This window comes from Lepisma saccharinum, chromosome 11, assembly GCF_977018435.1.
Source record: "Lepisma saccharinum chromosome 11, izLepSacc3.1, whole genome shotgun sequence".
Taxonomy (NCBI): domain Eukaryota; kingdom Metazoa; phylum Arthropoda; class Insecta; order Zygentoma; family Lepismatidae; genus Lepisma; species Lepisma saccharinum.
In genome coordinates this window covers 62,632,638-62,776,816 of record NC_139239.1, presented here as the reverse complement: position 1 = coordinate 62,776,816, position 144,179 = coordinate 62,632,638, and the positions used below count along the sequence as shown (strand labels likewise).

The 144,179-nt window shown below is 38.0% G+C and overlaps 4 protein-coding genes across 5 annotated transcripts; 2 read left to right on the top strand and 2 right to left on the bottom strand.

Moving 5' to 3' along the window:
• Window positions 1–40,419: 40,419 nt before the first annotated feature.
• On the top strand, window positions 40,420–113,626 carry LOC145994853 (high-affinity choline transporter 1-like). Of its 2 annotated transcripts, none has more exons than XM_083131247.1 (12): window positions 40,420–40,755; window positions 66,922–67,092; window positions 69,871–69,978; window positions 71,845–72,000; window positions 76,395–76,543; window positions 78,321–78,470; window positions 87,794–87,923; window positions 99,680–99,771; window positions 104,932–105,054; window positions 108,012–108,115; window positions 111,107–111,237; window positions 112,455–113,626. In XM_083131247.1, the coding sequence occupies exons 2-12, from the start codon at window positions 66,930–66,932 to the stop codon at window positions 112,817–112,819; spliced, it is 1,671 nt and encodes a 556-aa protein (XP_082987373.1). In that variant the 5' UTR covers window positions 40,420–40,755; window positions 66,922–66,929; the 3' UTR covers window positions 112,820–113,626. The 2 variants fall into 2 exon arrangements, with proteins under 2 accessions (XP_082987373.1, XP_082987374.1); XM_083131248.1 differs by lacking the exon at window positions 40,420–40,755 and adding an exon at window positions 56,436–56,551.
• On the bottom strand, window positions 44,061–44,444 carry LOC145995059 (histone-lysine N-methyltransferase SETMAR-like). Its single transcript, XM_083131590.1, has one exon. It carries the CDS (start codon window positions 44,442–44,444, stop codon window positions 44,061–44,063), a length of 384 nt encoding a protein of 127 aa, XP_082987716.1.
• Window positions 44,633–45,004, bottom strand: LOC145995058 (protein GVQW3-like). The gene has a single exon (XM_083131589.1). The coding sequence runs from the start codon at window positions 45,002–45,004 to the stop codon at window positions 44,633–44,635; it is 372 nt and encodes a 123-aa protein (XP_082987715.1).
• An 18,901-nt stretch (window positions 113,627–132,527) lies between the features above and the next one.
• On the top strand, window positions 132,528–135,912 carry LOC145995281 (uncharacterized). Its single transcript, XM_083131870.1, has 2 exons — window positions 132,528–132,648; window positions 134,231–135,912. The coding sequence occupies exon 2, from the start codon at window positions 134,259–134,261 to the stop codon at window positions 135,831–135,833; it is 1,575 nt and encodes a 524-aa protein (XP_082987996.1). The 5' UTR covers window positions 132,528–132,648; window positions 134,231–134,258; the 3' UTR covers window positions 135,834–135,912.
• Window positions 135,913–144,179: the final 8,267 nt, after the last annotated feature.

Sequence of the window (144,179 nt, the reverse complement as noted above, 5' to 3'; positions counted from 1 at the left end):
CACCAAGATATTTAACGCTGTTGGTAGGAATTATGCGTGTGCCACGGATCTTAAGATCTAACATACTTGGATTTCTTTGTATCCGTGAGCGACATCCGGTAGGAAGAAATATTATGGCTTGAGTTTTTGCGCTATTGATGGTGAGTCTCCATGTGTCGCACCATCGTTGAAATACACTAATAGCTGGTTGCATAATGCGATTTATTGCTTGAATTGTAGAACCACAAGCCAGTAGAGCTGTATCATCAGCGTATTGGTATGTTGACACCTGAGAGAATGTTGGCATATCTGCGACATAAAGTAAGTAGAGCAATGGAGATAATACCGATCCTTGCGGTGCTCCGGCGTTCAAGAAGATAGGGTGAAACAGATTGTTATTTATTGTTACATATGCCATTCGGTTGGTAAGAAAGTTGAAAATTAATCGAATGTAACAGAAAGGAAGGCGAAACTTATGCAGTTTATATATGAGGCCGGTGTGCCACACTTTATCGAATGCCTTTTCAAGATCGAATAGTATTAAACAAGAGGGTTTAGATGTGTTGTACTGGTTGTAGATTCGATTTGAGAGTCTTAGTAGGTTATCCAAGACGCTAAGTGTGGCCTAAATCCGGCTTGGTGTATCGGGAGAAAATTATTTGACAATAAGTGAGAGTGTAATCGGCGGACTAAAATTTTTTCAAGGATTTTGCTGAGTGTTGATGTTAGTTGTATAGGTCTATAGCATTTTGGATCTGTACGATCTTTATCAGGTTTCGGAAACATGAGTACCTTCGACACTTTCCATTCGACAGGGTAATATCCAGTGCGAAGGATTAAGTTGTATATCAAGGCGAGAAATGACAACATTGCTAGTGGAGCTTTCTTTATCAGAACATATGTGATGGAATCAAACCCTGGGGCAGTGTTTCTTTTGTTGCGGACTGCGTTTGTTGTATCATCTGTGGTAATTAAAGTAGTAAGAGGGTGATTTGCGTTGATAGCATGATGAGAACTGGGTTGCAGTTGTCTATTTCCAGGATGTACCTTCCTTGTTATTTGAGATTCTAATCTGCTATTAAGAGCAAGCGGAAGCGGAGGAGTAAATGTGTCTTGGAGAATCTGTGCAAATTCATTTGCCTTTTCGTAATCATTTGTAAGAGCTTGTTGTTGTGAGAGAAGAGGATACGTAGTACTTGTATGTTTTCCTGTAAGCATAAGAAATCGTTTCCAGAATTTGCTAGGATGGCTTTCAGCATCAAGGTTATTGCAAGTGTCGATCCACTGACGTTGTTTGTGTGCCTTTATGTAGTTATGGACAGTTCTTATCCATTGACGGTGAACTCGCAGACATTCAGGATTCCTTGTTTGTACGTATTCCCAATAGGCACGACGTGATGCAGTTACTAGATGAAGGTATTTAGGTGGTAGTTTAGGTTTAAAACTGTTCACAGTTATCTGTGGAATATATGTGTACTTGCTGCTTGTTTGACTTCTGACGTGATGTTTTCTACAGCCTTATCTAATTCGTTAGAATTCGTTGGAGGGGTGAGATTTTGAAAGACAGTAGTAGTTGTATTGATGATATAACCAGCGCGATAAAAGAAGAGCCCCCCTCAAGCAGATTTGCTTATACTTAAAACAAGCTCAACATGCCCATATGAGCTTTTTGCTCAAGTGTGGAACCCTGCCTAATCCAAGATTTTTGTAAAAATGCCCTCGGGAATTTTCTGTGAAAGGAAGAGCCCCCTCAGATTGATTTGCCTACACTTATAAAAGGCACTTCTGTGAGATTGTTGTCCATAAACTTGTCAAAAATATGCCCCTCTTGATATTTTTTTTGGCCACACTTAAAAGTAGACCAAGATACACCCATATACACACCCACACCCACCCACACACCTACACACCCACACACACCCACACATATTTACTTCCGGTCCACTTCCGGTCCACTTCCGGTCCACTTCCGGTTTGACTACTTCCGGTCCACTTGTGGCCAAGTTGTGGCCTATTTCTGGTTTATTTATATTGCATCATGCTGTGCAACAAATTATTAACCAATATAGAGTTTTGATTTGAACCCCAAGAAATTTTATATAAATACCAAACCCAAAAATATTAACACACATACACACATACACACATACACACACATATATACACACACACACAAATCACACTGCTGAACCCAACTGATATTTTTTATTAAGTATAGAGTTTTGATTTGACAAAATTGATTGGAAATATTTGTGTGATTGCCCTGTATAATTTAGATTGCAAGGCCAAATTTTGTAATTTCCTAGATCAGGAACTTGACCCTGTGCTCCAAAAACAGGCTCTCCACAAATTATGTGAACATCATGGAGCACACAATACATTTTACAATCTCAATTTAAATTCAGGAACAAGAGATTTGGATTTGATGTATCTGGAAATATTTTTGCATCTTGAATCAACCTGCAAACAACATTACATGTTAGGCTGGGCTATTTCAACAGCAGTAAATATTTACCAAATGTTAAAAAACAATCAGAATAATATCTTCCAGGAAATATAGATACCTGATCATGCAAACATATTTTGAAAGAAGAAACATTGCAAGATATATAAAATCAGACCACCTGTTGGATTGTTTTAGGGAAAAATTTGAAAATCTATCAGAGTATGATTTTTTAAAGTGCAAAATAAAACAGAGGCAAGATGGGTACTTGACAGTGATGTTGGGTTTGGGTATGTGAGCATAGAATTGGGTTCTGAATATGATGATTTTGAATCCAATACATACTGGCATAGAATTGATGCATACCTGTTGCATTGTTGTTGGGGAAAATATGTTGCTTTTTTTTACAAAAAGTACTTCAAGTTTAGAAAAATTTAGGTTTTACAAATTTTTTCATGATCATAGAATTTATACAAACAGCAGGTGGCCTGTTGATGACACAACAATTTCCATACTTGATGAGGCAGGAAAATTGGATGTAAATTCTGGTTTATATTTTAATGAGTTGATTATGTACCTGCTTAAAAACAATATCAATTCTGGCTCCTTCAATACAAGATGGACTTAAATAATTAGAGTTTTTACACAAAATATTTTTTTTTGCTAACAATTTCAAGTTCCTTGAGTAGGAATATGTTGTTTCTAAGATCAGCATTGATTCTGTAGTACAGCATTGCTGTGGAACATGTTAAGTCCTTGGATTCTGTCACACCTATTCTAATACAATTAATATTACAAGGCACGCACCGCATAAAATCATAATTCCAAGCGATGGCATGGAGTAATCATTTTTCCACAATTCCATATCATACATACTGCAATTGGAGCTTCAACAATTCGGGACTGTGCAATATATTGTCTACAAATGTAGGAATTGTACGGGTTGCAAACAAAACTCCCAATTCAGGTTCCTGAAATTTGAAACAGAATCCAAACTGTCTGGAAGTTCATAAAAGTGAAGCCATTCTACAAGCGGGTCTATCTCAACTTTTGCATGATATATTTGAACAAGAAGTGATGTATTTATAATATTTATTGATATAGAAATTTGTTCTGAATCTTATCAATTATGAACAGCTCTGCTGCATGTTGTGATCATGAATATCTAGTCCCTAAACCTAACAGAGCTGTGCAGTGATGTTGTTATTGGGAACAGGATTCAAATCCTACACAGATTTATGGATAGGAGTGATTGCCATGAAATTATATCTAGATCCCTGTGCAATAATGCTGTTATTGGCAACAGGATTCAAATCCTACACAGATTTGCTGAGCTTAATAGGTGATTGTCTGCTGTTATTAGGTACAAAATTCAATTACACAGACACAGATATAATATCTAGATGCATACAGAATTGTGGTTTCTATACTCAATATCCCTATACCTGACAGCTGTGCGGTGATGCTGTTATTGGGAACAAGATTCAAATCCCACACAGAAACAGATTTTTGCTGGGCTTATGGATAGGTGATTGCCATGAAATAATATCCCTATACCTGACAGAGCTGTGCAGTGATGCTGTTATTGGGAACAATTTTAACAGAGCTGTGGTTTCCATAAATCTATACTCTGACAGAGCTGTGCAGTGATGGTGTTATTGGAACAGGATTCAAATATACAGATTCTTGCTAAACTTAGAACTATGCCATGAACAAGGTGATATAATTATTGGGAACAAGCTTCAAATCCTCGCACAAATACAGATTCTTGCTGAGCTTAGAGTAAAGATACCAGTGATATAATTATTGGGAACAGTATTCAAATTATGGATAGGTGATTACCATGAAGATACTCAATATTTTTTTTATTAGGTACAAGATTCAATTATACAGTTACAAAAATATTCATTAACAGAGCTGTGCGGTGATGTTGTTATTGGGAACAGGATTCAAATCCTATACAGATACAGAGCCTTGGAATTATTATGGATAGGTGATTGCCATGAAGATGGATACTCAATATCCCTATACATGACAGAGCTGTGCAATTATTGGGAATTGGAACTTAGGTACAAGATTCAATTACACAGATACAAACACGGAAATAATATCTAGATAACAGAGCTGTAGTTTCCATAAATTTATACTCAATATCCTATACCGTGCAGTGATGCTGTTATTGGGAACAAGCTTCAAATCTCACACAGATATAGAGCTTTGGAATTATTATAGGCCATGAAGATAGATATTCAATATCCTATTAGACACAAACACAGTATCAATAAATTTATAATTTAATAGAACTGTGCTGTGATGCTGTTATTGAGAACAGGATTCAAATCATAGATAGGTGATTGCCATGAGGATAGATATTAGACACAGACACAGAAATAATATTTATTAATAAATTTATAATATCCCTATACATGACAGAGCTGTACGGTGATGTTGTTATTGGGAACAAGCTTCAAATCATGGATAGGTGATTGTTATGAGGATAGATATTAGACACAGACAGAGAAATAATATTTTCCATAAATCTATACTCAATATTCTTATACCTGACAGAGCTGTGCGGTGATGTTGTTATTGGGAACAGGATTCAAATCATGGATAGGTGATTGTCATGAAGATAGATATTAGATACAGATACGGAAATAATATTTATCCATAAATCTATACTCGATATCCCTATACCTGACAGAGCTGTGCGGTTAATATTATTAGGAACAAGTTTTAAATCTTACACAGATATAGAGTGGAATTATTATGGACAGGTGATTGCCATGAGGATAGATACTCAATATCTCTGCTGTTATTGGACACAAACACAGAGAATGAAATAATATTTAATAACATAAATCTATACCCAATATCCCTATACCTAACAGAGCTGTGTAGTGATGCTGTTATTGGGAACAGGATTCAAATCATGGATAGGTGATTGCCATGAGGATAGATATTAGACACAGACACAGAAATAATATTTATCCATAAATCTATACTCGATTTAATAGAGCTGTGTAGTGATGCTGTTATTGGGAACAGGATTCAAATCATGGATAGGTGATTGCCCTATACCTAACAAAGCTGTGCGGTGATATAATTATTGGGAACAGGATTCAAATCTTACACAGATACAGAGCGGAATTATTATGGATAGGTGATTGTCATGAAGATAGATATTAGACACAAACACAAACAGATACAGAGCCTTGCTGAGCTTGGAATTATTATAGATAAGTAATTGTCATAAAGAACACAGAGAATGAAATAATATCTAGTAAATAAATTTTTGTAAATCTATACTCAATATTTTTTTGACAGAGCTGTGCGGTCATAATGTTATTGGGAACAGGATTCAAATCATGGATAAGTGATTGCCGTGAAGAGGTAAATAATATTTATCCATAAATCTATACTCAATATCCCTATACCTGACAGAGCTGTGCGGTGAAGCTGTTATTGAGAGGATTCAAATCCTACACAGATACAAATTCTTGCTGAGCTTAGAATTATTATAGATAGGTGTGTTATTGAGAACAGCATTCAAATCCTACACAGATACAAATCCTTGCTGAGCTTAGAATTATTATAGATAGGTGATTGCCATGAAGATAGATATTAGACTCAAATTTTATAAATTTATACTCAATATCTCTTTACCTGACAGAGCTGTGTGGTGATGCTGTTATTGGGAAGAAGCTTTAATACTGAGCTCAGAATTATTATAGATAGGTGATTGCCATGAAGATAGATATTAGACACAAACACAGAAAATGAAATCATAAATCTATACTCAATATCCCTATACCTGACAGAGCTGTGTGGTGATACTGTTATTGGGAAGAAGCTTTAATACTGAGCTTGGAATTATTATAAATAGGCATGAAGATAGATATTAGATACAGACACAGAAAATAAAATAATATTTAGTATTAATTCTATACTTAATATCCCTATCTCTAACAATTACAAATCCCACACAGATACAGAGCCTTGCTGAGCTTGGAATTATTATGGACAGGTGATTACTATGGAAATAACATCTAATAGAGCCTTTCTGATATTTCTACAGCATGGAATTGTTATGAATCCCTAACAGAGCTGTGTTGTGTAGGTACAAATCTCACACATAGATATAGAGCCTTGTTGATATTGTTATTGTCATAATCCATATCTCTAACAGAGCTGTGTTGTGTAGGCTGCCTTGAAAATATTATTTACCCTTGCTGATATGTTATGGATAAGATGTGAATAATACATACCCTGATAATCTGATTCTGATATTTTCCACTATTGTTTTTTTTTTTATAAACGTTTCAACATATGTTCCAGCTTTGTTATATAAACGTTTAGTTTATGACAATAACAATGTCAACAAGGCTCTATATCTATGTGTGAGATTTGTACCTACACAACACAGCTCTGTTAGGGATTCATAACAATTCCATGCTGTAGAAATATCAGAAAGGCTCTATTAGATGTTATTTCCATAGTAATCACCTGTCCATAATAATTCCAAGCTCAGCAAGGCTCTGTATCTGTGTGGGATTTGTAATTGTTAGAGATAGGGATATTAAGTATAGAATTAATACTAAATATTATTTTATTTTCTGTGTCTGTATCTAATATCTATCTTCATGCCTATTTATAATAATTCCAAGCTCAGTATTAAAGCTTCTTCCCAATAACAGTATCACCACACAGCTCTGTCAGGTATAGGGATATTGAGTATAGATTTATGATTTCATTTTCTGTGTTTGTGTCTAATATCTATCTTCATGGCAATCACCTATCTATAATAATTCTAAGCTCAGTATTAAAGCTTCTTCCCAATAACAGCATCACCACACAGCTCTGTCAGGTAAAGAGATATTGAGTATAAATTTATAAAATTTGAGTCTAATATCTATCTTCATGGCAATCACCTATCTATAATAATTCTAAGCTCAGCAAGGATTTGTATCTGTGTAGGATTTGAATGCTGTTCTCAATAACACACCTATCTATAATAATTCTAAGCTCAGCAAGAATTTGTATCTGTGTAGGATTTGAATCCTCTCAATAACAGCTTCACCGCACAGCTCTGTCAGGTATAGGGATATTGAGTATAGATTTATGGATAAATATTATTTACCTCTTCACGGCAATCACTTATCCATGATTTGAATCCTGTTCCCAATAACATTATGACCGCACAGCTCTGTCAAAAAAATATTGAGTATAGATTTACAAAAATTTATTTACTAGATATTATTTCATTCTCTGTGTTCTTTATGACAATTACTTATCTATAATAATTCCAAGCTCAGCAAGGCTCTGTATCTGTTTGTGTTTGTGTCTAATATCTATCTTCATGACAATCACCTATCCATAATAATTCCGCTCTGTATCTGTGTAAGATTTGAATCCTGTTCCCAATAATTATATCACCGCACAGCTTTGTTAGGTATAGGGCAATCACCTATCCATGATTTGAATCCTGTTCCCAATAACAGCATCACTACACAGCTCTATTAAATCGAGTATAGATTTATGGATAAATATTATTTCTGTGTCTGTGTCTAATATCTATCCTCATGGCAATCACCTATCCATGATTTGAATCCTGTTCCCAATAACAGCATCACTACACAGCTCTGTTAGGTATAGGGATATTGAGTATAGATTTATGTTATTAAATATTATTTCATTCTCTGTGTTTGTGTCCAATAACAGCAGAGATATTGAGTATCTATCCTCATGGCAATCACCTGTCCATAATAATTCCACTCTATATCTGTGTAAGATTTAAAACTTGTTCCTAATAATATTAACCGCACAGCTCTGTCAGGTATAGGGATATCGAGTATAGATTTATGGATAAATATTATTTCCGTATCTGTATCTAATATCTATCTTCATGACAATCACCTATCCATGATTTGAATCCTGTTCCCAATAACAACATCACCGCACAGCTCTGTCAGGTATAAGAATATTGAGTATAGATTTATGGAAAATATTATTTCTCTGTCTGTGTCTAATATCTATCCTCATAACAATCACCTATCCATGATTTGAAGCTTGTTCCCAATAACAACATCACCGTACAGCTCTGTCATGTATAGGGATATTATAAATTTATTAATAAATATTATTTCTGTGTCTGTGTCTAATATCTATCCTCATGGCAATCACCTATCTATGATTTGAATCCTGTTCTCAATAACAGCATCACAGCACAGTTCTATTAAATTATAAATTTATTGATACTGTGTTTGTGTCTAATAGGATATTGAATATCTATCTTCATGGCCTATAATAATTCCAAAGCTCTATATCTGTGTGAGATTTGAAGTTTGTTCCCAATAACAGCATCACTGCACGGTATAGGATATTGAGTATAAATTTATGGAAACTACAGCTCTGTTATCTAGATATTATTTCCGTGTTTGTATCTGTGTAATTGAATCTTGTACCTAAGTTCCAATTCCCAATAATTACACAGCTCTGTCATGTATAGGGATATTGAGTATCCATCTTCATGACAATCACCTATCCATAATAATTCCAAGGCTCTGTATCTGTATAGGATTTGAATCCTGTTCCCAATAACAACATCACCGCACAGCTCTGTTAATGAATATTTTTGTAACTGTATAATTGAATCTTGTACCTAATAAAAAAAATATTGAGTATCTTCATGGTAATCACCTATCCATAATTTGAATACTGTTCCCAATAATTATATCACTGGTATCTTTACTCTAAGCTCAGCAAGAATCTGTATTTGTGCGAGGATTTGAAGCTTGTTCCCAATAATTATATCACCTTGTTCATGGCATAGTTCTAAGTTTAGCAAGAATCTGTATATTTGAATCCTGTTCCAATAACACCATCACTGCACAGCTCTGTCAGAGTATAGATTTATGGAAACCACAGCTCTGTTAACATTGTTCCCAATAACAGCATCACTGCACAGCTCTGTCAGGTATAGGGATATTATTTCATGGCAATCACCTATCCATAAGCCCAGCAAAAATCTGTTTCTGTGTGGGATTTGAATCTTGTTCCCAATAACAGCATCACCGCACAGCTGTCAGGTATAGGGATATTGAGTATAGAAACCACAATTCTGTATGCATCTAGATATTATATCTGTGTCTGTGTAATTGAATTTTGTACCTAATAACAGCAGACAATCACCTATTAAGCTCAGCAAATCTGTGTAGGATTTGAATCCTGTTGCCAATAACAGCATTATTGCACAGGGATCTAGATATAATTTCATGGCAATCACTCCTATCCATAAATCTGTGTAGGATTTGAATCCTGTTCCCAATAACAACATCACTGCACAGCTCTGTTAGGTTTAGGGACTAGATATTCATGATCACAACATGCAGCAGAGCTGTTCATAATTGATAAGATTCAGAACAAATTTCTATATCAATAAATATTATAAATACATCACTTCTTGTTCAAATATATCATGCAAAAGTTGAGATAGACCCGCTTGTAGAATGGCTTCACTTTTATGAACTTCCAGACAGTTTGGATTCTGTTTCAAATTTCAGGAACCTGAATTGGGAGTTTTGTTTGCAACCCGTACAATTCCTACATTTGTAGACAATATATTGCACAGTCCCGAATTGTTGAAGCTCCAATTGCAGTATGTATGATATGGAATTGTGGAAAAATGATTACTCCATGCCATCGCTTGGAATTATGATTTTATGCGGTGCGTGCCTTGTAATATTAATTGTATTAGAATAGGTGTGACAGAATCCAAGGACTTAACATGTTCCACAGCAATGCTGTACTACAGAATCAATGCTGATCTTAGAAACAACATATTCCTACTCAAGGAACTTGAAATTGTTAGCAAAAAAAAATATTTTGTGTAAAAACTCTAATTATTTAAGTCCATCTTGTATTGAAGGAGCCAGAATTGATATTGTTTTTAAGCAGGTACATAATCAACTCATTAAAATATAAACCAGAATTTACATCCAATTTTCCTGCCTCATCAAGTATGGAAATTGTTGTGTCATCAACAGGCCACCTGCTGTTTGTATAAATTCTATGATCATGAAAAAATTTGTAAAACCTAAATTTTTCTAAACTTGAAGTACTTTTTGTAAAAAAAAGCAACATATTTTCCCCAACAACAATGCAACAGGTATGCATCAATTCTATGCCAGTATGTATTGGATTCAAAATCATCATATTCAGAACCCAATTCTATGCTCACATACCCAAACCCAACATCACTGTCAAGTACCCATCTTGCCTCTGTTTTATTTTGCACTTTAAAAAAATCATACTCTGATAGATTTTCAAATTTTTCCCTAAAACAATCCAACAGGTGGTCTGATTTTATATATCTTGCAATGTTTCTTCTTTCAAAATATGTTTGCATGATCAGGTATCTATATTTCCTGGAAGATATTATTCTGATTGTTTTTTAACATTTGGTAAATATTTACTGCTGTTGAAATAGCCCAGCCTAACATGTAATGTTGTTTGCAGGTTGATTCAAGATGCAAAAATATTTCCAGATACATCAAATCCAAATCTCTTGTTCCTGAATTTAAATTGAGATTGTAAAATGTATTGTGTGCTCCATGATGTTCACATAATTTGTGGAGAGCCTGTTTTTGGAGCACAGGGTCAAGTTCCTGATCTAGGAAATTACAAAATTTGGCCTTGCAATCTAAATTATACAGGGCAATCACACAAATATTTCCAATCAATTTTGTCAAATCAAAACTCTATACTTAATAAAAAATATCAGTTGGGTTCAGCAGTGTGATTTGTGTGTGTGTGTATATATGTGTGTGTATGTGTGTATGTGTGTATGTGTGTTAATATTTTTGGGTTTGGTATTTATATAAAATTTCTTGGGGTTCAAATCAAAACTCTATATTGGTTAATAATTTGTTGCACAGCATGATGCAATATAAATAAACCAGAAATAGGCCACAACTTGGCCACAAGTGGACCGGAAGTAGTCAAACCGGAAGTGGACCGGAAGTGGACCGGAAGTGGACCGGAAGTAAATATGTGTGGGTGTGTGTGGGTGTGTAGGTGTGTGGGTGGGTGTGGGTGTGTATATGGGTGTATCTTGGTCTACTTTTAAGTGTGGCCAAAAAAATATCAAGAGGGGCATATTTTTGACAAGTTTATGGACAACAATCTCACAGAAGTGTCTTTTATAAGTGTAGGCAAATCAATCTGAGGGGGCTCTTCCTTTCACAGAAAATTCCCGAGGGCATTTTTACAAAAATCTTGGATTAGGCAGGGTTCCACACTTGAGCAAAAAGCTCATATGGGCATGTTGAGCTTGTTTTAAGTATAAGCAAATCTGCTTGAGGGGGGCTCTTCTTTTATCGCGCTGGTTATATCATCAATACAACTACTGACAGTGGAGAGATCTTGTCGATAACCTTCCCAATTTGCTCTGTTATAATCGTAGATCCGCTTTGGAGGAACCCGTTTGTGTTGAGTATAGTGGTGCACTGGTAGAGTTATTTTAATTGGTGCATGATCACTTCCTATCGGTGCAAGGACTTCTATGTTAATTTTGTCAGCTAAGGAAGGTGATACAAAAACTACATCGGGGGTTGTGTTACTCTCTGGACGAGTTGCAGATGGTAAATCTTGAAATATACCTGTAGTATTATTATCGATGGTAGTGTGGAAAGCTGTTCGTTCTGCATTTGTTCGACTATGTATATTAATATCAGCTAGTATGAAGTAGAGACGGTATGTAGAAGCGATGTAAAGAAAGAAGTCCGTAGGTAGAGGGCTAGTGGGTCGTATATATACAGTAGCCAATGTCATATTTATACTTTTGAGATAAAGTGTGGCAATAGAATATTCTTGGTATGGAAATTGAGGTGGTAATATATTTGTGCTATAGGGAAATTTTGATTTGATCCCTAGGGCTACTCCACCACATAATCGTTGCGCCGTTGTAGGACCAGGTGTGTGTAGCAAGGAATACCTGGGTATGTAAAGGGGTGTGGCTTTGGGGATACGGGTTTCATTCAGTGCAAAGAAATGAATGTCTTCTTCCAGGAGAAGTTCCTGGAATACAGCTTTATGTTTCGGCAGAGAACGGATGTTCATAAATAGGAAATTATATTGTATATAGCCCGCCATAATTATATAAATAACAGTTAGGTTTCTAAACTTCAGTTTCCAGTGGTACAATTTGAAAATGTACATGTGGACCAGAATATGTAGCGAACAGGTGGACACGAAAAAGAGTCTTAGCTGTCTGTACTATCTGTTGTAATATATGTTGGCGTAGAAATGGGTGGATATTTTGTAGGGTTAATGTTTGAAATCTAAGTAGATCTTCAACAGTCACTGGTTGTTTCAGAGAGTTCTGTGGTGGAGTTGTAGAGTCCATAGTTCTTAATGGTACAGTTAGGTCAGGGCGTGAGGCTTCGGGGTTTGGGCGTGCAGCACAACGGTAACTATATGAGGGATGAGCCTGTTTGCACGTGTTACATTTGGGTGGTGCATTCAGATTTGTGCACTCTTTAGTCGTGTGTTGGCCAGAACAATAGCCACAGATAGGTGTTTCGGGGCAATTTGCCGTAGTGTGTACGTTGTATTTCTGGCAGCGTTCACATCGTAACGGAAGAGGTGCCCTTGAATGCGATGGTTCAACCCTATGTCGTTGGCGATATATATAAGCCCCTTCATGAAGTAAGCGATCGATTGTGCTGGAACAATCTGTTATTACTCGCATCAGGTAAGTTGGTCCGTTGTTGTTTTGGATTCGAACGCATTTTATAACTTCATGCCCTTCCAAACGTAGTTCTTCTAATACTTCTTGGTCAGCGAGTTCTGGATCTACGCCTTTAATAACGACTGACATATGAGGTGGTTTGTTTGGGGGTGGTGATTGTTTGGCAGTTTTGGGTGTCAGTTGGGATAGAGCAGCCTGTGGTCCAAAAATTTCGAACGAAACTTTGTTTCTCAAAGTGGATAGAAATTGCGGATCTCTGGATTTTATAATTATGCCATTTCTGGTGAATATAATTTGTTCTACTTGTGCTCGGGGGAGGTATTTTTGTAACTGTTGAAGGAGCAGCTTAGGAGTTCTGTACTTGGGGTCGTAATTTTGTAGTAGGAAGTTGTAGACAGTGGAATTTTCTTCAGTTCGGCCATCAATTTGTGTGGTATCTCTGGGATTTAACTTTGGATTGCGTGTTTGTTCTTGATATTTTTGTTTCTTTTGTAGTTGAAGAGGAGATCGAGAGCGATCTCTGGATGTTTTTGAATCGGCTGAAGTGCTTCTTGAGTTGCCTCGGTCTTGTTTTTGGATTATCCTGTCTCGAGAGTTTGGTGAGTGATGCATGGTGAGCGAAGGGAGGCAACCTAGTAATCCTTTTCGAAGACGAAACAATTAGGAGACAGAGTTATTTCAGGTGTTGCAAAATAAGCAAAGTACAAGGTGCTGCAAACGTGGATTGTAGCACAGTTCGCTTCTAGTTAAGCAGAGTACAAAGTGCTGCAAACGTGGATTGTAGCACAGTTCGCTTCTAGTTAAGCAGAGTACAAAGTGCTGCAAACTTTGCACGCGATGGAGAGAGTCAGAGTCAAAGTCTCGGAACAGACACTTACCAAACAAGATTTTAGAACCAAACAGCCAACGAAAGAAAGAAAGGATTGGTATCTCTAGCTACTGTGACCAGAGCTCCACCGGTGAATGTTTGGGGCTACAACCTAGTTGCGGCCACCTGAAAAGTGTCGTTCGAGCTAGATATCCCTTCGCAGCAAGGCGTTCAACAAAGTACCTCGGGAACACCAAACCACTGTGTAGACTGCAATTACCTCCAGTCGTCCGTTCCAAACGTACTGAAATTACAGTCACAGCGAATGTTCCAAGGGGGTTTTCTCTCGACGCACTGACGTGTTATGCAGTTTTTTTTTAGTTTTTTTTTTTTTTTAGTGTTAACCCGTTGAGAGGGTTATGCCCTCACTTCGGTAAGTGATTTCATTGTAAGTTATGTGTCTTTCATCATTTTGGAAGGTCTAAGTGCTTTTTTTATATTGCAGAATCTTTTTCTTATCAAGATTGGTGTTTCGTATGTGTTAACTTACTTTTGGGCGTGGTTGAGAAGATTGTAAATATGGATTTCGATATTTGGAGTCGGAGTATTGTTGGTACTGTTTAGGCTGTAGTGGTGGGATAAATATGGCGTGATAACTGCGATGGATGATATATATCGTATTTTTGTTTCTGTGGGTCTAGATCATCTAGATAACATGAATACATGGTGAGCAGGTGTTGTAATGGCGTATAAATATGTGTAGGTTCTGCATCATGTCGGATATCAAGATGAATGGTATTCCAGAATACTGGGTTTTCGGATATCATGGCTTTGTTTATGTATCGTTGGCGAAGGCTCTCGACGTGATACAAAATGGTCGGGAAGGAAATTCTGTCATACAGTAGTGCTGTGGGATAAGGTAATTTAATCCGGAAAGCCAATCTAAATGCGTGCCGTTCAAAGATTTCCAGTTGGTCGTAGAAGGAGGCAGAAGCGTCAAGCCAAGCAATATGCCCGTGAGTGATGGCTGGGCGCAAGAACATTTTGTAGGTGGTTAGGACTGTTGTCGGGTGTAATCCCCAAGATGTACCCACAAGTTTCCATAATAGGTTTAGGCGGTTCTTTACCTTCTTCTTTATCCTTTCTAAGTGTGGACGCCAGGTCAGTTTTTCATCTATGGTAACCCCAAGGTATGTTACGTGATTTGAAGGTAAGATGCGTCTCCCCTCTATTTTAATCTCCAAGAGTTTGGGGTTTCGGTGTACTTTGGAGCGACAGTGGGGAGGTAGGAAAACTACTGCCTGAGTTTTTGAAGAGTTTATTGATAGTTTCCATTGGTTGCACCAGCGAATAAAGGAGTCTACGGCCTTTTGGAGTGTTTTATTAATGGATTGAACTGTTTTCCCAAGAGTTAGGAAAGCAGTGTCATCTGCAAATTGGAATACGTGTGTGCTGGTATCCATGGTCGGCATATCTGTTACATACATTAAATATAACAGCGGTGACAAAACAGACCCCTGCGGGACTCCTGTGTGCAAGAAGATGGGATAGGATGTTGCCGAGTTCAGAGAGATGTATGCCATGCGGCCTGCCAGGAACGAATGGATAAGGCGAATGTAGCATTGAGGAAGTTGGAATTTGTGGAGTTTATATATTAATCCCGAATGCCATACTTTGTCAAACGCCTTTTCGAGATCGAATAAAAGAAGACACGATGGCAAGGACTTGTTATAGTGGTTTGTTATAGTTGTTATCAATCTCAGAAGTTGGTCGTTGAGGCTGATGGATGGTCGGAAGCCTGCTTGATGTGCAGGTAGGAGCTTCTTGGATGAAAGGTGTTGGTGTAATCTGCGTACAAGTACTTTTTCAAAGATTTTGCTGAGGGTCGATGTGAGCTGTATTGGTCTGTAAGAGGATACTTCAGTAGTTGTATTGATACTATTATAAACCCAGGAAAGGAAGAGCCCCCCTCAAGCAGGTTTGGCTATACTTAAAACAAGCTCAACATGCCCATATGAGCTTTTTGCTCTAGTGTGGAACCCTGCCTAATCCAAGATTTTTGTAAAAATGCCCTCAGGAATTTTTCGGAAAGGAAGAGCTTCTTCAGATTTATTTGCCCGTACTTACAAAAGTTGCATCAGCCAGATTTTTGTTCATAAACTTGTCAAAAATTGATATTTTTTTGGCTACACCTGAAATTATGCTAAACCCATACCTACCCATACATATTTACTTCTGGTTTAAGTTCAATTGGGCACCAGGCTCAATTTGTATATCTAATATTAAAACAATGCAATTCTAGAAGAATTGCTCCGTGACTCTCTTATTTTTTATATTATATGTTTGCATGTTTCTCCTCTGTGTCAGTGTGTACAATTCCCGAGACGGTAGTATTGATTTTTTGCTTTGCATGTTTCTCCTCAGCACCAGTATTTACAGAAATTCCCGAGTATTGCATCAGCCAGTATTGTGAGAGTGGCAGAGGAGAACAGATGTGTTGATACAGTGCTTCTCATACTTACAGGCCTGTTTGGTTTAATGAACAATATTTGTTGTAATCCGCTCATATTTAGAGTCAAGCTTATATTTGTCCCAGCCTGTTATACAAAAATCAATACATAACAAGGTTATTGCCATTCAAGATATGCATGTTCGTGCAGGTATTTGCGGAAGGTCAGTGTGAATGAATATTTATTCTCTTTTTCCACTTGTGGGCTATTGGCTTTACAACCTGTCATAAGATAAGCATAGAGATTAGATTTAAAACCCAGGAAATTTTATATAAATACCAAAGCCAAAAATATTAACACACATACACACATACACACATATATATACATACAAATCACACAGTTGAACCCAACTGATATTTTTTATTCAGTATAAAGTTTTGAATTGAAACCCAGGAAATTGTATATAATAAACAACAGCAAAAATGCCAAATCAAAAATATTGCAATCAGAGCAATAAAAATATATTTAGCTCTAATTGGGCCAGACACCAAAAAATTTGTAATCCAAACAAATACAGAACTCCCACAAAAATTTGCCCCAAATGCAATAGAAAATACAGCATGCAATACTTCACATATACACATAAAGATTCTTGTTGTGCACAGTCATCAATATTGCCACCACAAGCATCCACATCTGGTCTGAAAAGGAAGCATGAAGCACCTGTTAATGCTGGACCTGCAAAGCAGCTATGCTATGCACCCATCCATAGCAGTTTTAATGGCCAATTAAGGGATTATCGGTTTGTATCAGAGCCAAGATGCGGTATTAACAATTTTTTGAACACTATAAAACCTGATGTGCAGGCAATTCTAAATGCACAAAATGGCTCTTATAAGCTGTTTCTCAAATTGTTTACACAATATAAGAAACCAAATGGCACAAAATTTATACAGCCCCACATAACAGAAACTGTACCGGTATATTCAAAATGCAAATTCAGACACAATAATAAGCAGATTGATGGATCAATTGAACATTAAACACTCTGAATTTGCAGCAAAAGAGTCTGGATGGAGCCTATGCGACTCTCCACACAAGTTATATGTTCATATTTCTGAATTCAGCCCATTGCAAGGATCTACATATTTGCCATTACCTGCCAATATTAAAAACAGAAGAGCCGTGGTTAATATAGAAAATACCGACCAGAAATGCTTTTTGTGGTGTATATTAGCTGCTTTGTTTCCAGTTTCAAGGCATCCTGAGAGAATAACTTATTACAAACAACATGAACATGATTTTGATGAGGCAATGGAGGGTTTAGAATATCCAATATCTGTTCAGAATATTGATAAATTTGAAAAAAAGGCCAGGCATATCAATGGCAAACAATTATCTATTAATGTATTTATTTGTTCCACTGGCCGTGGCAATTGTTTGATAGAACCTCTCAGAATCAGTACATTTGATGATGATTCTGCTATTCCGATTGATTTGCTCTTAATTGAAGGGGATGGCACATATCATTACACTCTGATACATAATCTTGAAGCTTTAGTGAGAACACAACTAGACAAATCCAATATAATATTCAAGTTGTGCAGAAGATGCTTAGCTGTATTTGATGGTCAAATAATGGTGAATGGGGTTCGGGAAAAAAATGCAGAAATTGCAAAAAATAAGTTAATTGAGCATCTGAAATACTGTGGGTACCATAAACCTGTTCATATGGTAATGCCCAATCCAAGTGAAAATTGCAAATTCAAAAAGTTTGAAGCGTTGTTGGAACACCCAGCATATATTGTCTGTGATTTTGAATCAAACCTCAAATCTCTTGCATTTTGTAGCCCAGATCCTGAAGAATCTTCAATTACACCATACCAGCTACATGAACCTTCCAGCTTTTATTATGTGGTTGTACAGGATGGTGTTGTTAGTAAAAAAAGATTCATACATGGGGCCAGATGCCATCAAAATATTTGCACATAGAATAGAAAATGAGTGCCATGACATAGCATCTAACATCTTATTAAAATCAAAACCCATGTTGCCTTTAACAGAGAAACAGATTGAAGATTTCAACAATGCAGAAAAATGCCCGGTATGTGATTCTGAATTTTCAGATACAAATATCAAGGTGAAACACCATTCTCATACAGATGGTAAATTCTTAATGGCCCTGTGTAATAGCTGTAATATTAAGATCAAGAGACCAAAATTTGTCCCCATATTTTGCCATGGAGCATCCAATTATGATTTCCATCATCTGATCAGATATGAGGGGTTTGACAAGCAGAATTTAAATATTTTAGCTGAAAATGATGAGAAATATATTGCTATTAGCAAAATAATTAAAGTTAATGGTGTTCCTATTCACATAAGATTTCTTGATTCTTACAGAATTTTATCTGCTAGCCTGGCCACACTGGCCACTCAATTATCTGATGATCAATTCAAAATTACATGTGCCTTGTTTCCAAATCAGGACCTGAAATTAATTAGGCGGAATCCATATGATTATGTTACAGATTTTTCTAAATTTGATGAATGTTCTTTGCCACCACAACATGAGTTTTACAGCAAAATCAGAGGATCTGGAATCACTGATGAAGATTATCACCATGCCCAGTTGATGTGGAACAATTTAAAATGCCAGACATTTGGTGATTATCACATGGCATATTTGAAACTTGATGTGACCCTCTTAGCTGATATATTGCAGGCATTCAGAAAATCTTCTATGCAAAATTATAAACTGGACCCAGTGTATTTTTACAGTGCCCCGGGCCTAGCATGGTCTTCAATGTTTTTCAACACTAAAATGCCATTGGATTTGATCCCAGATCAGAACATGTATCTGTTTATGGAGAAAGGTATAAGAGGAGGCATGGTGCAATGTTCCCAGAGATATGCCAGAGCAAATAACAAATATATGCATGATCATGATCCAGCACGGCCATCAAATTATATACTGTATGTAGATGCAAATAGCCTCTATGGTCATGCCATGATGCAAAAACTGCCATATGCAGGGCTTGAATGGGTTGAAGATTTTAATATTGAGGATCTTCAGGACTTTGATGACAGTGATTATGGCCTCTTCTTAGAGGTTGATCTGACAATTCCTGATGATTTGCACAATAAATGTTCTGATCTGCCCCCAATTCCCGAGGTTCAGTGCTCACCTGGCTCTAAACAGAAGAAGCTCATATATATATGCTGTCCCCTGCACAATTTTATTACCAATTTTTTGTTGGGGGCACATTGAGACCAATCAAGATCAAATATTGGCTACAGCCACAGGCACACCACTTCCCCACCTTATCAATAACAAATGCTGATAACAAAGTGAAAATCACCAGTGTAGAATTGGAGGATTTTACAGATCCCAATACATTAGAAACATCTTATGTTGAAGATGATGGCTCTTTGGAATTTCATATACAAATAGGGGACAAATTATATTTAGAAAATCCTGCAGTCTCAGCTGCTGAACACCCCATAGTTGCAATATTCTTGTTTACATATTATGTCTAGAAAAATTATTGTTGATGAATTACACAGACAAGCCCGACATAATTTTAAGAGACTCCCAGTAGTCACAAAGGGCATAGATGATTCATGGCAGAGCGACTTGATTGAAATGGCAAGTGGACAGTTGAAAAACTTAGACAAAATCAACAAGGGCTACAAGTATCTACTCACTGTCATAGACACATTTTCAAAATTTGCCTGGGCTGTGCCGCTCGAATCCAAGACTGGAAAATGTGTTACAGAAGCCATCAGAACAATCATCAATCAGAGTGGAAGATCCCCGCGCTATTTGCAAACAGATAATGGCAAGGAATTTTATAATTCAGTGTTTCAACAATTTATTAAAAGCCAGGCAATAAAACATTATTCGAGTTACAGTGACCTCAAGGCCTCAATTGTAGAGAGATTCAACAGAACCTTAAAAAATCTTATGTATAACCAATTCACCCTGCAAGGTAATTATAAATGGATTAATATTCTTCCAGAACTTCTACATAAATATAACAACTCGGTCCATTCCACAATCAACATGAAACCCTCTGAAGTAACTTCATCTGATGAGCAAAAATTGATCAGGACTGTTTATTGTCCTAAATATCAGCCAACAACAAGAAAGGCCAAATACAAGATTGGGGATCAAGTAAGAATCAGCAAATATAAGCACTTATTCAAGAGAGGCTTTACAAGAAACTGGAGCTCTGAATTATTTACAGTGGTTCAAGTTAAACCCGGGACCCTTAACACATATATAATAAAGGATCACCGAGGAGAAATTCTCAAAGGCAGGTTCTATGAACAAGAGCTCAGCAAAACTAAACAGCCTGACACATATCTCATAGAAAAAATTATCCGCAGAAAAGGCAAAAAGTTACTTGTCAAATGGCTAGGACTTCCAGAACACAGCTGGATCGATGCAAACAAAATAATAATATGAGCACCTGGGATGTTATAAAGAGGCTGCCAGAACCTGAACAACAGAATAAGAGAAATGGCAAGTTGCTCCCTGATAATATTAGGTGTCTTATTGTTGGGCCATCTGCTTGTGGTAAAACTACACTAATGGTTGATAATTTTTTATTGGCACCCAACTGGTTAGACTGGAAAAACAGGCACTTGTATATATTCTCTAAGAGCTTGGAACAATTAAAATATCAGCAGCTGATGAAGCTATATGATGGATTGGATATTGCCACTTTTGAACCAGATGTTAAGCCACTTCATGAATGTCTCGATAATTCTGTTGTTGTGTTTGATGACATTATATTGGATAATCAAAACAAGGTTAGAAATTTCTTTACACAGGGCCGGCACAAAAACATTGATTGTTTCTACCTGGCACAGACTTTTTCAAAAATACCCAAGCAGCTGACCCGGGACAACAGCAATTTTATATGTGTGTTTCATCAAGATCATACCAACCTCAAACATATACATGATGAATATGTAGGTGGGGACTTGAGCTACAATGATTTTTCTAGATTTTGCAGCAAGTGCTGGAACCAGGACAGTTATGGGTTTGTCACAATTGATATGACAAGAACACCTAATACTGGCAAATACAGAAATAAAATCAACAATTTTCTAGACATTGAAACATAAATAAATAACCATGAAAAGGCCAATCATTGATGATCTTAAATTAAGAGATTATCTTGTAAAAAGATTTAAGGGATGGAAATCAGAGAACCGGGGAATTTATGAAAAACACAAACAAACAGAACAGCCTATAATTGATGCTATTGGTGAATTAGGTAAAAATATCAAAACTGTTACAGAGCAAAATCAAAATTTGATCACAGAGCTTGTACCTGTAGCTGCCAGGAACATATTGGATTATCCATTCACCCCACTTTCCAGCATTCATACACCTAGTCCTATTGCTCCTAGAAGAATTGAAGCTACTCAGGATCCTATTGAATTGGGTCTTCTTGCTCAAAAATATTTAACCACACCTAAAGACAATAAAGATGAGGCGTTTGGCTTATATGCTGACACAGAGCGTGATGGTAGCATCATACATAGAATTGGCAATTTCAGAGTAACATTTATGGGAGATGATATAATTGTATATTCAGAATCTCGACTTGGAGAAAAAGGTGCTTTTGTTAAGTACCCCGGAACACCTGGATTGTGGGAACTCATGACCAGGAAGAGACCTGGCAGCTATACAGATCAAGATTATGAGGATTACAAAGAAATATTAATAAAATCAGATGCCCTATACCAGAACAATGATCCCACACAAAAAAGGGTCAAGTCGAGCAGTGGGGCAAAATACAACAATTTAATCAAGCCCATATGGTCACAAATCAAGACTGGCAGTGGAATCAAACAATACAACACCCTGCCCAAAGAATTTGTGTGGGTTGATGATGTCAGGAAACTTGTAGATAGGTTATTGGTGATAGCTGGGGAGGAAAATGCTGGGAACAACAATTTTTACAATGAAAAGGTTGGAATTATGGACATGATAAGCACAAAATTGTCTAATTTTATAGTGAATGACACTAAGGGGATTGGATATCTTATAAAAATTATTAATACTCTACCACCTAAATTTTGGAATATTTCTGAGGGTCGGGGCCTTGTTAATGACATTATAAACAAGCTGCCATTTGAATTACATATTCCAGGCTATCAGTATTGTGGTCCAGGCACAAAACTGGATCATAGATTAAACAGAGGGGATCCTGGTGTTAATCCCTTAGATGCTGCTTGTAGAGACCATGATATTGCATACAACACACATTCTGATCTTGACAAGAGACATGTTGCAGACAAGAAATTAGAAGAGGCTGCATTTGGTAGATTTGTAAGCAAAGATGCTTCTTTGAGTGAAAAAATAGCAGCATTGGGGACCACCATAGCTATGAACACCAAACAAAAACTGGGGTGGGGGCTGTGAATATGTATATAATGTATATAATAAACCTACAATGAAGGGTGTTATGTATCAAATACCTTAAGCAAGTCTTAAATCTCTTAAAACTATTGACAGCCTTTTGACCAAAAAGCAGCGCAAGAAAAAAAATTCTTGTATTGCAAAGGGGCATGGTATGAAAGTGTTGCTTAGTACCCCCCAATTAAAAAAACTACAGCAATCAAGAAAAAAATCACATGTGGGGGGATTTATATTTACCATCCCTGCCATCTTAGCTGCTCTCGGGGCTGTTGGGAGCTTGGCTGGGGGTTCAGCTGCCATAGCAAAAACAGTAATAGATGCCAAGAAAAATAGGGCAGAATTAGATGAGCAGAGGCGCCATAACCTGGCCATTGAGAAACAAGGCAAAGGTGTTAAAAGAGCCATGAATAAGTTTAAAAAAAACAAGAGCCGCTTACAAACCAAGATATTGAAGCTTTAATCAAGCCATTGGGCATCAAACATTTTAGAGGTGTGTACATGTCTGATTCTTTGCCAGAGCAACCACTCAACAAAGAGTGTGGCATTGTTAATTTGGATAAGTACAAAAATCAAGGCACTCACTGGATTTGTTATCTTGAATATTTAAAAAATGAGGCATTTGTATTTGATTCATTTGGAGGTGTTCCGCCTGAAAATTTAATAAAATATTTAAATTCAGCTAATCTTTATTACAATAATGCCCGTGTTCAAAATTTCAAAGATGTTAATTGTGGACATTTGTGTTTATCAGTTCTTAGATATATGTCTCAAATAAATAAACCATCAATTGAAGATTTTCAAAAAGCCTTGTGGTATTTAAAACATCATGGGGGTATTCCATCTCACCAGCCAAAATTCAATATTGAAACTCAAATTACATGATGACATTGTATATCCCAAAACAATAGCTCTCAGGGCATTTTATGGCATGTACCTAATCCCCAATATTACATACCACAACAACACAATTGCAGTTGGGGATGAAAAAATTGTCATCACTCCAGGGCAATATAATCTCTCCACTCTAAATGCTCAATTACCCAGAGGTATAGTGTTAAGTCAAAATTCTGTCACTCACAGAGTAGAAAATGTATCTGCCACAGAAACAATAGATCTGGGTACTATAGGAGAGCTGTTAGGCTTTGAGAACAACACAAAACTTGAACCAGGCATCAAACACACTGCTATGAATATACCTAAATTCTTAGCCATAGAGACTCTGAATATTCACTGTAATGTGGCTGAGGGTATGATCACCAAATCAAATGGCATAGGCACTCACAAACAAACAGGCATTATTGCAACATTCAAGCCTAATTCTGAATTTATGGAGTCCATCATCTACAATCCATCACCAACATTATATTTTCCTGTGTGTCATAATAGAATAGATTATATTGAATTGATGGTCACTAATGAAAAAGAAGAATTAGTTGATTTTGCTGGAGCCACAACAACTGCAATCATAGAGATTAATATTTAAATAAAAATACATACAAGAAGAAAAATGGAAAATATTGAGAGTTATGAGCTACAATCATTCCCCCCAAACAGGAGGACATTTGCAAATTTAAATCAACCCAACACAGAAATTGAGGTTGATCTTGATGTGGGGGATGGATTTATACACCCTCACAGAGCAGATCTATACATCAAATTTGATGTTGTAAAGCTCGATGGTACCGATTATCCGGCAAATTCAAATATAAGATTGGTGGATAATTTTGTGCCACATCTATTCTCTGAAATTGAGATCAGAAAGCATGGCGTTGTTATAAACAGAGTGGATTATCCCGGCATTACCTCCACAGCTTTGGCCACACTGAAATTATCCAAAACCGAGGCTTCATACTACAAAATCGGGGGATTTGAGGCTGGTGATAAAATATTATCTAAGAACCACACAGTGCTGTTCCCGATGCGCCTATTGCCAGGATTCTTCTCAGATTTCAAAGATATTATGTGGAAGGGTGGGTTAAGAATCACATTTAGAAGAGCTGCCAATGATAACAATGCTTTGATGAGGTACAGTGCAATAAATTCTACAGGGGAAGCTCTGCCCAATACCCTACCTGATGAGGGCAAATGCATTATTCAAACTATGGAGTTAAGAATCCCTGTTGTTGAATATGAGGCCAGTTATGCTCTTAAATACAAAGCTGATATAATAAAAAATCCACAAATTCCTCTGCAATTTTATACATATCAATGCATACAGAAGCCTGCATCTGGTATATATTATGAATTTGATGCCACAAATTCATTCTCCAGCATACAATTTGACATGCCTGATTTTGTAGTGGTACTGTTTCAGACTGGAAGACACAACAATCAGGAAAAAAATTCAAGTAAATTTGATAGCTGCAACATCAAGAACATATAACTTAAAAATGGCAGAAATGAGGTATTTCCTAGAGAAAATTACAATTTAGACATGTCCAAGGATGATTTCCTTAAATTATATGAGGCTTTTACGGCTTTCAAAAGGGTCACTACTGGCAATACTGACATGTATTACACACCAGATGAATTCAAAGCACAGAGACCCATGTTTGTAATCAATGCTTCAAAAAGGAAACAGGTTGTGGTGAATGACAGGACAAACATTAAAATTATCTGTGAATTCCATGAGGCATTACCTGATGACACCATATGTAGTGTTATTCTCATAGGAGAAAAATCATATGTTTATGATGTAAGAAATGAGAGAGTCACGGAGCAATTCTAGAAGATATTATGCTGTTGCACAACACACTTTGCTGTCAGGGAGGCCTATGCACTCTGCCAGGTTTGAAATCTTGATTATAGGCCATAAAATTATGTTTACAGCACTTCTGCTTGCAGCATAAAAGCTTTATTACTTACCTAAATTTTATACTACATCTGCCTGTGGCAGGAAAGCTGAAATACAGAAATATATTCTGTAAATTACAGACTCGGGGCATGACAATATCCAAGAAGCCAATACTAGGAATTTTCTCAATATGATGGATGGAAGTAATTTTCCCTGAAAGGGTGCACAGTGTAGATAAGAATTTTCTCTTTGAGTCCCATGATAAATAACATGTAATTTCCCTCTGAAAAAAACATAGTACAGGTTAAGCCAGCAGATAAAATCTCCCAGGCATACAGAAAGAAGGCAATTACTCTTTGATGATGAATAATATGTTATTTCTCTCTGAAAAGACGCAGTATAGATTATATCTGTTAGCATTAATTTCCCGGGCAAACATAATTAACTGCTGGCCAAAACATGGGACTGATCAAAAGATTGGAAAAAATATGGAAGCAATTAATTATGTTTGTTCGCCCCTTTCCTATTGTATTGATTAGGCAATTTTGCCTGTATAGTTGAGCTGATATTTTCATACCCAGATAATAGCAATAGCAAAATTCTGGTGATTCCCAATAGAGAATAATTTTGTTTTGTTGTACAATTCTTCTAGAATTGCATTGTTTTAATATTAGATATACAAATTGAGCCTGGTGCCCAATTGAACTTAAACCAGAAGTAAATATGTATAGGTAGGTATGGGTTTAGCATAATTTCAGGTGTAGCCAAAAAAATATCAATTTTTGACAAGTTTATGAACAAAAATCTGGCTGATGCAACTTTTGTAAGTATGGGCAAATAAATCTGAAGAAGCTCTTCCTTTCCGAAAAATTCCTGAGGGCATTTTTACAAAAATCTTGGATTAAGCAGGGTTCCACACTAGAGCAAAAAGCTCATATGGGCATGTTGAGCTTGTTTTAAGTATAGCCAAACCTGCTTGAGGGGGGCTCTTCCTTTCCTGGGTTTATAATAGTATCAATACAACTACTTACTTCGCGAACAGGTTTCCCGGGTTTGGCGAACAGCAGCATTTTGGAAACTTTCCATTCTGTCGGGAAGTAGCCTGTTCGTAGTATATAAGTATATATGGTGGCTAGGATTATCTGAAAGGTTCTTGGAGCCTCTCTGACGAGTCGGTAGGTTACCGAGTCGAAGCCTGGAGCAGTGTTTCTTTTCCGAGATATTGCGCATGCGATGTCTTCTGGTGTTATAGGTGAGGTTAGAGGTTCGTTTTCATCCATACTATGGTCATTGTTAGGTTTGAGAGCTCGGTTATGTGGGTTTGAGACACGTTGTACTGTACGTGATTGGGTTGTTTTGTGTAATGGTTCAGTTTGTGGTGTGAAGATACCTTGGAAGTGGTGCGCAAAGGCGTTTGCTTTCTCTTGGTCGTCGTCTACGGATTTCCCATCGACTATAATGGGATATGTAGTTCTTGACCTTTTCCCTGTGAGTTTGTTAAATTGCTGCCAGTATTTTGATGGGTGGGATGTATCAGCCAGTGTATTGCACGTTTTTATCCAATTCCTTCTTTTATATGCAATGATATAGTTTTGTACCGTGCGGAGGAGTTGTCTATGATGCCGTAATGCTTCAGGATTTCTTGTTACAACATACTCTCGGAAGGCACGCCTGGAGGCTGAAATCAGTTTTAGATAGTTCGGCGGTAATTTTGGTTTATATAGATTGATGGTTTGAAGTGGGATGGTACTTTTCGCAGCTTCAGTTAAGGCAGAAGTGAGTAATGGGACTACATCATCCAGATCCCTATCGTTTGTTGGCGTATCTGCGTTTTGCACGGAGTTTTCGATTGCATTACGATATTTTTCCCAGTCTGCTTGATCGTAGGAGTACCTTGTTATGAGAAAGGGTTTGTGAGGAGTTGGTGCAGGTGCGTCAACTGTAAAGATTATAGGTGCGTGATCGCTACCAATGGGTTCAAGTATATCCACGTTGCTATTTGTAAGGAGGGAAGTCGATGTAAGTACAACATCTGGAGAAGTACTGCTGATTGGTCTAGATGGTTTCGGAAGTTGGTGGAAATGGCAATTTTGGCAGTTGACTATAGTTTGGTGAAATTGTCGCTTTTCGGCTTGTGGTCGACTATGGAGATTTATGTCGGCCATGATTATGTAATGCTTGTAGCTGTTTTCAATGTAATTGATAAAGTTGTATGGTATAGGATGTCCAGGCCGAACATAGATGGTTGCTAGGGTAATGCTTCTGTGTCTCAGATATATTGTTGCTATGCTGTATTCCGGCAGGTTGAAATGCGGTGGTAATGTGTGTTCTCTGTGCGGATATGATTTTCGAAAGCCAATTGCAGTCCCTCCATTTGCACGTTGAGCTTCCGTTGGCCCATCATGTCGAATCATATTATATCCGCTGATCTTGGGTTTGAATTTTGGCGTTAGGAATGTTTCGTTGAGGGCAAAAGCTGATATATTCTTTTCCTGCAAGACAGTCTCAAATAAGCTTTTGTGTTTTGTTAAAGAGCGAATATTTAAGAAGAGAAAAGAATAACCCATGATTGTTATGAAGAGTCTGAAAACTGTTTTAGGATGTACTTGTGTTTTCAAGAGGGTTGATATTGAAATGGACATGTGGTCCCGTATACGTAGCGTGTAACTGCAGTTTGAAAAGTGTTTTTGCAGCGAGTATGACTTGGTCCAGAATATGTGTGCGTAGAAATGGCTGGATGTTTTGAGTTGTAATAGTAAAGAATCGTAGCAGATCTTCCACAGTGATTGGGTCCATTAGTGAATTTGCCGGTTTGGTTGAGCTATCTATAGTTCGGATGGGAACAACAAGCTCAGGGTGATTTGGTTCTGGGTTAGGTCTGGCTTGGCATTTATAGCTGTAAGTAGGATGTCCTTCAGAGCATGTGTTGCATTTAGGCGGGTTCTGGATGTTTGTACAAGTGTTGGTAGAATGTGGCCCAGAACAGTATCCACAGATGGCTGAATTTGGACAGTTGGTTGTAGTGTGCTGATTGTATGTTTGACAACGTTCACAATGCACTGGCAGTGGTGTTGACGTCCTGGAAGGTTCGACTCTGTGCTTTCGACAATATATATAGGCTCCATTGTGCAATAGTTCGTCCACGGTATCTTTATCTACTGTCAGTATTCGAACCATATAGGTTGGTCCGTTGTCATTTCGGATTCTCATGCACTTGTGGATGGTGTGACCTTCTGCCTGAATTTCTTCAGCGATTTCTGTGTCGGTGTATTCAGGGGGAACACCCCGAATCACCACTGATAGCATTGGTGCTCGTTTAGGCGGAGGAGGTTGCTTTGGACGTGTAGAGGTTAGTGGCTTCATATTGGCATTTGTACCAAAAATTTGGTAGGACGCCTTGTCTCTGATAATGGTGGAGAAATGTGGGTCAGTATATTTTATAAGTATTCCGTTCCTGGTGAAGACTATTTCATTAACTGAAGCTCTTGGCACATATTTTAGGATTTGATTTAGGATATGTTTTGGCGTCTTGTATTTGGTGTCGTAGTTCGAAAGAAGGAAATTGTACAGCTCTGGTGTCTGTGTGTTTACTTCGGTCTTGTTCTGTCTGGAGTCTGTTCTCTCTGGAAGTTTCTGCTTTTTGTTGGCAAGTGGTGACCTAGATCGATCGCGGAAATCCATGGAAGAGCTTCGGGAATTTGGGTTTTCTAGCTTGTTCCGGCCTCTGGCTCTGACATCTCTAGGGACAGTACCCACAACTTGTTGGGGGAGCCCTTTATGCATCGCTTCCCTTGCACTACTTTGCAATCGGCGAGTGAGTGTGGAAGCTGCACTTTGCACGTGATGGAGAGAGTCAGAGTCAAAGTCTCGCAACAGACACTTACCAAACAAGATTTTAGAACCAAACAGCCAATGAGAAACGAGGATAGAAACCAGAGCCAACGAAAGAAAGAAAGGAGGAGGTTGTATTTGTATCTCTAGCTACTGTGACCAGAGCTCCAACGGTGAATGTTTGGGGCTACAACCTAGTTGCGGCCACCTGAAAAGTGTCGTTCGAGCTAGATATCCCTTCGCAGCAAGGCGTTCAACAAAGTACCTCGGGAACACCAAACCACTGTGTAGACTGCAATTACCTCCAGTCGTCCGTTCCAAACGTACTGAAATTACAGTCACAGCGAATGTTCCAAGGGGGTTTTCTCTCGACGCACTGACGTGTTATGCAGTTTTTTTTTTGTTTTTTTTTCGTTCATCCGTTTAGAGGGTTATGTCCCTCTCTTCGGTACGTGCTGATACTTTTAAATATATAATAATAATAATAGATAGGCTAAGTGCACTTTTTCTATTTTTGGGATTATGAAATGAACACTAACCTAGTCTTGAAATGACCTTGGATTTTCATTGCTATATTATATAACACCCTACTTTCATTCTTATGTTAGTAAATAAATACCCTTTCTTGTAGTTTGATTATTAGTTGCAATATGAAGGGTATAAATGTGGTCGTAATTGTGGTGTATGATGAATGGTGTATAGTTCATAATCAGGATGTCTGGGCCCGATGGTCAGAGTATACAGAGTTAAAAGATGTTGTAATGGAGTATACAATCTGTACGGGTAGCAGTCGTGTATTGCATCTTCACGGATTGTGTGAACCAACGGTGGGTGTTCTTTGTTCATCCTGTTATTTATATATTCTTTTCGCAATGCCTCTAGGTGAAGTGTTATATGTGGAAAACTTATTCGTGTGTATAAGAGTCGAGTTGGACTTGGTAATTTGATTATGTATGCCAGTCGACATGCATGTCTCTCTATGATTTGTAGTCGTTCATAGAACGAGTCCTCTGCTGAGAGCCATGCTGTATGTCCATACGTAAGTACGGGCCGAAGAAAGGCCAGATAGGTATTTAGGAGGATGTTTGCTCGAAGTCCCCAATTCGTGCCGACAAGTCTCTTCATCAGCTGTAATCTGTTTTTGGCTTTCTTTTTGATGTTCTGCAGGTGTGGTGTCCATGTTAGTTTTGTGTCAAATATGACACCAAGATATTTGACGCTGTTGGTAGGAATTATGCGTGTGCCACGGATCTTAAGATCTAACATACTTGGATTTCTTTGTATCCGTGAGCGACATCCAGTAGGAAGAAATATTATGGCTTGAGTTTTTGCGCTATTGATGGTGAGTCTCCAAGTGTCGCACCATCGTTGTAATACATTAATAGCTGGTTGCATAATGCGATTTATTGCTTGAATTGTAGAACCACAAGCCAGTAGAGCTGTATCATCAGCGTATTGGTATGTTGACACCTGAGAGAATGTTGGCATATCTGCGACATAAAGTAAGTAGAGCAATGGAGATAATACTGATCCTTGCGGTACTCCGGCGTTCAGGAAGATAGGGTGAGACAGATTGTTATTTATTGTTACATATGCCATTCGGTTGGTAAGAAAGTTGAAAATTAATCGAATGTAACAGAAAGGAAGGCGAAACTTATGCAGTTTATATATGAGGCCGGTGTGCCACACTTTATCGAATGCCTTTTCAAGATCGAATAGTATTAAACAAGAGGGTTTAGATGTATTGTACTGGTTGTAGATTCGATTTGAGAGTCTTAGTAGGTTATCCAACACGCTAAAGTGTGGCCTAAATCCGGCTTGGTGTATCGGGAGAAAATTATTTGACAATAAGTGAGAGTGTAATCGGCGGACTAGAATTTTTTCAAGGATTTTGCTGAGTGTTGATGTTAGTTGTATAGGTCTATAGCATTTTGGATCTGTACGATCTTTATCAGGTTTCGGAAACATGAGGACTTTCGACACTTTCCATTCGACAGGGTAATATCCAGTGCGAAGGATTAAGTTGTATATCAAGGCGAGAAATGACAACATTGCTAGTGGAGCTTTCTTTATCAAAACATATGTGATGGAATCAAACCCTGGGGCAGTGTTTCTTTTGTTGCGGACTACGTTTGTTATATCATCTGTGGTAATTAAAGTAGTAAGAGGGTGATTTGCGTTGATAGCATGATGAGAACTGGGTTGCAGTTGTCTATTTCCAGGATGTACCTTCCTTGTTATTTGAGATTCTAATCTGCTATTAGGAGCAAGCGGAAGCGGGGGAGTAAATGTGTCTTGGAGAATTTGTGCAAATTCATTTGCCTTTTCGTAATCATTTGTAAGAGCTTGTTGTTGTGAAAGAAGAGGATACGTAGTACTTGTATGTTTTCCTGTAAGCATATGAAATCGTTTCCAGAATTTGCTAGGATGGCTTTCAGCATCAAGGTTATTGCAAGTGTCGATCCACTGACGTTGTTTGTGTGCCTTTATGTAGTTATGGACAGTTCTTATCCATTGACGGTGAGCTCGCAGACACTCAGGATTCCTTGTTTGTACGTATTCCCGATAGGCACGACGTGATGCAGTTACTAGATGAAGGTATTTAGGTGGTAGTTTAGGTTTAAAACTGTTCACAGTTATCTGTGGTATATGTGTACTTGCTGCTTGTTTGACTTCTGACGTGATGTTTTCTACAGCCTTATCTAATTCGTTAGAGTTCGTTGGAGGGGTGAGATTTTGAAAGACAGTGGAGAGATCTTCTCGATAACCTTCCCAATTTGCTCTGTTATAATCGTAGATCCGCTTTGGAGGAACCTGTTTGTGTTGAGTATAGTGGTGCACTGGTAGAGTTATTTTAATTGGTGCATGATCACTTCCTATCGGTGCAAGGACTTCTATGTTAATTTTATCAGCTAAGGAAGGTGATACAAAAACTACATCGGGGGTTGTGTTACTCTCTGGACGAGTTGCAGATGGTAAATCTTGAAATATACCTGTAGTATTGTTATCGATGGTAGTGTGGAAAGCTGTTCGTTCTGCATTTGTTCGACTATGTATATTAATATCAGCTAGTATGAAGTAGTGACGGTATGTAGAAGCGATATAAAGAAAGAAGTCCGTAGGTAGAGGGCTTGTGGGTCGTATATATACAGTAGCCAATGTCACATTTATACTTTTGAGATAAAGTGTGGCAATAGAATATTCTTGGTATGGTAATTGAGGTGGTAATATATTTGTTCTATAGGGAAATTTTGGCTTGATCCCTAGGGCTACTCCACCACATAATCGTTGCGCCGTTGTAGGACCAGGTGTATGTAGCAAGGAATACCTGGGTATGTAAAGGGGTGTGGTTTTGGGGATACGGGTTTCATTCAGTGCAAAGAAATGAATGTCTTCTTCCAGGAGAAGTTCCTGGAATATAGCTTTATGTTTCGGTAGAGAACGGATGTTCATAAATAGGAAATTATATTGTATATAGCCCGCCATAATTATATAAATAACAGTTAGGTTTCTAAACTTCAGTTTCCAGTGGTACAATTTGAAAATGTACATGTGGACCAGAATATGTAGCGAACAGGTGGACACGAAAAAGAGTCTTAGCTGTCTGTACTATCTGTTGTAATATATGTTGGCGTAGAAATGGGTGGATATTTTGTAGGGTTAATGTTTGAAATCTAAGTAGATCTTCAACAGTCACTGGTTGTTTCAGAGAGTTCTGTGGTGGAGTTGTAGAGTCCATAGTTCTTAATGGTACAGTTAGGTCAGGGCGTGAGGCTTCGGGGTTTGGGCGTGCAGCACAACGGTAACTATATGAGGGATGAGCCTGTTTGCACGTGTTACATTTGGGTGGTGCATTCAGATTTGTGCACTCTTTAGTCGTGTGTTGGCCAGAACAATAGCCACAGATAGGTGTTTCGGGGCAATTTGCCGTAGTGTGTACGTTGTATTTCTGGCAGCGTTCACATCGTAACGGAAGAGGTGCCCTTGAATGCGATGGTTCAACCCTATGTCGTTGGCGATATATATAAGCCCCTTCATGAAGTAAGCGATCGATTGTGCTGGAACAATCTGTTATTACTCGCATCAGGTAAGTTGGTCCGTTGTTGTTTTGGATTCGAACGCATTTTATAACTTCATGCCCTTCCAAACGTAGTTCTTCTAATACTTCTTGGTCAGCGAGTTCTGGATCTACGCCTTTAATAACGACTGACATATGAGGTGGTTTGTTTGGGGGTGGTGATTGTTTGGCAGTTTTGGGTGTCAGTTGGGATAGAGCAGCCTGTGGTCCAAAAATTTCGAACGAAACTTTGTTTCTCAAAGTGGATAGAAATTGCGGATCTCTGGATTTTATAATTATGCCATTTCTGGTGAATATAATTTGTTCTACTTGTGCTCGGGGGAGGTATTTTTGTAATTGTTGAAGGAGCAACTTAGGAGTTCTGTACTTGGGGTCGTAATTTTGTAGTAGGAAGTTGTAGACAGTGGAATTTTCTTCAGTTCGGCCATCAATTTGTGTGGTATCTCTGGGATTTAACTTTGGATTGCGTGTTTGTTCGTGGTATTTTTGCTTCTTTTGTTGTTGGAGAGGGGATCGAGAGCGATCCCTAGCTGTCTTTGAATCAGCTGAGGTGCTTCTTGATTTTCCTCGGTCTTGTTTTTGTATGTTCCTGTCTCGAGCGTGTGCACCCCCAACTTGTTGGGTGAGCCCTTTATGCATGGTGAACACAGGGAGGAGACCTACCGATACTTATCTTAAAATCAACAAGGCGGAAACAACAATGAGAAACAGAGTTACAAGTGCTGCAAACGGGAATTGCGTGCACAGTTTGCTCCAGATATAACTGGGTGGCAAACACAGGTTTCTCCTGTACAAGCACGTGTTGCAAGCGTGGGTTGCAAAACACGGGTTGCTTCAAAATAAGCAGTATTGATACCTCTAAGTACTGTGACCAGAGCTCCACCGTTGAAAGTTTGGGGCTACAACCTAGTTGCGGCCACCTGAAAAGTGTCGTTCGAGCTAGATATCCCTTCGCAGCAAGGCGTTCAACAATGTACCTCGGAAACACCAGACCACTGTATAGACTGCAATTACCTCCAGTCGTCCGTTCCAAACGTACTGAAATTACAGTCACAGCGAATGTTCCAAGGGGATTTTCTCTCGACGCACTGACGTGGTTATGCAGTACTTAGCTCCTGATTATATAGTCTGGAATAAAAATATTTATCATGGGAGTTTCACTTGTATTCAACACATTTCATTTTCTGATCTTCCTTACAATTTCAATATTCACACATCTTTCGAAGGATAATAAAACACATTTTTTTTTCACTAATTACAATCGAAAGTATCCTTATTTGTGTTGCTAAAAGTTATGTTTGTTTTTCATTTGAGTCGCACTGCCATCTAGTGTATGCTGTAGGAAATATAAGGTTTGGTGGTCAGTGCACACACAAATTCAGATTAAACAAAACACTCCGATCTGACGCTTGTGGCGCTCATGGTGGTGATCATCCAAACTAAAGCGTATTCAGTGGAATGTTTTTTGTAACGTTGATGCAACGTTATCACAACGTTGTTCCCCTACATACAACATTCATCATAAATACAACAAGCATACAACGTTGTGGCAACGTTATCACAACCTTGTTCCCCTACATACAACATTCATCATAAATACAACATTCATACAACGTTGTGGCAAGGTTAGTGTGTTGACTGGGAAGGTATCCTTATTAAGTTTTGTAAGTGTGGGGAGAAGGGGGTGAAAAACAGGTGTCGACACTACTGCTTTTTGCTGATGCGTATTAACTTTATTCGAATATTAACATTTTTGACCGATAATCAAATCCCAGATATGATTTTCAGTGGCCCCACATTTTGAACCTTTTTTTGTTACTTGTGACGTAACGGTATCATTAATTTCCACAATTCTTATGATGGGTGTCATGATCTGCCTCCTATGTGCGCCCATGTTCCCAGTTTCTACAAACAAGACCAAACGGTCAAAAAACGCGCCACTACAGTCAGTTAGTATTAATATCCTTAGAGACTCTGGATATATATTTCGGGAGGGGTAGTTTCGGCCGAATGACCTTTCCGATGGCGCAGTGGTAGCGTCGTCGCCTTGTAATCAAGGGGTTCCGGGTTCGATACTCGATGGGGACATATAGTGGTTCGGATTCTACTTTAAACTGTAGGTCCAGTCCCGATTAGCCTTGCTGTGCATAAAGTGAACTTAAAACACCAAATCGATCAATCAAGTTTCGGCCTAACAAACTGTCTCGCATATTGATTGATATACTTATTTGGTTGATGAGAATAACAGGTGTTAAGATTAAATTGGTGAAATGACAATCATAAACAGACATGGACAGAACACAAACCCCACAGAGGATTATACTGACTGTAGACGCCAGATCTTCGTTAGTCTGAAAGAATGCAGTTCAGGTGTACTGCGTGGAAGTGTGGTTGACATTTGAGTGCCTGAAAAGGCTCTTATGACACCCCAAATGTGTCACATATGTCACCCTCATCGTCGCACAATTGATCAAAAAGGCAGAAAAGTAACGCTAAGTAACGAAAAGACATAAATCATGAATCATTCTCATCGTCGCGATTAGCCAAAAGTGCTGGGACTGCGCCATAAATTTCCGACCGGTTTGGTAGAAGCTGTATATTTATAAGTTAGGGTGGGTAGAATAAATGTACGACCATATATATGAGTTTTACACACGTGCAAAAGATACAAGGCACATATACCCCATTGTATAGGGTGGGTCAAAAGTCGCAATACACCTAAATAAACGAAGCCACTGTGGGGATAGGTGTCAGTGAGTGTTGGATATGCGTGTTGGGGGTTATTTCGATGTATTGCGACTTTTGACCCACCCTGTATATATTCGGCCAAGAAAGAAAGTGTGATGGTGAAGAAGTTAATTAGTTTTTCATAATTCAAGTGCATGTAACTGAGCATCATTAGATGAATATTTAACTGAAAGAAGTGTAGCTTACTCGTTGGGAGTTAATGATCACTTTTCTCGGCTTACAAGGTTTTTACAACTGACAAATGTATGAATGTTTGAATTAAAATGAATTTCTTATTAGATAAGTTTTAAAACACGCACGAAAAAAACAATTCTTCGATCATTCTCTATGAATATTTCCTAGGCTAAAGAAATGTCATTTTGAGAAAAATTCACTGAAAAGGCAAATAAATATCATTGAAATATCTGTTCAGAATTGAAAAATTATTTGATAAGTTGTTATTTGTTATCTCAAGTCAGTCTTAGTGTCTCTTATGCGGGGGAGAAGGAATACACGTACAGTTAGATGAACACATGCATTTAGGACGAATAGTTGACATTATGTAGAAATGGATTTTGGACACAAGGAATTCATCAAACTTGATCATGTACCCCCTAATTCATCTCTTTTTCACAGATTACTTTTGCTGCAAGGGGTGACACTTTCGAACAATCTCAAATGTCAATCTCTCTTCTGCATAGTACACCCTTGAAACTTAATTTTTGCAGACCGACGAGTCTCTGGCGCCTGGATCCCACAGTCAAGATAGTGATAGTGGGGTATGTTTAAGTTCCTTTATGAGTCCACAGAAAGGTTAATCGAGAGTGGACCTACAGTTTAAAGTGGTATCCGAACCACTACGAGCCTCCACATGGTATTGAACCCGGAGCGTTACCACTACGCCACTGGGGAGGCCCCGTTTGTGAGATCTACACTCTATTCCCGGAATCTGTGGATCAAGGCCGCGCATAGTTGCAGAGAAGGGGGGAAATCAAGTGGGCAGAGCGAAGCTGAAAACGCTGCTGCAAAGGCTGGGAACTGCAGTCACTTTTTCTCATCCACGCAATCCCGTTGCCTCTCACGTGTGTATGGGTTGAGCCGCCTCGCGTCACTACTTGCTCCAGAGATTCCCGAGACATCATCATTCAACCACTCATTGTCATTAGCTACAACTAGCAGAAAATTGACACAAAATAAAACAATGAGTCGAATAAGTACAGCTCAGTCTTCCACAAATGGACATTCATTAGTTACACTTCGAAAGTTGAGTTAGTGGTTTCAATTCCACAGTATTTCGTTATAGGATCATGGCAGCTAACTCCATGAACAATGACGCTGTTTTCCGGAAGTCTCAAATAGTTCTGCCTGTAAATGGAAGATATACAGGGGGTCCCAAAATGATTACCCTGATTTCATAATGTTCTTATTCTTTAGTGATTGCACTGACTTTGATTTTTCTCTTGCAGATGCGTTGGACCAATCATCGAGTTTTTCTGGCTGTGTGAAATTAATATGCAGGTTCGTCACTAGGGGGCGCTGCTGCTGTTTAATCTGAAAACATGGCTTCTACACAAGAAAAAGGCTCAGCACTTGTGTGGCTGGATGAGATGAAATCACCAAAAATTGCACGACGGAAGTTTCAAAATCGATATTCATGATGCATGGAAGGCTGCGCGAACGTTTACGCAGATGTCGATGGCTGCCCAGCACCTTTACCCTTTTCGACTGTACCCAGCGGCGGCTCGTGCCTTTTCACAGATGCGTGCTACAGGTAGATGTTGTTTCTTGCACTTACAATTACCCCCCCCCCCACAAAAAACACATACACATTTACACACTCACTTGGAGTTGCTAGCGTACGCAGGTTTTTTTTTCCCCCGGGGGGTCTGGAATTGTAAAGGTCTGTATCACATAGCTGGTTTCTACGTACGGTCGGAATAAACTATAAAATATTTTGCAATCACCGATTTAAGCCTTCATTTTAAGTTATTCAAAGACAAAAATGGTAATCGGAGATTATTTTAAGGGGTGTTTGCATTTAACACGGTTCTTTGTTTCCGAGTTCTTTGCTGCTTTCGTCCGAAACTCAAAATTTGGAGATGGGATGTAGCCACCCATCAATTTCCTAGCCCCAACCTCTCGTACGCCACTGCTTGGAACAACTGTCCTTTACAATGACTGCTCCATATGCCACGTGCATGACCATGAACAGCGCGAAAAGAATTTGTGTGTTTCTGTAAAGCTATCCGCAAACTTTCTTCTTATACTGAGATGACGGCACTTACCGTGCTGTGGATCTGTGTAGCACGCTAGCAGACGAATTTCGCGAGCTGATTGGCTCCGACCCTACCTCCCCCGTAGAACCGAGGGGCATTCGGCCAGATTCGGCGCGCCGCGAGGTGGCGAAAGCGTGCTATGAAGCCAATAGCACGGTATTCGTTGTAGGTTAAGAGCGTGCGGAAAATACATAGCGCGCTGCAAATTTTTGAGCCTCTTAACGTGAGAATTTTCATTTCACTGCAGTGTTTTATTAAACTTCTTCAATCTATGAAATGTGCCCCTTTCTTTCTTTTCATTTTAGTAAATTGAGTAGCCTGCTATAGCACGGTAGCACGTATTAAGCAGCCGCCACTGACTGTACCTCTTTATAAAAACTTTAGCATCCAAGATTTAATCAATTTCATATCTGATGGTTGTTTTCCATAGCGATTTTGAAACTTCCGTTTGCACCGTTTTTGGTGATTACATCTCAGCCAGCCACATGACACACTAAGCCTTTTCTTGTGTAGAAGCCATGTTTTCAGATTAAACAGTAACAGCGCTCCTAGTGACAAACCTGCATATTAATTTCACACAGCCAGAAAAACTCGACGATTGGTCCAACGCATCTGCAAGAGAAAAATCAAAATCAGTGCAATCACTAAAGAGTAAGAACACTATGAAATCAGAGTAATCATTTTGGGACACCCTGTATTTTAATCCTCAGGCAATGCCCCTCTTAAATGGACGCATCTTCTATTTTTATAAAATGACGAGTTTGATGTGAGCTTGATTGATTAAATGGTTTATTTAAGGCCACTTTATGCTCAGATAGATTAATCGGGTCTGGACCTACACTTTAAAGTGGAATCCGAACCACTGTGCAATATGCCTCCACCGGGTATCGAACCCGGGATCACTGAGCGTGTAAAGGCAGCCGAAGCGAGGTGCTCGTCACATTTCCTTTGTTTGTATGCCAATCGCGAAGATGAGAATGAGTGTTGAAATGATGAAATTAATGAAAGGACACTCACAAAGAACACCCATTTCCGGACCTGGATTCGAACGCGGAACCCCTAACGCCTTGATTACAAGGCGACGACCTTACCACTACGACATCGGGGAGGCCCGTTTGGTTTGAGCTCTCTTTGTATATATTTACTCTCTAGTTAATTGTTATTTTGTATACCATATGGTTATTTGAAGACGACAGGTACATAAAGAAACACATCAAATAATAGGTCTACATTCCCTATTATCACTTTTTTATCGTCCTGTTTTTGTACCTTGTTACATTTGTACTTGGTGCAGAGTCTGAAGAAGACCTTCCTAGAAGATTGAAACGTTAAGTTTAGTTTATGTTTTATAATAAAATAAATTACTGCCTTGGTCAGCATATTGAGTTTTTGATATTCACAAGTAAAATATACATGGAATGAACATCAGAATACACTGATATATTGCCCACGCCTGTCGCCGTCCCTGCAAAATGAGAAAAATACAGATAGAAACAAATCATCATTCATCCTCATCGTTGCGATTAACGAAAAAATGACAGAAAGAGGACGCCAAATAACAAAAACACAAATACACACAAATCATAATTCATTCTCATCGTCGCGACTAAACAAAATTGAAAGAAAAGCGACGCTAAGTATAAATCCGCTTGTTGCTCGGATCTTTGACGCGCCCTTGAACTAGTGACCTCAAAAGGGCGAACTCAAGACTTGCAGGCACTACCGTGTCCAGTCAGTATAGGAAAACGGTCAGTTTCGCAACTCGTGTACCAAGCAGGATCGCTCGGGACTGCAAACGTGTACACCTGCAGAAAGGTTACCTTGAGGCCTTAGCGCACAACTAAAGTCTTCCTCGAACATTCTGCCAATGTGACTTATGCATTCCTCCACGAAAGGAAACCAAAACAGCCAATAATGATACACCTCCTGTGCTTTTTTACTGGTTTCCGCAGTAGGGAAAAAGGAACAACAAAATACAGTCATGAACTGTTACGTCAGAAGTCATGTGACGCGATGGTTGCAAGAGGTTCGACTAAGCAAGGCTGTTTACTGTCGTTTGCTGCCTGCAGGTCAGCTGTTGTGCTGTTGCAAGGTGAACGACTGCACGTGAAGTGTTTCAACGTCTACTTTTCTGTTTGACGTTTGTGTGCTTCTGGATTGGACTATATCAGCAAAAGGTCAGTGATCTAATCGTTAATTTTGCAAACGGTTCTGTGTACATCGTAACAGGCAAGCCTGTTGTTTCACTGAGTTCTTGTCCCTCAATAAGCTCTTATTGTGACAAGCAAGTTCCATTATCCAAGTGTTTGTTGTCTCTTGTACTGTTAGTGAACTGCGACGGGAAAATGAAAAAAAAGTGGCGTTTGTTAAGTTGCCATCCTAGCATTTGCCCCGAGGGAAATGTGTCGAAGTGTTGATCTTTACGTGATGCATTGCGAGCGTCGGTTCCTACAAACCTCCTTGCCAATTCAAAAAGCTGCATGAGAAATTCGAAAACAACGTGATTTTAATACGACCAACTGAGGGGGATGCGGGGAGATGGTATCGCTCCAGCTAGCAAAATTTTTGCAAAGCATCCTCTAGCTGTGTCTTCTTGCCACCATGGTAAACCATTGGAGAATTCCATCAGCTATTTTCCATTTCAAGTTCCGATACTACCAATAGTTGTTTCAGAGCAAATAGATAGATTCACCCACAAAGTGAGTGAGAGATCAAAATAATTTTAATTTGATTTAATTTATTATTTAGCGTCGCTTTTTTGTCAACAAAAATACAAAAGGAGAAATATGAAGAAAGGGAATTGGAGGCAGATTGGATAGAAAGAAGAAACAGAAAAGTGGGAATCGGTGGCGTAGTGTTGACGTTATCGCTTTATAATCTTGAGGTCCATGGGTTCGATATCCGGTGGAGGCACGTAGTTGTTCAGATCCCACTTTAAACTGTAGGTCCAGTCCCATTTAACCTATATGTGCATAAAGTGAATTTGAAATAGAAGAAAAGGGACAGAGAAAAGTTGGTGATATAGAAAGTGAAAAAGAAAGAAAGCTAAAGGAGAGAAAGAAAGAAATAAAAGCTGAAACGAAAGTTAAAGTAAAAGTAAAATCATAGAATGATAAAGGAAAAGCGAAGAAAGAAAATAGAAAGGAATATTAGATAGAGGACGAATGAAATAGAAAGCAGGAAATAAAGAAATGAGAGAGAGAGAATGGGAAAGAAAAGCGAAGATAGAAAGTAGGTGGGGAAACAATCTTGTGACTACGAAATCAAATCTCACATTAATATAATTACCCGCGTTCGAATCCCGGTTTGGTTTTAAGTCAACTTTACGCACAGAATGGCTAATCGGGACTGGACCTACAGTTTAAAGTGGTCACTGTACAAAAGGAAATAATTCGAAACAGAAAAGGGAGAATTTCAACAAATAGAGAAGTATGAATGTAAGAAAATAATCTGAGAGGAAGAAATGTGAAAGAAGAAAGATAGGGAGACAAGAAATGAAAAGGAAGGAGATGAAAGTATGAAGCAGGAAGAATGAAACAGAAGGAAATAAAAGAATGAGAGAGAAAGAATAAAACAAAGGCAGAAGAGGGAAAAATCAATCTTATGACCAAATCAGACCCCACCTAAAGATATTATGTCACACCTAAACGGAATTCCCTGACAGCGTCCTAGTTTCCTTATCAGAGGATAGAAGCGACGAACAATGCCAATTGAAGGACTTTCTGAATTACTAATTCAGCCGGTTCTTCCCCGCGTCGACTTTCCTCCTGGTGGAGTAGAGATGTCCACCCACGCAAGCAAGGAAAAGAAACCGGTCGGCGGTTGTGATGCATTTGCATAGGCGCCGACTCCATGAGGCTAGGGGGGGCTCGAGCCCCCCCAATGTTAACGATGTGGGGGCGAGCCCCCCCAAATAGTTTTGCGTAAGAGGATCTAATGTATTATTTTGCTTCTCTTGTAAAGTTTACTCTGAACTGTGCCACATGAACTTAATTTTAAATACACATTTGAAATGTTCTAGACCATCAACTTTGGGGGGCTATGACCAGAGACAGCAAAACACATGACTTATTACTATATACTAAGTATGTAATTATGAGTATTGTTAAAATTTTTACTAAAAAGAGTTTCAAAAGACGATGTGTATGAATAGGATAGTGGATGAGACGTTCGAGCTACAAATGGCTCTCACATAACATTCAGAACGAGATCATTGATATATTAGGGAGATCTGTTTTGCACTGTGGTAACAGATATTAAATTAAAAGTCGGGAATATTTTGCTATTATGGTTGACGAAACATGTGACATATTCATCCATCTGTTTTATTATTCTTTTAGTATTATTTTAGATGAAAATTTTTATCACTTCTTTTTTCTTAAATTACATGGGTCATTTCATAAATAATGCACACTAATTTATTACTCACCTGTATGTTGCTGCTGTGGCGAATATTCTGCATTCGAACTGTGAATAAAAATTTTGATATTTTTGAGGAATTCATGGGCTTTTTAGATTCCGAACACTGAGGCCAAAACTTAAAAAAGGGAGAGAGTGAGTCATTCATTAATTTATTTCAGTGATCAGAGCCCCCTCCAATAATTTTGACAAGTTGGCGCCCCTGTGCATTTGCAATGGAATCACTGTTATATATTTGTTGGTGTGGTGCCCTCTTTTTAAAATTGTTTTAGTCTCACTTTTTCCGCTTATCAATTTCTTAATCAGCAGAGGGAAAGTGTGACAATGTGTATCGTGTCAACATTTGCTTTCTCATAAAGCTGGAAAGACAAGGTGATTTAATAGACATAAACGCAGGGACGTCGATAAGGGAGGGGGCGAGGGGCACTGTCTTAGAGGAACATTTTATTTAACATTATATAGAAAACTAAATTATATATTTAGAAAACCCTACATGCAGATTACAATAGTTTTCATCTTTTTTCACCTATTTTACAATATAAAACTAAAAATAATAAACCCCGTGGCGAAACAGCCCTTGAAGGGCCAGGACCAGCCAGAGCGGCTTTTCTTTTTTTGATTGGGTGATGCGTGGTCAGCGCATCGGATCCCATTGCAGCTGTTTTTCTGGCTTTCGTGACCGGAGCCCGCTGCTTTTAGAAGTTTTGTCCTCAAGACGATGGGTCAACGCCGAAATTTTGGGGGGACCGACCGGGAATCGAACCCGGGAACACTCGCACCAAAGGCTAGAGAGCTAACCACGCGGGAGCTTATTTTACAATATGGTATATTTATATTAAAAATGACTACTCTATATTAAAAACAACATGCCACATAAATTATGTGTATCATGTACTGAATGATATATGGAAAGAAATACACGCAATTCATTATTGTGTATGAACGGGACATAAAGTATTTGATTTAACCGGGTCGTCTGTCCGAGCACGACAATAATACGAGGGGTGTCCCATAAGTAGCGAGCCTAACCTAGAAGGAAACAGGATTGGACCACAATAGCAACCTATTTTTCTACATAGTCTCCCTGCAGGTCCATACACTTTTGCCAACGCTTCTGCAATACTTTTATCCCGGTCTCATAAAAGCTTTCCTCAAGGCTTGCAAAATAGTCACCCTGATCATCTTCACACTGATAATGCACACCGCCCAAAGCTTTTTTCAGGTTAGGGAAGAGATGATTGTCTGATGGAGCAAGATCGGCAGAATAAGGGTGATGTTCCAACAATTCAAACCCACAATCACGGATGGTTGCCATTGCAAGAAGCGATGTGTGAACACGTGCATTGTCGTGATGCAGAATCACCCCTTTAGAGAGCTTTCCCCGTCGCTTAGTATTCAAAACATCCCGTAATTGCCTCACCAGGGAAGCATAATGCTCTCTGGTCATAGTGTTTCCCCTTCGGAGATGATCAACCAACAAAAACTCTTAGAGTCCTAGAAAACTGTCGTCATCACTTTCTCGGCAGAGGGACCGGACTTTGCCTTCTTTGGGGGTTGGGGAGCCGGGGTGTTTCCACTATGTTGATGCCTGTTTTGGCTCCGGTACATAGTGATGAGCCCAGGTTTCGTCAACAGTCACAAGTCGTTCAACAAATCCTTGTGGATCGGCCTGCAACAGCTCAAGATTTCGTTTCTTGTCAACTTTTGTTCACCTGTCAGAAGTTTTGGAACCCAATGCGCAGAAACCATTTTCATCCCCAACTGCTCATGCACAATGCGCTCCACTGTTGATTTTAACATCTTCAGTTCCTCTGCAATATATTGCACAGTCACACGTCTGTCTACAAGAATAATCTTGTGCACTTTCTCTACATTTTCTTGTGCCACCATCTCCACTGGCCTGCCTGGGCGAGGATCATCTTCCACACTCACTCTCCCCCGCTTAAATTCGACTACCCATCTCTTCACTGTGGCAGAGGATGGAGCATCCTCTCCTAATGTCACCATATCCTCATGGATTTCCTTGGGACTCAACCTTTTTTTCAACAGATACTTGATCACTGCTCGTATAGCTTCTCTCTTAATTTTTCTGACGTTACACACTTAGCACACTTCTAGCTCCTGCACAGAAGAATAGGATGGTTAGAACTGGACACTGCTTTGCATATACACTTACAAAGAATTGCCATTTCAAATCCCCAAATAATTTTCAGATTGAACTATGGGAACTCTATCAGGCTCACTACTTATGGGACATCCCTCGTAGGTAACTAGACCGTTGAGTAATTCCATTTACGGTTATTGTACGTCTCGTTTTCTAGTCGCTGAGTTAGTCGTGACGATGAAATGGATGATGGAACAAACAAAATTATGGGTGTATGGGATGACCCTTTCTCAAGACACCAAAATATCAACTTCACTTCCCTTGACTACATTTACAGACTAGCGAAGCTCTGGCGTCTGGACTCATAGACAGTATAATCCTTTGTGGGACTTGTCTTGTGTGCTGTCTGTATCCGTTTGTAATTGTCCCTTCGTCTACTTCATTTTATCAGCATTCATTCTCATCCTCCCAATTAGCCAGAACTGGCAGAAACTCGAAGTAAAATACAAACAAATCAAAATCAAACAAGATTATTCCACCGTGCCTGCTCTCTGTCCTCTGGAAGAATGAAATTAATGTAAACAAACGCGTAGCTTTTGAGAAATCCTATTGGCTGTTCGAATGGCTGTTGTGCAGTAATATTGCGCGTAGGAATATAGTGTATATGATCACTAGGGCCCAGGACTTTATGTTAAAACATATTTTTCATTTGGCTTCGAATCTAATATTGGGGCGAGATCTTTATATATCTGATGAAAATCAGCCGACATAGACAAATTTGACAAAGCATATTTTGACATATTTCACCAATTTCGCGTCTTTACAATATATTTCTTCAATTTTGTAGCTTTAGCACAACGGATAGTTCATATTGTCGATGACAGGATATGGAAATTACGACGAAGGAAGAAAGGTGCCGTCTTTTCTTAGTACAGAACAGTGATGTGCGTCTACGCGTAAACAACGATAGTCTGCATTCTACACGTAGACTATTTTATACACGTAGATTACGTAATCTATGTAAACAACATTGCGAAAGGTGATAACTTAGCAAAGGGCGCCGTGGAATGAAAAGAAAATTATACTGCGTATCAGTTACTGATGTGTGAAGGGAACTTTTCATACTCTTTCTTCCAAATTCGAACAATTTCTCACCTAGGAAGAAACCTAATAGAAATATTCTAGTGTTTTTTTTAGGAAAAAGACCACTCTTGCCTCACGACTGCCATCTGTTGTCTTTTTTGCATACTATTTATCTTCTTCCATAGTTGATGATAGAAGAGAAGAGACATTTTGTTGTAAGTAGGATTCTTTTCATTTCCTTAGGAACCAATATAGTTGAAAATGTCACTTTCCTTTCATGAAACCCTTGAAAATTAATTTTTATGTACTTTAGATTGTCTACGTAGTCTATGTAAACTACAACCCAATGTAATCTACGCGTAGATTACGTGTAGATAACGTATGTAGACGTAAACTTATAGTCTACGGCGCATCACTGGTACAGAACAATAATACCCCTCTTTTTTTATCCCGCCGACAATTGATAGCCATGCAAACATTATTGAGGAAAAATGTTCTCTCTGATTGTTGCATGGGAAGTAAAGAAGTTTCGTTCTCATTTCTTTGCCTTTTTCGCTTTTCACAAAAATCAGTCAAGAGTAAAAATAACATTCGGTACATTACAGCCCCTACTCTACTCTATCGGGTATGGGAGAAATTCGAGAGTACTGTTGTGCATATTTTGTGCTATACTGGGAATATTTCTGCATTTTTCTGACATATTTGTAATTTTTCATGACATATTATCCAATTTATATGACATAATTACATACATATTTTACAGTTTTATAGGACATAAAGTCTCGGGCCCTAATGATCACTATGCGAATTAAGCATCTTGCTTTGGTGGGCCGGGGGATGACCACTCAGTGGTGTATTTGTGATTTCATTGGGGGCGAAGTATGCAAATTTGTATATGTTACCAGTCAGTAAGTTAAACTATTGCCTTGCAGTTCTAAGTACCTTGATTCTAATCTAAGTCACTAAACATTTATAATTTAGTAAAATTTAGTATATTTGCATTCTAAGAAAGCCCAAATACAGAAAAAAATCTATCAAACTAGCAACACCGAAAAATTGACGAAATTTCTATTGCCAAGTTTAAACTTAAGGTATATGTAAACAATGGTGGTGTAAGCATCTATAATCCACAAGGCCTCATACTTTTTGGCAGGTAAATATAAGTGATGACTGGACCATCAATGGACACGAATGATTTTGTCAATTGTGTTTGTTACAAAGTTAAGAAATGGTATCCTTTCAATTTCATTTCCTTTGAGGGGGATAAAAACATCTCTGGCAGGGATAAAATAATTTTCTTTTGCCAGGGATTTTGTGTGGGGGAATCCCCGGAATAGCCCCCTTTAATTCATACAATGCATATGATGAAGCCATCCGTATCACTCAACGTAGCTGCCCTGTTGAAGTTATGCGACCAATGTATTCATGAGCTATTTCTCAAATGTCAGGAGGTTATTTTTCTTTAACACCGTTTATACGGTGGATGGAGAATAGTGCCTCTGGCTGTTAATCAGATTACATTTGTGGAATGCCAGTGATGATGAATCATCTATGCCCAGGCATGGGTGTGACCAGATACTTTTTTTTCCAGGGAGGTGGCAAACAACACCTTTCCTAGATGGGCAATGCTTCATTTTGAATTATTTGAAAATGAAATAATATTTACCAGTAGCGTACGCAGGATTTTATCAAGGGGGGGTTATTTCTAAAACTTTCTCCAAATTCACATTACCATTGTTTTATTATACTTTAATTAAATAATAATAATCACAATTAATTAATAATACTTATAATTAATTAATTACCTGAATTACTACTAATAATACTACTAATACCACTACTACTATTAAGTTCTAGAGATCTACATAAATATAGTATTTACGAAAGCAATAGAACAATATCACTTTCTAGTCATTCGATTTTTGTCAAATTCTGGGAGCATTTTTTTGTTTCTTTGTTACGAAATAATTGTCTGGTCAACGAGGTGAGACGAGGCGAGACATTTTAAGTGTGAAGAAAATCCATAAGAACAAGAAAATATATTAAAATAAATTAAAATAATCAAAGTATGGAACTCATCCAAGGAGCTGCGGTAGTCTGGTCGGTAGAGCGTCTGACAGCCACGCGTGAGATCCGGGTTCGATTCCCGGAATTGGTTGGAATTTTTCCGGCTTCTCCTCATAAATGTCCCCGATAATTCACATCTGGATTGTCTCTCTGTTCTTGCCAACAAAACATTTTACAATAGTTAAGCTTATTGTCGTTTGAATAAATGTCTAGTCAACAAGGTGAGACATTTTAAGAGAGACATTCAAACATGCTGCGGTAAACAATGGGAAGGCGGACTGGTGACTATTCTTGTCCGCCTAGGCTTTGTCTATACATTAGCTGCTTACAACGAACCAAGAACTTTCTTTAGTTAATTCTCATTGTTCACACAAAAAAATACATGTTCATTGAACACTGGCGTACGTAGAGGGGTGGCTGATGGGGTTACAGCCCCTACCAAAATTTTGAGAAAATCAGAATTTTCAAATAAAAATCCGTTAAGAACTTTAAAAAATCGAAATGTGTAAATGCGAAACCTCTTTTAAAGTGAGTCCCGATTACCATTTTTGTCTTTGAATATAATTTTAATAGACTGAAAAGCTCCAAAAAATACGAAATATTTTATTATGCATCCTGCCCTCCGAAACGAAGCCACGTGCTATCCACATTTACTATTCCAGCCCATCCCGAAAAAAAAAAATCCTGCGTACGCCAGTGTATTGAACATTGTTGAAACTGAGATACAAAACAAGCTTTCTCCCTTTTAAATCATAGTTGCCCTCATATTTTCTTTTCAAGAATACATGTTAATTTTCAAGGCTTTCTCTCTGAAAGACGCATGTGTTTGGAATGCTGTGCTTTTTTTCTTCGTGTTGCATGGAATTAATAATTCAAATTATTATTATTATTATTATTATTATTAGTAGTAGTAGTAGTAGTAGTAGTAATAGTAATAGTATTGTCCTAGATCTTTGACTGTGGTAAGTTGGCCATTTAATTATTTTTTTTTCCACAGCATTTTTCATAACATTTCAGAAGCTCAAGGGGGGGGTTTAAACCCCGTAACCCCCCCTTGCGTACGCCACTGATATTTACGAAACTTCCCACGCAAAAAGACTCGTGTAGCGAATGAGAATTTTCACCCCTCGTTTTCTAGAAGCTAGTAAGTGCCTTCTCCTTGCTCCCCGCTGGATATGCTCATGTACCAAGTTGTGGAATTTTGCTCCTGATTCATTTGATTGTGATACTACGGGTCAACCATTGCATTGCTTGTGCGTGTGTGTATATGTGTGTGGGTAATTTATTCTTTCTCTATGAGTATACATGCCGGCCCCCGTGGTAGTGGTTAGCACATCGCGCTACGACGCCAGGGGTCCCGGATTCGAATCCCGGCCCGGGCATGGATGTTTGTGAGTGTCCATCAATTTCATCACATCATTACTGATCCCCATCTTCGCAAATTAGCCAAAAGTTGCACAAAAATCGAAGTAAAGTACAGGAAATCAATCATTCTATAAGTACATGGTTAAAGTGCTGTTGCTGCAGCCATGAACCTTCAGGTTTAAGAAGGCTAGAGAGTTAGTTAGTTAGTTAGTTAGTACATGGTAAAATGTTAGGTTACTTTCTTTTATGGTTACCAACAGGTTTAACCAAATGTGTTTTGTTATTTTTATCATTTCAACTCAACTTATACTAAAAAAATCAGTAAATTAGGACGGGCTCGAGGGGGGTAGGTTCAATCAGGTTAGGAAACAACCTCCAAAAGCACAACACGCCACAGGAAGCTTGAGTTGCTCGCTGAGCGCCGTGAAATTATCTATGAAAAGGCTTGCATTGCATAATACGTACACCCTTCAGAATATACGAACACCAATCATCTTGACAAACACGGTGTAGATAACGAGTGAAACTGGCTCTAGACGTAACTGCGTGTCATGCTTCCGACAAGGAAGGAGACGTGAAAAAAAGGAGGATAATGTTGAGTGACAGACAAAGCTTCACGGAAACACTTCCGTTGAGCGAGATATACGTGTGCGTTTTACTCTTCCCGTTTCATGTTCAATAATATTGGACTTCCTCGCTGTTCCTTCAATCAGGGCATTACCCGTGAATGAAATTAGTTGCCCTTGCACTAGTTCAAGGATATTAATATTTTTATTTCAATTTTATCGTTCTCTGCCAGGTTGGTTCTTCACTGTCTAGGCTTTCCAACTTTGCGCTCTGGCTTCATGTCAGTGTAGGCCACATAATATCCTCTCTCATCTGATATATTATTCTTTTAGCAGGCAGTTCCTTCTTAGTCAGGCGCCCCAGTCAATTTCCTTTCATTTCTTGATTACTTGCAACATTGCTCTTGCTTTTACCAACTCTTTCCAAAACATTTCTTTTTCATGCTTTCTCTGTCCATTTCACACGCTCCATTTTCGCCATAGCCACTTTTACAAAGCTTTTAGTAGCTCTTCCTAATTTCTTCGTGTAGCGTCGAGATTTACACTATACAACGCTACACTTCATCACACTCCTTTTTAGTTGTTAGTTCAAAGGCGCACAAAACAAATTCCGTATATCAAAGGCTTCCTTTGCCATTTCCGTTCTCGCTTTGACTTCCTGACTGCAACTTAAGGACCTTTAAGATCCAAAATTGGAACCCATAAACCCTAATGGGTTCGATTTGGTTCCGCAACAGGACCGGAAGTTTATCTCTCGCAATTCGGTCCAACTTGCGTATTGTTTCATTGAAATAAGTTTCTGGATCGTATTTAAATTGATCCGGAAAAAAAGTTTTTGGACCGTATCTAAATTCATCCAGAAAAAAAGGATCCTGGACCGAATTGAAATGCTTGACATAAAAAGGTTATTTACTGTTCAGAATCCATTCACGCGTGCTTATTTTCCCTAATGGATCACAATTTAAGATAAATCCCAGGTATCTGAAGATATCATTTGGGCATACAATTATTATTTATTAAACAGATTCCAGTTAAACAATGAAATATTATTCTAAATGCATTGAATTGAATGTGGATGTTAGTTCTCCACGTACATTAATCGTCTCTTAATCGACTGACAAGCCCTCCTGAAGTTTCATGTTTCTTTTCATCTTCCTCATATGTTATATATATATAGTTTTCTTGAATGGAGATAGATTTTCTCTTTGCCAATGGTGAACAATCAGTTGGTGGCATCAATCACTTTATCTTCGCCAATGGTGAACAATCAGTTACTGGTATCAATCATTTTCTGTTTGCCACTGGTGAGCAATCAGTTAGTGGCATCAATCATTTTCTCTTCGCCAATTGTGAACAATGAGTTAGTGGCATCAACCATTCTCTCTTCTTCGCCACCGGTAAAAAAAATCAGTTACTGGTATCAATCATTTTCTCTTTGCGACTGGTGAGCAATCAGTTAGTGGTATCAATCATTTTCTCTTTGCGACTGGTGAGCAATCAGTTAGTGGTATCAATCATTTTCTCTTTGCGACTGGTGAGCAATCAGTTAGTGGTATCAATTATTTTCTCTTCGCCAATGGTGTACAATCAGTTACTGGTATCAATCATTTTCTCTTTGCCACTGGTGAACAATCAGTTACTGGTATTAATCATTTTCTCTTTGCCAATGGTGAACTAGTTAGTGGTATCAAACATTTTTTCTTTTCCACTGGTAAACAATCAGTTAGTGGCATCATAAGTGACCTTTATATGAAAAACAGATCTCGGGGAGGGCCATAAATAATAAGGGAAAATTACGCTATTTCTAAAATTCGTATTATGTATTCATAAATTTTACCGGATTCTAATTTAATTATTCATTGTTTTACTAACTGATGAAAAATTGCATTTTTTTTTGAGTGATAAAATGAGAAACAAATAATATTAAACTAGTGAGAAAATGTTGCTTAAACTAAAGGTACTTAAATTGGATGCCTTTGTCTCAGCACATATAATCATAGGATATGCCAAACTGCACATAAGCGGAGTGACCTTATTGTAAAACACTCTAATGTCAACCTCTCTTCCATCTAGTACACCCCGCCTGGAGTCACAATTAGTGTAATCATAAAGGATGAGTGTAACGTCCTACGAAGTCATAGATCTCAGTATGAAAAACTAAATATGCTGACCAAGGCAGTAATTTATTTTATTAAAAACATAAACTAAACGTAACGTTTCAACCTTCTAGCAAGGTCTTCACCAGACTCTGTATCAAGTACAAAAGTAACAAGATACACAAAAAGGGCATTATATATACACAAACATTACTCCCTCCAGACTATTAGAAAGTTGTTAGGAACTTTCTAGCAGGTGGCTTTCACTTTCCAACTGTACTTTCACCTAAAAGGCTAAACATAATTACTTTCATATAGAATGTGAAGAGATATTCATATAGAATATCTCACGATCTTTTTCCTTCATTTTTCTCCCTTCTCCTCTCCTCTTTCTCTCTTGTCCTTTCCACTCTTTCTAACACCTTCTACCATTCTTTGTTTAATTTCAGTCCCCCATTCCAGTTCATTATGTCTTCTTCACCTTTCTTCTCTATTTCCTTGGCTTCCTTCCATTTTCTCACTAGCATTCTCTTCTCCCTTCCTATCTGCTTAGCCTCATCCCACTCTATGTCATGTCCTGTTTCTCTCGTGTGTTTAAATATTGCATTTCTCTCTCTCTTTTAAGTCGTACATCATCCCTATGTTGTTTCAACCTGTCTTTCAGCCTCTTTTTCGTTTCTCCTATGTACACACTCTGACATTCTTTACATTTCACTTCGTAGATAATCCCTTCCTCTTCCTCTTCTCTGTTCTCCTTTTTCTTGCTTGCATTCTTCGCTATTCTTAAGATGCTTCTCCCTCCCTTCCTGTAAGTTTTAATTCCCGCTTTCCTAAGCACTTTGCATATCTTTTCTGTGGTCTTCCCCATATCCTGACACGTTTTGGACATTATTAAAAAGAGAATGGGACAAGAAATTATAGGGTAATGGGATAGTGAAAGGGTAGTGAAGGCGCTGGAAACCATTTGGAATAACGGTTACAGTATAATGGGAGATAAAATAATGTTAATGAGTGAAGGACTAAATATAGGTTCTGGCCTAAGCCCAGCATTGGCTGAATTGGTTATGAATGAATGGGAAAAGAAAGTGATAGAAAAAGGAGGTGACAAAATAATTCTGTTTTGCAGATATGTGGACGATTGTTTTGGCATATGCAAGGGAACGAAGAGGCAGCTCGACATTTTTGCCAAAGAAATACAAGATGAAGAAAGAGGGATATTATTGGAACTTGAAATAGAAGAAGAAGACAAATTAAGCTACCTAGATATATTGATGCAAAGGAAGAGAGGACAAGAAATTGAAACCGCTTGGCATGAGAAGAAGTGTGCAGCAGGGGTATTCTGCCACAAAAGAAGTGATGTAATTGAGGTGACAAAAATAAATTTTTATAAAGAATATGGAGGACAGAATCAAGAAAATATGCATGAAAGAATGTGAAAAAGAAGGCAAAATAAATAGCCTATGGAAACAGCTGGAAAAGAATGGCTATGAGAAGCAGGATGGACTGGACATAAACAGAAGAAGGAAGAAAAGAGGAAGGGGAGAATTGGAAGAGAAAGAAAAAGAGGAAGAGAAAGAAAAAGACAAAAGGTTTGGAATAAGGAGTATGGGGAAGACCACAGAAAAGATATGCAAAGTGCTTAGGAAAGCGGGAATTAAAACTTACAGGAAGGGAGGGAGAAGCATCTTAAGAATAGCGAAGAATGCAAGCAAGAAAAAGGAGAACAGAGAAGAGGAAGAGGAAGGGATTATCTACGAAGTGAAATGTAAAGAATGTCAGAGTGTGTACATAGGAGAAACGAAAAAAAGGCTGAAAGACAGGTTGAAACAACATAGGGATGATGTACGACTTAAAAGAGAGAGAAATGCAATATTTAAACACACGAGAGAAACAGAACATGACATAGAGTGGGATGAGGCTAAGCAGATAGGAAGGGAGAAGAGAATGCTAGTGAGAAAATGGAAGGAAGCCAAGGAAATAAAGAAGAAAGGTGAAGAAGACATAATGAACTGGAATGGGGGACTGAAGTTAAACAAAGAATGGAAGAAGGTGTTAGAAAGAGTGGAAAGGACAAGAGAGAAAGAGGAGAGGAGAAGGGAGAAAAATGAAGGAAAAAGATCGTGAGATATTCTATATGAATATCTCTTCACATTCTATATGAAAGTAACTATGTTTAGCCTTTTAGGTGAAAGTACAGTTGGAAAGTGAAAGCCACCTGCTAGAAAGTTCCTACCAAGTTTCTAATAGTCTGGAGGTAGTAATGTTTGTGTATATATAATGCCCTTTTTGTGTATCTTGTTACTTTTGTACTTGATACAGAGTCTGGTGAAGACCTTGCTAGAAGGTTGAAACGTTACGTTTAGTTTATGTTTTTAATAAAATAAATTACTGCCTTGGTCAGCATATTTAGTTTTTCATAATCATGGAAACAAGGCTTAATGGTGTTATAATAGATCTGAGGTTCGATCCCTTGTAAACGGGGTTATACCATCCAACAACTCAAAGAATTTGACCTTGTTTTTAAGTCCGCTTTATGCACAGAGTGGCTAACCTGGATTAGACTTACTGTTTAAGTTGGATGAGAACCATTATTTGCCTGCTTCGGGTATCGAACTCGGGACCGCAAAGAATTGCAAGGTTGAAAAGGTCATTTTGGGACCATCGTAAGGGATTTTCAGTCGCAACCAGGAACAAAACTGGAAGAAGGAGAGAAGTGAAAATGGATTGGTTCGGGATGGGCTGAGGTTCCGAGAATAATATCTGTGTCGCACAACGTTTAGCCGACCTCCGTGGAGGAGTGGTTAGCATAGGGGTCCTGGATTCGAATCCGGGCCTATGCATGGGGTGTTAGTGAGTGTCCCTTCATCATATCATCTCATCCTCATCTTTGCGGTTAGCCAAAACGACAGGAAAGCGAAGTAAAATAATCCAAATCAAGCAACCACAATTATCTCGGCATTGTCTGCTGTAGTATTATTGTAATACTTTGAAATAGTATTTGAAGAGAAGTTGCCAAGTGTGAAAAAATGACATGAAGTTTTACTGGGTCGCAGAGAACAAATTCTGAAACTAGTTAGACTACGAAATGTCCTCGCATGTGATAAGAAGGAAGACCTAGACACCATTAATGCTTCCACTTGGTGATACAGCTATCATGCAGAGGAAAAAGTTGTTGATATACGCACAAGTGGGGCGAGGGGAGGATTCAAGCACAAACCCAAATATCTTCTGCTCTATCAAGAAGCATAAAAATTACAATTCCTGAACTGAGAAGTTTGGACACAACTGGAAAAGTAATTATCTTCTCTTGGATTTGGAAATGGCTTTATCGGACGTCACACTGGCACGTTTGTGGCTAATGTCTACTGCTCGTTAAACTATACAGCTGACCTGGAAGCGAGGAACATTGATTGATTTATTTATTTCACTTCTCATTTCTGCCACTTTTGGCTAATCTCGACGATGAGGATGAGTGATGATATCATGAAATTGATGAAGGGACATTCACAGGGAATCCATACCGTGGTCGGGAGTCGAACCAGTGACTCTTGGCGTCGTAGTGTGCTGTGCTACGACGCTAGGGGTCCCGGGTTCGATTCCTGGCCTGAACATGGATGTTTGTGACTGTCTATTCATAAATTTCATCATATCATCACTCATCCCTAGCTTCGCAAATTACCCAAAAGTGGCACAAGAAGTGAAGTAAAATAATGCAAATTAATCAATCAATCAATTGTACTCGTACTGCTTACGTAGAAATATAAAAAAAAAGTCTTTTCGCTTTGGATTTCAAACCGTATGGTATTGATTGATTGGTTAGTTATTAGTGTGAAACATATTCCAGGTTACCACAGTCCATTACCGCGTTTACCGAAACTGACACACACACACACACACACACACACACATATATATATATATTTGTTCGCATTAACATACTGAGATTACCGAATCTCAAGTAACAACCGAGAAGAAGGCGATACACTTTAGTCCTTGGATATCTCTGAAATTTCCTTGTTCCCCCTCCCCCTCTCTCACGCTACTCTCAAGCGGGGAATCCCTTCGTAATTTTCTGTTCAATGACCTGAATGCCGCCGAATGGAAAGTTCGCAATTGTGCCAGATACCGTTAAGACCTGCACTTTCGGTTGGGCGGTTGTTCGGTGCGTAAGGTACCCTGAGCCTCTTGCACGTGTCACGATGTGTGGAGAACCTAGCATTCAGTTGTGGTAATATAGCGACGCGCTACGAAAAGTTCGTAAGTCAGCTTTAAGGTAAGTAAATTATTCAGTTTATGTATCGTTGCCATCTCGGTGACCGCGCGTCGTTGATAAGGCTATAACCACCCATTATATTTCCTCCTGTAGTTTGTTTACCTTACTGTGCTTACCTTAGGGTGTTACCAACTGTGTTTTGGTAAAGGTGGTGTCTTGTAATCAAGGGAGTACTGATTCGAACCTCGGTGGAGGAGCACTGGACCTGGTTTGATGTCTGAGCATAAGTGGTTTCAATGGCGAGGGGTCAACCCAGATCTATCGAACACCACCCCACCCCTTCTAGCATCGTTTATTCAAGAATGGAATAAGGCAAAAATCTGACAACAGAAATATAACTGAATTATAAAATATGAATAATATCAAAACATAAAATTAGTGTAGGTCACAACATTAATGCAAGAAATTGTTAGACTACTTGAGTTTTCAAAATTCCAAAAATTAGATTTATTTTTTATGTGAGAAAACAGAATGTTACCTTCACAACTATAAGTTTCACGTAACTTTTAAAGATTTTTCTTGACTGAAGTGTGTAACAGTTAACAAACTAGAATAACAGAGGCGGCTATTTGGGCGGATCAATTTTGTCCGCGCAATATGCTAAACCTTATGTACAAGGGAAAGTGAACTGTCCTTGTCCCCCTAGTTTTGGCGGCTTGGCCCCCCTCCCACCCCCAGTTTTTTTTAACCCAATAGTCGCCACTGTAAATAAATATGTATTTCAGTATATTAATGGTACGAAATGACAAAAAATGTATAGAAAAGTGCCATTCACTCATTTCGTGTATCTAGTACAATTCTCTTTCCAAGTATCCTAAATTATCATAATAAATTGTCAGTAAAATAAAGTTCATTATTAATAGTTCATGATATAATATTAATTTCTACATTCCTATTATTTGTACTCTTCAATTTTATACCAACGGACTGGGCTCCATACGAAAATTTCTGGCGATGCCAATGAGTACTTAGAAGAAACTTCAACTTCTTTTCTGACACAATTCATCCACACCGTCGCGATTAAACAGCTTAGCAAGTGGCTTGGAAAAAAAAAGTGCTATCGGTTCGAATACTCTGACGTGTAACGCGTATTTATTTTGACCAGCAGTTTATTGTTGTTTTTCTTTTCTCCCAGACAATCAAATCAAAATCTCTGTTCGTGCCTCGTGCGACCTAAGTGCACGGAGTTCAACTGTTATCGCCCACCTTGTTAAGTGCCGAACCTTCGAAAGAGTACTTTTGGAGCGAATAGTTATATTAATGACTTCAACGAGCCAACGAGCATATTATGTTTATCGGTTAGACGTGCGACAGGTTCGTAAATCACAACACCAAGACAGTGTTGCACTTCATAGTTTCCATGGAAACAGTGACGTAGTAATTTTGGGTAAGGTACAAAGTTCAACCTCTACATTACATATGGATTAGTGTGTGTGTGTGTGTGTGTGTATCGTGCATAATTTTGTATGTGCCTCCCCAGTAGCATAGTGGTAACGTCGTTGCCTTGTAATCAAGGTATGCCGGGTTCGATATTCAGTGAAGGCACATAATGAGTCTGATCCAAGGGCGCCCGCACGGGGGTGCATGCCTACCCCCTTATATATGCGGAAAAAAACTTTGGGGAAAGTTGAGGGATATGCCATGGGTGGTGGGATGCCTGTATAAAATATCCTAGTGGGGACCTCTCACTTTGAGCGCTGCTACCTCAATAAAAAAAAAACTGCTAGCGGCCTTGGTCGGATCCCAGTTTATCGACTGCGATATAACCTTGTACAGTCACGGACACTTCTGGGTTGTAACGATTCAGTTGAAAGTCAGTGGTATCGTTGCAATCTAAAATCCGTGAATGTACTTCCTATTAAAGTAGCAATGTTAATGTAACTGTGAATTTTTTATCGTTTGAAATGTTACGGCTATATTGAAAATAGTCTTTAATACGTCTTTAAAATATGTACCCTTCCGAGACAGGAAATCCTTGGACCTCGTTCTATTGTTTTGCGTTAATTTGAAAAAGTCCTTACTTTCCCGTTAAGTTTTCCGGGAATACAGAATACATTTATAAACTAACAAATTAATTCCTTTAACAACTGTTTCAAAATGTCAAGAAATTAGACAATAGGTGAAACGTTTATAATAAGAGTTAGATTTTATTTAATTATTGCTATCTATTAATAATGATCAATAAAATTTCATACTTTTATTGTATTATGTTTCTATAATGGTATAAATATGTTAATGGTATCTCGAAAGGAAATATTCTTTTATCAGAGCTAGAGATTTCAGTGCCCAGGACGAGAATAGATTTTCGCAGCCCCTGTACCGAATTTGCACCCTCGTGCCTAGATGCAGCTTGCATACTTAGACATTGAAGAAATGTTATGTACACTTCGCAACATCTTATTTTACCGCCCTGAAAAATTTCAAAGTCCGGAATTCGTAAATTTGGCAGCATAGCGCTTCAGAGCCAACTAAGAGTAGCCAACTTTGCAACATTTCTTCTTCCTCAATGAAAACGCTCGTGATTTTTTTTTTTCATTCTTTCACATTCCATAAAGTAAAGATACCCTAAAGCAGTAATAAAATATATGAGTAGACAAGAGAAATGTTAAGTAGAAACACGAATGTTGAAAATATTTCAAGATTCTTCGGTCTGAATTTGAAAATAGGAAAATGTATGTGTATTGTGAAACACTGAACAGGTTCTCATCCACCTGGAAAGAATTGCGGTCACATTTGAATGCAAGAAGGCAAATTTATGATGATTTTATGCGAAATGTTTAGTAAAGATACCTTGCAAAACACCAAACGATTCTGCAAAGTGTGTATTTTCCTTGGTTCTTGGCGAAAAATGGTTCGTAACTCCGGCACAATGTTGCTTCAACTGAGATTAACGTGTTTTACGTGTTAACGTGTCACCAATCTCCTGGAGTAGTTGGTTAGATGACTGCACTTTCTTTTTCTCTCTGTTTTCGTCAAGATCGAAACATCGTAGGTTCAAATCCCACCCTTTCCTTATTATTTTTTCCTTTCTATTTACCGAGTACGAAGTGTTCTAATAACGTAATATAATATTATATGATATTACTGTAAATATTTATGCGATGCATGCTCAATGGTGGCGATTGGGTTTCAAAACTGATGGGGCAAGGTGGGGGAGGGGGGAGGGCAAGGACAGTTTCTTTCCCTTTGTAGATAATGTTTAGCATAGTGCTGGGTCATCTGCCCCTCCACACTCCATAATCGTCGCCACTGTGCATGCCTCAAGTAATGCTTCTACTAATGTTTTTAATCTTTCAGTGATTGGCAGGATTTTAGGAAATACTTTTCCTTTCATTCAGCTGTTATAAGTTAACACATATTAAGAACTTACATGTCAACTTTCTCCATCCGGAAATGCTGGACATAAATCGCATAAATATCAACGGAAATATCCAAGAAACGTAGATAAGCATTCTCGTCCAAAGCCGTTTACTTCCCGAAAAAGATTTTGTAAAGAAGTAGGTTTCAACCCATGACCTTCCATTCCATAAGCAAACGACCCCCCTACACCACATGGTTCACGTTATTGAATGCACTCGGTTCGGATTCCACTTTAAACTGTAGGTCCAATCCCGATTAGCCTTACTATGCATAAAGTTGACTTAAAACACCAAATCAACCAATTCATCTCCTTTCAGAGTGGGCCTTCTATGATACTGTAATCGGCCAGCATCCGAAACTACAGTTCTGCTTCGCGTATACCAGAGTGTAATTGCATTTAATATTGTTACTAGTTTTACTTTAAAACTACAGATTAAAGCGATAATAGTGTCCAGAAAAAGGACCTCAAAGTAGATTTTCACACAAAGTATTTTAATCCATTGCCAAACATTTCAGTTAAGAATAATATTATGCTTTTCCGTTGACCGTATTTTCGATTCATGGTGAATTTGCTAAAAGGACCATGTCAAGACATCTAAATATGTAAGTTTTACTAGTAAATGCATTTAAAATGCACGAAACAACAGGGGAGGAGAAAAATAAACATCAAAAATAAGCAAAATTGCAACAAAAACTGTTAAAATACTGACAATTAAACTAAAAGCCAAAAAAGGCCGAAAAATGCAAAAAAAAAAATGTAAAATAGAAAGTGTTTTCCGGTTCTAACTGAAGGGAAACGGACATGGTATCAGGTTTAGCATTGTTTTTAAGGGTCAGAAAAAAAGTTGATTTTTCATCAACTTCCGGACCCTAATTAGTAATTATGACCATTGAAAAATTTGGAGGTAGCTTACTTAAAATTCTCTTGCTGAGGGATCGTATCGTCCCATATCTCCACTTCATAATACAGGAAAACATCAAGTTCATATTTCGAAAATGACTTGGAGTTTTCTACCACGAAAATATGTTTTTCATAGTTTGAAGTTCGTTAGTATTATCTTTCAAGATTTCCATTGTTTTAATTTCACACATATTTTATATTTCATACGTTCCTCTCTCTTTTTATACAGTCTTTGGAAAAAAGCTGAAGTTTCTTGTCAAACGGAGTCTGGTTTAAAGGACTCCTTTTCGCTCTCCAGTTCCTACTTTAAACAAACAACAAAATACTTCGTAACTAAACGATTGCTTGTTCAAAACACGGAATTTCTACACAATTTACAAAATATGACAAAACGCTAATAGACATGTTCATCATTTTTCCCATTCAGCGTTTCTCGATTTTATCTGAATTCGTTTCCTCATGAAAATTGCCATGAGGAAATTATAGATATGACATTATGTGTGCATTGGTTTCTTCAAACTGGTAGCAAATTTTAACATGACCTACCTGGAGAAGAGGTAGAGTGTTTGATTCTTACGAGGTAGGTCGTAGGATCGATTCTCCACCTAGGCAGGATTTTTTTCAGGAGTATATCGTTGGGTGTAAAGTTTATCCACAGTGCTAAGAAGTTAACTTTGGTCTCTGTATTTCACAAGAGGAAAGGAAATAGTAAGAGAAAGGTATTTCGATGATAGGGGAGGAAGCCACATGCCACGTGGAATGCGCAGAATCAAGTTACATAGAGATAAGTCTGTAATGGTGGTTTCGAATATTGCAAAGTTAGTGGGAAAGTTTGTTATATCTGATACTCGTACTTTCTGTTCAAAGAAGACAAACATTTTAGATACATAGCAGTGACGAATTAACGATCATTATGAGGTTTTGAAGTTTTTGTTTGTCACTCACTATATAAATACTTATTAGTAGTTTCTTATCGAATCGGCCTTGGTCATAATAACAATTCATTTATGTTAATAAGCGATTTACTATTAGTTTTAGACGCATGGTAAGATGGTGGTCAGAGGATTGACAACTGTATATCTTTTTTTAGTATATCGAAATCAAATAATAAATATTTTAGGTGTCAGTGGAGAACAAAAATACATAACTTAAATAACATTACATTTTGCATCCTGACTACATATATGTGATTTGTGAATTAATCATGATGTGTGTGTTAACACAGCATATGAACAATAACTAAAAATAAAAGTTTTAACTTTAAATCCTGGAAATCTCCAACTTCTAAGGGGAAATATGCGCAGAAGGGACGTCCCTCAAGTGTGCATCGGATTCATTTTTTAAATATTCTAATATCAACGGTATCTGTTCAGCAAACAAAAAAAAAAAAAAAGAAGAAAGAAAGAGGAGAGGGTGGGATTTGAACCCGCGACCTTTCACGCTTGATGAAAATTAAAGATAGTAGAGCCTAACCAACTGCTCTACGTTAACTTAATGACGTTGTACCCTTAAAAACATGTTGACGTTTATGAAGACTCCCACCTTCCTGTGTTTCAAGCACATTTTCTCGACAAGTCGTGTAAAATATATGTTTTCGAGAACTGTTCGATATTATGCAAGGTATTGTAAATAAAATGTCGCATAAACTCCTCACAAATTTGCTTCTTTCTGCACAAACTTGATGGCAATTTCCTCCAGGTGGAGAAAAACTCTAGTCAGTGTTTCAAACCCCCCAAATTTCAAGTCGAGCAAGCAGAATGGTAAATATCATACAAGGTTCTTTTTCCAATTTATTCTATCTGTTTGATTGTGTATTATAATAGCGGTTTATAGTTTCTAAGTTCATGGAAAGTGTTAAATTGAAAACCTATCACCGCAGCGTTTTTCGTCTAGTGGAAGGACCTACTCAAAGTTGGCTACTCTAACCTGGAGCTGAAGTGCAATGTTGCTAAGTTTACGATTTCGGGACTTAGAATTCTTTTGGGGCGGTCAAATAAGATGTTGCGAAGTGTACCTACTCTTTTCCGTTGAATCCGACGAAAAGAAAACTTAGCATTCAAGAAATGAGGCTAATAGAAGGACAGTCGATTGTGCATCCCACCTCATCTTCATTTAAGCAGTGTGTGGTATTGTTCACATCTGCAAATTCAATTGCAAATTAAAGATCTGATATACGTAACTAGGTGGAGGGGCAAAAAAATAAGAGACTGTAAGAACACATTAGCTTCCAATTAAATTAACATGTAAGTGCTATGTTTTATTTCCGACGAGAGGAGGTGAGAAATGGAGGAGAAATAGTAGTAGGTCGGTCAAATTTCTGTGTTCCAGGGGCTTAGGGTGGCTATAATGACAACCCCCTTTGCAGCTACGGCTCCGCTCCTCACTAGTCCATTTTGATATAATTATAAAATGTTATATCTTATCAATGACTGTAGAAGTACGTTTTAACCGCATGCTGTTACCAGTTCTAAAGAAAGAAAGAAAGAGAGAGAGAGAGAGAGAGAGAGAGAGAGAGAGAGAGAGCAAGAGCAAGAGATGTAGGCAACATTCACACACAGAGAGACATTACTTTTTTGATCTTTCTTCTTTGTGTGTGTTTCTGATATTATTCTTAGTAAATATGTATGAAGTCAAAACTAATTGCTTATTTTTATTGCTATAACACAAACTCTTCCCCTCGAAAAATTTTGATGAGGCCGGGGGTTGGATTTTAATAGAACAAGATCGTTGGTGGGAAGGTGGGAGATCCCCCTCCGCCATGGGAAATTGTACCCTGGATGTGACCAAAAACGCTATGGTAGTATTGCAGCTGGGTGTACAATTGTAGTGTTGCAATATTATGGACCAACGTAACGGGAAAAAAAATCAACTCTTTCCCTGATCCGACAATCAACAATACAGTCGCATATAGAGAAAGGTTGTCACATGGTGTACAGCTCGATGTTTATTGTTGATTTCCATTCTCAAAAGTATTCGAATAATACAATATTCCAAAATGTTTTCAATTTTCTTATACCTCCACCATTTAGCAGCCATGATTTGATTTGTAATAAAGATAATCTATGATTACAAATTTAATTTATAAATTAAATTACATGTATTAGGAATGATTCTTATAATGAAGAACATATCTGAATGTAATTAACCATAAAAATGAAATTTTCTCATCAAGACTGCAGTTCAAAAAAAATCAGGACAGGAGTTTAAAATAGTGAACTGTCCCGACCAAATTAGGACGTTTGATAACTTTGCATCAATGGTTATAAAACTAAAATTGCTAAATATACTACACTGCAGACTTCTGGAGTCTACCTCTCTCCAGAAACAACCCATTCATTTATGCAAGAATAAAATTGAAATTCCTGCAAAATCTGAAAAATCGTCCATGTTATTTTTGTAGTTTTTTTATATGTTCGCATTAAAATATTTCATGGCTCAAGGGAGGGGGGCATGGCCCCCTTGGCTTCCCCTTGGGTACGGACCTGGGGTACTGTATCCCTTCCCAATAATTGTGGAGGGGGTACTACGTACCGTACCCCTGTACTCCCTAGTTTCTGCGTCACTGCAAGGAAACCACAACAGGGTTGTGTGTCTGGGAATTTCAATGACTAAACCTGGGCCTCGCTCTTGCCGAGTGATCAACGCACAATGGGTGATATTCAGCGAACAACTTCCCCCACAATTCATTGCGCCATATTTCGAGCAAACAGTTCAGATTCTGCGTTGAAGACATGCCGGGTAAGCATGTTCGTATAGTCTTTGCCGAAGTGATTCAAGGTGTGATTATCGTGATCACATGAGGAAGTCCTGCAGAAACCGTGAAAAGTAGGTAAAATTGTGAAATATATCTCGCTGTAAGAAGACTTCTCATTGACTTTCCTTAACACGTGCGAATCTATTGGCCCGATTTCTATCCAGAATACACTGCGTAATGACGTCCAGTTGAATATCATCCATTGGCGATGTTGCTTGTTTGAGGTCTCATGCCCCGTATCGGAGTAACAGAAAGTGATTCAAGTCTGATATCGACGGTAATCACAACAAAAATATGCTCAGACCAAAATTTACACACTTTTGAGCACATGTAACAAAAGCGTCCTGTTTATTGAATTTGTTAGGATTGACAAATAGGTGCGCAGAGAAACTTTTAGATAGGATTTTGCCACACCGTTGGTGTCGTTTCACGGAGCTACCTCGAGCATTCGTTAAATGCCTGTCGCAATAAAAGTTTCTTCCTAAATTACAGAAAATGAAGGAGACATTGTCAAGGAAATCCTTGATGGCGTTTGCTAATTGAGTTATGCTCGTCATAATTACATCCGCTGTTATCACCGCGTGGCACTGAGCAACACTTCTATTATTTTCTTAACAACTTGCTCCGTGAAGCAAAAACCTTGTCATTTACCTTTGTTCTCTAGAAAAAAAACTAGCCTTATGTAATAGCAATGATGATGATATCAACCAGTGTAATATTTCTTGACTTTGATTTATGAGTAAACAGTGCGGAAGTATATTATGTAAAAAGAAATAAAACTTTTTCTTTCCTTTAACACAAAAGAATTACATAGTATCTTTGGAAAGGCATATTTTATGTACTTGTTATTTTTAACAATGTTTGGTTTGTATATTCACAACTATTTGTTTCCTCTTTAAAGCAACATTATGAATAATTATCATAAAATATACGCTCTAAACACAAAGGAGTCCCTTACAAAATATTTGTTTCGGTCAAGAATATTCTTTGTAGCACAACAAAACACTTTCTAGGACTGTTGCTCAACAAGAAGACATTCTGTTTTTGTGCAAGAACAACAAAGTTTCATAAAAAAATCCTGATGTATTCCTTTATTTTTTTTACAGTGTAGCCGCCTCGGGTGCATTAAACTTCCGATTTTCTCTTCGAACGCAAAACTACTGTATTTTGCACACGATCACTTGCAGATCTCAGGAAAGAAAGAAACACAGACCAACTTGGAGAGAGTGGGGGAGAGGAAGGCAAGATACAGAGATTGAAAGAGAGAAGGGGAAAGCAAGTGCACGAAGACACTGAGGGAAAGAGAGGAAAATAAGAACTCTGGGGAAGAGAAAGAATGAATCAGTGAGAAAGAGACAGTGCGAGTGAGTAAGAAAGAAAGAGCGGGGATATGATCGAGCGAGCGAGAGAGACAGACAATGAGTGAATGATAAGGAGAGAGAGAGAGAGATAATGAGTGAGTGAAAAAGAAAGAGAATGATGAGTGATAAAGACAGGCAATGAATGAATGAAAAAAACAGAGAGTGAAATAATGTGTAAGAAAGAAAAGCAAGTAGCAAGTGAGAGAGAGATAATATAGTGAATGAGAAATAGAGATAATAAGTGAGTGAAAAAGCAAAAGAGAGACAATGAGAAAGACAGAGAAAGACGAGTAAATGAGAGAGGGAGAAAGATAGGAAAAATGTGATAAATAGTGAATGACAAAACAAAAAGTGAGAGACTACGAGTGAACGATAGAGACAGATTGAGCATGATTAAAAGGTAGAGAGATGTAATGAGTGAGAAAGCAAAAGAAAGACAGTGAGTGAGAGAGAGAGAGGGACGACGACTACGATTGAATGAGAAAGGGAGAGATAGAGAGTAGGTGAGAGAGATAGAGACAACGATTAAATGAGAAAGAAAGAGATAGGGAAAACTAAATTAAATTTCAGTTCAGAACACACATATGCCTACATCCAATTCTAGCTAGGGAAAATATTAGTCTTTGACAAAAATAAACCCTCTCTTTAGAAAGTGAAATTTAACGAGAAAATTTAAAAATTTATTTCCCTTTAAAGAAATAGTGAACTTTTCTCATCACTTCTTCTCCTCTCAAATAGCAAATTAAATTTAACAACTATCATATTGACTTACGTCGTTATCATTACCATTACATAAGAGGGAGGGGTTCATTGACGAGACTACCTAAAAGGGAGTAAAACAACATAAAATAATATAAATAGGAAACTGTTGTATGATTCTTTATGCTTTTAAGATTTATATTCTTCAGTCCTTCCATCATTTTCGTGTTGTCACTTATTCTTTTGGAAAAATCACCTTAATATAATTTTGCTAACGCCAAGCACTTTCTTTCAGAATTCAAAATGGCTGTGTACGTGGCGGGACTCGTTGGTATCCTGGTGTTCTACATCCTGGTCCTTGCGATTGGCATCTGGGCGTCGACCAAGCAGAAGAACCAGGGCGAGGAGGAGGTGATGCTCGCCGGGAGAAACCTCGGACTGATCGTCGGCGTTCTGACGCTCGTAGGTAAAACATTACACGCTCATTAAATGTTTGCATTATTAAAGATAAGTGAAGGTTGTCCGGGCTGTGAGCAGGGTGTTGGAGAGGGTGTATTCAAAGCCAAAGCTAGATTAAGGTGTGGTCAGGGAATGCAGATATTGCTAGGCTCTTTTGGGGACAGGAGGATGTATGTTGTTATGGATTAATACATTGAAATAACGTAACCGCTGTGGTCCAGTTGTTAGGACATCTGGCTGCTACGTTGTTCAATTCCCGGGAGGGCTGGTTTCAGATGGGGAATTTTCCAGCGTTGTTTCTGTATGGAGCAGCTCCGGGATTCACCCAGCCTCTCTTACGGGCTTAGGCAACTCGCGTGCACTTGTGTAGACCAGCGAGCGCTCCATGCCTGCACGCTGCACCTCAAGGCCAGTAAGCAGCAGTGGAGTGTGGGAGTCAGGGCGCCCTTTTTCACGGAACCACCTCCTGCTTCTTCTATCCTGATTCCATACCGATGCACTGTTACGAATCAGACGACGAGAGGTTTCCCACTGCACGAACGCGATCGACGAAGCCTCCTGTATCGCTCTCTTCCTCCGTTCTGTCCACCTTAGAATACCCCAGCACAACTGCCTCCCTGTGCATCCACAATTATGGCGTGTTGACCTGGCTTGCCCTAATGGGGGGCTTTTGAAGGTGACTGTTGCGTGGTGCCCATCACATCACCTCCTCATATGACCGAGACTGAATGTGTTGAGCCCCTACCTCCACATCCCCACCATATGTCTTTACCGGATGCTGCTGTGTACCTTTACCTTCACCTTATATTAAAATAGTATAAAACTGCACAAGAGCCACTCATTCCCTCACATAAATACATTTCCGAATTTTTTCTCCTGCTTTGAATTTTTCTATTTTACACATTGATATAACATTCACACAACTCAGGTTAGTCTTGTTATACCCAGGGTGGTATTTGAAGGAGAAATGTTCACCCCAACCCGTCTGGTATGTGCATCCCATCCACTTGGGGGTGAGGTAGCACTCCTTAGCTACATACAATTTGAAATTTTCAACATTTTCATTGGGGATAAATTCCAGTAACTTCTCTTGTAGCATCGGAAATTAAACATCTAATGCCCCCCCAAGAGTAAAAAATTATCAACCAAAGTAGTGCAGAAATCAGAGAGGAATTCCTCTCACCCCCTTCAAATACCACCCTACAGACATATATATATATATAATTTATATAAACCCTGGTACGAGAAATTTGTCAAATTCCACACTGGCTATATTTTCTCTTTCCCCAATAAAGATATATCTCTGTGGTTGTAGCAATTAAATTCATGTAACAGTTATAACACCATTAAGCATTGTTTCCATGATTATGAAAAACTAAATATGTTGACCAAGGCAGTAATTTATTTTATTAAAAACATAAACTAAACGTAACGTTTCAACCTTCTAGCAAGGTCTTCTTCAGACACTGTATCAAGTACAAATGTAACAAGATACAAAAACAGGGCATTATATATACACACAAACATTACTCCCTCCACACTATTAGAAAGTTGTTCTGGAACTTTCTAGCAGGTGGCTTTCCCTTGTCAAGTATACTTTCACCTAAAAGGCTAAAACATATTTACTTCCATATAGAATGTGGTTGCACTTTTTATCTCACGCTCTTTTTCCTTCATTTTTCTTCCTTCTCCTCTCCTCTTTCTCTCTTGTCCTTTCCACTTTTTCTAACACTTTCTTCCATTCTTTGTTTAACTTCAGTCCCCCAATCCAGTTCATTGTGTCTTCTTCACCTTTCTTCTCTATTGCCTTGGCCTCCTTCCATTTTCTCACTAGCATTCTCTTCTCCCTTCCTATCTGCTTAGCCTCATCTCACTCTTTGTCATGTCCTGTTTCTCTCGTGTGTTTAAATATCGCATTTCTCTCTCTCTTAAGTCGTACATCATCTTTATGTTGTTTCAACCTGTCTTTCAGCCTCTTTTTCGTTTCTCCTATGTACACACTCTGACATTCTTTACATTTCACTTTGTAGATAATCCCTTCCGCTTCCTCTTCTCTGTTTTCCTCTTTCTTGTTTGCATTCTTCGCTATTCCTAATATGCTTCTCCCTCCCTTCCTGTAAGTTTTAATGCCCGCTTTCCTAAGCACTTTGCATATCTTTTCTGTGGTATTCCCCATACTCCGTATTCCAAACCTTCTCTCTTTTTCTTTTTCTTTCTCTTCCTCTCCTTCTCTCTCTCCCAATTCTTCCCTGCCCCTTTTCTTCCTTCTTCTGTTTATATGAAGGAAAAAGAGCGTGAGATAAAAAGTACAACCACATTCTATATGGAAGTAAATATGTTTTAGCCTTTTAGGTGAAAGTATAGTTGACAAGGGAAAGCCACATGCTAGAAAGTTCCAGAACAACTTTCTAATAGTCTGGAGGGAGTAATGTTTGTGTATATATAATGCCCTGTTTTTGTATCTTGTTACATTTGTACTTGATACAGTGTCTGATGAAGACCTTGCTAGAAGGTTGAAACATTACGTTTAGTTTATGTTTTTAATAAAATAAATTACTGCCTTGGTCAACATATTTAGTTTTTCATAATCATGTAACAGATTAATTATTAAGTTTCTGCTCTCTTCTGTGTTAAAAATTTAAATAGTATATAGTTGAAATAAACATTACGCAATTCATTAATCTCACACTCTACTGTGAAATATTAACATTAATCCCATTCACCGATAAGTGTCGCTACTTACTTGTTTTCTTATTTTCTTAATGATGTCAATTTTTATTTGCAGCAACCTGGGTAGGGGGAGGTTACATCAACGGAACGGCCGAGATTATGTTCAGCACTGGACTAGCAGGTTGCCAAGTACCCATTGGGTACAGCCTTAGTCTTGTGTTCGGTAAGTACCTTTGATGCTTCTAAATATTTTTCTTACATGCCTCCCTTTCATATTGGGATGTAAAATTTAAAAAAATTACAGTGTGCAAATAAAAGAAATTCACAACAATCTACGTATGGATATAACGCGTAATAACAACAAAAAGGGGATTTTACCACATTCTCTGCTGTAGATAAGCAGCCTAAACAGAATTGTAGGCATAGGCGTAGCTAGAACTTTATATTTGGGTGTGCACAATGAAACAAAATGAGGCCTTGTAACCTTTTTAATAGCATATTTTGCAACACAATCATTTGGCTCTTTAACTGCACTGATGTTTGTAAAGGAATATAAATTCACTAAATGACAGTGTTGAAAATTTCTGAATATATGTAGCAGAAAAAAATCAAATTGCATAGAAATTACACACACACAAAATGTTCATAAATGTTACAAACAAATACATCAAAATACACGTCATCTATAACAAGAGACGTTTGTCAAAAGGTACAATGTTCTTAAACTCATCAATAACTTCATTTACATCAATAGACTAAGCTTTTCCCTGTTCCACAAATAGCGAGAGCAGGGCTTCCAATCTATCCTGCTTCTGAGTTGCTCTTAATTTAGTTTTAACTTGGGTAAGCTTGGAGAAAGCTCTCTCTCACACGTGCAGCTTATGACAGGTATAGAAGAAAGGCGATGCAGTACAGAGTAGAATGCAGTAAATATCCTCTTTCTCCAACGACATCAAAAAATCGAAAATGTATAGACACCCGTTTCATCAGCGATAATGCACACGTTTGTACCACGTAATGACATTTTCAACTTCTTACAAACTGCCGCTCTTATTGAAATATCTGTATTTATTTCTCTTTGATAAAGCAGCCCATTAGGGTGTGCCTAGGCACACCCGGCACACCCCGTAGTTACGCCTATGATTGTAGGTTAGGAAATGTTAGGTTAGGAGGGCCAGGTTTAGAGCTCTTATCATTTAGTTTTGTTGTTTGTTGCAAGCTGAGTGTGCCCCTCACCAGATAGGGAAAGCGAAGCCCTGTACGAACTATATCCGCGAGACCTTTATGTCTTGAAAGGAGAAAATATAGACAGCTCCCATTTTCTTTGTCAAATTCTACACAAAACTAACATTGTCATTAGTATTTGCATAATGCTTGAATTTTGATTACACACACACACACACACACACACACACACACACACACACTCACATAAACAGAGTTTCACCGTGAACCACCGACAAAATATACTTCCGACGATACAAGCCCAAGAGAAACACATTTTATCCTTTGTGTATGCAGCCGTGCACCACAGATTCATTGTTGCCACTGACAGTTATTTTATCTGTCGTTTAACACACTAAAAACATTAGTATCCTACGGGGTTCCTTTATCTGTAGTACATATGATGATTACAAATGGAGATAATATAGATTTTACTCTTTCCTTTCCCCTATTCGAATGTGACAGCGCTTGCACAAGAAATTAGTAAACAAACTATTTAATAACATTATAGGTCCAGTGCGATGGCGTCACAGGCCAGTAACATGGTTGATGGCTACCCGAAACATATATCCTGCTCGAAAGGTTTAAGTTATCATTACGCGACGAGACTAAGCCTTAGTTCGATTCGTCTCGATAAGTTAAACAAGAATAGGAATTACTCATTGGATGTGGTGAATCCAAGCCTCGGCCATAACTAGAACCTAGTCAATACCTAATACAGCCGGCCACCGATGCTACCAAATCCACTGTTCTAATCCTTAATTTTTTATTATTTCTTTCTATCGAAACGACATATCGATTACGTCATAACAGTGAAATGTACAAGTGCTGTTGGTGGAAATAGCTGTTATGCTTTACTTTGCAGGTGCGCTGTTCTTCACTAAACCAATGAGGGAAGCTCGTTACGTCACAATGATCGATCCTTTCCAGCAGAAGTACGGCAACAGGATAGGAGGCCTGCTCTACCTTCCAGCACTTAGCGGTGACGTCTTTTGGGTTGGTGCAATTCTGGCGGCTCTAGGTATGTTGTACCATAAAACGGATGTTGTAATGCTTCCAGAGATCCATTAGCATTGTCATTATAAGTATAGCTAGGTTTTCTTGCGGGGGGGGGGTAGGAGCGGACTATCAAAATTAATCCATTCTGAAATTGAGAAATTCCACAAGCAATAAACTGAACAGACGTTCCCTGATGAAGTTATTGGTAGGAGGGGTCTAGACTCTTATAGTTATACCTATGAATACCAATGATTGATTGATTTACTTTATTTTATTTCGCTTTTTTGTGCCACTTTTGGCCAATTTGCGAAGATGGGGATGAGTGATGATATGATGAAATTGACGAATGAACACTCGCAAACAACCATGCACAGGCCAGGATTCGAACCGTGGACCCCTGGCGTCGTAGCGCGATGTGCTAACTACTCCGCCACGAGGCCGGCCACCTATGAATACCAATTAGCGTTCTGTACCTAATGTTGCTGATATTTCATTCTAGATTAGAATAAATATTTATATGTAGAACTCGCATCATTTTCCGACTTCTCTGTCTAAATAGAACAATGGCGATCACAGGTAAATTGGAAGGGCGGGGAGAGGGATTCCTTATGTTATAAAATAATGTCGGTGTTTTTTTCTCTTATTTTCGAGTATCTACTTTCAATTCAGAATATGTATTAATAATTGTAAATTTTAGTTGTATGTTGTTTCATATGTTCATGTACTTACATATAACTTTTGTATCTTTCCGAATATACTATGATTTACCTGTATTACAAATTTAAAGCAAGGTGTCTTGTTTTTAAATCATGGCTACTAATTTCTGGTAGGCTAATTAATAGCTGTTGTGCCTTTTATTGCAATTTACAGCTATCGTTAAACATGTCTGTTTTGTATTATCTTGTTCTAAATAATGTCAAGTTCAAGAAGCGAGGGATAAGGGGACAAATACGTCCTTGTCCTAAAGGCCAAGTTTGTGTCATTAAAAAACTATTTTTTTAAAAAAAAAATTGTATTAGGCCTTGTACCATCCTCAATTGCGACGCAAATTGTTGCTATATTGGCAAAGAAAATTAGTCCCTCAAATCATGGTCTTTCAATTGAATCCATACTTACGCAATTGGTATACAATATAATGCAACGACAGATGACATGGCGCAAGCAAGGTTACCATACGTATTCTCTTTTTCCCAGACATGAAAATAGATACGTATTCAAACACCGTCGACAGTGTGTCAACCTTACAAGTCAGTATGGAAGTAAATGGAGTACTTCCCTCTCTCTCTAATACATGAGTTTTGCCAATAGCTCTGTCCTTCTCTACCACCGCTGCGCCGACAGATGTTACAAAATTTACAAAATGTAAAAGTCATAAATTTCAAACAGTGAAATCATTATCCTGTAGAGTTTTTTATGCTCTATTTAATGACGGCATTATATAACCTGCCATAAATTCATGTGATCTGAAATTTCCATAATTATGCAATTTTGCAAAACGCTTAATTTTTTTCTATTAATTACTTCAAAAGCCATAAATATGAAACCGCTTGAACAACTTCGCCAGTTTTTCACCCGTGTTGCACACATTGAACACTTGTATGTGTAAAGGAACTGTTTTGAGTTCCTGGTTCGTTCTGGATTGGTTTCATTAACGTAAGTTTAATACATTACTTGCAATAATTTTTTGTAAACCCTCAATTATTTATGAAACGGTCGATATATAAAATATAAAACTGTAAGCTGCTCTATTAGTATCTGTGCAAGAAGTGCCAATTTTACTGGACGTGCTTTGTTGATGCTACTCATATCCTTTCTCTGTTTCCCCTTTGTGTGTCTGTGTATTTATAGAAATTATTTCCATATCGGCCACACATTCACAAGGTGCTAATAAAAACAATATGTCATTAGTAGAGCCCGGATTTGTATGTAATTACAATTTCTATTCCTTTCTAGATACACACCTTGAACAGGGAAATGTCAACGAATTATATAAATGATATGATTTTGCATAAATTTCATGTTACATATTTTTACATAACCTATTTGCCAAGATATTACATATTTTACATATTTGTTATTTTACTTTACATAAAGTACATATTTCGGTATTTTTTTCCTATCTTGAGCCTTTTTTCCTATATTTTCGATCTCCGAAACATGATGAAGAAAATTTGTAGCTCATATTTTTACATATTTGCTAATTTACTTTACATAAAATACATATTTCGGTATTTTTTCCTATCTTCAGCGTTTTTCCTATATTTTCGATCTCCAAAACATGATGAAGAAAATTTGTAGCTCATATTTTTACATATTTGCCAGTATATTACATATTTTACATATTTGCTAATTTACTTTACATAAAATACATATTTCGATATTTTTCCTATCTTGAGCCTTTTCCCTATATTTTCGATCTCCGAAAAATGAGGAAGAAAATTTGTAGCTCATGTGATGTCATATTTTCTAACCAATGAGATGCATAGTGCTTATGGTCACCTTAAATTGACAGACAAGTCGAAAGACAGGTTGAAGACAAAGAAAAGGGAAAAGAACGGGAACTGTTGCTGGCGTAAGTCCTGTATACATTTATTCTTGAATCTGCACCTACATTTACATATTCTACAATAACACTGGTCTACAAAAATGAATTTTTTTCTTTCACAAGAACAAAATTAACTGAATCTAGAAGTATTTTTCATGCTGAATGCGAATATAGTTTTAGATTTTTGCCATCAGGCAGGGATTTCGTGTGACAGACATATAAAGTTTTATGAAAACATTACTTAACGTACATCTATATAATAAAGAAATATACCATTCTGGCTTACTTAAAACGTTCAAGATAATGATTTGCATTTAGGATCTCTCTTCATGGTCCAGAAGTAGTCAGCCAGTGACTCCATTTGCCTGGGTACCTTTTTTCCATTGTAGAAATCTGCTGATGAAAACGCTCGCCATGTCCATTGCTGACAGCCGGAAGATTTTCTAAGTTGGAGTCTAAGAAGTGAATTTTTAAAGACATGTTGCGTCTCATAGAATTGTATGAATTCACAAGATCAATCACCATATCAAAATAGTTTTCTGCTCTATGATTTCCAAGAAAATTGCAACATAAGTATTTAAGCGACTGCCAGGCTGTTTTTCCAGTGGGTTTAACAGTTCATCAAAATGTATGTCAGCCATTAGTGATTTTATTTGTGACCTTATGAAAATTCCTTGTTTCAGTTTCACATCACTGACACTGTGAAATTTAGATTTCAAGTACGTACATAAATACAGTAGAGTTATTATCCATTGCTTTCGCAAAATTTTTCATGACTTCCAATTTCATATGCAATGGACGTAAATTTACGATTCACTAAAGGGCTATTTTCCACATTGTTCTGCCCAGGAATAAGAGATTCACGTTAGGCCGCAAATTTCTAATGTGGTGAGACTTCTTATCCCTGCTGTCCCATTCACACAAGAAACAGCAAAATTTAATGTATTCAAGCTGCAAACCAAGCAGTAAGGCATTCACCTTTAAGTCTCCACAGATATACAAGTTATATTTGTTATACTCGAGTTTTTTCAACACATATTTCATATTTTCATATGTCTCCTTAGTACCAGCTGCATGGGCTAGAGGTACTGATGGTAATCATTGCCATTATAGATCAGCACAGCCTTCAAACTAACTTTGGAAGAGAACTAGGTGAACAACACCTATACATCTTGAAAAGAAACACGCGTCAAATCATCCCATGGCAGGCCATAATGAACGCTACAATTCAATTTCGAAAAGTAACAGTCACAGAAAAACTGTGCCTGATGGAAAAATTCTAATTACATATTTGAATTCAGGGCAAAACAGTGCACCAAACTCGCCATTTAGTTTTCTTGTGAAGAAAATCATGTTGACCAGTGTAATTTGCGATGTGAAAAGTAATTAATTGTTAACAATATTGCTTTCTTAAATATGTACACGTTGCTGTGTTTCTTTTAGTTTATAAATTTATCAACTTATGTCCTTAAAATTATGGTGTATGAAATAAATATCTAGCAGAATTCTTGAATTTGCCTGGATATTCAATTATTATTAATATCACATTCTTTGATACTACATATTTAGTACATATCCTTTTGATAACACATAGGCTATTTAGGTGCATATTTTATCAATTATTGTTACATATTTATGTACATATTTTGTACTTTGATAGTACATAAAAATCCGGAGTCTTACTCATTAGCACTATCACTTTATATGCGAAACTTCTTAACATCTTAATAACGTTGGACATATACGACTTTTTCCGGCTGCATGTGCTAAATACTGTCTTCTGCAAGAAAAGAAAAAAATTCTGGATCACCTGGCTGATATCCCGAGAGAACTTCTTCATAGTAATAATGTATTTTAATATTTTCTCACAGGTTCGTCCTTGATGGTAATCGTAGAACTGAGCACCACATGGTCCATTATCATCAGCGCTTCCTTCGCTGCAGCTTACACTGTGGTGGGCGGTCTCTACAGTGTTAGTTACACTGACGTCATACAACTGGCGTCAATTGTCTTCGGACTGGTAAGTTTACACACTTCTTACTTTCTGTTGAAACGGATTTTCGTAAGAAGATAATAACTACTTTCTAAGTAATCTATAATCTGTTCGTTGTAAGATGAAAGTCAATGTACACAAATAGATACACGTGGCTTGTTATTCTAACTGGAGCTGTGCAGGAATCTTTGGCGTGGGAATTTAGTGTCTGTGATAACCTCGTTTTTATAGCGGATGGAGAATAGGCAATTTATTATGAGATGTACTGCTACAGGTAATATATTCATGGACAAAATAACACCAGAATTAAGGCGACGAGGGACAATTTCCCCTAGGTCTTTTTCGCTGGGACAGCTGTCCATCACTGTTGCCAACTTCACTCTTTTGGAGCCAGATCTGGCTCTTTCGTGCACTCGTTACTGTGAACTGTGGTACCCGTCCTCTACCCCACCATGATGCCACCACTGGCTCCGGCCCATAAGGACCAACCTTTGCCATGAGTGTACATTTTGGACGTGACGTGATATTCATATATAGGCTGCGTCAAGGTATTTTTATATAAAGAGCTGTGGCTTAAGGTGAAGATGTCAATATTATTATCCGGGAATCCTTTATTTTCGATTTCATATGAACATCATAAAATTATTGAGTTGGGTAATGCCGCCAAATCTAGGCGGTGAAAACTAAGAATACATTTCCATGACTTTAAATATTATGATAATAGCAGCGCTCCCTCCCCTCTGACACCTAAATTACCCTAGGAGACACTTATGCAGCCTTCGTAAATCTAGATCCTTGAAAGGCATCTTTAGCTCTTGGTGAAATGTAGCTCTTTTATGCACATCAGGTTTGGCAACACTGCCAGGATGGCTGTAGGAGGCAAGGAGAAATACATTACGCTTATAGGAGAATTATTTTACTCGTTTTCTTGGAGATATCAAGCTTCCGATGGCGGAAAAAATATATGATCGGGTAATGGACCCATTGAAAATGATATTTGCGCTAGAAATAGTCGAAACTCCCATTTGTTTAGCGGTAACTTTAATTTGAAGTTGTCTCTCCATAAGAATACATGGGATTCTGTAGGTACGTATTCATCACATTTTTCAAACATGGTATCTAGCTTAATATTCAACTTTAAAAACCGCTTCCACTTGCAACATGGGGATAAATTCATACTCTCAAATTATGCGTGGATTTTCTTTAGTAGCAGTGCCAATACCGACGATATTTAAATAAATGCATGCCTGGTGCGAAATTATCCCTCTTAACACAAAGAAAAGGAACCATTTCTGATAAATCACGTCGTTTTGTCTACATTAACCCACATTATTTTTTTTCAATTAACCTTTCCAGTTCCGGGCATCGTATGTCAGCTATCTAAGCATAGGTGACGCAAGAAGCAAAAGGAGTCAAATGTCCTTCACTGTAAATTCGTCTGTCCCCAAGCAAAGAAGTAAAACTAAGTAAATAAATGCTTTTTTTTAATACTCATTTGCGAAAAGTATGTAGGGCTACATGAAATGGCACTATAGCCTAAAAAATAATTCCTCCCTGCTTCCCCACTAATGATTTCCAATACATTTGTAACATAATTGTTCTTAAAGCCATTGTGCAGATTTCATCGAGATCACAAAGATTTTGTGTAAAAATATATTTTCGTGTAGAATTGGACACAGGAACTTTCAATTCATCAATGGCGAATCATACCAAACTATTTTTGAAAGTATACTTACCGTTGTGGTAATTTTTTCGCCCACCAATTCTAATTTATTGATGAAAATTTCGAACTTTTTCTTTACAGGTGGTGTCTGCTCCTTTTGCTTATTACAACCCTGCAGTGTCGGCGGAAAAAATAGCCTCTTCTGATTGGTTGGGAACCTTGACACCACGGGATGCAGGGGAATATATAGACAACATGCTCCTACTGATCTTCGGAGGAATTCCATGGCAGGTACTAATTTAGTCTTTACGCAGTCTGTAGACTAAGAATCCAGAATATCTACATTTACATTTCGATTATTTTAACCATTAGGAAGAATGTGATGTAGATGAATAACAAAAACATAGAAATGTCAATACTCTACCACTATTTGAACCTTCGTGTTCCAACACCAAGGACGCTCATCTTTTCATGAAGGAGCTCTGATACACTTTGAACCGTTACCAATACAACAGCTAAAGATACTCTCACCGATTCCCACCGATACTCAGTCTGCGAATTAACCCCTTCCCTGCGGTGACCTTGAAGCGAAGTGCGACAAAAAAAAAAAACTTCTATATATAGATGCAAGCGCAAATTCGTTTCATCACAAGTAAGGCAAAAAAAAACTAACTATAAAAAGAGTTGCCGCAAAATGAAGCTAAGGAAAAGACTCTATTATATTATATACAGGCTGTTGCAAAATACCTGTTACAACGCTTGGGAGATGATTCGAAAAGTAAAAACAAGGAAAAAATAACATGTGAAAAAATGTCGAAATCGGCACCGTTATTGAGTGACAGGCGTGCGAAAATCGCCTCACACCATGTTTAAAGCACAATAACTCAAGAAGGAAGAAATATATCAATGTCGGATTAACAGAATACAAAGAAAGTCGTACCTGACGAATACAATGGTGCAGCAATTGAGGCCCAGTGTAAATTGCGCAAGGGGACTCTCAAAGAAAGTGGGGAATCCCCTGATGGAAAATACAGGAAATTTACTACTATTTTCTACATTATGTTGGGATCGGAATGTAGCCAATAAAAAATGACGACGTATGTCCACATGTCCCACTACTGCTGGGACACCGTCCAACATTCGGGAAATAGGAAAATAAATGCAAATCTCCTGTTGCACACGGTTCACATTGCGGTACGAAGAAGAAAATAAACCAATTTGTCTACTACTGGGACACCATCCCAAATGGATAAAAATACGGGAAAACCAGGAATAAACGTTTTCAATCCCCTAATGTTGACACACTACTTTGCAGTACAAAAAACAAAAGTTAAACAATGGCCACATGTCGTCAGGCTGTACATACTACTACAAGAGAGCTCCCCAAAGAATGTGGGTAATCCTCGAAGGAATTAAGACTGAGAATGACGAGAAAGCGCACACAATGGCATGTAACATTTCCAGGCACAGCACATCTTGAAGGGATTTCCCTGAGAAGCGCACAACCTCCGCACATGCAGATCGACGGTATGTAGTATAGCGATCTCCGGCATCTTCACTCCCACCTTTCACTAAAGGACACTATGCGGTGCTGATAGGGGCTCACAAACACCGGTATACTCAGAGACGTTGTTGAAAATGTCCGCCATTGACTTCAAGACAAGGCTGGCATCGGCGAAGCACCGATTGTCTGGTACGCGCAAATACCTCTGGCATGTCACCAATTGTCCCACAACCGGCACTAACACGAGCAACGAGGTCCTCAGCACTTTCCACAGGGGTTTCATACACGAGCCTTTTCATTTCTCCCCAAACAAAGACATAAAGTAGTGTGAGGTCGGGGGAGCGAGGTGGCCACGGTATAGGTCCAATCCAACGATCTCCGAAAATATCGTTGAGTAAGGCCCTGGCTCCCCTGTCGAAATGCGCGGGGGCGCCGTCGTGTTGAAACCAGATACGTTGTATACCTGCCAGTGGCATGTTTTCCAAAAGTTCAGGTAATACGTCATGTAGAAACACCCGATAATTCCAACCACACAAAGTAGAGGGAAAAATGTACGGGCCTAACAAGTGGTCACCTACTACGCCACACCACACATTCACTGCGAACCTATGTTGATGATGGCGCACAATGATTGCATGCGGATTGTCCATATCCCAGACGTTGTTGTGGCAATTGAACATGCCGTCCCTGGTGAACATTGCCTCATCGGTCCACAAAACTATTGTTGGGAAATCTGGACTGGCAAGAGTTTGTTGCACGTACCATTGGCAAAAATGCATGCGATGGGGAAAGTCCGTGGGCAGTATGTAGTGCACCTTATGCAATTTGTATGGGTGCAATCCCTCCTCCTGAAGAACGCGGAACACATTGCTGTGGTGGGTTTGTCGCGTACGAGCAATGACACGTGTGCTGGTGCCAGGACGGTCTCGTATCGCATCCAACACGTCCTCTTCAATTGCTCAGTGCGCACAGTGCGGGGTCTTCCACAATCCCACCTATGGGGTGATAGAGATCCAGTTTCACGCAGTCGAGCATCAAGTCTTTGAAAGAGTGAATATGCTGGTAACCGCCTCTTGGGAGAATGTTCGTGATACGAACGCTGTGCTTCACAGCTGTTTCGGTTTGCCTCTCCATAAACGAGATGCATATCAGCAAGCTCGTGGGTAGAGTACTCCGCCATTGTCCTGTTCGAGAACTGACCAACAACGGGGGGCACTTTCCCTCGAGTGACGGATCACAACTACCATGATTAGCACCCACGTAATGTCACACAGGTGTTCACGCAGTTGTTGCAAACCGAGAAAGAACACTAAAATACGTACTCTACGTTTAATACACCTTGGCGTAGCTCAGCCACACATATGTAGAAAATAGTAGTACATTTCCTATATTTTCTATCAGGGGATTCCCCACTTTCTTTGAGAGTCCCCTTGCGCAATTCACACTGGGCCTCAATTGCTGCACCATTGTATTCGTCAGGTACGACTTTCTTTGTATTCTGTTAATCCGACATTGACATCTTTCTTCTTTCTTGAGTTATTGTACTTTAAACATGGTGTGAGGCGATTTTCGCACGCCTGTCACTCGATAACGGTGCCGATTTCGACATTTTTTCACATGTTATTTTTTTCCTTGTATTTACTTGTCAAATCACCTCCCAAGCGTTGTAACAGGTATTTTGCAACACCCTATATATATAGACTCTGCCGCAAATAAACACTTCATATTAGGTAAGGTAAAAGGTAAAGTTCCCCCTCCATACAGCACTATGCCACGAAGGCACATTTATGGGATTTTGGGAGTAGGGCCCCACACCCCCACTACATATTCTCGATCTCGGCCATATTGGAGGTGATGTGATCAGCACCACGCTCCAGCCGCCTTTGCCCTCCAGGTAAAATTCCGAACTCGGAACACGCACACCAGGAATAGAACCTGGGTCTCCCGCATGGCAGTCAGACACCCTACCAACTAGGGCACAGCGGCTCTAATTCTACATTGCAAAAAAATATTTTTCAGAAACTGAGAAAGCATCAAGAACAGATTTTTTGATTGCCAATACACCATAGAGACTAATAATAGCAGAAAAAGTGGTGCCTATAAAATGACTTCCCGCAATACAAGAACCGTTAATTTTCAAATACCGTATATATATATATATATAGACGCTCCGCAAAAAAATGCCCAATTTTAGAGAGTCTATATATAACTCCGTCGCAGGGAGTGGGTGGGTGGGATGCCGGGGATTTCCCCCCCCCCCAAAAAATCCCCCCTCTGTGAACGTAGACCCGTAGCACTGGAATTTTCCACTGCAACGGTCTCTGAAACACAGCTCTCCCACTGGGAAGCTAAGAAACAGGGGAATCTAATATCCAGTAAAATCACAATCCATTAAGAATATACATTTACGTGCAATAATAACATAAAAGTACACACATGGAAAACATTAATTAACCCTACACCTTGTAGCTGGCGAGCAATTAATTAATACAATAACACAAACCAGTAATGGTCAATCCGACCATTACAGACATTAGGTAAAACTATTTTGTGTAATTTGTTTGCAGTGAAGAGTGAAAATGTAGACAGCAGAAATTATTTTGCTCATGACTTTGGTGAAAGATAAATGAACAGAGCATGAACAGCATCTATAACATTCGTTCGTCTTATTTAAAAGATGAAGTCTAAGTAGCGGCAAGTATTTAGGAGATTCTCTTCTCTAGATTTCAGAAAGTTCCTTCACAGGGAAGCTTCTTTATCTGTACCTTCCTACAATACATGCACACATACTTTGACGGAAGTAGTCCCATTGGGTGAGCAATATGAGTACTTCCTGTTCTATTCCTGCTGGTGGCCTAAAACACCTTGCAAAATAGGCAAGGTTACTTAAAAAAACACGAGAGCTGATATCATTCACGCTAACCTTCATTGTCTATCAGCATCCTAAATCGGAGCAACAGGTTGCTTCCTATTCCAAGCAGTTTCGATGGTACCATTGCGAAATTTCCACCATGCGCCAACACGAAAACAAGTTCATGTACCGTGCGTCCATTTCGATCTGCAGCCGAGAGATCGGGAGAAGCGTGGCGGGCGGCACTGACGGAGATGCCGACATTTGCGGCCTGAAATGCCCGCTTATTTTTATGGACATATGCAGACATTTATATAAATATTGCAAAACGAGCACTAACCTGTGTTATAAGAGTATGGTTTTAATTTTAGTAGCTTAGTGACTGTATGTGCCAATGATTTTGACACGCCCACCTCTTGTGAAACACGGCGTAGAGGTTTGTTTGGAGAAAGTTCTAACGCTGCACCAATATCATCGAGTTTTGCTTCGGTTAGAATCCGTCGTTTTTGCTTAGGTGTTTTAAAATTTAACGATACAGTTTCTCATAATTTAAGGACAAGATGTCTAACCGTATCTCTGTGTGGAGTTGAAACGCATGGGAATATCTGTACAAATTACCTACACACGTCTCGACACGAGTTTGTTTTCACGTAGGTACGTGTCATACATAAAAAAATCTTTGTGCTAACGTGAATCTTGCGGCTGGCATTCCAATCGTCTCACTGACACGTCACACATAAACACTACAATAACACAAACAAGTAACTGCAAGTAACCAAGAATAACACTCTTGCGCACAGTACGAAATTAACACGCTCTTGGTTTACATTGCTCGCCACTATATTTACAACTCTGTCTTCATCTAGTCGCGAAGGAACAAAAAACTCGAGCTCGGAGATTTCGGATTGCAAGGAAGCTCACGAACACTATTGACTTTTAACGGTTTCTTCTACAGCGTAATCTTGATACAGTGTTGCACATTCAAAACCTCCAAACGATCCCCATCGGCACAAAACTCTTTCAAGGATATAAACTTAAGCAGGACGTTACTGGTCAAAACTATGATTAAAATGTTTTATTATCTGTGGCTCTTAACATCGTTTCTAAAGCGTATTTATTTGTGCATATAAGAGCAGAACTTGGATGAATTACAGAAGAACTTTTGCGTGTTATAACACAGGTTAGTGATCGTTTTGCAATATTTATATAAATGTCTGCATATGTCTATAAAAATAAGCGGGCATTACAGGCCGCAAATGTCGGCATCTCCGTCAGCGCCGCCCGCCACGCTTCTCCCGATCTCTCGGCTGCAGATCGAAATGAACGCACTGTATATCTCTTGTGACAAGTTTACAATATACAGTACCAAGATGTTTCCAGTATCCTGTCCAAGTTATTCAACTATGTTACGTCCACGGTATTATATTTTACTTCGTCACCCTTATACTTAGAATGCTCCATTGATGGTTAAATGTACATATTTTTGTGATATTTTTATCACCAATAACAAAGCCGTACCTCCAATTACAATAGGCGTACATCCAATAATGGAAATGCAAACCAATTACAACAATACAATAAATTAGGAGAAAGAACGAAAGTAATAGGAGGAGGGAAGGAAAACAACTGCATAAACAATTGCAAAAAGTATGAGTACATTATTTAGTGCATATTGAGTATTGTTGAACGTTGTACAAACGACACACTTTCCCAACATGGTCAAATTGACTTATAAATTTGTATTTGCTCTGTAGTGGGTAGTCTGTGGAGAATGCAAGGAATGTTGTCGTGTACATCGTGTCACGGTCGGTTGGGTTGGACACTAATAAAGTGTTAGTTAACTGTTAGCACGTGTTGTTACTCCTTGTAAAACCAACTACGGAAATATCTGCGCTGAGGTTTAACAAGTATACTCAATTCAAATAGATAAAATTCTAGCAGAAGTTTACATGCATATACACATAGTGGTTGGAAGTAGCGCGCTACTGTAGCTAGCTAAAAAAAATGTAGTTATAGCTGTAGCGGTGCTACATTTTTAAGATTGTTGCTGTAGCGAAGCTACAAAATTCCTGTACCTTGAAGCAAAAATTTCGCTACAGCTACATTTGTTCCCGTCTATTTGAAGTAAATTTTGTGTGTGACAAGTGTCAAAAGTGACAATTACTTGTGCAGGATGTTCATAATGAGCAAGTCTATTACAAGGTATGACAATTCGGATAATCCAGGAGATAGATATTTTGATATCCCAGATTATAGATAGCCACGTCATTTATTTCATTAGTATCTGAATTTAAAAATACTGTCTTTATATTCGTCTATTAAGAATGAAACTATTATTCCCAATAGAAGTATGTTGATACACAAAAATAAATACTCTTACCAAATTATATTTACGTATAGTCATAAACATTAACTTGGTATCATCATTATTGCAATACTCACGATGTAAAATTTGAATTGATATGCCACTTATATAGGAATGTTATAATTCTCAAACACTATAGTAAAAATAAGTCAATGCTACCAAAATATATCGAATGACGGGTCTCATGACGATAAAAAACGGAATTTCTTATCTAGCAAGTACAATTGCTAAGGGCTTTTTTGTATATCAATATGCTTGTTCATTTTTTTAAGTAAAAGTAGCGCAAAAGTAGAGAAGCAGGGAGTAGCGAACAAGAGTAGTGTAGCGAGCTACTTTTTGGTAAATGTAGGTGCAGCTGTAGCGAAGATACATTTCCTGGCGCCGCCCCTGTGCCCAATGTTCAAGTTTCGAGCTCTGGACAAGGCATGAATGTTATTTTTAGAGTGTACCTTCATAGGTATAATCTGCATTCATAATAAGAAGGACGCAAACACAAATTAAAGACCGTTTAAAATCCCATGGGAATGTTCTGTTTTCACCCGATGTACCATATGGCGTCTGCTTGTTGACCTCAGGATCAGTGCATACAGGTTTGTTTATCGCTTAAAAACTCAAAACACGCCCTCGTTTTAATTTTAATCTGTACCTTTCAAATGAGGGGCCAGTGGGGAAGCGCTTCTTACCTTAGGAAATTGAATGAGAATGTTGTAGTACTTCTGCACAGACAAGTGAAAGTGTGGGGAAATTCACCAAAAAATGTAACATTTCGGAAGAAATTCTGCCACATCTATTATAATACACACACGCAAATGATCATTCAGAGATAGAATAGAAATGTATTTATTTTAGGTTTGTGAACAGTATACCCCTCATATTGGAAATGCATTTTTAAAAAATGCAGAATACAATTATGCTAGGTCTCAGTGGCGGCGATTGAGTTCCAAAACTGGAGGGGTAAGTTGTCAAAACTGGGGCAGGGGAAAGAACAGTGTACTTTCTCTTGGTAGATAACGTTTATCATAGTGCAGGGGAAAAACTAACAAAAAGTGGGGTGCTACTGCCCCCTCAATCGCCGTCACTGCTAGGACAATAGAAAATCTGAACTTAACCATGGATATTTTCAATACCACACATGATGATAAGGCAAAAATATAGTTTTAATGTCCTAACTTCTAAATATGTTGAATAATATGCAATATAAGTTATTGATTAAACACATTACGATTATAATATTGTACCAATTTACTAAATAGAGACGAGAAAAGCGCTTGTGTTTTGGAACTATGCTATGTAAGAGAATTTTTTTTTATCATATGAACCAATTAAAATCATCTTTATAAAACTAAGGCATATTTATATTATTTGTACTTCTGGATTTTTAATTTTAATGTGTTGTGAAGTTTGTCATTGATCATAAAAAAAACTTGAAACGTTTTAAAACGGTAACATAAAAATCTTTAAAAAGTTATTTGTACGCTTTCTGTTACGTATGAACTTTCTTTTGTGGAGAGTGAGACCCAAACTTAGCAAACGTATTGCAGAGATGGACCAAAAGCGTTATAAAACGTTGCCTATATTTTTCAATATTCTGATTAAGTTTATCGACATTAATCGACATTTCTTGCATACCTGAGCATAATGTGTGCTTCACAACAAACAAGATGGAAACGGTTAGAGAATGGAGGCGATCGAGCAAGTAGTTCGCACTTTTGCCGTGGATGACTCTGTTAGCTGCTGCTCAGCAGTATCCCTCTCACGGGTGCTTTCAAACTATTTGCAAGCCTTATCATCGAGCGGGGAAATGAGCGATTACGTGATTATATAATAGGGAGGTCAAAAACGGGGATTCTGGGGCACTTACGAAAAGCAAATGCTGCCATTTAGTTTCCACAAATAATTTTCGCATTCTTATAGCAGTGGTCACTAATTAATAGCTTTCAAAATGTGTATAATATTACAATATAAAGTAAGTCTTTTACTTCGAGCCCTGGTTGGTTTTCTGATCCGTTAGTGGCTACTGTCATGAATACTAAGATTCACCTTTTTCTCCATTCCCATCTCTCTTTTTTCACATTTCTTTCCACATGTGTATCTTTACTTCTCACGTTTGTATTCTATCTCTTTCTCTCTATGTTCTATCTGTCTTTCTCATATTCTTTCCACGTTTCTATTTTTCTTTCTCTTTTTGTTTCCACGTTTCCATTTTCTCTGTAGTTTATTTCCACCATTCTATTTTTCTTTATCTTTTTTTCTCTCCACGTTTCTACTTTTCTTTGTGGTTTATTTCCACGATTCTATTTTTATTTATCTTTTTTTCTCTCCGCGTTTCTACTTTTCTTTCCACGTTTCTATTTTTCTTTCCCTTTTTCTTTCAGTTTCATCTCTCTTTGTATTTTCTTACCACGTTTCTATCTTTGTTTCCACAGTTTCTATTTTCGTTCTTTCCACGTTTCTATTTCTTTTCTCTTTTTCTTTCCACGTTTCTATTTTTCTTTGTCCTTTTATTTATACTTTTCTGTCTTCCTTTATTTATTTATTTCCATGTTCCTATATTTCTCTCTCTCTCTCTCTCTCTCTCTCTCTTTTTCTTTCCACGTTTCCATTGTTTCATCTTTTTCTTTCCAGGTTTCCACATTTCTTTTGATATTTTTCCCTTTCTTTCTTCACATACTTTTCTATTATCTTCTCTATTTATTTCTGTCTCATCATTTCCGTCTAATTTGACCTTATATAACTCTGTAAGTGATTCTTCCTCCACAATAAATAATTCAGAAACATTTTAAAGCTACATATTTGGAGGGTAGGGTAACACTAGTTCATGGTGGCTGGTTTCCACCCTAGCGATGGCGACGCCTCTGCTAGTTTAAAATTTCAATCTTACCTTCTCTTTCCAGGGCTATTTCCAAAGAATCTTGTCCATGAGGAGCACATCAACAGCCCGGAACCTTTCGATGCTAGCCACGATTGGCTGCCTGCTCTTGGCCATCCCGCCTGCTGTGATTGGTGTCATTGCACGAGGAACAGGTGTGTTGGTCTCTTTTCAAATGATACCGAGTTCGATTCCCGGCATTGGCGTATCTTAGTACTTAGAATCCCATTTCAGTGCAAATATTCGTTTCGTTTTTTGCTTATAATTGTATGGAAATTTAAGCAGTGATATTTTGGAGAGTACTTGCCGGTCAACCCCTTGTTCACTGTCGAAAAATATTAATGCACGAACAACGTGAATAACAATGTGTGCCGTTTCTTGTTATAGTGTGTTTACCTGTCTTTAGTGTGTTTGTATTTTGATTATTTTAAGCAACTTTCCAAGTTATTATTATTTATATTATTATGTGTGTTTTCGTGCAACATAATGGGTATTGGGTGTTAACCATGTTTCCTGCCGGTCTCCGCGTAGTGGTTAGCGGAACGCGGTACGAAGGCAGAGGTCCCACATTCGAGCCGCGGTCATGAATGGATGCATCACTCATTCTCGTCGTCGCGATTAAGCCGAGAACCACAAAAACGACACAATAACAGGAAATGTGTTCCGAAATTGATTTACGAATGAATGTACACCGTGGGGCGAAAGTCACGATCGGATACTTTTCATAGTGCAAGAACTTATTATTAGGAAACGAAATTGACTTTAAAAGTTGTCGTAGGTTGAGAGGGCTATGTATCCTCCTCACATATGTCGTGTGCTAATAGTTCGGTCTGTTTTCCGATAGAGGTCAGTCGATTGGATCAATTGTCGAAAGCGCTATACGGTAATCGGTGGAGAATTCACTGAAAGTGTTGTACTGAAAGTTTAGAAAGGAGCACGAAAAAAGGGGGAGATGCGAAGAACAGGCACTAATTATGAGTTTCACATCTTTTCCAGGAAGAACCTTTTTAATGCTGTACCCGCACTTTAGCAATTCTTAGGAATTTTCTTGAAATTTACCTAGGACCATGCATTAGTGATGGGTTCAAGCCGTTCATTTGTGTGAGTCGACTCATGAGCGCTCGCTCACTAAGAGGAGTCGTTCAAAAGAGTCGTCCAAAAGAGTCGTCAAGCTTCTTTCTCTCGAAACACATGCCTGAAGAGGGGGTAGGAGGTGTTGAAGCAGATGATTGTATTTAAATAAACGAACACAACGGAACGTATCAGCGTCTGTCCTTCAAGATTAATAAATTGTATTGCATTTGTGTGTGTGTGTGTGTGTGTGTGTGTGCGCGTGCGTGTAGCCGACTAGATGGCCAAGATTCTGAAGTAATCGACATTTGATCTTGCCACAGAAGTTCCCGGGTTCTAGTCCCGGTCTGGGCAAGGATATTCTTTACGAGTGTCCCTTCATCTATATCATCACGCATCATCCTCATCGTCGCGATTACTTAAAATTTGAAGAAAAGCGGCATAGAATAAGAAAAATACAAATACGAGTCTGTGTGTGTGTGGATATACATATATGTGTAAACAGTAAACACACACAAACAAACAAAATTTATTGCACATACTTGTTTTCATTACTCTGCCTCATGAGTGAGATTTTCTATATTTGTATCTTGTTTCAGTTTGCATTTCATGCTGCGGATAATGCAAATTATGCAGTACGATAGCATTCACAGAAATGCTATATAATTATATCAACCTTTTATTAGTAATAACGTGCATTTACATATTCTTCCTTTTTTGCATTCGATCACTGGTTTTAATATCGCAACAAATGTGAGAAAGCGAGTCAACAAAATGCACTCCAGAGTCCAGATCTGCGCTGCGACACATGCTTGCATTTCCACGAGCATCGCTCGTTCACGACTCTCCTGGCAGCTCGAAGAGTCACAGCACAGCGCCACGACTCTTCTCCCGCCGTTCGTTCACGACTCTCGAGACGGCACGAAGAGTCGTGGAGAACCTTAACGACTCGCTCGCCTTAGCGACTCTTCTCCTCACTCATCGTTCGTTCACGAGTCGCGAGCTCTCTTGCACAAGGCGCGGCGGCGGCAGTCTCGCCAGCAGACTGGATCTACAGTTTAAAGTGGGATCCACCCGCTCGCTCTCCGCGGATGGCTAACAGCTGTGTTTAAGAAATATATATCGCTCTTGAACATTGTCCATGTCCATCCCAGATAGCCGTTTCTTGTTCTACAGTCATTCAATATAAGTTTCTGCCAATATCATAATGTATGATCGAATTTCTATAAAGCGGGCCAAATTATACGTATGTATTTTTTTTAATGGTGCTTTCTACTAGTAAAACACCTTAACACGTAGGCTCACCGCAGATGGACAACAGCTGTTTATATCACTCGTGAACATGACCCATGTCCATCTTACGTAGTTGTTCCTAATTCTGCAGTCATTCAATAAAAGCATTTTTGCAGTATCATGTACGATCAAATTTGTGATTAAACTTCTATATTTATTCTTTAATGCTGTTTTCATTAGTAAAATATTTACACGTTAATGTTAATGAAATATTTCACGTCCTATGAAAAAGATTTTGTCAGACAATGTTTAAAGTTCACTTTATGCTCAGATAGTCTAATCGGGATTGAAGCTACATTTTAAACTGGGGTCTAAATCACTGGCCAAGGTGCCTCCACCGAGGATCGAATCCGAGACAGGAAGCGATTTCATTACCAGGATTTAACAAGGAAGGAAAGGATTGCTGTATAACATAAATGAAACAAATTCCATGTTGCACGTTCTTTGTTTTTTGGTTTCTATGTTGGCCAGCTTGAAATAATCTTGGAGTGACAGATAAGTGGTGTCGCCCTCCTCAAAGTAAGCCTATTGACACCGAAAGTTCCGGGTTCGAACCCCAGCCCAGAGATGAGTGGTAATCTGTATTTAACCTCCTGTCAATTACTCTAATCCTCCGTCGTTGCCTTGTAACGATACCTGGTGGATCCCACTTTAAACTGTAGATCCAGTCCCGATTAGCTTATCTGTACGTAAAATTCATTCATCCTCGCTGTCAATACTAAGTAATTAGGTATAAAAGATGCATAAAATACAACAAAGCGTGTTAGGCAGTTAAAATATTAAAATTGAATTAATAAATTATAAAATATAATTACTGCATGCTAATTTATAAGAAATTATAGCATTTTAAAAATTGGGAAAATAACTAGTAGCTTATTTCTTCTGTTCATTCTCATGTTAACAGATTTGTTTTCTTGGATAGATAAAATTGAATGTGTAAATTAAAAGGTTTACATGTGCACGAAGCGGAAGAGCAACTCGATCGGGTATCGTGGCGAGACAAGATGACTTGGCACATCGTTTCAACTCGTGAATGAGAATGCATATCTTGTTCGCGATTTGATTTCAAGTTAAAAACACCTGTCTGGTCTTGTTCGCTTATCGATTTCTAAAGCATAAATCTGTATCGTTACTCCAATGAGACGAGATTCTCGGACAGTAGATTTTACAGTGTCTCTCATCATCTCACAAACTTTGGAAGGGTTGGCCCTGCTTTCATTGCGATTTTGTAATGTCCTGCTACTTGTGAAACTGATTCACTTCCCACAATTTCAGTCGCCTCTGTGGAGGGGTGGTTAGAACAGTGCGCTAAGAGGAATCCCGGAATTGAGTGTCACTTCAACAATTGTTTTCTGATTCACCCTAATAGCATAGTGGTTAACGCTGTCATATATTAAAATGGTTTGCGTGGCAAAAAATGTTATAAGTCCACTTTTATGCTCCAATAGGCTAATCGGGTCTCCCCGATGGTAATCAAGGGGTACCGTGTTCAATACAAAGTGGAGGTTCGGATCCCACTTTAAACTGTAGGTCCAGTCCCGACTATCCTATCTGCACATAAAGTGGACTTAAACAATAACAACTCAAAATAGGCTAATCGGAATATTGTAATCAAGAGGTCTCTGCCTAACACCTTCCCAAAATTTTCACAAGACTCCCCTAATATTTTTTACTAACATTTAATTTCTTGTAATTTTAGCGCTAATTTTGTCTGGACATCATAACTGGGTATAGGCTTCCAGGGGCTTGACTTCCGGCGAAGAAACACAATGGTTTGGCCTAACTTGAAACTACAGGACAAATTTGTTGGCTGTCTTTCGTTGCCCGTCATGGCCTGGGGTTGCGCGCTCTCTCTCTCTGCAAACAACACTCGCGAGTCGACTCTTTCCTTCGTTCAAAGAGTCGTGGCACACTTTAGCGACTCCTTCCCCTCTCATCGTACACGGCACGTTTCAGCCAGCTTTACTCAACTAGGGGTAGGGAAAAGGAACAGAGAGGACCCCCCTCCCTCTCCTCTCCAGTCCCCATTTGCTGCCCGCAGAATCGACTTGCTTTCTTTCAAAAATTCCGGCCGCCAGGCGAGTATGCACTTGCGCATGCGCCTTCCTCGCAAAATTCGTGGAAAGGAGAGGGAATAATAGTTGCTTGGCGGGCGGAGGAGTCGTGGCACACATACGACCAAAGAGAATGGGGATGTAAAGAGAGAAGAAAGTTCCTATACCCACAATGGAAACTTTTCAGCAGCCGGCTAACAAGACAGCCAATCCGGAATGAGAAATTTAAACGAGAGCGGCCAATCAGGAACAAGCAGAGATTATGCTGCCGCCACACGCAAGTCCCCCGAACTACTGCGGTTACCATAGCAACGCCGGGAGCAACGCGCTTTGCGTAGACGCTATTATATTTTTACGTCGCAACACACGTCTATATTTCGAAAAATTTCATGGCGAAATATGGACTCTCTAAATTAAGCTGCCTGACTGCCGAAAATTATTACCAACGTAGTGAACTTTCGAAGGGAAAAACATTTACAATTTAAATAAATGTATTTAGGAATTCAGGTTTCTGCTAGTTTTTTCTTTTCTTTACAGAGTATTGTAATTTTCTAAGTGTAGAAAATTTAAACGTAAATTAGATTTTTCCTGAAAATTACACGTAAAAAAAAGGGACGGGAACTTACTTATTTCAGCATACACCATCTAAAGGCGATTCTTACAATCGTTCACGAACTTTCTGTATATGTATCTTCATGTGCGAGCAATATTTTACGAAAAACATATGCACATCATAGAGGTTTCAAAAAACAAACACCATATTACATCAGTAATAATGCAGCCACAGCTTTGATTTTTCCAGGAGAGAGGAGGCGGGCAAAAAAAACAGTAAATCCCATGAAACCAGTCCTTCATTTTGAAGGACTGTAATCTTATAAAAATTATCATATATTGCTGTTACTTAAATGAAAGAACATGTGTGAAATATAAATTTAAGTTGATAATCATTTTGCAAGGGGGGGGGTCCCATCTTCCTGATGACCATGCACACATTTCACCTCAAGATGATTTGCTCATTACTAAACACCTTGTACAGTTAAAGCAAGAATGTATTCAAAACTAAACATTAAAAAAATTGAAACCCTTACCTGATACATTACTTTCTGAAAATGTGTAAATAATTCCATAAATGAATAATTTCATCTCTCTCTCCGATAAAGTGTGGCAATTACAGGGTGCGATATCCTGCGGGGAATTTCCCCCCCACCAACAATATTGGCCTCAAAAATCCCCCCACCAAAAATTTCCAGGCAGGGAGGGGTTTTTGTTATAGCAAACAAAAGATAAGCAATTACTTTTAATTTCAAATATACTTTACTAAGAATAATATCGAAAACACACACAAATTAGTGTAGTTATGAGTATTGAATGCATTCTCTCTCAAGAGATCATTAACAAATATACTACTATTTTTGCTTTTAATAACATTACAAATATGTATCACATATGTTTGTGGGGGAGGGGTTTTAGATGAAGAACTTTCTCCCCCCACCAGTTTTCAATGATTTCGCACCCTGGGCAGTTACATTAGTGATCTGAAGGATAATCTCGGCTTCTCTGATGATGTTGACTTGTAATCAGGAGAAGTCGTGGGTGGAGGCTTAATGCAGTGGTTGATTCAATTTTAAATTCAAAATTAGCCTATCTGAGCATAAAGTTGGCTTAAACCTCAAACTTTGGCACAGAATCATCTGGTCTTACTTAGGGCCAGTACTTTTTTCTGGGAAGACAGGTTCCAGTACTCTCCAAAAAATTTGTTCTTGTGTTCGTCATGAGAACTACCCAGAATAGTAAGGTATGTTCACATGTGATCCTGCATTCATACAGTTACACACAAACACAAACTTCTAACATTAAAATAAAATGATGTTATTTTTTATTTTCACATGTAAAAAGATACCGGTATGGCATACAGTTTGCATACAACCAAAAAAAAAGCACTGCCTAGGATTTAGCTTTGCATTACATTACCACCTTTACCCACATAGGATCTAAATATTCCAATCACCAGGTAATTGTAACATGCTTTTTCCTGTGGCACATAGCCGGAGGCAAATCTAAACCAGTGGTGTATTCGTAATATTTTACCTGGTTTACCGGAACAATTCTTACTTATTGTATAAGTTTATTATATATTAGATATAAAAGAAATAAAACACCAAGTAAAGTAAAACAAGTATTGAATTACAACAAATTCAAATTTTGAGGCAATTTCCACATGTATGCAAAAAGCTTGTTTAACAATGGTAGACCAGATAATATGGATGAATACACCACTGTTCTAAACTCAATGATAGGGTAAAAAGCATCATTCATCATCATCATCCATGAAAAAATGTAAACTGAATTCAATTAAAAATAAATCCCATTCATCACGACTCGCATGTTCACATCTTCACTGAACAAAGAAAAAAAAGGAATTTAATTGAGTCGTAATCCATATAATGTTGACCAGGACAAATATATGTATCACAAAATTCCATCAGATCCTCCTTACGATATTTTCCCAGTAAGAAGTAAATGTGCTAATTACATTTTTATTATCTACATGTGGATGTATGTTGAGTGTTCTGCATGTAGAAGAAAGTATTTTCATCAATATTTAAATGAAACTGAACTCAGATAATATATATTATATTATGATAAATTGAGCGCACAGCCATTTCTACATGAAACAGTAGCACTTTTCATTTGACACACTTCTGCAGTGCAGAACACTCAACCTCTAATAGCTGACGACTCTCGACTGTAGGTCTTTTGTGGAGAAATGCAGTAACAATAGGCAAGTAAAGAAAGGATAATATAAACAAAGACAGATACTCAAAATTATTTCATTATTGTCTCCAAATCATTATAACAGTACAGACATGTAATGAAAAACTATGTAAATTATTATTTTTACATAGGTGAAACTGTTCCTCTTTGTAAACATAACAAAAGTTCCAGGAATAAAACTTCACCCAATTTTATAATGAAGACTGAGATGACATTTTAACCTCTAACATGGGATTGGTATGACAATTGAGCCTATATATTAAAGTAAAAAAAAAAAAGTAAAGTGCTCCCATGAAGACTTCCACACTTTCATGATCACGGCCGAAGGTGGGGGTGGATGAAAAAAAATTCTAATGATCCATTACTTATTCCTATATTAGCCGAAACCAGTAAACAATCAGTTAATCTGTCCCTTCTGTACTAAAAGCTTTCTAATTATGGGTCACTTCTCTGACATAAAGGGACTCTCACAAAGAAATACCCAAACCCTGGCCCAGACTTGAACTGGAACCTTTGGTTATGAGATTAGCACTAAAAATATTCTAAAAAATAATGTTGAGGCTGCATAAAACACTTATATTTTAGGGTACTTTAGTATTATACGGTATACCTCATTTCAGACCGTGCATTTAGGGATTTTTTTTTAATGCTAAGAGAACCAAACCTGATCTGCCTAACCTAACCACATTTTGTTCAATCTATGCTTTTGTGGTTAGGTTAGGCAGGCCAGGTTTGGTTACGAGCATTTTTTCTTCTTTTTTTAACTATTTACCTAACCTAACCTTGCTGGAAATGGTCCGTGGGGCTATCATGAATATTCTAAAAAATAATGTTGAGGCTGCATAAAACACTTATATTTTAGGGTACTTTAGTATTATACGGTATACCTCATTTCAGACCGTGCATTTAGGGATTTTTTTTAATGCTAAGAGAACCAAACCTGGTCTGCCTAACCTAACCACATTTTGTTCAATCTATGCTTTTGTGGTTAGGTTAGGCAGGCCAGGTTTGGTTATCTTAGCATTAAAAAAAAGTCCCTAAATGCACAGTCTCAAATGAGGCAGTCTGCATAATACTAAAGTACCTATTTTAGTGACTAACATGTGTTGTATCTACACTGTGTTGGAGCATTATATTTACTAGCTGCCCAAATGCAATCAGTACTGGGTCCTGCACACAAGCAAATGTGCCACTGAGAACTGGAAATACTTTTAATAAGATTACTAGTGAACTAACACAAATGCAGAGCATTGTCACTATATTTTTCTTCCTAAAATACACTGGCTTTAATTCACAATCTAGATTTCTAAAATGGCTCGGTAACGGTTCAGATTGTTTTATGATTTATCCTAGCACAAAGACTAATTATCGTAGAATTTTGGAAATCATTGTCACACGAAATTTGAACCCTCCTTAAAGTAATGAGCACTGTTATTTATGTTGAAAAAAAAACTTTAAAATTATCTTACGCACTTCTCATGGACACGATATTCTCTGTCGACAAGCGACAGTAAATATCGTAGAAGTGTGGGAATGAATGTAGAAGTAAATCGGAAACTTAGTAGAATGCGATTTAGGGACTTTATTTTAATGCTAAGAAAACCAAACCTAACCGGCCTAACCTAACCACGAAAGCATATATTGAAAAAAACCTTAAGTAATCGCTAAAACTCCGCAGTATGTGTTAACAGACGCACACCGAAATTGAACCATGTAAAAATTGCATTCGTAGCATGTTGAAATCGCAACAAAACAAAAGGAACTTGGGCCAATGACTCAATTGCAGTCAATATGTTTTCGTTAGTAAATTAGAAAGAAGCAAGAATTGCCTTAAAACTTGTGGAACCAGAAGAGTGACATACCGGAGTTAAAACTTGAATGTGGTTTCTTACCATAAGGGAGGTAATCCATACCCTAAGCTGCATGAAAGTATGAGAATATGGTTGTCAAAACAAGCACTTTGTTTGAATCCATGCAATTTTCTTCATAACACTGACACTATTAATGACAAAATACATACTCCCTTGTTTTTCATGTATCGATCCGAATATAGTCTTCTCATCTTTCCTTTTTGAATAAAGATGCATTACATCTCAAAGAAAAAGGGCAAAAGGCACTACATTTGGAATTTCTCACAGTGTATCACAAGTTTTTCTCACTTATATACATCCGCACACAAATGAAGAAATGGCAACAAGAACAATTAAACTTTTTAAGAATCAAAGCTCTCACCAATTATTTTTTTCTTGAGGTAAACTATGCACCAAGAAAATATTTCAATATCAGAAGATTTTGGAACGCTGTTAGTCCACAGTGAGGCAGTAAAAATAAATTTTTATCCCATTTCACACTTGTCACTAAATCGTAGCAGAAATCACTTTCATGTTATGTATGGACACTGCACAGTATTTCTCCACATTTTGTGCTTTCAGGACTGGTCAACCATGGGAACATCTGTAATATAAAAACATAAGTTGATTAGATTCATAATTTACAGTTCCATGTACAAATACAATCACATGCATTCTAACAAGCAGATCTAAACACATACGTGTGCATATGGTATTTAAGATCCGAAGAACTTAGAATTAAATTTTAAGGTTTTCACACAATGTTTATTTTTATATTTTATTACATCATTTAATTTAAATACTGTGTGTTATACAGAGATGTACTTGATTTCCTTCTTCCCTGGAAGTTTTATATATATACACACACAATCTCTCTTTGTTTATATTTCTTCTCCAATTTTTCAGAAAATCTGTATTATACAAGCAGAAAAACGTGCTTCACAGACTGAGCTTCTTGCGTGTCGAACTGACAATTTTGCCTCCAAAGGGGCTTGGGGTAAGACTGCAGAATATGGGCTGCTTAGGAGGAACGCGGTTCATAATTTTTTGGTAACGTTTTGTAGTTAGTAATCGGGAAAAGTAAGTTTTAAAGTGCGGAAAAATTTTTTTCTTTACAAAAAACAGAAAAACGTGTCCAGGTTGGGCGGTATTGAAATCGTAGCAGCGAAGGAAAAGGCATATTCCTGCACAAATCTAGTGAAAGCAAAAAATGCCTGTGTTGTTAGGTAGCTAGGTTTAGTTTACTTAGCCTAAATAATAATTAGGCATTGTATTTATGCTAATGAAACCTAACCTAACCTTCTAGGCATTCCTCGAAGAAATAATGAAAGAAACTGTGCATAAACAATATGGACACGAACGAATGGAGAAATGCATTGCTTTTAGTAGCAGGAAAAACATTTTTCATTGTATTTATGCTATTGGAACCCAACCTAACAGGCCTAACCTAACCTTGTAAGCATTCCTCGTCTGAAATAATGAAAGAAACTAAGCGTCTGTGGGTGGAATCCGGAGTGACAAATCAACTTATCGCACAACACTTGAGTGCGTAAACAATATGGATGCCAACAAATGGGGAAATGCATTGCTTTTAGTAGCAGGAAAAACATTTTTTACGGGCAATAATATAATAGTAATCGTAAAAGGAACACCAGAAAATGGAAGTAGAAGGTACGTACTTTCAGTTGATATAAATTTCGTTCGTCTATTTAGAGGGAAAAGGCAGCCCATGTTCTGCAGTGAGACCGGGCTTGGTATGTTAAAAGTATTCTTAAAGGCCTCCTTTAGATAGGGGAAAAAAATCACAAATTCGATGGTGGACTCCGAATCACCGGATATCCGTTCCTTTTGGCTCCCTTGAGCTCCAGCCAACACGTCTTATAGGACAAAAGTGTGAAATTTCGTGAAAATAGAGGGTGGACCAAAGTATCATGCAACTGTGTTATGATTGTTTACCTTATATATATACACACATACTAGTATGTTTACCTTTGGTGATCGCATTATTTATTAACAAACTAAGAATTTTCTAACTACATTTTCCTAATGTCTCGTAAGATTTATTGTACATACCTGTCTGGATCCTTCGGAATTCTGAAACGCGAATTTATCCAAGCTTCAGATCTCGTAGATTTTTCCCGTAAATTAATCGAACTCGTAACTTACATCTACGAGGTATGGTGGGCTTTGAATTGCACTTCAGTTGTTGCTAATCGCCTAAAAAAATATAGCCAAAAAATACATCCAAACACCACGCCAAACACGGAGCACGAACAAATTTCGGCGTTCTACCGACGCGAGCAACATCGACGGTTACTTCAAATTCAAACTTACGTGCAACGCTTCCTTCACTTGTTAACAGTAGAGCGCTGTGTTAGTTCGTGAGTTTCGGGGGACCAGGACGAGATGCCGCTAGTGTAGCTCAAGTCCCCTACCTCCCCTCATTTCCCCTCCTAGCAGACGACGCACGATTTCCACATTAGGGGCTGAGTGCCAGCTCTCATCCTATTATTCTCTTTGCATACGACTCTTTGAACGTGTCGTTCAATTCTGGTGAACGAGTCGTTCACCGCTCACAAGAGAGAGTCGTTACTTTTGAACGACTCGTTCACGAACGACCCATCACTACATGCAATGCAGAAAACATAATACATGACCACTTGACCCCCCCCCCCCTTTTTGGCCACGTTTGCCCCCGCACTATGCTAAATCTTATCTACAAAGGGAAATATACTGTCTTGGCCCCCCTAGTTTTGGCAAATTGCCCCCCACCCCGGTTTTGGGACCCAATGTACATGACCTTTTCTGAATTAATACTACTACTAGAATTATAATAGAGAAGAATTCTAACCCTCTAATCTTTTGCAGACTGGAAGAACGTGACAGGTTTCGAGAGGGACATCAAACCTGAGGACCAAGCCATCATTCTACCCCTGGTACTACGCTACTTGACACCTGGGGTAAGTCTTCAGTCATTTTAATCACAAACTAAGCATATTTTGCAAAAGAAAACGTATAATAAGAAAAATGTCGAACTTTTACTTTCTTTCAGTCTAAAATACTAAAAGTCGCATGAAAAGATTGTGATTACCAATTGTATAGAAAAGTACATTAAATTTAGATATTTTAGGGAGGTTATCGGGATCAGCTACCTAATAGAATGCTCTTGAACCTTTAAAAATTAACTTCCCGTTCCCTCTTTCTCTTTTCTTTAGATTACCTATTTCTCTCTCTTCCCAGTTTCCTTCTTTCTCTCTTTCCATTTCCTTCTCTGTTCCACTCTTCGGTCTCCTCCTTCTTTCTCGTTTTTTTCTTTTTCTCTTTCCGCCCCCTTCTCTCTCAATTTCCTCCTCTCACTTTCCGTTTCCCTATTTTTATATCCTTTTCCGTCTCTCTGACAAATAGTTGTGGGTTATCTGAGATCAAAATTTTCAAGCCCTCTCTCCTGCATAAATAGGCTCTAGAATTCACTAAGCCTCAAAATAATATTGCGTACATAAGATATAAAGCAGATGGAGAGTGGTGCTGATCGCATCATCTCCAAAATTGCAAAAACAAAAGTATATGGAGCCCTATCTGATATATTTAGAAAACTTTTACCTAGTACAACAGTAACAAAATACTCAGCAAACTCTAAAATAAACAAACTTTCCTAAGTAGCAGGCGTAACCTGCCCTAAATTAATATAGAAATACAAAACAAAAATGGCATAGTCGAAATCACTAAACCATAATAACAATAATAATAATAATAATATATTCTGTGGCTTACATTTTAGCTAAAAGTACTTTTTCTTTAGTGTTTTTGAAAAGATTTAATTAAATACTAAACTCTAAGTTAAAAATTAGTGAATGTCGGATACAAAACAAAATAAATAAAAATTAATACAAACCCTGTAAAAAAATCAGTAAAAAAGTTGAAAACATCTATTTGTGCATCCAAAATATAATAAAGATCCTTCCTGAATGGATTAAGTTGTGCTATTTGAGTAATAATAAGTTAAAAGTTGAAAAATGTCTTTGAGAGTAAAATATAATTAAAAAATGTTGCCTGAATAGATGAAATTGTGTTATTTGAGTAATAATAAGCCTAAACTTGTAAAATAAAATGGTAGAACTTGACAAAACATACTTTTGCATCCAAAATATAATTGAAAACTCTTTCTTGATTAGACTAAGATGTCTTACTGTGGTAAAATAAGCATAAAATTGAAAAATAAAAGGGTAAAGCTTGACGAAACACACTTCGTGTGTACAAAATTTAATTCAAAACACATTTAAATTGTGTTATTTGAGTAAACTTGGAGAATAATCCAGTAAACTTGCAAAAAATCTCTCTCTCTTTCTGTCTATGTGTGTGTAGGGTGTGTGTGTGTGTGTGTGTGTGTGTGTGTGTGTGTGTGGGTGTGTGTGTGTGTGTGTGTATGTATGTCCAAGCACGTTCAAATCGTGTTATTTGAGTAAATATTAGGCTAAACTTGTGAAATAAACAGATAAAAATTGAAAACTCACACTTTGTGTGTCGGAAATGTAACTAAAATTCTTTTCTGAACAGATGAAATTGTGTTATTTGAGTAAAAATAGTTATAAACTTGTAAAATAATAAATTAAAAATTGAAAAAAATGTCTTTGTGAGTAAAATATAATAAAAAAATGTTTCCTGAATAGATAAAATTGCAGTGGCGTGCGGTGACATTTAAACTAGGGTACGCAACATGGGCCAACCGAAATGAATTATGAGGACCAGAACCCCCCTCCCCCTCCCTGGCTATCATGTTATTCAGAAAATAACTTTTTTCTTCAATTTTATAATTGGAAATTTCTCATCCTTGTATCAATATCCAAATGTAACGAGGTAAAATATATGTATGATATTTTATATTCGAAAATATATTCTGATAGCTACGTAGAGTCCAACAATTCAACTTTGATTATTTCCTTCATGCAGTGCGATGAACATTGAACGGGAACAGAATGGCTCAATCATTTTCCGTCCTTTCAAATTTCATGTAATAAATTTGATAAATCTCAGTATCCTCTACTATTTCACAACACCTTTCGCAGAGGAAACCAACGAATAAGGACAACAATAAAGTTTCACTGTTTTTCTACTCAGTCAATCACTCTGTAGAGATATTTTTTCTTCTTCTCAAAAATCAAAATGCCTAATATACTGCTTACCATCCTTCACAACTCCTGCCTGAAACAATTCTTGCAAATCATGAACAGACCTTCCATTTCGGATTGTTTACACTTTTTTCGTAAATTCTGAAAATCCCTTCTCCAGTATGTCATCAATAACTCCCGGTCCCCCTATTTTATCACTTCACAGCACCGACAAACAATAGAGATCCTGTAATGTAAATAATATGAACAAAACACTCGCTGCAAATTTCACACGACAGAAGAAAGCAAAAGTCAACCTCCCACGGTACGTTGTGTTCGGTCCGCTATGCCCGAAAACCACGCGTTCTTGTGGACGAATGAATCGGAGTTGCCAGTCGACAAAGTATTTTGTAGAAGGGAGATAATTAAGGACAAGTAGTAAATACGTCAGCATACATCCCAGAACACTTCAAAAGCTAAACTACCGTACATCACTTTGCAATGTGTGGCGGGAGGGGGGGGCTCATTCTAATCCCATTGTAAGCATTGTGTTTTATTATGTTTTCCTTTTATCATTCATTCATATCGTTGGGTCAACAATCAACACCCATGCTATGGAACTCAAAGGAAATGTTGATCCCGAAAGGAGATAAACAGATACTCTCATACTCTGAGAATTGTGAGAAACTTGCAAATTGTTCACATATTTTCCCCTCGACACAGTGACAGTCCATTCTGGTCCTCACCTCCCTATACGAAAAAAAAACAACTTGCTAGTGTAACTTTAACCTCACATAAATATTTTATATGTGATAGTTTACGCGTATATTAAATATGATCTTCCACCACTACATATTCTTGCCCTCCTGTCTGATTCCTGTATCACTTTTTATAATGTATTTTTATTGCAACCCAACAGTGATCTATCTACGCGTGGCTGCTAAATGCTAGTAAGCTAAGCATTCCAGAAAAAAAAATATGTTGACTACTGTCAACACTGCATACGCTGTCAAAATCTTGGGTACCCTCGATGCTTAGAACCTGGAAAGAAGTGGGAGAGAGGGTAAGCGCGGGCAGACCCAAACACGTGGTCGGGGCTGATATGAGCCAATGGGGTTACCTTCCGAATTTCTAGGGTACCAAGTAGAAGAAACAGCGTCTTTCTGAGAAAATCGGCAGGAACGCGGATCGGGTGGGTGCCGAAGTCACAATCGGGATCATTCGGGACTGCCTTCAGGAAGGCAGCAGCGTGTTCGTGCGGAAATCGGAATTTCTTGCAGTGGAACTGCTTTCGGAGCGATAATTGTTGAATTTTCATGTTCGGGGAAGACGAAAAAATGTTTATTTTTTCTTACTGTGTTGTGGGTACGCAGTGCGTACCTTGCGTATCCTGAATGCACGCCGCTGTAAAATTGCGTTATTTTGGTAAAATAATAAGTTAAAAGTTGACAAGACACACTTTGTGTGTCCAAAACTTGAAAAGTAAACAATTAAAAATTGAAGAACGCAGTTTGTGTGTTGAAAATATAATAAAAACTCTTGCTAGAATCGTTTAAATTGTGTTATTTGAGTAAAAATACATAAAAACTTGTAAAATATTTAACATAAAGTTAAGTTTGCTAAAAAAATAAACTCAATATTATGTTAAATAGCACACAGTAACATACATTTACTAACTAAATCAAAAATCAAAGGATCCTAGATTCGTTACCCCGTGATAAAAGCAAATAGTGAAAACTTTAGGCCACGTCCCAGATAGCTCTCCCTTCTTCTTAGTACAGATGAAAAAAACCTTACCCTTCGTTCTCCTTGTTCAAAGTAAAGTTCTCGCTCCAATCTAATTGGGTATTCAAAAATCCTTTTTCTTGTGTTCTCGGTAACCTTGGGCTACTTTGACAGAAACCTGTTCTGACAAGCAAGCGTTCTACCCTAAAAGCTACGCTACAGAATTCAGTTCCTTGGAGGCAACTCTGAGCGGAATATTAATTGGCGGCGGAAACCGGTTCTACAAGCGACGCATAGCTTCAGAGATTTGACCTACATCGCGCATTCTCAGACATCCTTTGTTCTAGTGTTCTAGAAAACCTTGGCCTACTTTGACAGAAACATGTTCTAGCATGCAAGCGACGCACAGTTTCAAAAAATTTGACCCTTGCTGCGCATTCCCAAACATCCTTTGTTGTCTGGTTCAATCCCTCCCCTGCCCTACGGCGTTGCATACCTTTCCCCTGTTCTTGCGTTCTGATTAACATTGGAAAAACCGGTTCTGATTGGTCAATCGGGTTCTTTCTTTGTTCTGGCGTTCTAACGTCATTTGACCTAGATCGCACATTCCCCAAAATCCTTTCTCGTCTACCTGCGCGGAGTTCACCGTCTCCTGTCTAGCGTGTCGTACCATCGTCTTTCATAACATAATAACATTATTACATTGTACACTATAAATATTACCGTTACATATCATGGGTTCGAGTACCGGGACCGTCCCAAATCGTAATTGGAGCTGTACCTACACCCATTACCACCCTTCATAGCGGTTCATACACCCTAAAAACTTATTTTCAATACTATAAACATTAATTATTATAGTTTCATACATTACATACTTTACAGTAATGAATATAAAATTATATGCATAACATTTAGCACCTCTAATTACCTTCTATATACATATTTTTCATAAAATAAATAATTATATATTCATAAAAGTTATAAATATGCAAATACATAAATATAAATTATCTAATGATATGCAAATTTATTCTAAATTATGCAAATGAGTTCTTAATTATATGCAAATAAATTCTAAATACGTGCAAACAAATTATGAATATTAAATACCGACCGGCCTTGGCGGGTCCCCATCTACTCTCCCTTTCTCCTCTTTCTCTCTCCCTCTTTCCATTTCTCCTCTTTCCATTCGCTCTTCCTCCTCTCGTCAGGCTTTCTCCATGCCACAGAATACCCTTGGACGGATCTATTTCTTTCTATTTATTTATTTATTTACTTTTATTCCAGTGGGTCTCCTTCTTTGGTCTGGGGGCAGTGTCTGCAGCCGTAATGTCTTCGGCAGATTCCAGTATTCTGGCCTCCAGCGCCATGTTTGCGAGGAACATATACAAACTGGCCATCAGGCCCAAGGTAAGCAATATCTGTGCAAATCCTCTCTCTTTAAAGCCAGCAAGTCCATAAATACTCTCTGGCAATTTTCACATTTCACTATAAATTGTGTGATTGTTATGCTACACTATTTATTGATTTCCAGAATTATTTGAATTTTAAATTTGTTGCACTGTACCGTGAAGGCATATAAGGTACTGTGAGGGTAGGGTTTTATGCATTCTCGATGTCGATCAGTAGTAGAGGTGATGTGATTATTATCACGGTCTGGTTTACTTAACTTCCTCCCCTTCCCCGAGTACATTGATGAGAGGCTGGGTAGGTCTCAGAACCACTTTTGCAGGGGCATCGACGGAAAAAATCCTATCTTTTCAACAGGATATCGAACCCAAGTTTCCCTACGAGGCAGTCAGATTTCTCTACTGGCCGGGCTATCGAACATCTATTATTATCACCACCATTATCATTATTGGTGTATTATTATTATTAAGGGGTACGTACTTTCCTTGATTTGAACACCCTTATATTCACTAACACACAACACTACGTGAAATATAAGGATTTTTAATAGTTTTTGCATACAACAATGGACGGAATGAGTAAACAAATTCGCATACCGTTTAAAATGAAAGAAGAGCCGACAGAGCCGGCTGTAGGGGGGACCAACTGGGGCACTTGCCCGAGGTCCCTCGCTTCATGGGGCCAGATAAAAATAATTGTTTGTGTTTTGTTTTTTTACTAGTTGATACTTGCTGGTGCTTCCAATTAAGCAACTAATCTGATTTTGCCTGATTTCGTGGCTTGTTTTGACATTCTTAAAAATATCCGAAATTAGTGAAATTATATTCTAAACAAAGCACCACATAAAAATCGCATTTCAATCCAAAGAAATATACACTACTCGTTTAATCATAGTAAAGTAAAAATACTATATATATATAATATTACATATTTACATCGTGTCATATTTCATGTGGTATCGTCAAAACTCGATGAAAAGATAACAAGTAGAGAATGTTATTGGATACAATTAACGATTCTCTCACTTTCCGTCCATTATTATATGCAAAACTATTAAAAATCTTATTTATATTTCAAATAGTGTTTTGTGTTAGGGTGTTTCAAATCAAGGAAACTTTCATAGGTTTCTCAAACTTATAATTAGATCTCGGAATTTAGGTTTTTAACCTATTTTTTTCTTTACAAGTATGTAAGAAATAATAAGTTATGGCAGCATTTCGTTAAAAAACGCAACGACTTATTAAGTTTTATAGGACCTAAAAAAACTATTTGCTTATTAGAACCTATTTAGGTATATGCACCCAAATCAAGCTTTTTTAGGTTTTTATATATTTTTAAAGGTTTTACAGGATTTTTATGTCACACAGAGGCATTTGCTTTGTTTGGTCACGAAAAAATTCAATAACGGACGTGTTTGAATCGTACTATCTGTCGATTTCCCTTCCTCCAAGTCCATGGTGATTTTTTAATGCTCAAATGTCTGGTGCCACTCAGTGGCGAAGCTTCTATGAGGCTTTTGAGGCTTAGCCTACCCAAAAAATGTTGAAATTAAAATGTAGAGGGGCCCTATGCCTCCTGTTTCTTCCAATGCCATATTTACGTGGTTTCGGGGTCAAATCCCCACTTCAATTTCCCCTCATCTTGACATTTGAGGGGGGCTTGCCCCATAAAACAGTTTTTTAGCTGCATCTCGTATTTCTTTCTTTGGACCTCTCTATACATCTGCCACGTTTCATGGAAATCGGAGGGACACAGGGGTCAGATCCCCACTTCAATTTGTCCTCATCTTGACATTAGAGGGGAGGTTTTGCCCCCTAGAACAGTTTTTTGGCCGAAACAAAAAAAACAACACGTATTTCTTCCTTTGAGCCCCTCTATACACCTGCCAAGTTTCATGGAAATTGTCAGTACAATTAGCCATTGAAAAAAATAAACTGGTTAAAGAACTTTCTATTGATAAAGGCTTCAAGGAAAGAGTAATTGATACTTTTGCGACCAACAAGAATAGACGCATGGATCTGCTGTATAAAAAAATATAAGCAGATTTTTCAGCAAACCCAGTATTTACGCCTTAGCTTCGCCACTGGTGCCACTGTTACAATCCAAAGTGTTCTGATCTGTGTGGTCTTGCTCAGTTTCGCGTCACTTCGGTGCTTTGTGGCATTCACACCTTCCAAACTAACATTTCGGCATTGATGTTTGCAGCACTGACTATGTTTCTGTTGAAATATAAGATGATTCTCACAGACAAAATTGCGGAGTTTGACTGTGGATAACATTTTTTTGCATAACTATACGACGAAGAGTGGATATTAATAGCAAATTTCCAATGGTAAGTTATGCCATCCCCGTAGGGTTAGGCAACACACATAACGTTATGCAAGATATAGGTGTCCCATTTTCATTGCCGGTGATACCTAATCAGCATTTTTTAGGAATTTTGAACTATTTTAAGTTTTTTGAACCTACTTCAAGATTTTTCAAGCCTAGCTTAAGATTTTTAGGACCTATTTTAAAATTTTTAGGACCTTTTTAGGATTTTGGGGACCTATTTTACGATTTTTAGAACCTATTTTACGATTTTTAGAACCTATTTTACGATTTTTAGAACCTATTTTACGATTTTTATAACATATTTTAGGATTTTTAGAACCTATTTTAGGATTTTTAGAACCTATTTTAGGATTTTTAGAACCTATTTTATGATTTTTAGAACCTATTTTACGATTTTTAGAACCTATTTTACGATTTTTAGAACCTATTTTAGGATTTTTAGAACCTATTTTAGGATTTTTAGAACCTATTTTATGATTTTTAGATCCTATTTAGGAACATAAAAGCACACTTTTCAGAACCTAAAAATCCGAGGTCTTATAATGTACACAAAAGATGGCGTCGTATTACATATATTATGTACCGATTATTATGCTAACTGATAGTGATTTTTCTATTTCCAGGCGTCTGAGAAGGAAGTGGTGTGGGTTCTTAGGATTGCCGTTGTAATTATTGCGTGCCTCGGATCGGCGGTTGCCCTCACAGTAAACAGCATTTACTATCTCTCGTAAGTAAATTTATTATTTTCTGTTTCTTGTAGCCTCATTTTTCTCTGGTATGTTGCGGGGCACACCCAGCATCCACAAAAGCCAAAATTAAAAGGCTAAGAGCTCTAAACCTTGCCCTCCTAATTTAACAACCATACAATTCCGCTTAGGTCTAACAATGTACGTGGGTGAATGAAAAAGTAAGTTACACCCCTCTGTAAATAACAAACAAAACAAATTAGAAAGAAAAAATCATTGGACGAAAACGCATGAACATTTAACTCTTTTCGACATAGTCACCAAGGTGTTCCTTGGTGTATCGTGTGACCAGTTTTTCGATTCCTTGTGTGTAAAAATTCCGTCCAATTTATTTGAACCACTTTGAGATTGCTCCCTGCACTTCCTCATATGACCCCCTAGGTCTTGTTTGAGAGGACCGAAAAGGTGGTAGGCACAGGGTGCCAAATCGGGACTATAGGGAGGGTGAGACCACACTTCCCATTTGAATTTCTGCAGTAAATCCTGTGTGACACCAGCTGTATGGAGGGTAGCATTGTCGTGAAGAAGAACAACCTCATCACTCAATCTTCCGGGCCGTCGATCATTAATGGCTTTTCTCAGCTTCTTTAAAGTCTCAAAGTATTGTTGTTCCTCGGGGCACAAACTCACTGTAAACAACGCCTTCGGAATTGAAGAAGATCATCAGCATGACCTTTCGAACCGTTGGACAGGTTTTGGCTTTTCTTGGTGGTGGCGAATCCTTGTGTCTCCATTCCATTGATGCCCTCTTTGTCTCGGGAATGTATTGGTGCACCCAGGACTCATCTCTTGTGATGATTTTGCTCAGAAACTGTGGACCATCCGTGGAATAACGCCGAAGAAATGACAGCGCAGCATGAAAACGTTGATTTTTATGCCCGTCGGTTAACAAGCGTGGCACCCAGCGAGAGCACAGTTTACGATAACCCATCTGATCACGAATCAGCATAGACGCACTACCGTAGGATATGTTCAGTCTACTTTCAATCTCTTTAATTTTCACGCGGCGGTTAGCAACAATGATTGCTTTCACACGTTCCGCGTTGTCGATAGTGTTCACAGTTGCAGGCTGCCCAACATGCAGTTCGTCGTTCACGTTCGATCTTCCCTCTTCGAACATCTGGCACCATTTTGCGATCATGGGGCGTGACATCGCGTTCTCACCATACACCTCGACAATTTGGCGATGGATTTGTGCCCACAAAAATCGGACGACGGAGCGCACCTCAATGTTGGACGCCACTTCAATACGACGCGCCATACTCACACTGTGACTACTCGCACACTAAACCAGCTGAAGCACGACTGCTTCTGGTGTGGGAAGACAATATCCCAGACAGTGTTGGCACCTAGCGTGATTATTTCATCTCTCTTAGTACAGGAACACAGGTCAGGTTTAACTTACTTTTTGATTCACCCTAGTATGTGTGGTTAGGCTAGTAGAGCCAGGTTTAAAGCTATTAGCCTTTAATTTTGGCGTTTTGTGGTTGCTGCGTGTTCCCCTCACCAGACCCAGTTTTCTCAACTGTTTAAGCGGGGTTTGTGTTTGAGGTTGGGGCAAATTTTGAAAAGAAATTACTTTTGTAGTCTACGCCAAGCTTTCCCAAACTTTTTCGTTTCACGGTACCCTTAGTGTTTCAAGATTTTTCCGCGGCGCCCAACTCATAATGTAGGCCTATTTAACCTTGCAACGCTCAGTTAGTGTGGTTAGGTTGCATGCCCAAAGTTAAAAAATAAACACATTTCAAATTCAGAAAGATTTTATGTGTAAAAGATGCTAAATATCATATCATTTCAGTGAAAATATTGGAACGTTTCGAGGCGCCCCTGTAAGCCAGCCAAGCGCCCAGGGCGTCGCAGCGCACACTTTGGGAACCGCTTTTCTACGCTACAATACAGGGTGTTTCGAACCTTTCATAATTACTGTGGACCACCATATACACATACAAACTCTGCCCCCTTTACTATAACCACAGGTAACTTTTCTGGCATGGCTACTGAGAGAGAGAGAGAGAGAGAGAGAGAGAGAGAGAGAGATTTGTTGAAGTCAACTTTATGCACAGGTAAGGTAATCGAGAATGGGTCAATTTTTTAATTGGGATTCGAACTAGCTTGTGACTCCACCGGGGGATTAAATCGGAAACCCCTTGATTACAGGAAGTAAGAGAGAAACCGAAATAGGGGGAACAAAGGAAGAAAAAAGAGAAAAACAAGAAATGGTAAATAGCGGAGGAAAGCGAGAAAGAGGAAGAAAAGGGAAGAGAGAACCGAGAGTAGAAATATAGGAATAAGAGGGAGAAAACGAGAGAGGGGAAACAGAAAGAATGGCATAGAACGAAATAAAGAAAGACAGAGAAACAAGAAAGGGGAATGAGGAGAAACGAAAAAGGGACATGGGAAAGAGGAAGAAAGATAGAGAGAAAGAAAGAGTAAAAAGGGGGGAAAGAGAAAAATATAGGAAGAAAGATATAGAAGAAAAAGAGAAAGACATAAGTATCAACTTGGAGAATATATTTCGTCCATCCTTGAACCCACCTGAGTGAAATCCCCTGGCGTCTATTTAGCGCCACCTTGTTCTTTTTTCGGTCTCCCTCTTTTTTAATTGGGCCACACTTTGCATTTTGATGTGATGTTACAATGTCAATGTCACTATCAAATTCAACATGTTCAGCCATGGAGGCAGTCATTTAGAAGCCGGTTCATAAAAGCTAGTAAATAGGAAAAGCGAAATTGTGAACATTGCTTAATTTAGTTTCTTTAATTTCGCTTTTCTGCCACTTTTGGCTAATCACGAAGATGAGAATGAGTAATGATATGATGAAATTGATGAATGGACAATCACAAAGAACGCCCAGGGCGGGATTCGAACCCGAGTCCCCTGGAGTCGTAGCACACTGTGATATCCACTATGCCAAGTCAAACCCATGCACTCATTATCAGGTTATGTATTTATATCTTTTCTTACTTTACAGGTACCTGTCTTCTGATTTAGTTTACGTCATCCTTTTCCCACAACTCGTCCTCGTATTGTACTGGAAGAATGGAGTTAACTCGTACGGGTGTCTAGCTTCTTACGGAATTGGGCTTTTGATGAGGATTCTAGGTGAGTATGGCGCAACAGTAAAGTGGTTGAGTGAGTACCAAGTTCTTCTGCTATAGTCTCTTGTATTAAAACCAAGAGTACTGAATAGGATAAAGCGACCCAGAAACTGGAGATACCAATTGAATATGAAGTTGCAGTCTCTATTGATCTGGTTATTTTACGTCACTATGCTTTCATGCTTTCACTTTTCGCTAATCGCGATGATGAGGATGAACGATGAAAGAAAAATCATAAACGCACATGAGCATGGCAGTGATTATTTCATCTCTCTTAGTACAGGAACACAGGTCAGGTGTAACTTACTTTTTGATTCACCCTAGTATATAGAACTTGCTCAAGATAGGGAAAGATGGAAGGCCTGTGTTGCTGCAGCCATGAACCTTCGGGTTTAAGAAGGCTAGAGAGTTAGTTAGTTAGTTAGTTACATGAGCATGGCACAACAGAAGTCTCACAGAGGATTATTCTGGCTGTATAGACGCCAAACCTCGTTAGTCTGCAAGAATGCAGTCTAGGGTATACTTCTTGGAAGTGAGGTTGACACTCGACTCCCTTCTATAACGGTACCCCCAGTCGTAGTGTGAGATGCATAAGTATTAACATACAACTTTGTTTTACGCAAAGTTACGTTCAAGAAATAAAATATGCCACAAACCTCTATATATAGGATATATAGAATATAAACCTATATATTAATAAAACTCCATATCTCAAAAACACCTAGCACATTATGATAAAAATAATTGACAATAGTGATACACAGTTTGCCTGTTAATAGTTGTGCATCTCATTGCACCAAACATTTCTGCTATTCGATTGATTGATTGAGTTTGTGCTTTAAGTTCACTTTATGGACAGTAAGGGAACTGGACCTACAGTTTAAAGTGGAATCCGAACCACTGTGCAATGTGCCGACACAGGGTAAAGGCGGCCGGAGCGTGGTGCTGATCACATCACCTCCAAAATGATAGAGAGCGATAATGTGCGTTAATAGCACGGGGCTACATGCACGGGGAACTTTACTTTTCCCTTACTTCATTTGTTGCACTATGATATATCTAGTACGAATTGTAAGTGTTGCACTGTATTACATGCATATTAAACTCCCTTCGCTACACTCCACAATGCAGTTCTGAAACCCAATCAAAGTAGCATCTTACGCCGATGCTTTTCTATTTCAAATCATCAACATCTTCTAATTTCCACTTGTTGTTTTTCAGGTGGCGAGAAAGGTATAGGATTGACCCCAACAATCAAATATCCACTCTACGATTATGAAACGGACACTCAGAAATTTCCATTTCGCACCCTGTCAATGTTGTGCGCATTGTTCTCCCATATGATTGTGTCAAGTGTCACCAGGTGGCTCTTCGAGCGTGGCGTGTTGGATGTCGACAAGTACGATGTCTTGGACTGCTTTTCTCATTTAAAGCAGAGGTCAATTAATGGAGATCTTCAAATGAAATATCCAGGAACGGCGAATCCCGGATTTGACAGTAGAAGTGAACAAATCGATGTAAAATCGAGAAAGGACCGTCTAACAACAGAAAACGTTAGTGATGCCAATGATATAACAAAGTTTTGATAAGTGGGTAACGCAAGAGAACAAATGTTGAAGCTAGTGATTTCTGTCCCTCTTTTCGGAACTTTTGCACATTGTGACCTGCAACCGTTCATAGGAGAGAAAAGGATGTAAGGTTATACTGAAATGTTACTAAATTTTATGCACATTTTCTATTTTTATAATGAAGTGTTATTCAGCGTTGTTGAGAGAATATCAATAATTTAACTGAATACCAGAGACTGTTAAAAATATGTAATAAATGCAGAAATATATAAAACTTGCAAGTGCTTGCCACCAGCATATTTAAAACATTGAAAGTTTTTTATGCTATGTTTTTCTGTTTACGTAAGTATTGATAATATTTATGAAACCTTAACAATATTTTTAGTGAAATTGTTTAAATTATCAATTTTGTCTTTTAACCTGTGAATTCTTATTGTAGTAATATTACACTGTTCAATAATGAACAATTTGTTAAACTATTCAGATGTTCATCCCATCTAATAACAGATAATTCCAATCATTGTCTCAAAACCATATCTTCTGTTCTTACATACATTTCGATATTGAGAAATGCATTTATTAACAATAAAAAGTGTATATATTTACATGATGTGTTTTCTACTATTCAATATACTCGAATGTGAGAAAAATGTATGAATGTGTGAATTTTTCAAATACCATTTGTTCCTATGAAACGTATACATCAATTCCAACAAGAAATTTTTATTCATTTGTTAATTAAATGAAGTTACTAAAATAATTTTAAAGGCCTTTTCTTACAGAAGGATAATGGCAAGAAAGTCAGTATTATGTTATTGTAAGATATTTTTTTGTAACATTAAATCTCTTTTCTATGAAATGTGTAGTCTCTTATACCCTTCTCATTGACTCAGTTACTAAGAGCGTTACCATTGGTGGAGTAGAGGGGGCCGTGGCCTACCTTGCTCTACTTTAAATTACAAAATTGTCATTTTCGATTTGTATAAAAAGAAGTTAACAATTTGCAATCAGTAATAGCTACTGCTAGAATTCACGATGTAAAGATTCACCTCCTCTCTGGTTAATTTATATAATATCCAAATTGTTTGAAAGAAATGACTTGAATCCCCCTCCGCTGGAAATATTTCAGTTGTCATACTGCCTATATTCACAATCTAAGTTTACTTTTTCAAAATTTAAATGATAAATACATTTCACAAAAATAAACTTTGTAACTTGAATGAATATTTTGCTTAAATAACCTAATATTTAAGCAAAATGTTGATACTCGTGCAATGTACATTGCTTTTAAAAAAAAGGGTCTGTTGTAGGATATTGAAGGGCGTTATGCGCTCTAGGGAAAATACGTTTTAAGTAATAGTATGGGCGTGCTAGGGTGAAATTAACGTAATTAGGTATAAAGCGTTAAAACAGTTTTGGCCAGAGTCGTGGTGTAATGGTCAACATAACGTCCTGCAAAGCATTGTGGTTTTATTTTCTCCACAACTGGGAGAATACGCTCTGAGCTCTTAATGCTGTATTCATAACTTAGGCGATGTCTTTATCAGTGAGAACGTCGTAACAACTGAAAATGAATGTAATTGTGTGATTGAAGACTTGTTGATGGTTTAAGTACACTGGATGTTCTTTTACTGCTTAAATTTCGTGGTAAGAGTGTAAAATTATTTATGAAACTGGCTGTAGTAAGGGACCCGGTGAATCACCCAGTGAGAAATGGTGCAAAGCAGTGGCGTCTCGTCGCCTCAAATTTGGCCGAGGCTTATTTTTTAAAGAATTTATACCATTCACATGAATTACAAAAGAAACAGGTATTGCTGTGAAACGTACCTTTCTACGAACGTTGGTTCTCATTTAAACAACAACTGTGCTCTCCTGTTCTTCTGCTCAGCAAATTTTGTAATTATTTTTTCATTGAAGCCCTCTAAGTAGTGTAATATACCCTATTACTGGGGCGAGAAAGGATGAGGTCTTGCCTGTACTAAAATTAGGCTAAGATGCCTATAAAAGCTTATTGCTCAAGTGTCCTCCTCTATCAAATCTAAGATTTTTGTACAAGAAAAGTTTTTGAGAAAAGATGACCCCCCTCTTAGATTGATTTGGCTACACCTGTATCTGTTAGATTGTTATTCATAAGCTTGTTAAAAATATGTCTTTTTTGACACTGTTTTGGCTTCACTTAAAACTAATCCAATAAGCTCTTAAGAGCTTTTTGATTACACAGTAGTACACTCTAATATAATCTTAAATACTTGTTCAAAATATTTTTGTACTATTATGTTAATATGTTGACCTGGAATGTCCTGAATATTTTAATTTAGGACCAGGCTCAACTTATATATCTAATACTAAGACAATGCATTGTGCAGAGGTCTTCTAGAATTGCTCTGTTTGGTTTCGCGTGGGTATTTTTTGTCCTAAATTTATTATATACAATTTCTTGGGGTTCAAATCAAAATTCTATACTTAATAAATGACAGGTTGTAAAAAGTAATAACCCACACGCATAAAGATAGAATAAGTATTGATCCACAGAAGCAGTGACCTACAAAATCACTGACCTAGCACAATTGCATGTCTGTACGGGCATAGAAAGGCAATGACCTAATAGCGTGTGTTATGTATCGATCTTGTATATCGCTGTATCTACCAAACAGAGAAAACTCAGCAAAATAAAAATACCCACGCGAAACCAAACAGAGAAACTCAGCAAAATAAAAATACCTACGCGCTGTATCTGCCAAACAGAGAGACTCAGCAAAATAAAAATACCTACGCGAAACCAAACAGAGCGACTCAACAAAAATAAAAATACCTACGCAAAACCAAACAGAGCGACTAAACAAAAATAAAAATACCTACGCAAAACCAAACAGAGCGACTCAACAAAAATAAAAATACCTACGCGAAACCAATCAGAGAAACTCAACAAAAATAAAAATCCTTACGCGAAACCAAACAGAGAAACTCAACAAATTAAAAATACCCACACACTAAATATATACACTAAGTAAGCAAAACATATTGCTAAACCCAATTGATATTTTATATTAAATATAGAGTTTTAATTTAAACCCCAAGAAATCTGATATAATAAACTAATAATAAAAAATATTGACATATTAAGTATACAAAGCATATTATTAAATACAATTAATATTTTATATTAAGTATAAAGTTTTAATTTAAACCTCAAGAAATTTTATATAATAAAGTAATAACAAAAATGCCAAATAAAAAATATTGTAATCAATGCAATAAAAATATATCTAGCCCTAATTGGGCTAGGCACCAAAAGAATTTTGATCCAAAAAAATATAGAAGTGTTCTATATATACAAAAATGCCAAATCAAAAATATTGTAATCAATGCAATAAAAATATATCTAGCCCTAATTGGGCTAGGCACCAAAAGAATTTTGATCCAAAAAAATATAGAACACTTCTATATTTTTTTGGATCAAAATTCTTTTGGTGCCTAGCCCAATTAGGGCTAGATATATTTTTATTGCATTGATTACAATATTTTTTATTTGGCATTTTTGTTATTACTTTATTATATAAAATTTGTAACACTTACAAAAATATGCCCAAAATGCCATAGAAAATATAACATGGAATATTTCTTATATAAACATAAAAATACTTGTTATGTACAACCATCTACATCTTCATCTGGTCTAAAAAGAAAACTTGAAACACCTATTAATCATAAACCAACAAAAAAGCCACGCTATGCACTTATTCATAGCAGTTTTAATAACCAACTAAAAGATTACCGTTTTATATCAAAGCCAAAATGTGATATTAAGAATTTTTTGAACAAAATAAATCCTGATATGCGAGCTATTCTAAATGTACAAAATGCCTCTTATAAACTATCTTTCAAATTATTTACACAATATAAGAAACCAAATGGCACAAAATTTACACAGCCTCACATAACAGAAACTGTAGCTATATATTCAAATACAAATTTAGACAAAATAATAAGCAGGTTGATAGAGCAATTGAATATTAAACATTCTGAGTTTGCTGCTAAAGAATCAGGATGGAGTTTATGTGGAACTCCACACAAGTAATATATTAATATTTCTGAATTTAGCCCACTACAAGGTTCTACATATCTGCCATTACCTGCCAATATCAAAAACAAAAAAGCCGTGGTTAACATAGAAAATAATGATGAGAAATGCTTTTTGTGGTGTATTTTAGCTGCTTTGTTTCCAGTTTTAAATAATCCAGAAAGAATAAGTTATTATAAACAATATGAACATAATTTTGATGACGCTATGGAGGGCTTAGAATATCCAATGTCTGTTCAGAATATTGATAAATTTGAAAAAAAGGCCAGAGATATCAATGGTAAACCATTATATATTAATGTATTTATTTGTTCTACTGGTGCTGGGAATTGCTTGATAGAACCTCTCAGAATTAGTACACTTGATGATCATTTTGCTATTCCGATTGATTTGCTTTCAATTGAGAGGGATGGCACATACCATTATACTCTAATACACAATCTTGAAGCTTTAGTAAGAAAACAAATAAATAAATCTAATACAATATTTAAGTTGTGCCGAAGATGTTTAACTGTATTTCATGGTAAAAAAAATAGTAAATGGGGTTAGTGAAGTGAATACAGAAATTGCTAAAAACAAGTTAGTTGAACATTTAAAATATTGTGGGAATCATAAACCTGTTCATATGGTTATGCCTAATCCAAATGAAAATGCCAAATTCAAAAAATTTGAAGCTTTGTTAGAACACCCAGCATATATAGTTTGTGATTTTGAATCAAACCTCAAACCCCTTGCATTCTCCAGCCCAGATCCTGATGAATCTTCAATTACATCATACCAGTTACATGAACCTTCTAGTTTTTGTTATATAGTTATACAGAATGGTGTTGCTAGTAAACCACACTTATATATGGGACCAGATACTATCAAAGAATTTGCACATAGAATAGAAAATGAGTGCCATGAAATAGCATCTAATATCTTATTAAAATCAAAACCTATGATGCCTTTAACAAAAAATCAGATTCAAAATTTTAACAATACAGAAAAATGTCCGGTATGTGATTTTAAATTTTCAGATACAAATATCAAGGTAAAACACCATTCTCATACAAATGGTAAATTCTTAATGGCTCTGTGTAATAGTTGTAATATTAAGATCCAGAGACCAAAATTTGTCCCAATATTTTGTCACGGGGCATCCAATTATGATTTTCATCATCTGATCAGGTACGAGGGGTTTGACAAGCAGAATTTAAATATTTTAGCAGAAAATGATGAGAAATATATAGCTATTAGCAAAATAATTAAAGTTAATGGTGTTCCTATTCACTTAAGATTTCTTGATTCATACAGAATTCTGTCGGCTAGCTTGGCTACTCTGGTCAGTCAATTATCTGATGATCAATTTAAAATTACTTGTGATATGTTTCTAAATCAGGACTCGAAATTGATTAGGCGAAAAGGTGTATACCCATATGATTATGTTACAGATTTTTCTAAATTTGATGAGTGTGCTTTGCCACCAAAACAAGAGTTCTACAGTAAACTCAGGGCATCCGAAATCACTGATTTTGATTATCACCATGCTCAGTTGATGTGGACCAATTTAAAATGCCAGACACTTGGTGATTATCATAAAGCATACTTAAAACTTGATGTAACTCTCTTAGCCGATATACTTAAGGCATTTAGAAAATCTTAAATAGAAAATTATAAGCTGGATCCAATTTATTTCTACAGTGCTCCAGGCCTAGCATGGTCTCCAATGTTTTTGAATACTAAAATGCAATTGAATTTAATCCAAGATCAAGATATGTATCTGTTTATGGAACAATGTATAAGAGGAGGCATGGTGCAATGTTCTCAAAGATATGCCAGAGCTAATAACAAATATATTCCCAATTATGATCCATCACGGCCATCAAATTATATACTTTATGTGGATGCAAACAGCTTTTATGGTCATGCTATGATGGATAAACTGCCATATGCAGGGCTTGAGTGGGTTGAAAATTTTAGTATTGAAAATCTTCAGGATTTTGATGACAGTAACTATGGCCTGTTCTTAGAGGTTGATCTGACAATTCCTGATAATTTACACAACAAGTTTTCTGATCTGCCCCCAATTTCTGAGGTTAAGTGGTCTCCCGGCTCTAAACAAAAGAAGCTAATGATGACTCTGGAGCCAAAACAGGGTTATGTAATATATTACAAGAACCTTCAGTTTCTGATGCATCACGGAGTTAAAGTAACCAATGTTGGCAAAGTCTTGAGGTTCAGGCACTCAAGATGGTTGAAGCCATATATTGATACGAACACCGAGCTTCGAACATCTGCAGTAAAACTTTGTTTAAATTAATGGTCAATTCAGTGTATGGCAAAACTATAGAAAATGTTAGAAAGCATAGTGATGTTAAATTAGTTACCGACCCCAGCCGGAGCAAAAAATTGGTGGCAAAGCCTAATTTCAATTATAGAAGAATTTATGATGAAAATATGACACTTTTTAATATGAAAAAACAAAGATTAAGTTTGATAAACCTATTTATGTAGGGGCTGTGATATTAGAATTGGCCAAATTACGTATGTTAAAGCTTTATTATGATGTGTTGAAACCTTTTTATAATAATAGTATAAAACTGATGTACAAGGACACAGATAGTTTTATTCTTGATATTCAAACAGAAGATGTTTATAAAGATATATCACAGCTTGAATTGTTTAAATATTTTGATACTAGTGAACATTCAAAAATTCAACCCCACAACAAAAAGGTACCTGGCAAGTTAAAAGATGAGACCCTTGGCGATGTTATTGTAGAATTTGCTGGGTTAAGGGCCAAGATGTATAGTTTTGAAACATGTAGTGGTGCTGTTGCCAAAAAAGCCAAGGGAATTGGTAGAGATACTGTAGACAAAGAGCTCAGATTTGAAGATTACAAAAATTGTCTCAAGTCACAGAGTTTAATCAGAACATCAGAACGCAGAATCCAGAGTGTGGATCACTTGTTGACTACAAATGATGTAAGAAAAATAGCTCTAGACCCACATGATGATAAGAGATGCATTTTATCATGTGGCATACATACTCTACCATGGGGGCATTGTTATTTGATAAGTGGCAATCAATGCCCAATCACAAAGCATGATTTAAAATAAATAAACATGCCAATGAATTTATTTGGATTCAAAAAACAAGCTATTATGGACTTGCCAACACCAGCACCTTCTCCTGATATAATATCTAAACTAAGTGGTTTGTTAATTATTCATCTAAATAGCATACTTACAGATGTTGATGATAAAACAGGTAAAACATTATACATATTTAACAATAATTTAAACCATTACCAATTGCCTATAGGTAGTCAATTACAATTTATTACAACTCCCGAGAATTATTTACAACTAAAGAATTTGTCTGGGTTGATGATGTCAGGAAACTTGTAGATAGGTTGCTGGTCATAGCTGGTGAAGGAAATGCTGGTAACCACAATTTTTACAATGAAAAGGTTGGAATTATGGACATGATAAGCACCAAATTGTCTAATTTTATAGTGAATGACACTAAGGGGATTGGATATTTTAAAAAATTATTAATACTCTACCACCTAAATTTTGGAATATCTCTGAGGGTCGGGGGCTGGTTAATGACATTATAAACAAGCTGCCATTTGAGCTACACATACCAGGCTATCAGTATTGTGGTCCCGGTACAAAACTAGACCATAGACTAAACAGAGGTGACCCTGGTGTTAATCCCGTAGATGCTGCTTGTAGAGACCATGACATAGCATACAATACACATGACAATCTTGACAAGCGACAAGTGGCAGACAAAAAATTAGAAGAGGCTGCATTTGGTAGATTTGTAAGCAAAGATGCTTCTTTGGGTGAGAGAATAGCAGCATTGGGGACCACCATAGCTATGAACACCAAACAAAAACTGGGGTGGGGGTTGTAATAGATTAAATAAATTAGCTACAATTTAATTGAACTAGTTAATCCCAGAATATGTATATAATAAACCAACAATGAAGGCCAAGGCTGTTATGTATCAGATACCTTATGCAGGTCTTAAATCTCTTAAAACTATTGATAGTCTTCTAACCAAAAAGCAGCGCAAGAAGAAAAGTTCTTGTCTTGCCAAAGGACATGGTATGAAATTATTACTTAGTACCCCCCAATTAAGAAAATTACAGCAATCTAGAAAAAAATTGCATACAGGGGGCTTTATATTTAGTATCCCAGCTATTTTAGCAGCACTTGGTGCAGTTGGCAGCTTAGGTGGGGGGTCGGCTGCCATAGCAAAAACAGTAACAGATGCCAAAAAGAATAAGGCAGAATTAGATGAACAAAAGCGCCATAATCTGGCTATGGAAAAACAAGGCAAAGGTCTTAAGAGAGTTATAAATAAGTTTAAAAAAAACAAGAGCCGCTTACCAACCAAGATATTGAAGCTTTAATTAAGCCACTGGGCATCAAACATTTTAGAGGTGTATATATGTCTGATTCTTTACCAGAACAACCACTCAAAAAAGAGTGTTGCATAGTCAATTTGGATAAATACAAAAATCAGGGCACTCACTGGATCTGTTATCTTAAATATTTAAACAATGAGGCATTTGTGTTTGATTCATTTGGAGGTATTCCACCTGAGAATTTAGTAAAATATCTAAAATCAACTAATCTTTATTACAATAATGCCCGTGTTCAAAACTTCAAAGATGTTAATTGTGGACATCTGTGTTTATCTGTTCTTAGATATCTGTCTCAAATAAATAAACCATCAATTGAAAATTTTCAAAAAGCTTTGTGGTATCTAAAACATCATGGGAGTATTCCATCTTACCAGTCAAAATTCAATATTGAAACTCAGACTACATGATGATATAGTATATCCCAAAACAATAGCTCTTAGAGCATTCTATGGCATGTACTTAATCCCCAATATTACACACCACAACAACACAATTGCAGTTGGTGATCAAAAAATTGTCATCACTCCAGGGCAGTATAATCTGTCTACTCTAAATGCTCAGTTACCCAGAGGTATAGTGTTAACTCAAAATTCTGTCACTCACAGAGTAGAGATTGTGTCTGCTACAGAAATAGTGGATCTGGGTACTATAGGAGAGCTGTTAGGCTTCGAGAACAACACAAAACTTGAACCAGCCATCAAACACACTGCTATTAATATTCCTAAATTCTTAGCCATAGAGACTCTGAATATTCACTGTAATGTGGCCGAGGGTATGATTACCAAATCAGATGGCATAGGCACTCACAAACAAACTGGCATCATTGCAACATTCAAACCTAACTCTGAATTTATGGAGCCAATCATCTACACTCCATCACCAACATTATATTTTCCTGTGTGTCATAATAGAATAGATTATATTGAGTTGATGGTCACTAATGAAAAAGAAGAATTAGTTGATTTTGCTGGAGCCACAACAACTGCTATCATAGAAATTAATATTTAAATAAAAATACATACAAAAATAAATAAATAAATAAATAAAATGGAAAATATTGAGAGTTATGAGCTACAATCATTCCCCCCAAACCGGAGGACTTTTGCAAATTTAAATCAAGCCAACACAGAGATTGAGGTTGACCTTGATGTAGGAGATGGCTTTATACACCCTCACAGAGCAGACCTATACATCAAATTTGATGTTGTAAAGCTCGATGGTACAGATTATCCAGCTAACTCAAATATAAGACTGGTAGACAATTTTGTGCCACATCTATTCTCTGAAATTGAGATCAGAAAACATGGTGTTGTTATAAACAGAGTAGACTACCCTGGTATTACCTCTACAGCTTTGGCAACACTAAAATTATCCAAAACCGAGGCTTCTTACTACAAAATAGGTGGATTTGAGGCTGGTGATAAAATAATATCTAAGAGCCACACAGTACTGTTTCCTATGCGCCTGTTGCCAGGATTCTTCTCAGATTACAAAGACATTATGTGGAAGGGTGGTTTAAGAATTACATTTAGAAGAGCTGCCAATGATAATAATGCTTTGATGAGGTACAGTACATTAAATTCTACTGGGGCAGCTGTGCCTAATACTCTACCTGATGAAGGCAAATGCCTTATTCAGACTATGGAGCTAAGAATTCCAGTAGTTGAATATGAAGCTAGTTATGCTCTTAAATACAAAGCAGATATACTAAAAAAATCCACAGGTGCCTTTACAATTTTATACATATCAGTGTGTCCAGAAGCCTGCCACTGGTAGCTATTATGAATTTGATGCTACAAACTCATTCTCCAGTATACAATATGACATGCCAGATTTTGTGGTGGTACTGTTTCAGACTGGAAGAAACAATAATCAAGAAAAAAATTCAAGTAAATTTGATAGCTGCAACATCAAGAACATATATCTTAAAAATGGCAGAAATGAGGTGTTTCCTAGAGAAAATTATAATTTAAACATGTCCAAGGATGATTTTCTTAAATTATATGAAGCATTTACAGCATACCTAAGAGTTACAATTGGGAATACTGACATGTATTACTCACCAGAAAAATTCAAAACACAGAGACCCCTGTTTGTCATCAACACCTCAAACAGAAAACAGGTTGTGGTTAATGACAGAACAAATATTAAAATTATCTGTGAATTCCATGATACACTCCCTGATGACACCATATGTAGTGTTATTCTTATAGGTGAAAAATCATATGTTTATGATGTAAGAAATGAGAGAGTCACAGAGCAATTCTAGAAGACCTCTGCACAATGCATTGTCTTAGTATTAGATATATAAGTTGAGCCTGGTCCTAAATTAAAATATTCAGGACATTCCAGGTCAACATATTAACATAATAGTACAAAAATATTTTGAACAAGTATTTAAGATTATATTAGAGTGTACTACTGTGTAATCAAAAAGCTCTTAAGAGCTTATTGGATTAGTTTTAAGTGAAGCCAAAACAGTGTCAAAAAAGACATATTTTTAACAAGCTTATGAATAACAATCTAACAGATACAGGTGTAGCCAAATCAATCTAAGAGGGGGGTCATCTTTTCTCAAAAACGTTTCTTGTACAAAAATCTTAAATTTGATAGAGGAGGACACTTGAGCAATAAGCTTTTATAGGCATCTTAGCCTAATTTTAGTACAGGCTAGACCTCATCCTTTCTCGCCCCAGTAATAGGGTATATTACACTACTCCTCTATGTTTGCAATGTATTCTTTCTCTATTGTAAGCACTGCCAAGGCATTGAGTCTGTCTTGTCCCATTGCATTTCTTAAGCAGGTTTTAATACGCTTCAATGTGCTGAAACATCGTTCACATTCAGCTGTTGCCACTGGAGTTGTTAAAACTATGTTTGTCATTTTTACTGTTTCTGAAAAGGTATCCTGTAAATCATTTTCAATGAAAAACGAATGAAATGTACTGATAGAGTTTATGTTTTTAAACTCTTCACTACAATAAAGAACACGAAGTTCACTCTTTTGTTTTCACTCTTCTATGAAGGGATAATATTTGGCACAATTCTTACACGAATCATCGAGAAAATCAGACTTCCTCCAGTCATTGAATTTTGCAGGGTCAACTAAACTGAAACACTCCAAATGTTCAGTTGCCCCAAATCTCTCTTCGCCTTGATGAATAATTATATCGCAGCACTCAATAGCGCATGCTGTTTTGTTAACACTGCTTTTTTCTTTTCTTCGAGATGTTACACAGAACAGAACTATCATCTGAAGAGTTGGCCAGTTCATTCCTAATATCACTGATGTCAGCAAGAAATTTGCGAAGATGTTCCTTTACGTGTACCATTGTTGTAATTTTCTTCTGCAAAATATTGTAAAATTTTTCGACGAAGGGCATTATCCTGTTAAAGACACCCAAGAAAAAAATGAATTCCTCGTCTTCAAGGAAATGTATTAGTCCAGTTGCTTCCCTAATTGACACAGAATCCCATGAGCCATCTTGTTGAATAATTTCCAAACACTCTATCAGGGCTTCCTTGCACTGGAAAACAGACGACACTACCCTACTCTGGAAATTCCATCTTGTTTGGCATGTTCGCGGTAACCGTCGATGACATACCTCCTGCAGTAAATCTGTTCTCTTACTAGATGAAGAGAAGAACGAAGAAAATGCAGATAAATTGGCAAAGAAAATTCTGATAGCTGTGATGGTAGAGCATACTTGTTGCATTATGAGATTGAGTTGATGTGCATAACAATGCACAAAATAAGCACACGGATAAACATCTCTTACAAGTTTCTGGACTCCAAGCCGTACCCCTCGGAATGCAGATCCACCATCATACGTTTGAGAAACTAATTTATCTTTTAGTTTGTACTGCTCTAATGCATCTAATATACATTGGGATATCCCTGATGCAGATCTGTCAGTCAGTTGCACGAAACCATGAAAATGCTCTACTACTTGCGAGCACTGAACAAAACGAATCACAATAACCAATTGTGTCTTATTGAAATGTCGCTGGTTTCATCAGCTTGTACAGACACAAACATAGCTTTGTTTACATCCTCCTGGAGGGCCTCACTGTAAACCTGGTACATACAGTCTAACAACTCATTTTGTATCACGGCTGATGTGTATTTATTTACTTTGGATTCCTCTAAATGTTCATGCAAACTGTTATCTAGCTTAGCAATCTAATTTACTAAATCTAGGAAGATGCCTCTGTTTAAAGATTGTTCTCTTTCGTTATGTCCTCGTAGAGCAAGTTCATGTCGACCACAGAATTTTAAGCAATCGATAATTCTATTTAATATATGCCTATTTTTCAGGACTAATTCATTGTGCCTTGTAATTGACAGTCTATATCCTTCATCGATTTGTGTTCAAACATCAACCTTTCCCAGCAAACTCAATTTTAACGAGTTTCCAATGTGCGAAGAACTATAGTTTCATGTGACTTAATTCTTTCAGAAAGATGTTTGAGATCACTTATACCATGAACTGTCCATGAAGCATCACCACCAAACAAAAGGCAATTAAAACAAAAGAGAGTTTTCTTGATCTCGCTAGCTGTCAACCACGGTTTTCTGTTGTACCAGTCTGGATTGAAAGAGCGTGATTGTGATTTGTGTTTTTGTATTAATGTAACACTCAGATGGTCAGGACCTAATTGTTTAACAACAAGTTTTTCTTGGTCACTCAATGTCTGAAATGGTGTTGCCAACTAGAAATCCACTTTGTTCATAGCGAATAAAATCCACCACAACGCTACACTACAACACGCGACAACAGAGATCGAACGAACGCGACGCGACGGAACTAGCCCCGAATCAACACCCAAACTACAGCGCCTTGAATAACGTAGTGTGGAAAACGACCCAAGAAACTGGTTCCCCGAGACGATGACAAGTAGATGGCAGTGCGATCGACACAGCTGCTAATTTTGTTATGAAAGTAATGCGGCTTAGTTAGTTTTTGGAATATATTGTGTAGATTTGTTTCTCTAGACAGGCGGTAAGTGAATTGATGGAAACAGTTATATTTGTGGAGTGATTTGCAGTCACGAAATGGCATTAATTTGGAAAGAAAAGTAAAATAAAATGAATAAATAAATAGCATGCGTAACACAAGAAGAAACATCGCAATGTGATTCCGGACGTCAGGTCTTGGACTGTGTATTAGAGTTTATTTTTCTATGTTATTAGAATATAAATAGTATCCTGCGAGATATTTCATAGCGAGGCGACAAACCACAAATGTCGCTTGAAAGCGAGCAGTCGGAAATCAATGCAGCCTTTCGAACCGTAGGGACACAAGCTCTGACTGCACCGTTTCCTCAAGGAGATTTTACACCAAAGCGACACGCGACAAACGATACGAGGATTTCACACCAACGCGACACGGGTCCTTAAGTCCAAGGAAACTTTCATACCGAAGCGACACATGCATGTTGCTTGGAAACGAGCCAATCAAGAGCAACATTTGACATCGTAGCGGCATGACGGGAAGCACAGGCCAGCGTTCGGTTGGTGAAATCCTCAAGCGATAAGTGTCGCGTGCCCTTGTCGCTTTGATGCGCAATCTCCCTACAGCAAGAAATGTGCGGTTTATCGTGTCGCCTATCTGTTGTTCCCACAATTAGCAGCGAACGCTTGCTAATAGACTGAAGGCACCATGTCGCTTGTCACTTAGTTGGGAACTCCCCCTGTAGCGCGTCGCTTCGGTCTCAGCACCCGATTGAAGTAACAAGTAGCACGCGAATACGCCATAAACGTGTCGTTTGCTGTTTGGACCCTCATGTGCAATGAATGCTATTTTACAGTCTGGAAGTGTGTGTCACTAGTGTGACAGTGTGAACATCCCGTGTCGCTTCTCCCATTGGTTTGAAAGTTGCCTTACACTCATGTCGATGGCACTAAGAAAGTTTTGTGGGGTTCCCCTTGTCGTTTCATGCAATCATCATTATAATCATCGCCGCGATTAGTTTAAAGTGGAAGAAAAGAGACAGTAAATATCAAAAATACAAATGCTTCAGTGTGTATATCTTTAAAAGAAATGATGATGATAATAATAATAATGAACCTAATTCATACACAAAAATTTAGTTGCCAAGAACATTCACACGCGTATTTTTTCTCCCGTATTATTAACGAAAGTATGACGATAACAGGACGTGGTCGACTGTCTAGAATGTTCGTTAATATCTTCGCGACCACTGTACCAAATATCATAGCAATTATCACATTCATAGAAATGCTTCATGTAAAAGAATCAGACGATGCAGCGAAAACTCCATTTACTTCAATTATAAGCAGTCGAAAATCAAGCACCGGGGTCAACACCAGCGCCTCTAGCGGATCATTTTCGAGTGGAACCATCCAGAGAGCGCAGAAGCATGCCGTTTTCCACACTACGTTATTCTAGGCGCTGTACCCAAACCCATTGCACCCCTCCCTTCGCTCTCTCTGCTAGCACGTGACCTTCACTGTAGAGTGTAGCGTAGACCACGCCTTCCTCTGCGACGAGCCCCGAGACCGATAACTGACATCAATGCCGCTAGGAGCGCTGTCGTATCCATTGCAGCAGACGATGATCTTACGTGGGTAAAAATCGCCTTTTAAAAGATTGTGTGATAGTTATGTATTATGGTCAGGCACGTATCCAGAGGGGGGGCTTAGGGGGCTCGAGCCCCCCCCGAAAGTTTTAGGTTTACACTAGATAAAATGAGGATTTTGGTTTCTTGTGGTGTGAAATAAAATAATGTGACAATAATTTAAGGAAATAAATAATTATCGAGGCAAGACGGAGAATGTTCCGTAACCCTGTTATTGATAATAGCACGTATCCAAGATGGGGCACAGGGGGCTCGACCCTCTCCCCAGGAAATTTTTCAGTTTACATTAGATAAAATTAGGTTTTTGGCATCTTGAATAATGTGAAAATAATGTAGCCTAAGGAGAGAAATAATTATCGAGGCAAGACGGAGCATGTTTATACCCCTGTTATTGTTAATAGCATGTATCCAAGGTGGGGATGAGGTGGCTCGAGCCCCCTCTCAGGAAATTTTTCAATTTACACTAGATAAGATTAAATTTTTGGCGTCTTCAAAAATGTAAAGATAATAAATTTATAAATCTGAGAGAAATTATTATCGAGACAAGACGGAGAGCGTTCTATAACCTTATTATTGTCAATAGCACGTATCCAAGGCGGGAATCGGGAGGCTCGAGCCCCTTCAGGAATTTTTTCTGTTTACACTAGATAAAATTAGGATTTTGGCTTCTTGAATAATGTGATGATAATTTGGGAGAAATAATTATCGAGACAAGACGAAGAATGTTCTGTAACCCTGTTATTGTTAATAGCACGTATCCAAGGTGGGGTTGAGGTTGCTCGAGCCCCCCCCCCCAGGAAATTTTCTATTTTACACTAGATAAAATTAGGTTTTTGGCTTTTTGAATAATGTGACGATGATTTAAGGAGATAGAAAATTATCGAGGCAAGACGGAGAATGTTCTATAACCCTGTTGTTGATAATATTGCACGTAAACTTTTCTTACGCTTTCGGTGTTGTCGCAGCGCACTTGAGCACTATGTAGAGACTTGTCAGCATTTGGAAGCTGCACAACAAAGGTAGCACCACACGTAGGGCGATTCGTTGTAATTTCTAATCTCTGGAAAGCGGGAGAGGGAACGTTCTTGAATGAGAGAAGGAGTCGAAGTACTGGCAATATTAACGAATCGGGGCCTCAGAGTAGTGCTAGCTGGGTCCGAGGGCCGAAGAGATCAAGGCCCCTCTCTCTCTCTAAAGTGAATATTTCAGCAGTACCGGATACTGGAGTGGTTTATTAAAACAGAAATAAGCTGCATAGATCAACTGAAAATCAAAGTTTTGAGTGATGATTTAGTTTTGCCAGAACTAAATTTCGTATATGCAGTCCGAGAATTTCATGGTAAAAAAAAAAACAAAAAAACTTTTGTTTAAGCCTACTGGGTTCGAAACACATTCAAACAAACTACCATAAAGAGAGCCGAAAATTTTATGAATGTCGAGAAGAGAAAGGAAGATGTTGCATATGTAGACATTTTAGGTGGAAATTGCAGGCTCTGCCAGAACCCGAATCAGGGCTCTACCAACTGAGCCACCTAGACTTCAACCGATTTTTCGTTAAAATGTCTACATAGTACATATCCTGTGTATATCAAATCGTAAGGTGTTGCCTGTAGTGAACAAGCACAGAAAATATAGGAGAGAGAAGAAAACTGAGGAGCATTCCCATCGGTTGAGGTGAATTTTTTTCTGTCGTCAACAAGAGCTACTACTTCGAGGTGACAATGACAGTAGCCTAATAAGGGAGATTTCACACCGTGTCGCCTGAGGATTTCACAAGTCGAAATTAGGTTTGTGCGGCCTTTTGTGTCGCTACAGTGTGAAATACTCGAGAATTGTCTGCGTCCAGTTCGCAGCCCACAATTTGAATCTCGCGTTGTTGAGTGGATTGTCCATCCCTTGCATGTGTAACAGCTTCGTAAAAACACTCAAAGACACCATAGATGTTTTTATGCCAGATGAGAAGAAATGGACAAACACACATACCGAGATGGTTCCGGCACACAATGTTAATGCATGTAAACAGAGGAGTCGAGTGGTAAAAAATGTTCCGATTTCACGTTCTGATTAAAATGACAACCTTACAGTGGCGACGATTTAAGGGATAGTTGCTCCCCATTTTTTATTTTCTTGCCTCAACATTATGGCCTCTTAATGTTAAGCCTTATCTGCTAAGAGAAAGTAAACTTTCCTTGCACCGCACTCCGCTACCCCCCCCCCCCACCTTTTTGGAACCCAATTGCCACCACTGGTCTTGAACATACAATTGTGAGGTTCTTACTATACCCCTTAAAAAAATAGTGTTGAGCCCCCCCCGAAAGGAATTCCTGGATACGTGCCTGATTATGGTGATTGAAAATTACGTCAATACGTCCATTTTTCTGTAGGGGATAAGCCCCTGAAGCCCCAAGGGACGAGACGCCACTGGTGCAAAGAGTGTAATACCACAGATAAAAATATATACCCTTATCTGTGGTAATACTTCTCTTTCTCATTACGTAACTCAAAGTAAGCTGATTGTGAAAGGACTACAGGCCACGGCTTTGCAATCAATCACCCTATTTTCAAGTAAATGGGTATAATGATCTGCACTATTGTACAGACACCGGCAATAAAAATGGGACAACTTCTACTACCGCCGTAGAGTTAGGCAACACACATGACGCCGTGCTGGGAAGCGAGCATTTCAGAATCTAGGTGCCCCATTTTTATTGCCTGTGAGTGTATACCTAGGATAGGTACTTGTGAAATTGATTTTCTTAACTGCTTAGGGTAGTGAAGTTGCTTATCAGGCACTGGTCAATGATTGGGTAGAACACTCATGCTCTCTACAGGACTCGAACCTGGAAACCTGTCGCAGACAAGTAAAACCGGCTGAGGAGGGTAGGTAGGGATGCAGGGCGGGTTCGATTCTCTTATAGGGAAACATCACTGCTTGAATGATGTAAATTAAATTATAAATTATTTGTCTAAATGTAACTATTTAATATTTTCGCCACCCAGCGTCGTATAAAGTGGGTACCTGGAGGAAACTCTGGGGTGTAAAGGCGGCCAGGGCGTGGTGCTGATCACATCACCCCCACCTTTGGACCTGATCAAGAAAGTATGGTGCCCTAACTCCACACTCCCCATGCGCCTTCATGGCGTGCTGCAAAGCACAGAGGGGCACTTTAATTCTTTTCTACATTTTTTAAAAAATATTTATATTATTCTAGCCTAATTTGCAGACTGGAAGGTAATTATAACGAGTAATAAGTATATAATATAAGGTATGCCCAAATGAAAAGGAGACTACGGTTATATCTAAAGAGTATTATATTACAGAATATTTACATTACATAATAAGTTAATTACAATTAATGTGTAACATGATACCTACACATAATTGCCATTGATATTGATGCACTGATCCCAGTGCGTAGGAAGGGAGTGGATGGCTTCAGTGTAGAAACTCCTGGGTTGCTTACGGATCCAGTTTTCCACGGTGTTCTGCCTTCCTTGTCACAGGTGAACCGTTGACCTTTCAGTGATTGTTTTAAGGGGCCGAAGATATGGGAGTCACATGGGGAAATATCGGGGCTGTATGGAGGATGTGTGAGGACTTTCCATTGAAATGTTCTCAGCAGGTCGAGGGTCTTCTTGGCCACATTTGGCCTAGCGTTGTCCCCTTCGAGAGCTTACCTCTGAGCTTGTTTTTGATTGCCTGTTTATGCCTCAGCAACGTGTTGCAGTACCGCCTGCGATAAATTTGTGAAGCATGCTCGCCTTCTGCGCGAAGAAATTGGATTACAGCTCTCTGCATTGATCTGGAGGAATCCATAATGCACCCGTCCGTGCAAAACCACTCTCGCCAACAGAGGAAACAGCAGGCGAAGCCGTTCGCTACAACTGCAAACTGGGACAAACACCACGCCATCTATCGGTAATCATATTTACCTTCTTCGATTAGATACAACGCCGCTACAGCAAAGGTCTCCTTTTCATTTGGGCATACCTTATGTTTGGGAGCTCTTTCATATTAAGTTATAAATTCTCAAGTGAAATTCCGGAAGATTGAGCATTAACCTATGTGTGGGTGAGACAATAGCCAGTTCTTGAATACCAATGTTAAGTTTTGGATTATCACGGGGATTCTAGTAGGAGGGGGTGGGGAGAGTGAGTACCAATATTAATTATTAGGTTGTACCAGAAATTCTGATCGAGGCATTGAGCATTAAGTTTATTTTCGGAGAAGGTTAAACTCTCACTACAGCTTGAGATTCAAAATCTAGCATTTTGTGTACTCCCTCTGTCCCATAATTATTGTCCGGTAACTTTTGTTTGTTGTCTCATAATATTTGTCCGATAGGCAAACTGTGACATTGGTGTATATAGAAGAAGAAAATTGAACACGGGAATGAGTCATACAACGTTATTACTCAAGGATCTGTACAAATTTGCCGATCAAGTATCCAAAAGAACATAAATAAAAAGTCACCATTTTGGCATACCGGACTATAATTATGGGACAGAGGGAGTAATTATTATTCAATATTAACAAGTCTCAACAATAAGGAAGAGATATAAATGAAAGAACCACCCCGTGACTTTTGAAATCGTTACCCAGGAATCTACTCTTTCATTGTTAAGTAAAATGACTGTTCAGGCCTGAAAAATTGCAGAGTTAAAAATGTATTAATTATACTGCCAAATGTGACGTTGTTCTGCAGATAAAAATTTAAGCGTAAGATTACAACATTTTCCGTAAGTATGCGTATCAATTAGAGATAAATTAAACGAAGATGCAGGGGGAAAACTTAGAAAGTCCATTTTATCGATTTACTGTTGTCGATGGCACAGTGTAGTTTTGTATATAACTGTACAGACGAAAAACTCGTCAAGTCCTGAGGAATTTGAAAGTTTACAAATGGTATACAGGGGAAAAGTAACGATTCTTGAAAGTTTGAACAGTTCTCTCCTAAAAAGTAAAAAGAGGAAAATGTGACGCCACGTTTTCCCCCTGAACTCTAAAAACAGTGATGAATTCAGGGGGTGGCCCGGAAGGGGAAGATTCCCTCCGCAAATTAAAAATTCCCTCCCGAAAATTTCAGCAACCTGCAGGGCATTCGGACAATAGCTACGAAATTTGGCAGCCATGTTCAACTTTGGCTTTCTTTAATTCGCCGTAAAAAAATACTTTTTCTGTTTCTTCGTTGAAATAACTAATAAGCACTGATTCAGTCCTCTTTATAATTAAAAGTCAAAATAATGAACGCATTTAAATTATCGTTCGTTTTGATAACTGCTAAATTGATAAATAGGATGGATCAGGACATAGGCGTGCGCACGGGGGTTGGGGCGAAGGGGGGCATTTCCTCCTCCTAATACTCTCACTTTGAAATTTAGCGTAGAGAAATCTTACTACCATTATTAAACAATATTGTTCTCTTTAAAAAGAGCACTTTTCACTGTATCTCTTTCTGTGGATTGCGCTAAGAGAATGTACAGTCACAGGCAATAAAAATGAGACACCTAGATCCTGAAATACTACCTTACCTGCAAGGCGTTATGTGTGTTGCCTAACTGTAGGGCGGTGGTAGAAGTTCCCATTGAAAATTTGCTATTAAAATCAATTTATCGCCGTACAGTTAGGCAACACACATTATACCTTGCAGGGAAGCGAGTATTAAGGATATAGGTGTCTCATTTTTATTGCCTGAGACTGTACATATAAAGAAGCAGTTGTGCTATTTCCAGATTGCACAATATTGTTTTAGATTGCACTCAATTTTCCCACTATCACACACATAACTAACTCTGGCAAACACAATGCACGCGTAATTATTTTTCCACTCTTGGTTTACAAGTCGACTCGCGAACATGGCGCTGCCGCGTGCTGTGACGTTACTTGAAACTCACTTATAGTCACCCTTAGTTAGTAAGGCGGATGGTTACCAGTGGTTGAAACAGCTTCCTCGACGAATTCATTTATATTCCTTCTTTGATACAAACTATATGAACCTGCCTCGGTGGCGGAGTGGTTAGCATACTGCGCTACAACGCCAAGGGTGGGTTACGGGGTTCGAATCCTGACCTGGTCATGGTTGTTCTTTGTGAGTGTCCCTTCATCAATTTCATCGTATCGTCAGTCATCTTCATACTCGCGATTAGCCAAAAGTGGAAGAAAAGTGAAGTAAAATAAACCAAATCGATCAAACTATATGAAAGTGAAATGAAACCTAGAAACTTAACTGACTAAATTGGATCACTAAAGAATCGGTCCAACCAAATCACATTTAGTAAAGCATAGTCACATTACAAGTTATCGCCATTTGTTCTTTTACAGTACCACACAAGAGAACTTGTTTACAAAAATGGAGAATCTGAATCGTCCAAATCCAAATGTTCTGTCTCTGCAAGAAACCTGCTTGCGCAAAGCTACACTAATGGCCGGGACTTCTTACTCCAGTGCCGTGAAGAGGCCTTATACGTTTATCCAAACGATGAAATTCTTGAAACAATATTTGTCGAAACTCCCAACCACAGTCAGGGACTCCATGCTGGGGCGTATCCTCAATAAACATGACTACGATTTCGGGTGCAAGGTTTACGTCACAGTGTTGTTGCTTTCAGACACCACTACCGAGCTATGTTTTCCAAGGCCTTGCGTCACAGAGAAGGATGCTTTTGATTGGCTGCTTCAAGCTCTGACAGCTGCAACAGGGCTGCGAAGTTTGAGATTCACTAGATCGTACAATCAGCCCAAATACACGTGGGACAGTTGGAATGTACTATCGGAAATCTTCGTTAGAGCAGCTAACCTGACTACATTGGCCCTTCCTGAGTTATGTAACAATGGCATAATGAAGGTTATCGGTAAGAAATGTGAGCATCTACAAACATTAGATGTTTCGGGCTCGGAGGTTACGTGGAAAGGACTCGATTTCCTCACACAAAATATTGTAAGAGTCGGTTCAGGTACTCATTCCGAAGCCTCTACTTGGGAGAGTAGCTTGTGGAAGTTGCCAAATGTTTTCACACCTTTGGAGGAGCTGGTACTATCTCGAAACAGAGTTCATGAGTTCGAGAGAAGAATGAGTCCTCTATGTGAAACTCTGAGAGTCCTGCGATTGTCCGACCTGCAAGACATCACCTTCAGAAGCCTCTTGATGGTCTTGGAGATGGTGCCAAATATGGAAGATACCGACATGATGGATTTCTTCTTCAGAACCTTGCACCAGGAATGGGAGAACCAACAGATGGTAAGCAAAGGCTTCAACCTCCCTTCGCTGAAGTTGTCTTCTCTGTCCATCAATTCCATGAGTGACGATGTCTTCAACATGGTTGCGTCTACATGTCCCAACTTGCGCGACCTGCACTACACATCACTTTCAACGGATGATCCAGTGTCCCTTACCATGTTCAACCGCTTCGGCTTTCTCGAAAAGCTCAACGTGTCTGCCAAATTCACAACCCCACAGGACGACATCCTCCTCGACTTGTTGCCTCAAATCAGAACACACCTACGGTTTCTCGTGCTGTTCGATTGGAACGTGCAGCTGTTTCAACTGTCAACAGTCTTTTCTGAGTTTGAAAATCTGAACTATCTCCACCTATCTGTTGATACGTTCCTGTGGAACGATGACGTGAAGTATCGCTCTTTGCGCAACCTCAATACAGTCTTCCTGATCAGAAAAACTCCAGGCAAGGCTATAATTGGCATATTTGAAAACACCCCGAACCTGAGAGACATCACGGTACTTCAAATAGCAGAAAAACCTGACAATTTCATGAAAAGAGTGTGCGAGGTGACGGAACCTCCCAAGCTGACTTCGTTCACGCTGCTTCTTGGACGTCTTGCTGAGACCGAAGAGGAGTTCATGACATTTCTCAAAGTTTACGATGATGTCACATATTCCGGTAAACTTCCGTTCGAAGACGACGCTTAATCGCTTTCCCTGATAAGATTTAGGATAACGCATGGTAAATGTTACTTCACGTGATCTTCAACCACGCTACTTGAATTGGTTTCCCAAATATCTTTGTTGTCAAAAAATAAATATTTGCAAAAGTCTTCCACAAGTTTATTTGTGTTGCTTTTAATTTTACAATGTTCGCCCATAAAAAACCTAACTTTTTTTAAAGGAAAGATAACAAGTAATTTAAATGACTTTATCACCTTCAAAATAATCACCAGAGGAGGCAATACATTTTAACCAGCGTTTGTACAGGTCTTGGAAACACTGTTGATAATCATTGGCAGTAAGTGTTAGCAAAATACGCGTAACATTTCATTTAATGTCCGCGAGATCGTCAAATCTTCGCCGTTATGAGACCTAGCATTATCGTGTAACAGAAATCATTGGTCAGAATCGCAGAGGTAATTCCTAACCCGCTTCGTCCTGTTTCCGAATCGACCAAGCACTTCCTTGTAATACCACTGATTGACTGTTTGGTTTTCAGGGAGAAATTCATGATGGATCAGTCCTTGGGAATCAAAAAATGCTATCAGCAGCACCTTTGTCTCTGATTTCGACATCCGTGCTTTTCTCTTTACGGGTGAGAAATGTTCTTTCCACTCCGTACTCTGTCTTCTTGTTTCGGGGTCATATTGTAAACACCCGTACTACCTGTAACGTTTTGGTAAACGATTTACCCAATTTGTAACAAAACTTTATGCTGTAACGTTGTTACATCTTGGTGTGCATATTTTGTACGACGCCTGCACACGCATCTGACGCACGCTTGCGCCGATACCGACTGCCTGTAACGGGTTGAAACATGCACTGACGGGAAGTTTAGATATAGCTCTTTGCAGTGTTGCCAGAATACGGTACCTTTTTATTTGGTTTGGTTCTTTTTTTTGACAGTTCGGTTTCTTTATGGGCGGACCTTGTATTATTATTCAGTATTTGAAACGTTACATTTTAAAAGAAAACTGATACAGTTACTTCCATTATAAAGTAACTCAAGTTACTTTTACAGTTACTTTATTCTGGATAAGTTATAACTCGTAGAACTAGGTTGATTGATTGATTGATTCATTTAGTTTATTTGACTTCGCGTTTTGTTCCTCTTGGCTAATTTTCGAAGATGAGGATAAGTGATTAAATGATGAAATTGATAAATGGACATTCACAAACAACCAAGCCCGAGTGGGATTCGAACCCGGGACCCTTGGCGTCGTAGAACTAGGAAATGCAATCCTGTGATCTCGAGTTCTGGGAATCCAAGATTCTTAGACCCGAATATTAGATATTATTTGTATCTTGCATTACAAGCTTATTTCCTGTTTACATTTATTCATGCTTAGCATACTGTATTCCTCTTCATGGTGTTACTATTTTTTTAATACTATGAATTTTTCCTCACTCTCTCACAATGAGCTCGTTATGTGCACTAGTCTATACCGATTTCCAAGAAATGGACTGTAAGGTATTTAAAACTATTATTTTCATTTGCTAGTTATTGTTTGCTACGGTCTATGCCCGTTTCGCCTTATGCCCTATCAGCACACAGAAACCGATTTATCTCTAAAGGCGAAATGGGTAGTCCCATTTCGTGGCCCCCCCCAAAAGGCCAATGGCGTGTCCCCACAAATTATGTCATAATCCCCAGAAAGTAGCTAAGCTATTTAATTACGACAGCGTGACTACTACTATACTATTACTGAAAGTCATTTATCCAAATTTACTAAACTTTATTGATCTGGCCTCCCCCCACCAATTCTTCCTTTTCTTCATTCCAATTAGGTCGATTTCTATTTTCGTACATGTAATAATAGCTACATGCTGTTGAATATGGATGGACTCCCCTCCTGGGAAATATGAAAGTCCCCCACTATCCCTATGTAATTTCGGCTTGGTTCGTGTTCTGAATGGACCTCTCTTGTGTGTGAGCGCCTAATGTATGGAGAAAAGACGACCAGCATTCTCTTCAGGTTCATGAGAAGGAAAAAGTTGCGGAGAGAGATAACAGATGGCTCTGCTCCACAATGTAATCACCACTGTTGATCAGCACTTTCCAGTGGCGCAGTTAACGGCAATCAAGAGAAACTTTTAGCGGACACTAAAATATTACGCTAGAAAAGCAATAGCTCCAAAAGAATTGTTCTTCGGTTGCAATGGTTTCGATAAAAGTCAGATCAAGTTTGTACTTATTACTTATAAATAGTTGTGTATATATACATGTATAAATGTCAAGTTTTGCACATTTTGGTATGATGGTATGTACAAAGGAGGTCTATACAGCAACGCATTTTTGAAATTCAGAGTGTCACAATGGGGAAATGTATGTTTTGTGTTTTCATGAAATGATTATCAAGGGCTAATATTATTATCTGTATTACGTGATCATTAATAAATAATAAAAATTATCAAATAACACTTGGTCTTGGTATTTTACCATAGCCTATATTGAAGCAGATTATTTTTTGGTTACATAAGGTAAGGTAAGGTAAGGTAAGGTAAAGTTCCCCGTGCACGTAGCACCGTGCCATTAAGGCACATTTAGGATATGTAGGGACAGGGCCCCACACATTCTCGATCTCGGCCATTTTGGAGGTGATGTGATCATGATAGTTACACGCAGGAAGTAAAAGCAGAAATCTTACTTCCTCATAAAAGTATTTGTTTGCAGAATTAAGTTATGAGAAAGCACTGCATTTAATCATTCTTGTATCCATGAATTTTGTAACCTGCAATTTGACGGAAAGGAACGGTTATGTCTTTCCCCGTTTCTTTCTTAGAAGCTGTCGAGACGGTTTGATTGGAACAATTCATGCTTGGCAGATGAAATCGCAGCTTTTATCCAATGATTCAAAACCAGCATGGTCCTCCTCCCCCTCCTTTTCTAAAGCAAAAAAAAATGCCATTCGCGCACTGAAATATTGTACTTAGGCAATTTGAAATAGGGCCATGTGAAATCAACAGGGTCCTCATCCTTACATTTTTTCATTCATTTGAAATTTTTCTCACTGAAAGGGCCACCTGAGGTAGGGAAAAATTCAATGTTGCAGATCCATATCTTTTGTATTTCCGAAAATACAGGGGTGCCAAATGTGCGATTTTGAACATTCTTTTCAACATCTTGTTAACTTTAAATTACAATATTTCGGCAATCAGGACACCTAAAGAAGTGATTCAGACGACGTTGGAAAGGTCTTGAAAGGTTCTATCACACGAGATATTACATGTCTTTGTCATGATAAAAAACAAATGAATGTCGTGTAACGAAAATTTTGGTAGCCATTTTCTGAAAAACGGGTATTTTAATTTATTTTTTCAAAAAAAATATATGTCATACATACACTATTAGTCAATAACTACAAAATTTAAAAATGGGATGCCAATGGGATCAATCAGGAGTTATGTTAGATTTATGTTGGATTAGGTTAGGTAGGCATCATAAGATATTTTGATTGGTAAATTGCTGTAATTTAAAGGTAAAAGTATACCAGATATTGTTTGAATTAACGTACATGAAGCTAATATTTGCATTACCAGTTCTTTGAAATTCAGGGTGACTCAAAAGTCCGGTCCCATAGGCAACTCGGTTACTAGTACACATAGCGAAAAATGGAAAGAGGAGAAAGTTGTTGGAAATAGGTGAGTTTCAATCTCAAGTGGTTGAATTTTCAACGTATTGTTCACCGATGTATGCTGGTATACAAGCCTCTTTGGTAGCAAGAATGTCACGTGCTTGGCACGGAATACTGTATGTCGTACAGTACTGGGTAAATTAAGAATTGATGACGCTTGTATTACAGGCAAAGTAAACAAGTATGAAACGTGAACATGTGACGTGTACTCCCTCCCCTTTTACAGACCACTAGGAAAGGATAAACACACACAAATGAAGCTACATTACGTGCTTCACACTGTCCCACTGCCGTCGGGATGTCCGGTGGATGAGCCTTGAGATTGCCGTGGTTGCGATTCTTCTGACCGTGGCGTTGTTGTGCGTTCCGAGGCTGGCCCAAAACTTAGTAGCTGCCTCTCTGCGGATGATTTGTTCGACGTTTTCGTGTATCTGATCTGGACGTTGTCTGTCCTACGGTCGTGCTCGCTTATTAACCTGGCCGCTTTATTCAGGATAACTTGGAGCTTACGCAGTGTCGTCCTTGCGGCAGGGTTGTTAAAGGTTCAGGTACCCATACATTTTAAGGGGTTCTACTGGGTTCCACAACAGAACCGAAACTTTTTTCTCACACAATTTAAATTCAGTCCAAGTTTAATATTGTTTCATTTCAATACGGAACTCGGACCGGATTTAAATTGATCCGGAAAGAAAGGTTCCTGGACCGTATTTAAATTAATCCGGAAAAAAGTTTCTGAATTGTATATAAATTGATCTGAAAAAAAAAAAGTTCCGTGACCGAAATGAATACTATACAGATAGAAATGTTCTTTACGGCCCAGAACCCATTTACGCTTACTGATTTTCTCTCCTGGACCGAAATTGAAATTATTTATAACACTTTTACCTTTAACAACCCTGCTTGGCGGCAGTGTGATGCCATGCTACAATGGAATACAGCATGGTGGTCGTATCATCGTCTGGTAAAGCCGAACTCTGGTTTCGATGGACAGCTGAATATTGCATTATGGGGGATTCCCTCCCCCATCAACAATCTTTGCCTCAGAAATGCCCCCACTAAAATTTTCCAGGGGGAGACAACAAAAGTTGACTTCAAATATATACTTTACTAAGGATCATAGGCGTGCGAACGGGGTGGGCAGTCGCCGCCACTAATCATAGACGTCCGTGGATATTTTCAACGGAGGGACAAGCAAGATATTTTTCCATGGGGTATATTACACCGATAATAGTGTTGCCCCCTCAGAAAACGACACTTGAATTTAAAATTATCGCGTTAATGTAAATTACTATGACTGAAATCAAATTATACGTGTGAAATATATACTTTTAGCTTGACATTCGATTTTTAAGGGGGAGGTGTGGCCATCCTTGCTCCCCCGTCCAGACGTCCATGTCCCTACATTAGTATACTTTCCCCTAGAAATTTAGTGTAGAAGAATCTTATCGCTGTTATTAAACGATATTATACTCTTAAAGAAAGTGAAGTATTGTCAAACCGATTAAAGTTCAAAGCAACTACGGGGGAAGGGGGTGTAGTGGCGCAACCACACGGGGGGGGGGGCAATGGGCATTGCCCCTCCCCAACCTTAGATGAAATCAATTCTAGGGGGCAAACATTGAGATAAAAGAAAGCAAGACTAGAAGAATCTAAGAGTAGCAGGACAAAAGGATACTCAAGATGGAATTAGTTTTCAAGTCTTTCTTGCATTATTCCTTCCAGACGGCCAAGAGCACCTGCAGGGTGGCACAAAGGGAAATTGCCCCCTCGATATCAATTTTTATACAAATAAAAATACATTTCGTAAATTTTATGGGGCGGCGGGAGTTGGCACTGGGCGCTGAATAATCTAAATGAAGAAAATTGTAAAAGAGAATATCATGGAGCCCCATGAATTTTTTTTGTGCCGTATTAAGTCAATAATGTTTTTAGTTTGCAAAAATTTGGCTCCAAAAATTTTCTTGCTCGCTTCGTTCGCAATTTTTTTGTTTTCTGTAGTGCATTGTAAATTACCAGAGAGATAAGATATACCTACTAAGTACTTTAGACTCTTGCTGCTAAACAGTTTTGTCTTGAATGCGTGAACACAATGGTTTCGAGGAAAAAGAGCGCGGCACATTTCAGAGGAAATTAATTTATTCGTTATGGTGCCTCTCTATATACACACACACGCGCGCACGCACATCAATGCAATGAAACTAAAACAGTAAGATAAAATGAACTGAACTGAACTTTCATCTAGGTTTTTGCCCCCCTAATCAGAGGGTCTGCGAACGCCTATGCTAAGGATAATATGGAAAGCGCAGACAAAGTAGTGTGTGAGTGTCGAATGTATCAAGAAATGATTAACAGATCTACACCAACAACAATACACGCACAATAAAAGTAAAACAATAATGCAAGACAAATATAACTATGAAATCTAATTGATTTATATTAATATCAAGCAAAATTAAAGAAAACTTATATACTACGGCTTTAGTATATTCTGTTAACGATGTAACTAATTCAAAAAACGGAAGAAGCTCTTACTGAACTACAAAGCTGGTTTTCAGCAAACAAACTTTCTATGAACAACGAAAAAACTAATATAATAAAATTTGGTGTATCTAGAGCCAAAAACTCTTCTATTAAGCAATATAATTTCACAGTAGGTCAAGCCGTTATAACAGCTACTAACAATACAAAATTTCTTGGAATATTTATAGACGAGTGTCTAAACTGAAAAGTTCACATAGATCATTTATGCAAGAGGCTAAACACCGTATGTTACCAATTAAGAACCTTAAAAAATAGTTTCAATACAGTATGTATGCTAAATATTATTTCCCAAACTTCGAAAGTATTTTGAGGTATGGTATCCAATTTTGGGGGAACTCGGCTCAATCGCAAAGGATTTTTAAAATTCAAAAAAGAGCATTGCGTATTTTGGCAATTGCACACAAAACTGATAACATGTAAAACTCTTTTCAAAAAAATCCGTATATTAACACTTCCAAGCTTGTACATACTTGAAACACTTACTTTTATACACGAAACAAAATCTAACTATCCAAGACACTCACAATTACAATACCAGACAAAAAGATAACTTCCACATTCCCAAAGTGCGGCTAACTGCATACCAAAACAGGACCTTTTTACTCAGGCATCCAGTTATACAAAAAGTTAAAAAAATTGAAAGAACCACAATCTTTAAAAGTAAAGTGAAAAAATTGTTATTGGAATACACATTATATTCAGTTCAAGAATTTATTTATTTATTTATTTATTTATTGCGTCTTGTTTATCATGGCCAATTAAGGCTTTCTAGCCTTTTCTACCACTTAACCATGTTTACAACAACATTTAAACCATTACATAGAAAGGTAAATATTAAAATATAAAAAGAGAAATATAAAATTACAAAGAAAAAAATTACAGAAAAAAAATATAAGAAAAAAATACATAATAATAATAAAAACCTAACCTATACTCACGAGCATACAACAAAACACACACATACACACACACACAAAATCAGATATTCATGACAGTAGTCAGGGATTTGAAATATTAAGGTGAATAAGGGTTTTCAGTGTTTTTCTGCGCTTAACTGTATTCAATTTATCACTAAAATATAATGTGCTAACTGTTTGTGCCCAATAAAAAATGTTTTAATTGTGTCTTAAAGACATATGCTGAAGATGAGTTCCGGATTTCGAGGGGCAGTGAGTTCCAAAGACGAGAAGTAGAAACGGTGAAAGATTTTGAATAAAAATTTGAGTTATGAAGGGGGATGAGTAGTTGAGTTCTCCCTCCTTAAATAACTTTATAAAATAAATTTAGGTTGTATACACTCTATAATATGTACTTTTACAGCACTAGTTCACTTCAAGAAATAATTTGTCATTTTGTATTTTACTATTATATTATGTTATATTATTATTAAAAAAATTCTGCCAAATTGATGTATAGATATACATTATGTGCGATATCAACATGTATTTTGTAATGTACATACACCAATACCCCTTAGGGGTACTTTCGGTGTGAAAATTGCTCAATAAACTCAATAAAATTCAATAAAGCGGGTGGGTCACCTAAAAGTACCACAGCGTATAGTTCTGAAAGGCGAAGGTTTACGGCAGTTCTGACTTCACCGATGTAAATGTGGTCAAGGGACCCAATGGACAGAGCATGTCTGGTCTCTAGTCGCCATCTTGAAACCGCGTATCAATGGCACTTCTCATTTCTTATTCGAGGTGGTCTCCCTGAATTTGTTCCACATCTTGTGATGTCTGTGGCAAATCTGGATGCTGGGCATTGTAGAGTGACAGCGATCGCCAGAACGCAGTTTATTTTGGTAAAAATGTTAATTGATCTCGTGGCGATTGTCTATCTAAACCTAATTACTGGGCTTAATGTATAATCGTCTTCCTACTTTCTATAATATTCAACCACCTACGATCCAAAGAAGCTACGAGGAGCTTACAAAGTTATACATTTTAATTGGCTTTTGACACTAGAACTATACATGTGATTCACAGAAAGAAGGACGAATTAGTACATGGGGAAATCCTGTTTTTGCCAAGTTTATTGGCCGAACGCCCTCCGTTGTCGTATTAGGAACAGTTCACGATTCCCCATTAATTTCCGGGTGTCTGAAAAGTGCGTGCTATGCGTAAAAGAAAGGTCTTACGAAACTAAACAAATA

What these genes read in the sequence shown, in the direction of transcription:
- LOC145995059 (XM_083131590.1), bottom strand. Translation starts at nt 44,444, where the DNA reads ATGACCAGAGAGCATTATGCTTCCCTGGTGAGGCAATTACGGGATGTT.
- LOC145995058 (XM_083131589.1), bottom strand. Translation starts at nt 45,004, where the DNA reads ATGGTGACATTAGGAGAGGATGCTCCATCCTCTGCCACAGTGAAGAGA.
- LOC145994853 (XM_083131247.1), top strand. Translation starts at nt 66,930, where the DNA reads ATGGCTGTGTACGTGGCGGGACTCGTTGGTATCCTGGTGTTCTACATC. An exon ending in TGTCATTGCACGAGGAACAG is followed by an intron (nt 87,924 to 99,679) that starts GTGTGTTGGTCT and finishes AATCTTTTGCAG; the next exon opens with ACTGGAAGAACGTGACAGGT. An exon ending in AACTGGCCATCAGGCCCAAG is followed by an intron (nt 105,055 to 108,011) that starts GTAAGCAATATC and finishes TTCTATTTCCAG; the next exon opens with GCGTCTGAGAAGGAAGTGGT.
- LOC145995281 (XM_083131870.1), top strand. Translation starts at nt 134,259, where the DNA reads ATGGAGAATCTGAATCGTCCAAATCCAAATGTTCTGTCTCTGCAAGAA.